We start from the raw sequence: 112,300 nt of genomic DNA on the forward strand, positions 1-112,300 counted from the left end.
ACTGAGTGCCATTATGAACAATGCTGCACATCCTCTCTCTGACACACTAACACTGATGACTTTCACCAATGAATTATTAGAAGTGTGTCAAGAAACGTTACTGGGGCTCCTTTATACCAACAGCAATGTCTGCATAATGCCTCGCTGTGACTGTGACAGTCAGATCAGAACTTTTCTTTCTTTTTTCATTTTCTTCCTTTTTAGTAATTCTGGTGTGTGTTCAGACCGTGTGTTTGGGTTGTATGTGTGTGTGGGGTGTACATCTATCTATCTATCTATCTATCTATCTATCTATCTATCTATCTATCTATCTATCTATCTATCTATCTATCTATCATCATAATTACCAAAAAAGATACAACTTGAACCTAGTCTAAAATGCAGTAGTAAGAATTTTAACTAAAATGAGAAAATCTGAGCATATCTCACCAATCTTAGCATCATTACATTGGCTACCTGTGTCCTTTAGGATTAATTTTAAAATACTTTTAATTGTGTATACGGCAATAAACAGTCTAACATCTTCTTATATTTTTGATTACTTGTCCCAATCATAATCCTATATCCTGTAACACTAGTTTGCTCAGTATTATGTGTATGAAGCATAAAAGAACTGGTGAGGTGGTTTGCTGCTTCTATGCACCAAAATCTGGAATATTTTATCATTAGTGATCTACCAGGCCAGTGCTTTTAAACACTTCAAAAAACTACAACCTCTTTAATCTGGCTTTCTTGATCACTAAAGAAATTATTAGCATCACTAGCATTACTTCATAATGAGGGAAGCTGTAAATTAATTATTTTCATAAAATTCAAGTCTGATTACTGTTTTACAGGCTGGTCACTATCATTACTTTTGTGTGTTTTCTTTTTTTCCGGTACTCTGTGGTGGTGCTGTGTTCCACTGCTCTCTGGCCTAAGTATCGCCACCAGTGATGCTGCAAAGACAAAGACACAAGAATATCCAGTTTATAGTGACACATTTATGGACTGTAAAATACGTTGAGTGGTACTTTTGCTTTGGAACCTCACAGGTTTATTTTCCCCAACATGCCACCAAATGGAGTTTTTATTTTCGGGTCTTTCCTGACCATCCATCCATCCATTATCCAACCGGCTATATCCCAACTATAGGGTCACGGGGGTCTGCTGGGACCAATCCCAGCCAACACAAGGCGCAAGGCAGGAAACAAACCCCGGGGAGGGTGCCAGCCCACCGCTGTTCCTGACCAATATAATCTATAATTAAGCTGGACTGTATAATTCTTTACAGTTACAAATGACTGTTCTTTATTTTTTACTTTCTTTTGTAAATCTGTTTAACCATTATTATTGTATGCACTTTGAAGTTATTGAAGTTATACAGATTAAGCATTTTTCTGTGTTTGACACAGTCTCTTTATGTAGATTAACATAGTATTACACGTCTTCTTTCTGTACACTGCTCATTTGTCCACCAAGAGTCCTAAATTCTTTATCATGGACTTTCTTCTCTAGATCCAGAGGTGATTATGGGATTGGTATACAAATAAAAGTTTTATTCACAAATTGATCAAAGTACTCCATTTTCATCCAGCAATTACAAAATGCTGGTAGAATGGGTCGTTGTTGGCAGTGAAAAGTGTGGCTATATACCAGGAGCGTTGCTACCTTCATCAAATGGAAAACCAAGGGGTAGATCCTCCATGGTGTTTTGTTGACAGTTGACAAGTGGGGCTCCCCGTTTTTGTGCAAATATCCATACAAGTCAGAATGCAGAACAGGAGAAAGAAGGGCTGAGCTCTTAAATATCAGGGATTGGAAGCCTATGCACTTTGGATGGGTTGAGAAGATCTCTCAAAGATCAGGGGCAGGTCCTAGAACCTGCCCTCCAATGAAGCCACCACCATATACAGTAGCAGCTGTTCTTCAGTCACTATATTTCTTACCAGCTAAGATTAAGATATGGAATAATCTGACAGCTATACGTTTCGACAATCACTGTAAATCCAGCCTTAAGATGCATTATTTTGTTATATTGTACCCTGACTAGAGCTGTTTATTAGAATATTCTTGATAAAGAACATGTCTGATAGCTACTATTCCCAACTGATGCCACAGCAATTGTTTTACATTCTGTAAATGGTCTGTTCAAATTCTTTTTCTCAGTATATGCTTTGTCAGTTGGTGCCATTGCTGTGTAGTTCAAGCTCCTCTCCTCTCCTCTCCTGGCCATGAAACAGCATGTCCGAGTTGTTCAAAGCTTGAAACATGATAATGACAGAAATGGCATCACACCATAACACTATACTATATTGCTGTGCTGTGTTGTTTTTTAAATGTTGTGGCTCAGTCTGCTGTAACATTTAGTTTTCTTGTTTAAAAGCACGGTGGATAGTTCAGATGTATATTTTCTCCATAGGCAGGGTTTTTGTTCTTCTCGCTCTATCTCTCTCTATGTCACCTATATATTTTTTGCATTTTGAACACTCTTTTTTTGGATCTTTGTTTTGCCTTCTAGATAACTGGATATTTGTGTTTAGTGTAATACTCATAAAACATTTAAAGCGTTTCTGTTACTTTTAATATTTAACTTTTTTTAATGATGTGCATTTTTACCCTGGGTACATCAATTTTCCTTTTACATTCCAAAAAATGTGAGTGTTAGGTTAATTCATAATTCTGATTCTTTTAAGTGTGAGCATGGATATGAGTTTGTGAATGAGCTGGCCTTGAAATGAACTGGTGTCCAATCCAGGGTTTGTTTCTATCTTGTGCCTAAGGATTCTGGCTTAGATTTCTTCCACATGACCCAGTACTGTGTAAAAGGCCAGCCCTGACACAGACAGAGGTAGGACACAAGTTCAAAGGACTTTTACTTTCTTTATTAACTCTTGTGGGAAACGTCTTCCCCGTTTCCCTCAAGCACATCAACACAGTCCCAAACACAAGCACCAAAACACAATTCTTTTTCCATTTCTTTCTCTCTCCTCCACCACTCCTCCTGGCAAGTTTTGTCTTCCTCTTCCCGACTCTGGCTATCGGAGTGGTGGCTGCTGGCTCCTTTTATAGCCCACCCAGAAGTGCTCCAGGTGTTTGATGACCCATTTCCAGCTGCACTTCCAGGTGTGGAGGAAGAACCGCCCACATGGACTCAGGAACCACTGCAGCCCCCCCTGGTGGTGTGCATGGACCCCAACAGGCTTGAGTTCCAAAATCCCATGCCCGTGACCCTGATTCAACTCAGGCGGGCTGCCATCTAGCATTCTGGGGATGGTACAGTCCTGATCAGGTTTGCTCCCCCAGTCCATAGAATGGAGAGGCACCCCAGCCGGAAAAGAACCTCATCCTGTGACAACTGAATCAAGTGAAAATGAGAATGCAGGATCTGTGCGTACCTTCTGAGACAGTCTTCACTGAAAACACTGTATGAGAATAATGTAATCGAAATTTAGGTAAATGCAGTTATAATCTCCTCCTTAAATCTTTACGTTTATTTTTAATAGATTTAATTTGCCAGAGATCTGTTGTATTTTTTTGTAAAAGCAATCAAAAAACAAAAATGTTTTTCATCATAACATATTCATTAAAATAATACTCAAGCCACAAATGTAAACTTTCAGACACTGAACTTTTGCCTAATAACATGTAATAAACATAAATAGTTGATTTGTTTTTATAGTCAAAGAGAAGGGGTTAGATTTTGTGTCCTGGTTAAATATAATAAAATATATTTCCGATATCAAGATTTGTGTCATGAGAGAGAAATACCAGAATTATGTGAAAAAGATAAACTGTTATTTTGACCAAAAAATTGTGACCAGTCACTGCATCTTGAAAGCAGTCTTACACTGCCCTCATATGGCAAGACAGAACTCACAAGTTTTTCTTTCAATTATAGCTCTGTAAAGATTGCCTTTTTATTATATATATATATATATAGTAGTTTATAGCATTTTTAAGAACTGTGCCACTGCACTGACCTTAACAAAAACTTACTGTGCAAGATTAAATCTGAGTTATGGTCCCAGTGCAAACCAGTCTGCTTGTAGTTTGTATATTCTCTATATACTTGCATGTTTGTCACCAAATAGTCTGATTGTCTTCTCTCTTCCAAATTGTCCCAATCTGAGGAAGTGTGGATGTGCATATCATTATGCTCTTTAATAGATGGTTATACTTTAGGTGAATGATTACTGTCTTGGAACCTGACACAATTGAAATAAACTCAAAAGGGTTTCCTGCCTCAAACAATGAAATTGAGTTAAGCTGCCAGTTTGCAGATTAATTACTGTAAAAGACAATAATACAGTACTACAAAAGAAATATCACTTCATGACTAGAGCCCTTTATTGGCTAATCATTCACATTCATAGTGGGGACTGTGAATTGTATTTACTGACACAGCTTTATTCCACTGTTATCCATTGAATTCTAAAGGTCTTTCAAAATAATTTCTGGCTTCTCAATGGCTTCTCTTACAAGTATCTTTTTTGTTAGGACACAGAGTTTGATACACATAGATAAATGCAGTGTGGTGAGAAGCATATTCCACTTCTTGATTGTTGAGGCAACACTGCCCAGAAGAAGAACCATGCTCTGATGAGGTTTTGTACACTTTTTCTAACTGATGGCTTTTTATCACTTTATATCAAACTTCATGTTCATTTTCATACTTTTACGTAAAATTATTAACCAGATTGAAGGTTTTACCAATAAAATGTGACATCAATGGTGAACTAATAAGTTTTCATCTTGTATTTTTTATAACAATATTATACTAGAGAGGAAAAGGAAAAGAAGTCTCTTTTTTGGAATATAGTACACCATATCCATTGTCTATTTTTTCTAAAGAAATTTAAATATGATTTTATCTTGGATTATTAATAACTAGCAAAATACCCGCGCTTCGCAGCAGAGACGTAGTGTGTTAAAGAAGCAATGAAAAAGAAAAGGAAACATTTTGAAAACAACGTAACATGATTGTCAATGTAATTGTTTTGTCACTGTTGTGAGTGATGAGTGTTGCTGTCATATATATATACACTATATATATATATATATACACACACACACACACACATATAAACATATACATATACATATACACATACATATATACACATACATCCACATATATATACATATCTACATATACACACATACATACATACACACACATACAGTATACAGTACATACATATCTACATATATACACACACATATATATATATATATATACACACACACACATATATATATATACAGTATACTAGCAAAATACCCACGCTTCGCAGCGGAGAAGTAGTGTGTTAAAGAAGCAATGAACAACAAAAGGAAACATTTTGAAAATAACGTAACATGATTGTCAATGTAATTGTTTTGTCACTGAGTGATGAGTGTTGCTGTCATATATATATATATATATATATATATATATATATATATATATCACACACATATAAACATATATATATATACATATCCATACATATATACATATATACATATACACATATATATGCACACACACATACAAACCGGATTCCAAAAAAGTTGGGACACTATACAAATCGTGAATAAAAACTGAATGCAATGATGTGGAGGTGCCAACTTCTAATATTTTATTCAGAATAGAACATAAATCACGGAACAAAAGTTTAAACTGAGAAAATGTATCATTTTAAGGGAAAAATATGTTGACTTTACAACAAATCCCAAAAAAGTTGGGACAAGGCCATTTTCACCACTGTGTGGCATCTCCCCTTCTTCTTACAACACTCAACAGACGTCTGGGGACCGAGGAGACCAGTTTCTCAAGTTTAGAAATAGGAATGCTCTCCCATTCTTGTCTAATACAGGCCTCTAACTGTTCAATCGTCTTGGGCCTTCTTTGTTGCACCTTCCTCTTTATGATGCGCCAAATATTCTCTATAGGTGAAAGATCTGGACTGCAGACTGGCCATTTCAGTACCCGGATTCTTCTCCTACGCAGCCATGATGTTGTGATTGATGCAGAATGTGGTCTGGCATTATCTTGTTGAAAAATGCAGGGTCTTCCCTGAAAGAGATGACGTCTGGATGGGAGCATATGTTGTTCTAGAACCTGAATATATTTTTCTGCATTGATGGTGCCTTTCCAGACATGCAAGCTGCCCATGCCACACGCACTCATGCAACCCCATACCATCAGAGATGCAGGCTTCTGAACTGAGCGTTGATAACAACTTGGGAGGTCCTTGTCCTCTTTGGTCCGGATGACATGGCGTCCCAGATTTCCAAAAAGAACTTCCAATCGTGACTCATCTGACCACAGAACAGTCTTCCATTTTGCCACACTCCAATGATCCCTGGCCCAGTGAAAACGCCTGAGCTTGTGGATCTTGCTTTAGAAATGGCTTCTTCTTTCCACTGTAGAGTTTCAGCTGGCAACGGCGGATGGCACGGTGGATTGTGTTCACTGACAATGGTTTCTGGAAGTATTCCTGAGCCCATTCTGTGATTTCCTTTACAGTAGCATTCCTGTTTGTGGTGCAGTGTCGTTTAAGGGCCCGGAGATCACGGGCATCCAGTATGGTTTTACGGCCTTGACCCTTACGCACAGAGATTGTTCCAGATTCTCTGAATCTTCGGATGATGTTATGCACAGTTGATGATGATAGATGCAAAGTCTTTGCAATTTTTCGCTGGGTAACACCTTTCTGATATTGCTCCACTATCTTTCTGCGCAACATTGTGGGAATTGGTGATCCTCTACCCATCTTGGCTTCTGAGAGAAACTGCCACTCTGAGAAGCTATTTTTATAAGCCAATCATGTTGCCAATTCACCTAATTGGTGTTAATTGGTCTTCCAGCTCTTCGTTATGCTCAAATTTACTTTTTCCAGCCTCTTATTGCTACTTGTCCCAACTTTTTTGGGATTTGTTGACACCATGAAATTTTGAATCAACATATTTTTCCTTTAAAATGATACATTTACTCGGAATAAACATTTGATCTGTCATCTACGTTCTATTACAAATAAAATATTGACATTTGCCATCTCCACATCATTGCATTCAGTATTTATTCACAATTTGTTTAGTGTCCCAACTTTTTTGGAATCTGGTTTGTATATACATATATATATATATATACATACATATATACACATTCATCCCCATATATATACATATCTATACTAATAAAAGGCAAAGCCCTCACTCACTCACTCACTCACTCACTGACTCATCACTAATTCTCCAACTTCCCGTGTGGGTGGAAGGCTGAAATTTGGCAGGTTCATTCCTTACAGCTTCCTTACAAAAGTTGGGCAGGTTTTATATCGAAATTCTACGCGTAATGGTCATAACTGGAAGCTGTTTTTCTCCATTTACTGTAATGGAGATGAGCTTGAACGCCGTGGGGGCGGAGTTTCGTGACATCATCACGCCTTCACGTAATCACGCAGTACATAGAAAACCAGGAAGACCTCCAAAAGCGCTGAAGAAAACATGCATTATATAATTTAGAAGGCAGCGAAACAATAAGAAGCGAGCGAGTGACATATACAACCATATTTATGAGTTCTGCTACTTCGGAAACAAAGCACGATGTAAACCTACACTTTAAATTAAGTTCATAGACAGGCTGCGCTGGCGTTTGTAATTTAGTGCCTGCCCATATAAGGCCGTCCGTCAGCGGCAATCCAATAGCAAACTCCCACTAAATATTCACGGGTTAAGGACTGTGCTTATGCAGAGGAAGATGAGATGGTCAGGGTGGTGTTTGGTACAAACTCAGCGAAACTGCGAGAGAAAGTTTTAAGTGCCAGGACTAAGGTAACATTAAATACAGCCATGGACATAGCACGAGATGGCACCAGCACAGCTGGGAAACTTCGATGCATGTACACCGAGCGGCTCACGTGAACTGGCGCAGTGCACAGATAAAAGCAACAGTTCCAAAGAGCTGAACAAAACCGAATTACACAATTGAAAAGGCAGCAAAAATATGAAGCGTCTGATACATACAAGCATATTCATAAATCCAGCTACTGCGGAAACAAAGCACACGGTGGAAAAAGTCAATGTCCCGCTAAAGGAAGACAGTGTAAAAAACCGTGCATGCAGTGTGTCAGGTCTCAGATAAAGAAGAAGACGAGCTGTTTATTGATGCAGTAAGAAACGAATCGATGAATGAAACCTGTCATCTTTACAACGATTGACAAACACGGAATGTAACTTGAACACAACACATCCTACAAATACGAACCTGATTGAAAGAAATAATGATAATCAAATCCTTGATGACAGCAACACTCAGTAACACTCACAAAACAAATACTGTATATTGACAGTCATGTTACGTTATTTTAAAATGTTCCCTTTTCTTTTCTAGCTTTTAACACACTACTTCTCGCTGCGATACGGGTATATATATATGTATATATATATATCCCGATCTACATACTCGAATAATGGATACTTTATTCGCCATCAATGATTGTTTTGGTAAAGCCATACTCAGTGTATTCATTAGATGAACGGTAAAAAGTAAGAGCGAGGGAGGATGACTTATTGAGGCATGCAGGCTGTAGTGCGTCAACTCTATCTGAATTGCGATCACATTTAAAAAATATATATTTTCAAGTTCTATTTAGTCCATATGTGTCAAACTCAAGGGCGGGCCACATCCGCCTGGCGTGTAATTATATCCGCCCGTGAGATCATTTTATATACTGTATTATTGTTATTAATGGCCCGGGTATATGAAGCGCTGGTAACACAATAAACTACAGATCCCATAATGCAGCGCTTCAGCTGCCTTGCCGAACACTTACCGCGTTAATCAAGTCTAGCTTATGATGCTGCAAGTTATTGCAAAGCTAGCTCACACGATGCTGAAGAGAAAAGTTGATTCTGAAAATAGAGCCTTTAAAAACCGATGGGAGGCTGAGTATATGTTTACTGAACCAGTGTGTCTCATTTGTGGAGCTAATGTGGCTGTAATTACAGAATTTAATCTAAGACGGCACTATGAGACAAAACATCAGGGTAACCTGAATGCAATGCAGAAGATACAGAAAGCAGAAGAATTAAATAAGAATCTGACACTTCAGCGGATGTTTTTACCCGTGCACAATCACAAAGTGATTTCAAGTGAAGCTGCTTTTATGGGAGACACAAATGCACCAGTGCAACTTGCCCCACTTTCCCTGTTGCCAAGTAATGTTGAACCAAGTCGTCACTACGGTGTTCCCAAATACGCACTTTGCTGATAAACTGAATTCCAGAATAAATCAACTCAAACCTTAAATAACTTATAATATTTTGCTCTCCATAAAAATATATCCTGTCTAAATTATACAAGTTAGAAATAAAGTAAACGTTAAAAGAACAAGCATTCAAATTTCTTTTCTCTTATGTAATTTTATATAAAAAATAAACTTAAATTTTAAATATCCCAAAAGATTTTGCTCTCCATAAAAATATATCCTGTCAAAATTATACAAATTCAAATATGAACATGCTGCATAACAAAACCTGGAAATATAAATAAAATATGTTCCTTTCAGCAATAACAAATCAAATCATTCAGTTGTCTTTGCTCATATGTCATTTTAGAGCTGGACGCCTGGCATCTTTTTTTGGCCACAAGTTCGTTTCTGTTTGCTGTGAGGTTCTGTGTTGTGGAGATTCTCAGGATGGATTGCAGGTGCTCATCAGTGAGGCGACTCCTGTGTGCTGTTTTGTTAGTCTTCATCACTGAGAAGAGCTTCTCACACAGATATGTGATACCAAACATGCACAAGGTTCGAGCCGCATGTAGACAGAGCTGGAAAATTTCTGCGGGAATGGAATGAATAAACTGTGCGAGCCGTGCAGTATCGTACTTTGCCTTCAGTGTGCCATTACACTGTAGCTCAATCACCTCCATCTGAATCTGCACAGGTGCAGTTTCCACATCGACAGCAAATGGGTTGCGAAACAACTCAAAATTCTTTTTTTGTTCTTCAAAGTCACCAAAGCGCCATGCGAACTCAGTGCACTCAGTTTATCAGCAAAGTGCATATTTGGGAACACCTTTGTGCCGACTTGGTTCCACATTACTTGGCAACAGGGAAAGTGGGGCAAGTTGCACTGGTGCATTTGTGTCTCCCATAAAAGTAGCTTCACTTGAAATCACTTTGTGATTTTGCACGGGTAAAAACGTCTGCTGAAGTGTCAGATTCTTCTTTAACTCTTCTGCTTTCTGTATCTTGTGCATTGCATTCTGGTCTTTCAGGTTATCTTGATGTTTTGTCTCATAGTGCCGTCTTAGATTAAATTCTGTAATTACAGCCACATTAGCTCCACAAATGAGACACACGGGTTTACCGGCAATGTCAGTGAACATATACTCAGCCTCCCATCGGTTTTTAAAGGCTCTATTTTCAGAATCAACTTTTCTCTTTGGCATCGTGTGGGCTAGCTTCGCAATAACTTGCAGCATCATAAGCTAGACTTGATTAACGCGGTAAGTGTTCGGCAAGGCAGCTGAAGCGCTGCATTATGGGATCTGTAGTTTATTGTGTTACCAGCGCTTCATATCCCCTGGCCATTAATAACAATAATATATAAAATGATCTCGCAGGCCGGATACCATTACACGCCGGGCCAGATGTGGCCCGAGGGCCTTGAGTATCCCGCATTACCCATGGGCATGAGAAACGCCAGCGGCATCCTGTCTATGAACTTAATTTAAACTTTAGGTTTACACTGTGCTTTGTTTCCGAAGTAGCAGCACTCATGAATATGGTTGTATATGTCACTCGCTCGCTTTTTATTGTTTCGCTGTCTTCTCAATTATATAATGCATGTTTTCTTCAGCGCTTTTTGGAGCTCTTCCTGGTTTTCTATGCACTGCGTTGACAGTCAGTTCACGTGATTACGTGGGAGGCGTGATGATGTCACACGAAACTTCGCCCCCACGGCTTTCGAGCTCAACTTCATTACAATAAATGGAGAAAAATAGCTGCCAGTTATGACCATTAGGCGTAGAGTTTCGAAATGAAACCTGCCCAACTTTTGTAAGTAAGCTGTAAGGAATGAGCCTGCCAAATTTCAGCCTTCTACCTACACGGGAAGTTGGAGAATTAGTGAGTGAGTTAGTGAGTGAGTGAGTGAGTGAGTGTCAGTCAGTCAGTCAGTGAGGGCTTTGCCTTTTATTAGTATAGATTGATTAAATACAATACAATTGTCAGCAAACAGGATAAAGTTATGCATTTTCGTCCCTAAGCTAGTTATCCCGTTACTGAAAAGCAGGGAACTGGAACCTACTGTATTAGCATTAAGCTCAACGGTTCACCATTATGCAACACATCTACTCACATAAACACCTACTCACTCCTGATGAGACAATTTCAGTCACAAATTGACCTAACATTAATTGAATTGTGATGTTGGTGGAAAACAGAGTACATTTAGGAAACAAACAAATACAGAAGTAGCCTCCACATAAATTTTGATGAGGTTTGGGATTAAAATCTTGAATATTTTAAGTAAGCAACGCTAAGTCAACACGACATTGCCATCCTACCAAAAAAACAAAGATCATTATTTTTAAGTTACAAATTAGAGAGAAAAAGAGGACAAAAAATGCAAATCAGAGAGAATAAGAGAGCAAAAATGTATTCTGATGAAAAAATATATTTTCATCAAATAATTTTTATGCTATGTATTGAACTACTTAGCAGGACTCCTGACTGTGTGGAGCCCACATGTTCTTCATGTGTCTTAGTGTTTTTTCTGTCCTCGAATTTTGGTTTTCCTTATACATCTCAAAGAAATGTAAGTTTTAGTAATTGGAGACTCTAAATTAAAACTGAATATAAGTACATGTGGATGTGTGTAAGAGCATGTCTTGCAGTGGTGTAGCCCTGTGTCTAAAGCTGGATCTTGTCTCAGAAGTGTCTTCCTGTGATACTGAAATGGGAAAAAAGAGCAACACACAATTTTTGATTAGCACCTTCATTTAACTGAAAAAAAAACCCTAGAAAAAATCTAGCAGGCAAATCCTGCTGCCAAACAGATTTCCCTCTTGACTTTAACTGAAATATTTGTGCCACACCATTCCTTTCATATCCAACTTTTCCTGTTTTCTAACTGTGCCAACATCTGGAAGTTCAAGATAATGCTAAAAGAAAAAAAGATAAACAAAAACAACATATAACAGTTCTGTTTAACAGTAAGAGCAGTCAACAGCCTCCTAGTCACCATAATCTACACAGATCTTAATGATACATGTATTCATATTACAAAATATACTGCATATTCTACTTAAGCCCCATGCTGATATTAAATCACTTGTGAGAAGAATGTGAAAAATAATTTGCATGAAACTCATTTGGGAACAGCTACAGTCAATACAGCCTTTGTTCATTTTCTTAAGGTGGTTAATAGCAAACCAAAAGCAGGATTCCATCATAAAAACTGGAAAATACAGTATGTTACTACCTTCCATTCAACCAAAGCTGTTTTTGCTGTCTAGGCTGTAGATTGTGCAGACTGGTCGTGTTAAATGCTGACAAGACAAAGGTATTGAGATGTAATAGATCTTAAGTAGCTTATCAGCTTTGGTCTTCTAGGTCAGAAGGGATTTAGAAACTCTTAAGTGCCCTTTTCAGACCAAAGTACGCATCTCTTAATTGAAGGACATGATTCCAAGCTGCAATGCAATCTAATCTTTAATTACACCTGCAATACATCAAACATTTTTTCTGTAATTTTCACCTTTGCAGCTAAAGGATAAACTCTAAAAGCAAGCATTTTTATAAAATAACTTTCTTGTATGAATTGTGACTCTAAATATACAACCATACACACAATATTTCCATCAGCTTTTCCTTAGTTCACTCATTCATTCATATATTTCATAACTTCTTTGTCCAAAGCAGGGTCCAAGAAGCCAAATATCTCCCCAGAAGCTTCTGGCACAAGACATCAACCAGCCCTGGGCCTGAATAAGACACTATTTCCTATGTGTATCATTTTGCACTTTTCTATATTAAACTACATTCTCCAAGTGTTCTCCAAGTTCTGAAGCTTGTCCAAGTCTTATTGAATTGTTTCTTCTGTCTCCTCGGTGTCTGCCATTTGTCCAATTTAAGTTTCATCTGTGAATTTTACAATTTTACAAGCTATGTCATTAAAATAAATCAGATAAAGTATTGGTCCAAGGACAGACCCCTGAGGGTCTCCACTGATGACCCATTTCCACATAGAGCATTCTCCTCTTATCTGTACTCTCTGTCTCCTGTTGGACAACCAATCTGAGATCCAATTTTGTAGACTAATTCCAATGCCTACAGCTTCTAGTTTCAGATGTAACTTTTGTTGTGTGACTATATCAAAGGATTTTTAAAAGTCTACGTAATTCATGTGATTTGTTTTGCTTTTGTCAGCTATTGAAGTTGCTTATTATAAATTCATGCTGGCTGTTATTTAGTATAAATTCATATAAGTGTAGGTACTTTTCTAATGTATTTCTTATTAGGGTTTCATAATGTTGTATGGTACAGAAGTAAGACTGATTGATCTGTAGTTACCAGGATCCATTTTATCTCCTTTCTTGAAGACTGGAGTAACATTTTCAAATTTCCAGTTATTAGGTACTCATCCTTTTTCAAGTGACTGCTCAGATATGCCAAATAAGGGGTCATAAATGACATCTTTCATTTCTTTGAAAACAACTGGTAAAATCCCATCAGATCTTGGGGTTTTATTACCTTTCAACATGTGGTCCTGAAGCACATCTGAGTCTACTATTTTAAAATCTATAAACCTGGAGCTTGTTTTTGCTTTTTTCATGGGGCCTTTACAAAACCATGAGTGAATTATTTGTTTAGCTCATTTGCCAATTCCTTCTCATTTTCAACAATTTCTCCTTTTGTGTAATTGTGGTTTCTTAAATGTAGATTTCTAACGTAGCATTATTTGGTCAGTTGGAAAGAAAGCTCATGAAGTTTTTAGCATTATTTTTCCCTTTAGCATTTTGCAATGGACCAATGTCATAGTAATGTGTGACTCACCCAGGCTATAGCCCTTTTGGGAATTATCACAACAGTGTCATGGAACATTCTACTCTTTATTCAGCAGGACACTTGGGATCTCCATAATAAACGACATTGCAGAACAACAACCATGCTGACACTGTACCCTATTAAAGAATACTTAATAAATTATTTTTTTTTTTTCTAACTCTGCATGTGGCTCAGGAAGACACAAATATAGAGAAATTAGAGTATTTACTGTATTTCATGCAGCGCTCCTCTGTTATAAGTCCTGAAATTACTGTTTTCCAGTTTGTCTGCTTCATATATCTCCTATTCATATAATAATAAAACAAAAAATGTCAACAAAATATTAAAGCACTTCAAACTTGTACTATAATACATTTATTTGTATAATTTCAATGCATCAATTATTAATCAGAGTACCACAGTGGTACAGTGAATAATGCTGAGACCTTGCAGCACAGAGTTTGGGATTTAGATCTTGGTCTTGGTACTGTCTATATATAGTTTGCACAATCTGTCCAAGTCCAAATGGCTTTTTCTCTAGTTACTCTAACTTTCCTCAATCATTGAAAAAATGTGAAGCTTAGGTTGGTCGATAACTGTAAATTGTTCTTTTGTGATTCTGTTGCTGCTGATAGGGGATGCATGATATGAGTAAGGCCAGGAGGTCAAATTTCTTGACACTGTTTACTCTGCCAATATCTATTAAAACTTCTGGGAGGAAAGAAATAAATGTTGAATTGGAACATAAGAGCTCTAGATGCCTTACACTTTTCTCTCCCCACAGAAAGAAGCCAAAAGCAATAAAATCTAGAACATTCTTAAAAAGGACCACCAAAAGTCTCAAGCTCAAATCCACCAAAGAGGTAAGCAACACCCCTTTGAGCACAACGCCAAATAACAGCGTTAAAGGCAACCATGGGTGAAGAAGGTGAGGTTGTTATTGAATTTCCACAAAGAAAGAACCCTGAGTAAGAGAGAGTTCAGGAAGGCAGCAATACCTCCATCCATTTGAGAAAGCTGGATGGACCCAGGATTATATCTGCAAAACGTATTACTATAGTACATCGTACCATCAGTCATATGTTCTCAAATTATCTTGACCCAATCCAGGGTCATGGAGAACTGGAGACTATTGTTGCAGCACAAAGTACAAGGCAGGGAAATACTCTAGACAATGAACCAGTCCAATGCAGGGGACATTTACACACATACATCCACACTCATATGTATAGTGTGGGCCTATTAACTTAAACAGAACATATTCGAGGATGCAAGAAAAAAAAACAAAAAAACAGAACACCAGGATCAAACTCAGATTCTACATCTGTGATGCAATAGTGATAATACAACACGTCAAGTTATTTAAGTTCAAATATCTTGCGACAGACATAGCAATGGTAAAGAACATGGCTGCAGCCATGCAGAGAACATGGCAACACATGGCAGTGTTGCTACAATAATGCCAATGTGAATAAGGAAATAAACACATATTCCAATTCCAATAATTCACATAATCCAAAAATGACACAAATCAAAGTAGGAAAGCCCAAAGTGTGGGTTAATAACAATTATCAGGCACCACAATACATACTGTATAGTACAGTTCCATGGAAAAGCTTGGATACTCCTGGCTAAATGTTTTGTTCACATTTGAAGCAATAAATACTAAATACAACTTTGACAACAAACAAACGTAATCAATTTTAATGAAAATATTAATGTACACTTACAATTTATAGAATTAACTGAAAAAATAAAAAATAAAAGAGCAAATGTGGCATTTGCAAACATTTGGGCAACCTTTCAGATGAACTCATTAGGTTGCTATTAGTGTTAGTCTGGTCAAGAAATGTCATTAGGAATTGTCTGCTGATGACAGTTCCAGAGATTCAAAAAATCTTTGATTCTTCAAACATTGTGCAACGCTCAGCCATTATGGGCTCTTATAAACAACTGACTAGTGATCTGAAAAAGAAACTAATTGATGACAAAAAAATCGGGGAGGTATAATACAGGAAATCAAATCTCTTCCAACTAACAATTTCCATATTCCAGAATGTCATTAAGAAATGGCAGTTAAGGGGAACCATGGAGATCAAGACAACATCTTGAAGACAAAGAAAACTGACAGATAGAGCAGTTTGTATTCTGTACAGGATAACAAAAACCCCTATATGACTGCAAGGGACCTGCACGTCGATTTAGCTGTGAAAAGAGTGCTAGTGCACAGTTCTACCGTGCAGATTTTACATTTTGAAACCAAGAGGAAAGACTAAGTTAGAATCAAATTGTCAGGCCAAAACCATACAAGCTTGTTTTGAAACAAAAGGAGCAGCATTTGAAGAAAAGAACATCTTGCCAAATATTAGCTATTAACTACTGGTGGAGCTATAGAGCTTTAAGGTTGTGTGTGTTTGTACAGGTAAGGATGGATTCCAGTAAATTCAGGCATTCAGGAAACTGAAGGTAAAAGAAGGATCTTCTACAATAAAACAAACCTTCAAAACAAAGTTTGAAGATTACTAGATAGATAGATAGATAGATAGATAGATAGATAGATAGATAGATAGATAGATAGATAGATAGATAGATAGATAGATAGATACTTTATTAATCCCAAGGGGAAATTCACATAATCCAGCAGCAGTATACTGATACAAAGAAACAATATTAAATTAAATAGTAATAAAAATGAAAAAATGAAAAAAATAAAAATAAAATTAATGTTAGCATTTACTCCCCCGGGTGGAATTGAAGAGTCGCATAGTGTGGGGGAGGAACGATCTCCTCAGTCTGTCAGTGGAGCAAGACAGTGACAAAAGTCTGTCACTGAAGCTACTCCTCTGCCTGGAGATGACATTGTTAAGTGGATGCAGTGGATTCTTCCTGATTGACAGGAGTTTGCTTAGTGCCCGTCGCTCTGCCACAGATGTTAAATTGTCCAACTTTACTCCTACAATACAGCCTGCCTTCTTAATAAGTTTGTCCAGGCGTGAGGCGTCTTTCAACTTTATGCTGCCACCCCAGCACACCACTGCGGAGAAGAGGGCACTCGCCACAACCGTCTGGTAGAACATCTGCAGCATCTTACTGCAGATGTTGAAGGATGCCAACCTTCTAAGGAAGTATAGTCTGCTCTGGCCTTTCTTACATAGAGCATCAGTATTGGCAGTCCAGTCCAATTTGTCATCCAGCTGCACTCCCAGATATTTAAAGGTCTGCACCCTCTGCACACAGTCACCTCTGATGATCACAGGGTCCATGAGGGGCCTGGGCCTCCTAAAATCCACCACCAGCTCCTTGGTCTTGCTGGTGTTAAGGTGTAAGTGGTTTGAGTCAACTATGAAGTACCTGAAGAAATACAAGCTGTAGCTTTTGGAACGGATCTCCCAGTCTCCAGAGCTGAACACCATGACAAATCTGTACATACCTGTAGATCTTAAAGGTGCTGTCCATGCAAGACAATCCAAGACCATTGTCCATGTCCTACAGCTGTAAGTGATCTGCAAGGAAGAATGTAGTAAAAAATGTATAAAACATAATTTCAACGACTCAGATACAAAAACATTTACAAGCTGTAATTTTGTTAAAGGGGATTCCCAAACATTTGCAAATGTTACATTTACTTTTGTTTTTTTAAATTTCTTCAGCAAATAAATTGCAATTGTACATTAACATTTTCATAAGAATACAATTGCTTTAGTTTATTTGCTAATGAAGTTTTATTTACTATTTTTTACCAGGAGTGTCCAAATTTCTGCCTGAAACTATAAATTGTATTCCCTTTACATTTCCTAATTTCCTAATTCATTCTTATCTATTTGTTTTTTAAATTATTTTAGTTATATACATTTTCTGACATTTTCATTAGGTATATGACTGTAGAAGCACAATCTACTGTAAGGGATCAAGAGATGTTTAGGAGAAACATGGGATTTAAAACCAACCTCAGGTGAAAACGTGTGACAAACAAAATAATAAGCTTAGAAGTGTCTGTGAACATTTGGGAGATGATATAAGTGTGGTCTTTGTTTACTTTAATTATACCCTCCAGGTCTAAGTGTTAATTTAATTAAACAGCAGCTCCTTTTATTTGAACAGGCGAGAGTCCAATTACACTGCTCATGTCCTTTGTGCATTGTGGAGCTCAACTTTTTCCCCATGGATAGCTTCAAGTCCCACTGATTCTGAATGTGTAGATTTCTAACTGCTCTGCCAGCAGCTCTATGAAGCTATACAGAAAAGAAGAGCTAACTTACGTGAAATCTGGAGCACTACCAGTAAAAGAACATAATGCAGTGCGATGAACTGTTCTAACAGAGCTTACTCTGAATTAGAAACCCAACTTTAGGTCACTCTGTCATTCTTAAACTTTCTTATTCCAATTCAGAATCACAGGATACCACAGCCTATACCAGCAGCATTGGGCTGAAGACAAGAATCTTCAGGGTGCTAATCCATCATGGGTTCCCAAATATAGGGGTTATGGTCTTTTGACTGTGCATACATATGTAGGGCTAAACGAATACTGATACACAAAGTTCCCAAAATAAGAATTTCCTATTATATCTGAATACAAACTATAACCATATGAAATTCTAAAGAGGAGATCTGTTTCATCCATCCACTAAACTTGCAAATTCATTATGTCCATTACTGAGTTTTGAAGAGCCAAAGGCTATGTCAATAGCATCAGATATAATGCCGAAACAAATTATGGAGGGTAAACTACTCCTTTGAAGAGCAACTGGAGATGACCCTGAGTAAATTGCATTGCAAAATGACACATAATATTGGAGACCCTATGATGGTTTCACAAACAAGGTAATTTAGTAAGAGAACAATAATCAGTTTCATAGTTAGCAGTTGTGGTTTGTGGTCAGCCATCTATCCATTTTAATATAAGTTGTGCTATAATGAGTTTCATTTCACATACTTTTTAATGAAACTGATTCTAAAGTTAGTTTTGCATGTGAAATGTGATGCTTACTAAAAACAGGTATTTTGGTATTTTTAAAGTTTTTTAGGGTAATATTATCCCTTAAGGTCTCAATAGCTGCATAATGGAGGTAATCAGCAGCTCACCAGCAAAATGAATAATAGTACTTGGCTTTCTTTCTTAAGAGAACTTACTTAAGAGAAGCACAGTTCATTCTTTAAGAACGTGAAAGGCTGCTTATTTTCCACACGAATACCAACCAAAAGGCACTACTGTGCAAGGTACTGGATTTTCTTTTGCAAGGAAATGCATTACTCCAGAATACCCATAAACTATGGCAAGCCGAATTAACATTTAGAGATATCTCAAAATGGATTTTAAGATATCTGGAAATGCATTTTAGATATCTCAAATTGACTTACAGATATCTAAAAATGCATCTATTTTAAGATATCTAAAAAGCATTTTATGATATCTCAAATAGATTTCAAGATATCTTGAAATGATATGCTGTAGATTTTGAAATATCTGAAATGCATTTTAAGATATCTTTAATGCAATTCGAGATATCTTGAAATACGTTCCTGTGCATTTTGAGATATCGCAAATACATTTCGAGATATCTTAAAATAACTTCCTGTGCATTTCAAGATATCTCAAATACATTTTGAGATATCTCAAAATCACTTCCTGTAACATTTCCTATTCTTTCAATGGGACTTCCTGTCTATTTCGAGATATCTCAAAATGAATTTGGGATATCTTAAAATGAGAAGGAAGTTATTTTGAGATATCTCGAAATATAATTTAGATATCTTAAAAGCATTCAAGATATCTTGAAATTCATTTTTTCAGATATCTGAAATACATTTTTAGATATCTAAAATTAATTTCATGATATCTTAAAATGGATCTCTGCTCCATTTCAGATATCTAACAATGTATTTCAAGATATCTCAAATTGTATTTCAAGATATCTAAAATGCATTTTAAGATATCTTTAAAAGGACACTCAATTATTTCAAGATATCTCAATAGCATTTTCAGATATCTACAATACAATTTAAGATATCTCAAATACATTTCCAGATATCTTAAAACAGCTTCCAGTCCATTTTCAGATATCTCAAATACATTTCAAGATATCTTAAAATGACTTCCTGCACATTTCAAGATATCTCAAATACATTTTAAGATATCTTATAATAAACAAGTAGTCCCATTGAAATAATAGGCAATTTTACAGGAAATGATTTTGAGATATCTTGAAATGCATTTAAGATATCTTAAAATGCATGAAAGGTCAATTTAAGATATCTGAAAATTCATTTGAGATATCTTGAAATGCAGACACAATTATTTTGAGATATCTGAAACTGTATTTGAGATATCTTGAAATACATTTGAGATATCTCAAAATGTATTGCAGATATCTTAAAATGTAAAGGAAATTGTTTTAAGATATCTCAAAGCGAGTTTCAGATATCTTAAAAAGTAAATTACATTTTAAGATATCCAAAATTCATTTTGAGATATCTCTAAATGTTAATTTGGCTTGCCATAATAAACTGCCATTTCCTTTTTCTTTATTCCTGCAGATAAGGCTGAGAATATGCACACTCTAAATGCCAAAGAAGAATGTACCAAGTATCATTTCTGGCTTTGTAGCATGTTTATGAATGCAACGGCAAACTCATGGACTAAAAAACGTCTCCTGGTTCAACAAAATGTCTACATATGACAGGGAATAACTAGTGATTTTTTTTAACCAAACAATTGTATTTGAACATTAAATGACAAGAAGACACATGCAGAATTAGTAAGTGAAAATACATCCAGAGAGGAATGCATTAATGGCATTGACTTCTTGCAACATTAAACACTAGGTTTCACTTTGGATATAATTGACCACAGATTGCTCATATAAAGCTATAAAATTATAAACAAAAAGAGGAATGAAGCATCATTTTAAGTCTACATACAAGATTCCATGTAATACATTCTTGTAAATTGAGTGGTCGTTTGCCATAGTAGTCAACACTGCTGCTTCACAGCACAGAATTGTTGTCTTGAATAGCCTGTATGAAGTTTAAAATATCTATGTGGTGTTTCCTTTGGTTAATTTAGTTTGAATACCACATCACAGAGGTTTATAACTAACTTTAAACTGGCCCAGTACGAGCAGACATGTGCATGTGCACATAGGTATACCCTGTAATTCACTCTTGTGCCATACAGGACTGGTTTCTAACCTGCACCCAGCATTACCATGATGTGCACCAGCTACTGACAGCTCTGAAGTAAGTAAACATATCGCTAACTTTTTGAACATTTTATACAGCTTTTTAAAGAATTTTCCTATACAGCTGTTTTGTTTGTCTATGATGGTGAGTCATTCAGTGAGGCTAGAGTCTACATATAGGAGATTAAACTGATGAACTAAACAAGCCTGTATTTCAGGCTAGTAAGAAAACACAGGAGCTGGTAGCATGCAACTTTGCAACTATAGGCAGTGGATCAGAAAGGAATTGTCCAAAGGTCATAGCAAACTGAAACAAAGTCAATGCTATTTGGCCAGTGTGTTAGATGGTAACAGGAAATTGTAATAGGCTAGGTTAGGCTGCAGTCAGTATTAACATCTACTTTTCTCTGTTGTCTTTCCTGGTTCTTCTGTGGTGGCACTTTCCACCACCACCTGATCAAATGACGATGCAGTCATCTGTGATGTATACCCCAACTTCCCACAAGACTCACTCAGTCAAATCCTCTAAGATGAAGCCTACAAAGAAAACAGTAAGGAACTACGTAAGAACATTTATGTTAGGTTGAATGGCACCCCCGGGGAGGGGTTGGGGGTTTGGCAGTCTCTTGACCTTGGAACCCCTGCGGATTTTATTTATTTTTTTGTCATTTTCTTTTTGTCTTCATAGCCATCTGACCTTATCACTGGACTCTACTTCTTTACTATCTATCTATCTATCTATCTATCTATCTATCTATCTATCTATCTATCTATCTATCTATTAATTATATATCTATATTATGTACGTGTGTATTATTTTCTTGCATGTTATTTATTCATTATTATTCTTATCTAATTTTAAATTTGCTTTACTCTGTTTGTAGCTGTTGGTTTGATCTTGAAAAGCACTTTGAGCTACTGTACTGTGTATGAAAAATGTGGTATACAAAATAAATGTTGCTGTTCTTGTTATTGTAGTTGTTTTGTACATGGCCACTACAGGCAACACAAATGCATCGGCTCAGGCATCTTAACAGGTCCATGATCTGTGGTACAGCCCTTAACTTTCTCTGAGATTTAATCAGCAGTTCTCTACAACAGGGAAATGAACTTGAAGTGGGAGATTAACTTTACCTACTCAATTGTAGGAAGGTAGAAAGAGAGGGAGAGAGAGAGGGAGAAAGACTGAGACAGAGACAGAGAGAAAATGCATAGAGGGAGGAAATTAGAAAACTGAAAAAGCAAGCTCTCCAGTAGGTATGGACCAAAACTGCCAGCTATTGGCCAGAAGGTTTCATTTCTTTATTTCTCTGCTCATTTGGCTCCTAGAAATGTCACTTTCTTAACATCTCTCTTCTTACTTTTGATTTGATAGAAAACAAATAGATAATTTATGCTATTTTAAAGTTTTTATTACTGGCAAAAGCAAGTCCTTCTGTTAACACCAGAAAGAGAAAGTAAAGTTCTCTATAAATCAATCATATGATGTTTATAATTCAAACTTAAATGAAAACAAATGAGTAACATACCAGGAATCTACCTCAACTAGAGGTATACATTTTGAGGAAAATATCACCAAATCTTTAGGCACTCAACCACATAATTAATCTTTAACTATCACACATAACTAAAAAAAGAAGAATTCAGTGAAAAATGAAAAAGAAAGTTTGCAACTTTTCATCAATAACAAAAATATCCAAACATCCATCCATTATCAAACCCACTTAATCCAGTTTAGGCTCAAACTCAGGAGCAGTGAAAACAGTAACTGTATGCCACCAGAAATAATAGGTCAACTGGAACAGATGACATACAACTAAAAAAAACAAATACATTGTGTGGTGAAATTTGTTCTTCACATAAACTTCCAAAAAAAGTTTAAAAAAAATAGAAAATTGAAAACACTAAAATTAACACAATATGCTGTCTAGCAGTTAGGAGACCCGGGCTCGCTTTCCGGGTCCTCCCTGCATGGAGTTTGCATGTTCTCCCCGTGTCTGCGTGGGTTTCCTCCGAGTGCTCCGGTTTCCTCCCACAGTCCAAAGACATGCAGGTTAGGTGCATTGATGGTCCTAAATGGTCCCTAGTGTGTGCTTGGTGTGTGTGTGTGCACACCCTGTGGTGGGCTGGCACCCTGCCTGGGATTTGTTTCCTGCCTTGCACCCTGTGTTGGCTGGGATTGGCTCCAGCAGACCCCCGTGGCCCTGTAGTATAGGATATAGCGGGTTGGATAATAGATGGATGGATGCTTTAGTTTAGACAGTAACTACAGCTAAATAAAACAGCCTCCTAAAGGAAATAAGATTATGAAATTTACTTAAATGTGAAATTAAAACAATACAATTAAGTGTCTAAAAAGACAACCATTTAAGTGGTCAAAAGTAATTAAATATTAAATACGTGCAGTGTGAGTAAAACAACTGACAGTGCCTTTCGGGGTTCACACCCAGTCCATGTCTGTTTCCTGGCATGTGCCCAATGAATATATGAATAAATACTTGTAACATCAATGAAACAAGGTTGGAATGAATGAAACTATCTATCTATCTGTCTGCGTTTCGGCGGTTTGTCACTAGCTGTCGAAATTGTTATCATCTTGTCATTTACATGTGCCTACAGTCTGGCAATCCTCTTACAAGAGGTTGAAACTGGATTAGTTTTTGTAACAGTACTGTCAATCATACTAAAATCACACTAAAACGACGAAACGGCTGACTTTCTCTTTCTAAAAAAAGATATTCATTTAATAAAACTGCCGTTACTCCAAAGCCTGTTCATGAGTGGTAAAATCGCGCGAAATGAGTGTGACGGTGTCGCGTAGGTGAACTCATACCAGTAGCTCTCCAATGCGCTGAAAACGATTGGAGACGATGTCATCGGGGAAAAGGAGCTGCACATTTTAACACGAGAGGCGCACAACAGACTCCTCCTGAGCCTGAAAAATAATGAGTCCTGAGGTCACCGAAGAACACACGGGATTCGATGCTGAAAGCCGATCGAGAAAAATGTTCTACTCCACCAGAAGTTTTTGCTACTGAAAATCATTTGGAATAGAACAGCCATCCTAAAAATGAAGTTCATGTTCAAGTCAAATCTGATGCAGGAAACTATTTTAAAGAAGAGAGGCTCAATCAGCTAGTTGCCTTTCCTGATGTCTAGTTGTAACGTGACGTAGCGATAACAACAAATCTTAACATACAGTTCAGTCGAAGACAGCATATTTGGTAAGATGAAACTAAGCAGCTATTTGCTTAGCGTTTTAAGATCGAATATGTTACTTACTTAAATAATTTTTAGTTTTCTAGTTTCGCATTTACTTTTCATTCTAGTTTGATATCCTTGGAGCAGCGTTACATTCTAGCAGAGCGAGAAAAGGTTAATGAAAAATATGCAAAATTGTCATATAGGGTGAATTTGATTGCAGGCATTAATTTAAAAAAAATCTTTTAATAGGGCATCAAACCTATTTGAATTTAGCCTTCGATAATCTGGATTAGTTCAAATTGTATTTGCATATAACCAGGTATTATTACTATTATTTATGATTTTCATTTTCGTTAACACATTTTGAGGATTAAACTGAACATTCTACAAAATCAAACCTTTACAACAAAATGTGCAGTTTTCTAACAACTTAAAATATTTGATTTTCATAGGAAATTATACATTAGTGCGAGTACAAATTAAGACTTGTGATGGGTTTATATTTAAAAGGATACATATTAAACCTTGATTATTCCATTTCCTTTAAGAAAGGAGGTTTCGTTGTTTTGTGCACAACTGTTATTTATTTGCAAGATAAAAAAAGACTGAATGGATCATTTTAGGACTCACCTTTTTCTATGTATTTAATTTAGAATTGCACAACTACTGCACATTAATTATTTCGCAAAACTAAACATAGCAATGCAATTTGATTTTTATTTTATCCACAATGCGCTATAATGTTTGATTATTTAAACTAAACGTTTTATTTTCTCAGAAGCACTTTCCTACATGCTATGGTAGGCACTGGATTAAGGGTTACATTATGTTAACTTCAGTAAATTGAAAGCAAGCAAGCAAGTATACATTGAATATCCATATGCTACAGTCTGCTCTCAGGTGGTATTTCTGTACATTATATACATAAAAAGATAAATATGTTTATGCTCCTTTTTGCATAAATTGCGCAAAGTACTCATGATATTCAAATTCAAACAAAGTAATAAACTATCAGGTTGACAAAAAGATGTCAGTTTATTATTTCTACATTTGTGCAAAAGAAATTTTAATCATTAGGGATGACAGTTAAAATACACAGTATTCATACAAAAAAAAAAACATGCCTTGTTATTTTCTTTTGTCAGGATTATAGAGAGTAGAATTTCAATATTAGACTCTGGACATTCAGAAGACAATGTGTAAAATTCTGCTCTACCTTAATGGCTTATTTTTGAAATCATCTATCATTTCAAAGAGAATAAAGTTAAAATGGAAAACCAATGTAAGGAAGGTGCAAATTTTTCTCTGCATTTTGATTGGAATACTGACTTCTCCATACCACGTGGAATGCTTAAACTTCAATATTGGAGTTCTAGGACCTTGGAAATGTGACCCCCTTTACTCCAGAGTATTTCCTGAGCTGGCAGCTAAATTAGCAGTGGATCGGATAAATAATGATTTGTCTTTGGATTTAGGCAACAAGATAGATTTTGTAGTTCTCCAAGAAGATTGTGTAACTTCAAAAGCACTTAGTATGTTTTTGGGATATGAAAATATGGTATCAGCATTCCTTGGACCTTTAAATCCAGGCTATTGTGATGCTGCAACTCTTCTGAGCAAGAACTGGAACAAAGCCATTTTTTCCTGGACTTGCATCAGTAATGAACTGGACATGGTGAGGAGTTACCCAGTATTTACAAGGACATTACCTTCACCTACAAAAGTTTTGTTTAATGTCATGAAATATTTCACCTGGGCAAATATTGGTATTGTTTCATCCAATGAAGACATGTGGATTGATACAGCCAAAAGGGTGGCAGACTCTCTTAGGATCCTTGGATTGCCTGTTGGACTCGTGACATCACTGGGTGATGGCCCCACAGGTATAGAGACGAGCCTTCAAAAAATTAAGGAAGCTGGAAACCTCAAGAGTAGGTATACATCATACTAATATTTGATTAAAGTCTTCACTTTGATTTATCAAGTAATTAATTATTCAAGCAAATATGTTAACATATTGAGTGTGTTGCCAGAGATCTTTCATATTAGGTTTATCCATCCATTTAAACTTGTGCCTTCCATTACAGAATTGTGACAGCGAAACAACCACAGATGAAAAGTCATTTTATCACAGGAAACATAACATGATGACACTACGCATATTTATGGTCAGCAATCAAATTAAAAGGAACAGATTTGCAGTGTTAAAGGAAAGTCAAGTACCAGATAAGCACAACATGGTCACAAGGAAGATATGCAAACTTCATTCAGATGGTGACAGAACCAGCACCCTGAGATAATCAGTTACTGCACCCATCTGACATACAAACAGATTCACCTATATATAAATACTGAATGTTTTAAATTAAACATTCTGCTTTGCAAAAAGGTGACATTAATTCTCAAAGTCCTCTCATTCAGTAGTCTTCCATTTTTAGTTCTTTATTCTTTTCACAAGTTATTTACTTCTACACATAGCTTGACAGTTAACATTGTAATTCTTTTACCCACTTCATCCATCTAGAAGTGGCCTCATCTTTGTATATTTATCATCGCTTTCCTCTTTCCTGTTAAAAGGACGAGCAGGCAAAATGGCTGAATAGAGGATATGTGTTCTAATTTGCACTGTAACAAAGAACCACATTTTTTCATGAAATAAATAATTCACATTTTTAATGGCTACAGTGATTTGGATTATAAGATTTGCATTAAAACCCAAAGTTCCTAATAGATTCAATTCTGTTTTTGGGTCTATAGGGTGAAACAAAAGTATACCACAAGTGGAGTATATATAGCGGAACTTACTTAGATGAACTAAGACATACTGGAACAACTAAAAATAAATACTAGGGAGGAGGAGCTGTTTCAGAAATGCTGATCATTTCAAAATAAACCAAATAATGTAATCTAATTATAATTATTAATCATTATTAACTTGAACTAATCATACATGTCTAGCTAAAATAGCAGCCCAATTAAAATCAGGCATTGTTTAAAAATACAATTTTTAGTCACAGTAGTTCTCCAGGATCAAGACTGAGCACACTTGGCTTAGACACAAGGAGTGCATAAAAATACTCATATAAAAGCTTTATTTTTTTGTTTTCTGACTTAATTTTTTTTAATATCATTATGTAAGTCTATACTACTCAGCCACAAAGTCCCTAATTCAAAAAGCCTATGTATGTTCCATCCTGGTGAAAGCCAAAATAAGTTAACCCTTGTCTAACAGTAATACTTTGTGGAGAAGTTACTAGAAATGCACTAAATGAACAGCATGGTGACACAATGATTAGCACTGCTGCCTTGCATCTCCAACCTCCATCCTCAAGCACTCCTTGTGCAGTTTGCATATTCATAATTGTGCATTTCACTCACATCCAGAAGAAAAGGAGATTAGGTTATGCTAAACTGGCCCTTTATGTGTGTTTGTGTGTGATGTGGCCTCAGATGGACTGTCACTCATGTTGGTACAGGGACAGTTCCTAGCACCCAAAAATTAAAAACTAGGTTGGTAGTTTAGAAACTCAATAAACAGTTTAAATAATAAAAAACTGGGCATGTATTTATTTAATCTACACATATAATACATCAGAAAATTAATTGCAGCAATAAATTAAAGAAGCAAGAATAAAGATGTCTGTGGACTCACAGGCTTTATACACTTTTGTATAAACTATGTACTCAAATTAATATTGCATTTAACACCATTCAGAAAAGTTATTTCTCACTAGGCATATTTTATTTAAAAGCATTTCCTTTTAACAGAAAAAACACACCCTGAAAAAATATTTTGATTGCTTAATCTATAATATATTTCATTTTTCAATCAAAAACACATTCAAGCCTTTATTATAAGAACGTGTCTTTATTACTGAAAATTACTTCATAAAACCTCCTTTTATCTCTATTTTCTTTTTTTTTTCTTCTCTCTTTGACCCTCATAAACCTGTAAACAACTGGAAATCTTCTGGTCTTCACCATGTAACACAATGCAAATCATATCTGTTCATCTTTGCATCCATATTCTGATTTTAAAACAAAAATTCTAAATGCTAATCCAGCTCTTTAAATACTGATATTGCTTCATGTTTTTTTTTTTTATCTTGTTTTTTTATGTGCCAAACTGTCCTGCCTATTTAACAAAATTGAAAAAACTAACCGTTATTGTTAATTGCTATGTAAATCACTTTATAAACATGAAAGGTGTGATATAATGTTTGATTGTTTGACTGAGTTACCAGCAGAATAAGTATATTAAATATTGTTCCATTTTTACTTATGCCACAGTGATCATCATGTGCATGCACTCTGTACTGCTTGGAGGTGAACAACAAGCTGCATTTTTGGAGAAAGCTAATGAAATGGGACTGACTGGCGGGAGATATGTCTTTGTACCTTATGATACGTTGCTCTACAGTCTCCCATACAAAAACACTTCTTTTTTTATATTGGGAAACAACAGCAAAGTCAGAGAAGCCTATGATTCAGTATTGACAATAACTGTTGAATCTGAGGAAAATTCATTTATTGAAGCATTCAATGAGGCAAAAAAACTTGGTGAAATAACTACAGACCTGCTGCCTGAACAGGTATGACTTATCCATGTTTAAAATCGTCTCTTTATTATTAGAACTAGCTGGGTTATTTCGCTTCACCTGGGAAATTTCCTGAGACAATGGACCTTAATTATTGTGCCAAGGGTTAACTAGATGTTTCAAAGGTATTATGTAAGTATACAGTTTACTCTTCAACATACCATACCATTTTCTAAGACCACTTAATCCTAAGCAGGGCCGTGGGGGAGCAGGAGCCTAATACAGCTAGCATAGGGCGAAAGGCAGGAACAGTTTCTAGACAGGCATTAGCCCATTGCTGGGAGAAATAAAACACATGTACATCACATCCAATTTAGCATCAATAGTTCCATCTTTGGACTGTGGGAGGAAAATGGTGGTTACCCATTCAGACACAGGGAAAGCATGCAAATTCAAAACCGGGAGGTTCCAAAAGGTGATCGCTGGTCTTCTTGCTGTGAGGCAGCAACACTATCAGTGTGCCATGAGCATGCTACATATAATTGCATATGAGTAATACTTTCCTGTTATAGATCAATTCTTGCTTTTCTTAGTGAAAATGTATTGTTTTGAATTCAAACAGGTAATTGATAGGAATAGTGGTAGTTTTCGGTATAGAGATAATTTTACCCCAATGCAGATCCTGTGAAAGAGATAGCTTCAGTCACATTTGAAATCAATGCTTTGATTCATAATCTTTACAACCATTACAAAGTTTTAGAGATTTAGATGAAAAGCAATATGCAATGACTTGTGATCTCCTTTAACTTATTACGTACTGCATTGACATTTGCAGACTGCACACTTAAATGTTCCATTGAACTCAATGTTTTAATCATTGTGCTTTAGGAACAAATGAAAAGAATAATACCATGCACTATGTACAATGTGCACCTCCTCTGTGTTCTGTCCAAGAGGGATGCCTTTAATGAGCTGTGCAAGCATTGAATGCTGACAATAGCATGCTTTCGCTACTGGCTTGTGTTAAACATAGGGTTTGAAGTGGACTAGCAGTTCTCTGTTTGTGCTTTCTAAACCAGAGCTTAACAGCATATATTGTATGACCTTGAAGGGGACACCCCAATTTTCCATAATATTGCCCATATTCTACCACGAAGCCTTTCCCTAACCACCTATCCCCATGCCTCCAACAATACCTCTTGCAGTTCTTTGAAGTTTGTGTGTAAAAGAATTTATGTGTATAAAAGATTGAATTTTAATATGTTCTACACTGCACAGTGAGTAGTAAGATGAAGCCAAGAGAGTAATAAGGACTGCGTGTATCCAAGGAGGCAACTTGCTTAACACATCTTCTTTGAGGTTTGCAATCCATCATGTCTTTTTTTCCTTTGTGGGGCAGCTACTCTTTTTCACTCATCAGCAGCCCCATTTCTCTGAGTGATTATAGCATCAGGTTGTGCAGTGGGGATGTTCTGCTTGTGGTGTTCAATTGCATGATCAGCATACCCCATTTTTTACAATTTCATAGGCAAAAAAGGATGTTCTACCTAATACTCCACTCATTACAGCTTTATTATCGATAAATACAGAGAAATAAAAAACAGGTGTCGCCTAATTTTCTTTTTTCTATAACATCACCAACTTTAAAATCAGTCAAAGCATTTTTGAGATTTTGGGGTATTTAGTTTTTTTTAATTTTTAAGGGGAAATGGGTTTACCCCTAAATATTGATATTAAAATTTCCTTTCTTAGCAGATACTTATTGATTTAGATGCAACATCCTGTCAAATTTCAGCTTTTTAACTAAACAGGAAATAGTGTTTTTGTCGATGAGTGACTCCAACAACTTTGCATATATACTGTATATAGTTAAAGAGGAGACACAACAAAGTTAAAGAGTTTGAGCACCACCTTGGTGACTCAATATGATTAAAAAAGTAGACAATAATAAAGCACACACCATGTTGTGGAATTCAGAATTGAACAAGAGCAGGAAGGCTGGTTCTGGGATTATATGGTGACTCAACAGGAAAGAATGGGTTCAGGAGTTTGAAAAATGGAAGTGATATCAGTGGCAGAGTAGCTGTCAGTCTTCCATTTTGCAGAGGGTGGAAGAGAGAAGGCATTAGTCCACAGCGCCAACCCATGGTTCAGCTGGTAATTACCAACACCTGAGCCCTTAAGCTGCCTCTCATTTGCACGTGGATGACACAACCCCTCCTTCAGCCCAAACCCAGACTCTGAGAGTCAAAGACTCATCTCATCCCACCAATAGCCTGTTTCATCTGTTAAAATCAGGCAAAAGGTTTTGTGGCATCCTGGCCAGGACAGAGAGATTCAGAAGAAGTTTCTATCCTCAAGCCATAAGACTGTTAAATCAGAACATGCCATCTCATCCATGACCCTCCACATACTTAGACTGGACTGTAATTGTACCATGCCGTCTACCCTTACCTTGTTTAGTAAATTGGTCTGTCCTTTAACACTATGCACCTGTCTAACATTGGTTTTGCACAATAATCACTATTCCACTTTAACACTGAATTTTACTTTATTTCACTTAATTTTACTTTATTTATCCTATGTCCTATTACTGTATATTGTCATCTTTCAATGTAGAACTTTTTTTAATCTGATATTCTTCTAACTTTGCACAGTTTTGATAAGCAGATCAGGATGCATTTCACTGCGTGTTGTTCTGTATAACTATGCATGTAACAAATAAAGAATCTTGAATCTTGAATCTGAGAGAGAGAGAGAGAGAGAGAGAGAGAGAAATCTTTATTTTATTCACTTGGCATATACTGTACTGTTCTGATAGTTAAACTAATGGAGTAAAAAAAACTCCAATTTCTGAACTGTTAGAATTGCTTAAATTATGTGATATGAAGGTTGAACCAGATATACAATAAATATCTCGGAGTAAGCATAGGGTTGGTAGGTTTAAATTATATCTTCATTGTTTTATTCTGTGGGTATACAGTTTATGTCATTCTTTAAGTCTATTAATTTGGAAGAGAACATTGGCAGATTCAGAATATGGTGTAAAAGTACATTGTGTATTTAAAAAGGATTAGGTGAAAACATCTTACTAGAAACAAAAATATATAAATATACTCTTAAAAATGTATCTTGATAGTTCAGGAAGAAAATAGTTGAGGAATATTTCTTTCTTGGTAGATGAAAGGATGTCATTGATTTTAAAGAAGATTTCTTGGTTGAATCAGCAGGTAGGCGATATGGTATCACATCGCACTCTACTTTAAACCGCAAGGTGGTAGCCTAAACAAGTCACTTTACAGGCCTGTGTTTCAGCTATCAAAAATAACAATAAATACATATAATGCATTACAATCTTGTAAGTTACCTTGGATAAAGGTGACATCTGTCTATATAATAAATGAGGATGAAATGTCTCATTTTATCAACTGTGGAATTTCATACTATAAATATACAGTATATACTGTACATATGCTAAAATATTAGACATTTTTAATGATAAATATCTGTTTGTCACAGTAACTCTCTGTTTAGCACTGCTGTCTTAGAGCTGCAGAGTCCTGGTTTCAACTCTTGAGCTGATTCACTAGAATTTATACATTCTGCCCATGTTTTTGTGTCTTTTGTCCCTGTACTCTGGTTTTCCCCTAAAACATGCATGTTTGGTTGATTTGCCAATTCTGAATTAGACATGTAAATAAGTGTGCCTTGCAATGAATTGATCTTCTGTTCAATCCTGAATCCTTCTTTGTGCAACATGCTCCCAGGGTTGTTTCTGACCCCTTTGGTCGTAGAACAAGCAGGTCAAGTGAAAGATGGATGTATCTCTGATTGAAGCATTTTGCATAAATAGCAGACTTTTGCTTGTGAGCAAGATGCCATAATATCATTCTCTACAGTTTCAATAGTGGCAGGAATGTCCATGTTAAAATAAGATTTAAATGTGGATATTGTATAATATATGAATCTAGGGCTAGATCTTGCCTTAAGTCTGGTCCTACAGAGTTAAGCATGTCATCTGTGCAAACTTTATATTTGACTAAATTGATTTAGTTTATCTGCAGTGGGCTGGTGCCCTGCCCAGGGTTTGTTTCCTGCCTTGCGCCCTATGTTGGCTGGGAATGGCTTCAGCAGACACCCATGACCCTGTAATTAGGATATTTACGGGTTGGATAATGGATGGATGGATGGATATAGTTTATGTTTTGATGAAACCCATAAATCAGAGGAATATTTAAACCAGTTATGAATACAGTAGATGCAGTGTCACAGATTTACATTTTATATTTATAGATACAGTGTCTGCATATTTTGCTCATGTTGTCCTACATACCAAAGAGGTCTATGAAAAAATGACTAGTTAATGTGTTTTTTTCAGCATCATTGACTGTGGGTTTGTGGTCAATTTTACCCTGAAATAAACTGGCATCCCATTTAGTATGTCAGTTTATTTTTCATAGCTGCCATGCTGCTATGATATGTTCCCAATCCTTGTGACAATATAATGGGAAAAGGAAGGTCATGAAATAGTCCATCTAATATTTAAAGTCATTGGGAGTTCCCAATTTCAGTCATTTAATTGCAGTATATTTAAATACTGGAAAAAATTAAAATTCAGTTTTACTAAAATAAAACTTTACTAAAATTACTGTGTGTATATATATATATATATATACAGAACAGGCCAAAAGTTTGGACACACCTCCTCATTCAATGTGTTTTCTTTATTTTCATGACCATTTACATTGGTAGATTCTCACTGAAGGCATCAAAACTATGAATGAACACATGTGGAGTTATGTACTTAACAAAAAAAGGTGAAATAACTGAAAACACGTTTTATATTCTAGTTTCTTCAAAATAGCCACCCTTTGCTCTGATTACTGCTTTGCACACTCTTGGCATTCTCTCGATGAGCTTCAACAGGTAGTCACCTGAAATGGTTTTCACTTCACAGGTGTGCCTTATCAGGGTTATTTAGTGGAATTTCTTGCTTTTTCAATGGGGTTGGGACCAGCAGTTGTGTTGTGCAGAAGTCAGGTTAGTTGGACGATCATTTATTTTTCAACAGGACAATAACCCCAAACACACCTCCAGGCTGTGTTAGGGCTATTTGACCAAGAAGAAGAGTGATGGAGTGCTGTAAATGGTCATGAAAATAAAGAAACACATTGAATGAGGAGGTGTGTCCAAACTTTTGGCCTGTACTGTATATATATATATATATATATATATATATATATATAGTGCATCCGGAAAGTATTCACAGCGCATCACTTTTTCCACATTTTGTTATGTTACAGCCTTATTCCAAAATTGATTATATTCATTTTTTTCCTCAGAATTCTACACACAACACCCCATAATGACAACGTGAAAAAAGTTTGAGGTTTTTGCAAATTTATTAAAAATAAAAAAACTGAGAAATCACATGTACATAAGTATTCACAGCCTTTGCTCAATACTTTGTTGATGCACCTTTGGTAGAAATTACAGCCTCAAGTCTTTTTGAATATGATGTCATAAGCTTGGCACACCTATCCATGGCCAGTTTCGCCCATTCCTCTTTGCAGCACCTCTCAAGCTCCATCAGGTTGAATGGGAAGCGTCGGTGCACAGCCATTATAAGATGTCTCCAAAGACGTTCAATCGGATTCAGGTCTGGGCTCTGGCTGGGCCACTCAAGGACAGCCACAGAGTTGTCCTGAAGCCACTGCTTTGATATCTTGGCTGTGTGCTTAGGATCGTTGTCCTGCTGAAAGATGAACCGTCGCCCCAGTCTGAGGTCAAGAGCGCTCTGTAGCAAGTTTTCATCCAGGATGTCTCTGTACATTGCTTCAGTCATCTTTCCCTTTATCCTGACTATTCTCCCAGTTCCTGCCGCTGAAAAACATCCCCACAGCATGATGCTGCCTCCACCATGCTTCACTGTAAGGATGGTATTGGCCTGGTGATGAGCGGTGCCTGGTTTCCTCCAAACATGACGCCAAAGAGTTCAATCTTTGTCTCATCAGGCCAGAGAATTTTGTTTCTCATGGTCTGAGAGTCCTTCAGGTGCCTTTAGGCAAACTCCAGGCGGGCTTCCATGTGCCTTTTACTAAGGAGTGGCTTCCGTCCGGCCATTCAACCATACAGGCCTGATTGGTGGATTGCTGCAGAGATGGTTGTCCTTCTGGAAGTTTCTCTTCTCTCCACAGAGGACCTCTGGAGCTCTGACAGAGTGACCATCGGGTTCTTGGTCACCTCCCTGACTAAGGCCCTTCCCCCCCGATCACTCAGCTCTAGGAAGAGTCCTGTGGTTTCGAACTTCTTCCACTTACGGATGATGGAGGCCACTGTGCTCATTGGGACCTTCAAAGCAGCAGAAATTTTTATGTAACCTTCCCCAGATTTGTACCTTGAGACAATCCTGTCTCAGAGGTCTACACACATTTCCTTTGACTTCATGCTTGGTTTGTGCTCTGACATGAACTGTCAACTGTGGGACCTTATATAGACAGGTGTGTGCCTTTCCAAATCATGTCCAATCAACTGAATTTACCACAGGTGGACTCCAATTAAGCTGCAGAAACATCTCAAGGATGATCAGGGGAAACAGGATACACCTGAGCTCAATTTTGAGCTTCATGGCAAAAGCTGTGAATACTTATGTACATGTGCTTTCTCAATTTTTTTTATTTTTAATAAATTTGCAGAAACCTCAGGTAAACTTTTTTCACGTTGTCATTATGGGGTGTTGTGTGTAGAATTCTGAGGAAAAAATGAATTTAATCCATTTTGGAATAAGGCTGTAACATAACAAAATGTGGAAAAAGCGATGTGCTGGGAATACTTTCCGGATGCACTGTATGTAAAATACAAACAAAGAACAAATTAAATTTTAAAAACTAACCACCAGAATCAATAAGCAATGGCACACAGTACAAGCAATTATAAAATATTTAGAACCAAAAAAAATTGTGGTATGAATGTCAGCTCCAAAATACAGTAGATAAAATGTGAGCCATAGCCCAGTGCTTCCCAAACTCGGTCCTTAGGCCCCACTGTGGCTGCAGGTTTTTGTTCCAAGCTCCTTCTGTTTTTAACTGGACTGCTGGGCTAATTGAGTGAACTGTCATTTTCCCAGGTTCTGTGTTTTTAGGAACAATATAGAAATGAGAAAACTAAGGTTGGTAAAATATATATATATATATATATATATATATATATATATATATATATATATATATATATATATTATATTTAAATGTACCAAGCAGTGATTTTCATATTACTTTTCCAGGTGTTCCAATTGTTTAATTGATCCATTATTAACTAATTAGTGGGTCTGACGCTAAAGCAGTTGCAGTCTTTGATGATTCAGTGTTGTTTCCTGGGTGTCTGCTCTGTTTGTTTTTAATTGTCATTAATAAGATACAATGAAGGGGGAAAACTGCACAGAGAAAGGGCAAAATATAACAAAATCAACAAAGGAGAGTTAAGCATTTAAATCTATAGCAAAAATAGAAATATTTCTAAATGTCTTATAAATGTAAAAATCTTGCTGCTGTGTTTTTCTGAATGTAGAATAAAAGAAAACAAATACCAGCTAATTAAATGAGATCAGTGTTATTAGGTGTTGTCACTGATTATGAATCTGGCTAGAATGAAAACCTACGGCTACAGTGGGTCCCCAGGACCGAGTTTGGGAAGCACTGCCTCAGCCTATATCTAAATGATGAACCTGAACAGGTTATGGTTATTTTTGGTAGAGCTTTATATACAGTATGTGAACTAGACCTTTGGGGATTTCAGTGTTGTATTTCAAGAGAACTAAAATTCAGGTCTTTTCACATAATTTGTTAATTGAGAGTAGCAAAGGTCAAGTGAGTATTTTATTAAATACTTAGTGGAAGAAAAGTCAAAGTCATTTGCAAAGGTCAGTACACTAAACATTACGTTGCTCACTAAAGTACACTTAGAGTTAACTAAGTAGTAGAGTTAACTGTTTAACACACCTGGTGCCCAACAACTGAAACCAAACTTTATTTTTGTATTGAATGCTTTACAATACAAATTTGGCCATCATGTTTCTTACATGTTTGCAATTTATGAATTATGCTGCTTGTCTGAATAGGAAATGCATGTACAGTGAATTAAATTATTAGGAGAAAAGCTAAAAATTGAAACAAACAGGAATTATGATTTATGGGATTTAACTACTGCATTCGCACTTCACTCTTCTTGTCTTTGGTGTATGAACCAGAAACTAAACAGCAGCCAAATACTGCTTCACAAAAGATTTATAGAATCTGGAGATAGCGCCTTTCTCCAATTTTATTTTGATTTTATGAAATTAGAGTGAAACTGAAAAGAAACAAATTACAAATAATTACTGATGTAATAAACAACATAAATGTGCTAAATATTTATCCAATTAATTTACAATAATTCTTACAGGCTTTGGTTCCATGGGACTAACAAACACAGACTATTCACAAAGCATGTTGTCTAACCACTGACTTCCTGTAATTCTACTTCTGCTTCCTTACAACTATTTACATGAATATTCATAAGTGTGAATAAGTGTTAACAAACAGATGTTCTGCGAGGCAGAACACATATACTGCATTTGCATTTATTTCCTCAGCAGACACTTTTACCCACAGCAGTTTATAAAAGATTGCTGCATATTTTAAAAATAAAGAAACTGAAAGGCACCATTGAGCACATTGTTGTGTTTTCTTTAATACAATATACATATAACAGTATGCTCAAAACTCTGTGGTGGACTGCCCTCACCAGTTTGATGAAGAAACTGTGTCAAATATATAATGCATCATAAGGGGAATCAAGAAGTAGACTAAAAAAGTTTGGATATGCATTTAACCTAAGAACATTGTACTGCTCTACACACTTGTGCTTAGTGAAGACTGCTATACAAAAATAAACTGAATTGAAGTGAACTCTACACTTATTTGAGCTTTAGTCTTGAGAGAGGTTTAACCCCCATCTCAATGTAATTTCCAGCCTGGCCATAGAATTAGTTCCTGGGTTGGAACTAGCCTGCCATTCTTTCCAAAGACACCAGACTAGAACTCCCACTAGCAGGTCCTGGTATTCCTCTACCCCTGAAAATTCAGCTGTCCTTAATTGGATGGGCTTCCAATTGTGCTCCTTAGCTGAGAGGGGTCTAGCAGTAGACCTCTAGAGGTTTATCATTCAGGAGCACTACAGAACAACCAATAGGATTGCAAGCTTTTGTAATATGATTTTTTCAGCAAAAACTCCTAGATAGGCCTGGCTGTGGCCTACAGTACTACACAACACTTTTACTAGATAACACACCTAACTGCAAGACATGACTACTTAATAGTCATCATTGATTCTGAGTAAGATACCCCTACCATAACTCTAACCTTAAACATAGTGTAAGGATGTTTTATGAAAATGACACCAGAGGTATGTCTTGAAATGGACATGTTGAGAAAGATACAAATGCCTGAGGATGTCAATTAACATGACTGATGTGTAATATGAAGGCAGCTGGAAAATTCTTGGATGTGTGCAGTTTGACTGGCTTGTCAATGGAGTAAAGCTGTGGAGGCCTGCAGCTCAACTGTATTGCATCAGCTGCCTACTCTGACAGAGGAAGGGACAAGTCAGCCCCATGGATTGCCTTCTGGATCTATGTGCCCTCTAGTGAGCAAGAGATCCTGTAATCTCCAGTGTGTCTCCTATAGCCTTTTACTCTTTTTAAGGAGAGGTCAAAAGCAACTGGAATGTCCCCTATTTTGTGCCAGCTGAGCAATCCCACAATTGTTTAACTGACTATATCAAATCAAGCTTAGACATTACATCTCTAGGTTACTAACACCTTTGAAAAACAATTTCAATTTCATTTATAAATAATAAAATAATATAATTATTTCACTTGCCAAACCCTGGGCGGGCACCATGTGCTAGCCAGTTCACAGCTCTGCCGTTCGCGTATGGGGAAGTGGATGTACAATTTAGACAGATTGTTATTTTCATGGGAATTGTTACATATGCACAATAGAACTAACTATTTTACATTACAGTAAGCAATTAACCATAGTAAAAAATAGTAAAGCATAACAAATTGAAAGAAAATTACGTTTCATGTTGCGTTAGAGGTATTCGTTGCATTATATGTTTTCATTCTGTTTGGCTTTGAAATTAACATGCAAATACTTAAAAAACTTACACTTTTATGGTTTGTCTCTGTGATTTGTTAATTGTCATAGCAAAAGCTATTCCAACGGGAAACTGTAAACGTTTTAATACGAATGGCATATCAAGATCTTCATTGGTGTCTAATGTTATCTGCGGAATATGTACTGCATTAGCTTTCTTGTCACCTGTTAAAATTTAACATGTTAGAATTATTCAACTAATTTTCAATACAACTAATCTTGTCCAACTGCACAGCCCATCATTCATACATATATTATTTAATAACATTACAATAGATCCTTTCAACAGTAATTCGGTCGGTGGAAGACTGGTCAGTGTTAACAAGATATTGTAAGTTGATGTTTTCATCTTCCGCACCATCACCACCAACTTTTTGTGCAGTCTATTGATACGCATTTAACCAATTTGCCCTGTAACCGATGGACAATTTTCACGTTAATTCGTTTGACTTCTTAATTTCTCAGTGCTAGGTTTGCTCGTATACTCATTTCTTCTGTTGATAACCCTTCAGGATAAAATTCTTCAACAAGATTTGGACATAATAAGTCTTCTTTTATGAGAACTTAAAGTGAGGAAAACGTAAAATTTATAGGAACTGAGAGAGCAAGAACTGTGTCTGATAAAAGCATTCACAAGAATGAAATGTGAGAGGACCGTGGCCATGGGCCATTAACCAGAAATGGTTAAGGGGAGGGTGGGACCCCCCCTCTACCAACTTGAGACCCCCTCTACCAACTTGAAACAATCTCTTGGCAATAGTCTTGTCTTGTCCCAAGATTTCTTTTATAAAATATAATATAATATAATCTATACTAATAAAAGGCAAAGCCCTCACTCACTCACTCACTCATCACTAATTCTTCAACTTCCCGTGTAGGTAGAAGGCTGAAATTTGGCAGGCTTATTCCTTACAGTTTACTTACAAAAGTTAAGCAGGTTTCATTTTGAAATTCTACACGTAATAGTCATAACGGTCGATAACGGTCGACAACATTTACCATGTTGAACTTTCTTATTTATGGCTTCCCTGCGCTAACCAAAACCGATGTACGTACTTATTTCGATGGTATGACGCCACTGTCGGCTGCCATATTGAACTTTCCAATGTCACTAATTCTCCAACTTCCCGTGTAGGTAGAAGGCTGACCCCATCTTCACGAACATTGGTAGGTGGCCTCCCTGCGCAAACCAAAACCGATGTACGTACTTATTTCGGTGGTATGACACCACTGTCGGCCGCCATATTGAACTTTCCAACGTCACTAATTTTCCAACTTCCCGTGTAGGTAAAAGGCTAAAATTTGGCAGGCTCATTCCTTACAACTTACTTACAAAAGTTAAGCAGGTTTCATTTCGAAATTCTATGCGTAACGGTCATAACGGTTGACAACATTTGCCATGTTGAACTTTCTTATTTATGGCCCTATCTTCATGAAATTTGGTAGGTGGCTTCCCTGCACTAACCAAAACCGATGTACGTACTTATTTCAGTGGTATGATGCCAATGATGTCGGCCGCCATATTGAACTTTTCAGCGGTCTTTGTTACATACGGGCCGATCTTCAGGAAATTTGGTACACGGGTTCCCAACGCTAACTGAATCCTACTTACATACATATATGTCCATAGCCTGCAGCTCGGTCACCATGTGAGGCGGTGTTGGGTCCCCCATCCCAACGCCTCCCACGTTGTTGGCTTCCTACCTATATAAGGCCGTCCGTCGCTCCAGTCTCTACATTCCCTTCCTTGCTACGCCACGGGATTCACGTCTCCCTGCTGATAACTACAGCCTTTTAATTTAATCCATGGCTTCTCCTCTGTTTTATTGTTCATTTATTACGATTATAGTTATTGTGTAGGTATTTTAGACTTACTTCACATTGTTCAGGTACCCATTTCCTTTATCATTCCAACCGTACCCCCATTACTATGTCTTTTGAGGTGATCACCATCGATTAAAGAACTGTCACTTACCGAGTTGTTTCCATGCCCAGAGATGGCACCTACCTTTTCCATTCTCTTTGTTGCATATTGCACAGCCATATCAGGCTCACTCTTGATATCCGGAGGAACATTGTGTCTTATGTATTGAATGACTGGGACAGGTTCAAGGTGTGGACTGATGACGGTACAGGAGATAATTATACTACACAGGAGCACTATAAGAGTGAAATGCTTAAGCCCTACACATATGGATCTGCATGTTAGTTGATGGCTGCAGATGAATTGTTCGGTTATCGCTTTCAAGTGTACTGAAATGGCCAAATATTTTACACCTTTTGACAACCGCCAATGCCTCTTAAACATCTTAGATTGACAGGTGACGATTTCAGTAGTGGACACTTTGATGTTTATGAATGTTTAAACTCTCAAAAGCTGGATGTAAAGTTATCAATGAAATCGGTTGTATACTTACAACACTTGACAGATGCCGAATGTCTCTTCAACACAAGTCCTACAAATACTGTCGTAATTGAAACAAACCATGAAACTCAAACCGATTATGACAGCAGCAATCCAAGCTGTGAGATTTGAAACCAGTTTACTGTTCACATGGCCAACTGTACGTTGCCTGCTCAAGAGTAAGCTCAGCGCACAGCTTGGTCATATTACAACCGGAGGGCCGAACTCACAATGTGGTATACAAAGAGATCCTTAACAAATAATTATTGGTATATTTTCCCTCTGTTTAAAAAGGTTTCATTTTCTTCTTAATTAAAATTTTAAAGCAGTACTTCGCCACTGCCTGACTGACTCACTCACTCACTCACTCACTCACTCATCACTAATTTTCCAACTTCCCGTGTAGGGAGAAGGCTGAAATTTGGCAGGCTCATTCCTTACAGCTTACTTACAAAAGTTAAGCTGGTTTCATTTCGAAATTCTACGCGTAACAGTCAAACTGAATCCTACTTACGTACATATATACGGTCATAGCCTGCAGCTCGGTCACCGTGTGAAGCGGAGTTGCGTCCCCCATCACCACACCTCCCATGTAGTTGGCTGCCTGCCTATATTGCAACCCCCATACCCACGGCTCCCACGTAATTGAGTGCCTGCGTATATAAGGCCAACTCCTGTGGACTGGGGAAAAAGGAATAGACATTTTTAGCACATGGACTCTCACCCAGGACGAAGCCAAGGTACTGAAAACTTACTATGACCGTTTTGAGGCATTTGTTATGCCTAAGACGAATATGATATTTGCAACATACAAGTTTAATGAGAAGATGCAGGGTATAAACGAGACTTTTGATCACTTTGTAACGGAGTTAAAATTGCTGGTGAAGGACTGTGCTTATGCAAACGAAGATGAGATGGTCAGGGATAGAATAGTGTTTGGCAAGTGCCGGGTCTGAGCTAACATTAAATAAAGCCGTGGACATCGTAAGATCGCACAAGATAGCACAAGCACAGCTGAGAACCTTCGATGCATGTACTGCAAGTGGCTCACGTGAACTGACTGTGAACGCAGTACGCAGACAACAAGCAAGAGCTCCAAAGAGCTGAACAAAAATGCATTACACAATTGAGAAGGCAGCAAAAGAATGTGAAGCGAGTGACGCATACAAGCATATTCATAAGTGCAGCTACTGCGGAAACAAAGCACACGGTAGAAAAAGTCAATGTCCAGCTAAAGGGAGACAGTGTAAAAAATGTGGTCAATTCAACCACTTCACTAAAGTTTGCAGGACTGGGAAAGGTAAACCCGTGCATGCAGTGTGTGATGTCTCAGATAAACAGGAAGACAAGCTGTTTATTGATGCAGTAAGAGAGGAACAACCCTCTGAATCTGAACAAGCCTTTGTAGACATATCAATAGGAAAGCAAAGTGTAAAGCTTAAGTTTAAATTAAGTTCGTGCAGGTACTGCGGGAACAAAGCACATGGTGGAAAAAGTCAATGTCCAGCTAAAGACAGTGTAAAAAATGTGGTAAATTGAACCACTTTGCTAAACTTTGCAGGACTGGGAAAGGTAAACCTGTGCATGCAGTGTGTGATTTCTCAGATAAAGAGGAAGACAAGCTGTTTATTGATGCAGTAAGAATGGAAAAACCCTCTGAAGCTGAACAAGCCTTTGAGGTCATATCAATAGGAAAGCAAGGTGTAAAGCTTAAGTTTAAATTAAGTTCATAGACACGCTGCTGCTAAATATTCGCAGGCAAATCCACAACTTAATACCGGCAATGCCTGTTAAACATCTTAGATTCACGAGTACCGATTTGGGTAGTGAACACTTCGATAAATGAAACCTGTTCTCTTTACAACGATTGACAAACATGGAATGTAACTTGAACACAACACATCTTCCAAATACGAACCTGATTCAAAGAAATAATGATAATCAAATCCTTGATGACAGCAACACTCATAACAGTCACAAAACAATTACATTGACAATCATGTTATGTTATGTTTAAAATGTTTCCTTTTTTTTTTATAACTTCTTTAACACACTACTTCTCCGCTGCGAAGCGTGGGTATTTTGCTAATGTATAATATAATATAATATAATATAATATAATATAATATAATATAATATAATATAATATAATATAATATAATAAAATATAATATAACATATTTTTCTCCAGCCTAGTTACTGCTTAATCAAATTCACTTTTTTGTGATAAAGCAAAATGCAAGTGAATGGGTAAAAATGCATTCTATAGCTGTATTATCGAATGGTAAAACAGCATCTTGAAAGATATAAAATTCGTTTAACTTTAATTATTGTTGATCAGCAAAATTTGCCAAAGGATTTTTTAGCAATGAAGTTTGCCAGTGACCTTGTTCGATGAATTTTTCCCTAACAATTTGCTGTGTGGAAGGCTTAGGTGAACTCTTTTTCCCAGGGCCCCATGAAGTTTTGTGAGGCCACAGTGACATTACAGAGCTGTAGCAGCCAATGCTGGACTCGACAGCCCCCTGAGCATATAATGCTGATTCCTTGCATTTCACACTCATAGTCTGCCAGGAGAAGCCAGTGTTCAGCTGCAGAAGCAGAGAGCAGAGGCTCACACCTAGAGGCATTCTGGTGTGCATCTCTTCCTCTTCTATATCCTCCACCACCCGCTCTGTTATTTTACAGGAGTGATTCTCAAACTATTTCTTTCACAGTGCCGTTACTAGTAAGGAACCCCCTAGATTTTTGTTGAATATGGGTTTCCTAGATTCTAGAAGAAGCTCAACCTATTATTTTATGGAACATTACATAGTTTCAGAGCCTAAAGAAGAAAAAAAGGTCTCATTTTGTTTACAGTTTGATACAGAACTACGTGTTTTTGAGCAATTAGTGATGTGAAAATATTGCCAGCATTGACTTTTCTCAAAGTCCCTGTAAAACTCTAATGGGTCTCATCATTAGTGTCATTGTCTTTCCCTGGGAATCGAGTGTGATCTTTCTCCAATGAAATCATATCTAGTATATATATATATATATATATATAGTATATATATATATATATATATATATATATATATATATATATATATATATATACAGTGGTGTGAAGAACTATTTGCCCCTTCCTGATTTCTTATTCTTTTGCATGTTTGTCACACAAAATGTTTCTGATCATCAAACACATTTAACCATTAGTCAAATATAACACAAGTAAACACAAAATGCAGTTTTAAATGATGGTTTTTATTATTTAGGGAGAAAAAAAATCCAAACCTACATGGCCCTGTGTGAAAAAGTAATTGCCCCCTTGTTAAAAAATAACCTAACTGTGGTGTATCACACCTGAGTTCAATTTCCGTAGCCACCCCAGGCCTGATTACTGCCACACCTGTTTCAATCAAGAAATCACTTAAATAGGAGCTGCCTGACACAGAGAAGTAGACCAAAAGCACCTCAAAAGCTAGACATCATGCCAAGATCCAAAGAAATTCAGGAACAAATGAGAACAGAAATAATTGAGATCTATCAGTCTGGTAAAGGTTATAAAGCCATTTCTAAAGCTTTGGGACTCCAGCGAACCACAGTGAGAGCCATTATCCACAAATGGCAAAAACATGGAACAGTGGTGAACCTCCCCAGGAGTGGCCGGCCGACCAAAATTACCCCAAGAGCGCAGAGACGACTCATCCGAGAGGTCACAAAAGACCCCAGGACAACGTCTAAAGAACTGCAGGCCTCACTTGCCTCAATTAAGGTCAGTGTTCACGACTCCACCATAAGAAAGAGACTGGGCAAAACGGCCTGCATGGCAGATTTCCAAGACGCAAACCACTGTTAAGCAAAAGAACATTAGGGCTCGTCTCAATTTTGCTAAGAAACATCTCAATGATTGCCAAGACTTTTGGGAAAATACCTTGTGGACTGATGAGACAAAAGTTGAACTTTTTGGAAGGCAAATGTCCCGTTACATCTGGCGTAAAAGGAACACAGCATTTCAGAAAAGAACATCATACCAACAGTAAAATATGGTGGTGGTAGTGTGATGGTCTGGGGTTGTTTTGCTGCTTCAGGACCTGGAAGGCTTGCTGTGATAAATGGAACCATGAATTCTACTGTCTACCAAAAATCCTGAAGGAGAATGTCCGCCATCTGTTTGTCAACTCAAGCTGAAGCGATCTTGGGTGCTGCAACAGGACAATGACCCAAAACACACCAGCAAATCCACCTCTGAATGGCTGAAGAAAAACAAAATGAAGACTTTGGAGTGGCCTAGTCAAAGTCCTGACCTGAATCCAATTGAGATGCTATGGCATGACCTTAAAAAGGCGGTTCATGCTAGAAAACCCTCAGATAAACCTGAATTACAACAATTCTGCAAAGATGAGTGGGCCAAAATTCCTCCAGAGCGCTGTAAAAGACTCATTGCAAGTTATTGCAAACGCTTGATTGCAGTTATTGCTGCTAAGGGTGGCCCAACCAGTTATTAGGTTCAGGGGGCAATTACTTTTTCACACAGGGCCATGTAGGTTTGGATTTTTTTTTCTCCCTAAATAATAAAAACCATGATTTAAAAACTGCGTTTTGTGTTTACTTGTGTTATATTTGACTAATGGTTAAATGTGTTTGATGATCAGAAACATTTTGTGTGACAAACATGCAAAAGAATAAGAAATCTGGAAGGGGGCAAATAGTTTTTCACACCACTGTATATATATATATATATATATATATATATATATATATATATATATATATATATATATATATATATATATATATTTGTTATTAACATCAGCAGCTGTCCAAAATTTGGTTTCAGACTTGTTGAATTCGTTTGACATTCCCTGCATTGAAAGGGTATCAATATTCCATGAGGAACAACTGTTCATTAATGGATATACTGCATCTGTCCTTACTTATAATGTATGATGTAGGACCGCAGTGTGGTAAGTGTCTGATATGCCAGCAAGCCATCAGTATGCTGTGGCAAAGCATATTTTGGGGTTTCTGGCATAATGCATGTTGCTATTAAAAGCAGTATGCTCAGGCTGGAGGATGGTGTAGGTGTGCATGGTAGTATGGTTGGGTGGCCCTGGGTTGTTGATGGGGAAACTGGCTGATTGCGCATTCATTTGCAGAGTGGGGGTTAGGGGGTTCATTATTAAAGGAGCCTTAGTAGGAAGATTAAGAAATAAAGATCAAACAGGAAGAAAAGAGAGATAAAGAGCCTGGACAATAAAGAGAAAGAAGAGTACAGACAGGATCAATGAAGAGCTGCAGAATGGAGGTAAGTGGTCAGGAATAATGCCCTGGATAGAACACTCACAGGGCAGGGTAACTCTTGCTGAGCGCACAAAGGCAGGAGTGATCAACCACTCCAAGCAACTTCTGCTGCAGCAGGAGAAAGGAGCAGGGAGCAGGGCTCATGGTGTTCCCCACAGAGTGCTGTGGAATTGTGATAATAATTCAGATAGAAGGATGACAGCACTTGCTAGTGGACATCTTAGAGTGAGTAGAGGAGCCTTTGTTTTTGACAGATGAACTGAGTCTCATATTGTGCTTTACAGAGAGTTCCTGACCTTTGTTTTGCTCTTAGCTTTTAATCAATTTATGGGAATTTTAACCTTTATTAAGAACATAGTTTTTATTGGAATATTTATTTGGATTATTTATTGGGTGGACTACACCACAATTTCTTTATGGATAAACACTTTGTAAAGTAAAAATAACTGAGCACTTTTTGCATCATCCTGTGCTGTGTCTGTCCTCATTGCCCATTACATTTCTATTAATGTCCCAGTTTCAAGAGGACATCACAAAGATAAAGCGCGCTGCCAACATCAGTTTTATATGAGGGAAGGATAACATACAAGATGGCACATTATGGATGGAGCAATCTGCAAGAAAATGCACCTCACTTGCAATATTTTCACAGGCAATACAGACATAATAACCTATGAAAATACAAAAATAAACAGTTTTCTTTTTGTGTACTGTAAAAGAATTCACTCGACACACTTAAAAAGGTTTGGGGCAGCCACCCGTATATTATTCCTGACTGCAAAAGAATCTTTGTAAAATACAGAGATGTTCTCTATATCGAGTCCAAAACAGAACTGAAGAAGGGTTGACAAGATGGCGGCTTTAAAGGATAGGACAGGAAGCGACGTAAGGGGACTGGACGTGATGTTTCTTCATTAGTCAGCTGTAACTGGAAGTGATATTCTTCTTGGCGCCAGAACCAGAAGTGACGTCATCTGTTTTAAATCAGACAGGTTTTCCCGCGGCTGGTCTGTAGAGATAACAAGAAAAGGTTTAGTGCACTCCGCCACCCCCTGACCTGGCGTGGAATTACCTTTGCTTGGTCTATACAACATCTTCCTAGTCACACGTGTGTGACAGTATGTACATCTGCCATTAAATCATATTTGTGATTCAATATGTGCGATTATGTGTATATGCATTTTTGTACTTACGCCAGCATTTCAATACAGTTACTATATATAGCACAATAGTATAGTACTATATACAGTATAGTACTCAAATAAAATTTTTCTTATTTAAAAGTCTCTCATTTATAGTACATTCAAATAACACTTTGTATCGATCCTTAAAGTTTCATAAAGATGGCTGAACATTTATTCTCGCATTTGCACACATTCCCAGATCTGCTGTGTCTATGAAATCTTTGTGAGAAAACATCCAACCAATGCTGTGCTCTTCACTCACAACTCAATCTCTCCATCCACTATGTGCTTTGTGCAGTGCCATTTCAAGTGAGATTATACTCATTAGTCACTAAAATAACTGGAGCAATGACAGTTTTCAGATATGTTTTTTCTTTATCATGTGTAGTGAAACAAAGTGAGTGATAATAAGTGTGAAACTTTTCATTGATTATTTCATTGTTGTCTGCTGAAGACAGAGAATAATTTACATCTGGGAAACAATGTTCAATAAAAGGCCCTGAAGCAATCTTAGCTTTTAAAAAATCTGAATTAGAGTGTGCAGCCCTAACTCAGGGTGTTTATAAAAAATGTGATGATTTACTTAATGAGGTAGAGATACATTATAAACAAGAATAGCTGCATCAAATATTTTGAAATATGTACATATATGCTTCAATTTAAACGTTTAAAGGAATATGTCACCCAAACATATTTGTAGTATCTGCTGAGAAAAAATGTTAAAGTCATGTTTTCATGCAAAATGGAGAGAAAGAAGGATACAACATTTTGCATGAAAACATAACATTAAATTTTCTTCTGGGCTGCCACTACAAAGTATATGGTGTAAGTAACATATAAAGAAATTTTGGGGTAGAGTATTCCTTGAAAGTCTAAATATTCTTAACATAATAGAAATTTGTCATTTGTCCCCCTCTGATAGAGGTCCATAGACAGCTAGGTCCCTAGTAAAAGATAAAAATAAAAAATAAAATAATATTCATAAACACTGACCTTGAAATAGTTTAAAACAATTCCCCACATGCTTATGGATGAAATTTGTCATTTTTAACCTTCTGGAAGAGGCTCGTAGAGGGCTAGGACCAGCCATAAAAGAATCCAATGTCAAACACACGATCATATTGGTGATCAGCAACCTCAAAAAGGCATAAAACAATACTTTACATGCATGTATTACAGATTCCTAGTTTTGTGAAAAGTGGTAATTTTTTTCTGTCACATCCCATTATCAGGTAAACCCCACAGTTTCAATGGCAGCTTCAAATCTTTGTGATATTTTTTTTCTAAAGACACCTGTTGGTTTACTCTTTATCATAAGGGTGTAATTTCTTGAACAAAATATGATCCAAAAATACCCTAAAAATGAGGTTTATTCAGGTCAAGAGGGCCAAAAATAGTGTGGAACCCTAAAAGGTTTGATGTCTTGCAAAACTGGAATGCTCTGCCATACCTTAGCAATCAATATACAGAATTATGCACATTATTATAAGCATAAAACTATTTGCAACACATACTCATGATGACTTGATTCCTCTTTCTGAGACTATATATCAATTTTAATTGCAACTAACTTTAAAAGTACAGACAACACTTTAATTTGTGTAACTTAAGAAAAGCATCAGTATAGTGAATTCCTGCTTCAAAATGAGCTGTTCACAAGAAAATGGGGATATGCATGGAGACTTGTTAAGTTTAGATTAGATTAACTTTATTTGCAGAAAGGATAGACAATTTTTCTTCACACAAAGAACTACAGACACATGGAATAAAAGTGACCAAGTAGTGTTGTGGACAGTAGGATTTTGGGAACCTTTAAAACTCAACTTGACATTATTTTGAAAAAAAATAGGTGAATAGGATTGGCAAGTTTTTCAGGCTGAATGGCTTATTCTTGACAAAAAATGTTCTAATGTAAAGGAAAAAAAAGTACTGTAAGGTATGTGTATAATAAACTGTACTAAAACTGTAGGATAACGTTTCTTGCCTCTCATCCATATTCAAGTAATATTCTAACTCTGAATTTGCACAGTGATTGGCATGACTGTGTGAATGGTGTGTATTCTGATGGGAAGGCGAGTGATCTGAGATTGGTTCCTGCCTTTCTCCTATCAGAGAAGACTGCTGTTACTTGAAAATGAACAGGGAGTGAATTTTTTTTTAAAGAGTGTACTGTTTGTATTTTGATTAAAAATACTTAGACTGTAAACATTACATTATTCAAAGCTATATAGATTTTAATAGTTTTTTTTTTAACATGGTTGTTTGTTTACTTTTTGTTCTAGGTCTCTCCACTCTTTGCTAACATTTACAATGGAATTTATCTATTGGCAAAAGCTATGAACAATGCCAGAACAAATGGCTTCTCAGTGACAGAAACTAATTTAGTTAAATATACCAGGAATATAACATTTAATGGCTTTAATCAGAGAATTCAAACTGACAGCAGGGGAGATGGTCTTACTAATTATGTCATCTTAGATTCAAATGGACTACACAGCCAGCTGTACAGCACACATTATATAGATATGTCATCAGACATGGTGAGATTTCTGGGAAGAGTTATTCACTTTCCTGGGGGATCACCTCCTGCCCCTGACTCCAGATGCTGGTTTGATGAAAATAAAATTTGCACAGGAGGTAAAGTACTGTTAATTCATTTCCTCTATTCTTGCAGCATAGTTTATTTTAGTATTGTATCTATACCAAAGGAAGAAAATGCTTAAGGTTGGTAGCAAAGAAGCAAGTTATATATGTTTTGGTATTTAAAATATGCATTTCATATGTTTTTGGACATCTTGTGCTGCTGATTTAATTACATTAAACAAAGGTGGGTGAACATTAAAGAGTTTCACTGTCATTTCTATGTATTGAGTGACATTATCCACAATTAAATACATCCTCATTTAATTGTCATTTATATATATTGAACAATTGTATCCACAATGAAAAATTTCCTGGGGTCTGGGCATGACGCTGTTGATTTTAGTATTTATGACATTATGGACTTGGGTTTAAATTTTGGCTGAGTTACAGTCCTAGCGTCAACATGAAATATCTCAGTGTATCTGAGATTTTACCCACATCTCAAGGACATTTAAACTATTACATATACTATTCTTTAATGTATGTTTTATTGAGTTTAAAGATCACATTACAATAAGTAGTCCCCATATCAATGAAAAATACAAAGAGTAGAGGTTTCACAAAATTAAGATGACTTAAAACATAATCAACACTTAAATCCAACCCCTAACAAGTTAGGAGAGCTATTTTAACAAAAATATTATGTATTCTTGGGTGTATTAAAAAAATACAAAAAAAAAACAGAACAGTGACGGGAATTTTCATACGAACATTAATGTTGCTCTTACTTTGAGTTATAGTGGATGGTTAGGACTCTTCTGCATAAGGCAATATGCAAACAATGTAAAGTAAGAGATTGCAACAGGTTTATCACTGCATGCATAATCTTATCACACCTGGTGTTACTTCAAATAATGCCATGAAAGGATTAGGAAAACATTGGACCCAATTCTATTCGCTAAGCACTATTTTAATCTATTTGTTCCCCTAAATGTTCTTCATATAGATCAATCCCAAAACGTATGACCTAGCAAGATCGGTGCTTAATCAAATCATTCAGAGTTAGTTACTTAACACTAACATACACCAATCAGCCACAAAATTAAAATCAGACCAGACCACCGTCTTCCATTGCTCCATGGTCAGCTCTTGACATTTACATGCTCATTGGAGGTGCTTTCACCGTGGACAGGGGTAGGCATGAACACTCCAACCAGACTACAACTACACAGTCCAAAGTGCAAGATATGATGCACTGTGCATTCTGACACCTTTCTCTCATAACCAGCGTTAGGGTTTTCAGCAATTTGTGCTACAGTAGCCGTTCTGTGGGATCAGACCAGACGGACTTCCCATGTGCATCAATGAGCCTTGAGCGGCCAGGATCCAGTCATTGGTTCACCGGTTGTCCTTCCTTGGACCACTTTTGTTAGGTAATAACCACTGCACAACAGGAAAACCTCACAAGACCTGCTGTTTTGGAGAGGCTCTGAGCCAATCATCTAGCCATCATAATTTTGCTCTGTCAAAGTCCTTCAGATCCTTACGCTTGCACATTTTTCCTGCATACAAAATACATCACTTTCAAGACATGACTGTTCCTTGCTGCTTAATATATCCTACCCCTTAAAAAGTGCAGCTATCACTAGGTAATCAATTTTATTCACTTCACCTTTCAGTGATTTTAATGTTATGGCTGATAAGTGTATTTTAGATACTTTTATTCATGGAAGAAGAAGTTTGTGATACCTTCATACTTGAAAGCTGTAGTACAGAAACAATTGTCTAACTTGCAACTAAAAGAGATTAAATTTCATATTTTGTTTTAATGGAATACTCCATGCCAAAATGATAATATTTTTATATCTTACTTACCCCATGTACTTTGAATCTTATCGTTTTCGTGCAGAACACATAAAAAAGTTTATGATATAATACAAGCCAATAGTGACTTATAAAGCACAATTTCAAATGAAAAGTCCATGGAAAACATAAAAAACTCCCAAAAGTCCATGGATAAAAGAAATACAAAATATCATGATACTTGTGTCACATAATCCACATTTCATTTACCTAAGTCATACGCTCAAAACGTGCTTAACACATGCCATCCATCTATCCAACCATCCATTTTCTGCTACTTATCTGGGTCCGGCTTGTGGGGTCAGAAGTCTAAGTAAAGACACCCAGATGTCTGTTTTGTCCACCATCTCTTCCAACTCCTCCAGGGGATACCAAGGTCTTCCCAGGCCAGCCAAAAGATATAAATCTCTCCAGCATGTCCTTGGTGTATTCCGAGGTCTCCTCCCAGTTGGACATGCCTGAAACATCACCCAAAGTAGGTGTCTAGGAGGCATACCAATCAGATGTCTAAACTGCCTCAATTGGCTACTTTGTTGGAGGAGCAGCAGATCTACTTTGGGCTCCTCCCGAATGTCTATGTTCCTCTTACTATGTGCTAAGCAGAGACAACATGTGAGGTAAACTAATTTATGTAATTTGTACCATAAACACAGGTTGTGACGATAGGTGAGGTTGGAAGCATTAATTGACTTTTAAATTAGTAGTTTTGCTTTGCAGCTCAGCTCTCTCTTCATCATGACTGGCTGATACAACTTCCACTCGACTGTCCATCACCCATTCCCTTATTTCCTTACTCATGAACAAAATCCTGTGATCCCAATATACTTAATCTCCTTCTTCTAAGGCAAACTGCTCCTCATCCCCAATCTGGAAAGGGCTCTCCACCCTTTTCTACCCAAGAACCATAACCTCAAACGTAGAGAGCTGCTAATCCTCATCCTGGCCACTTCACACTCAACTAAAGACTTCCCCAGTGCAAGTCTAAGATTACTAACTGATGATGCCAGCAGGACTATCCTCAAAAAGCAGAGATGCGATCCTGAGGTCACTGAACTGGAAAATCACCACTTATTGACTTTGTCTAGAAATTCTGTCCATAAAAATTATGAACAGAATCAGAGACAAACAGCAGCCCTAGCAGAGTCCCACATTCAACAGGAATGGGCATAGGCATAGGCCTTTCCAGGGAGATTAAGAAGTGTTATCACTCCCTAAAATTGGAACATACTCTTCGGTCCCTTTTCTTAAAGATGGGGAACATCCCCATAGTTAACCAATCTGACTTCCACGCAATGTTGGAGAGGAGTGTCAGATAAAAAAGTCTAACAACATCGAGAGCCTTTAAGAATTGAGGATGAAAGTCAACCCCACACCAGGCCCTTGCAGTCATGGAGGTTTTAACCACCTCAGCAACCTTAGCTACAAAGAAGGCTGAGTCCTCCTCTGGAGTCCCCTGACTCTGCTTCCTTAAAGGAAGGCTTGTCAGTGGGATTTAGGAGGTCCTCAAAGTGCTCCTTTCACCACCCAACTATACATCCCTAGGTGAGATCAGCAGCAATCCATCCCTGGTATAAAACACATTGGAAAAGCACTGCTTCTCCCTCCTGAGTTGCTTGACAGTTTATCAGAATCACTTTGAGGCCAACCAAAGGTCATTTTACGTTATTGCTTCCGCAACTCCAATTGCTACACTCTATTTGGATTGTAGGTACCTGGCAACTGCCCCTGGAGTTCCACACACTAACCAAGCTCAAATGGCCTCCTTCTTCAATCTGGCAGGTTTTTTTACTGCTGGTTTAAATCTCTGGGTTCAGGGATTACTGCCACAGCACTCACCAATGACCTTAACATCCACAGCTCTGCATAGCAACCTCAGCAATGCAGTGTCAAAACATGGCCCATTTGGTTCAGTGTCTCCAGTCTTCCTTGAAATTAAAGAGAAATTTGCATTTCAAAATCGAAGATTCCCAGAATGGGGACATCTCCCTAGCACACTCTCACTCATGTTTGGTTCTGCCTGGTCTGCCTTGCATGTTTTCCCACTTTCTGATCCAACTCACAACCAGGTAGTGATCTTAACATAAGACTCTTGACCAATGAGGTGGACAGGCTAATCTTCATTTCAAAAAGGCAATCCCAAGTGACTTGAACTTCATGTTTATGATGTACTCTGATTTTATTGCATGTATCTGTTTAACAATATTTTAGTAAAAAATAAAAGCGTTTTACACCTTTTGAGTATACAACTGGATAGCTGACATGTAGATTACATGAAACAAGTAACGTGAGATCTTTTATTTTTTCCATTGTTCAAAATTGGTCACGACTGGACTGTATATATAATAAACTTTGTAATCTCAGTTCTGCATGAAAACATGAGATTCAGCAATTTTCTCAGCCATCACTACAAGTTACAGAGGGTATCTGTTTAGAGTATTATTTTTCACGGAACTCCAACACTAGTTGACTGAAAGTGAAAAATAATTACGGAGGAAATAGCTTTAATATAGCTATAGGTCAACATGTGGAACAAAAGTAAGTACCCTATTGTTAATGTATCTGTTTTCCTGGATTGGGTATTTTTAACTCAGAAATTATAATGTTAATGCAAAAAAAATATATATCACTTTATCTCACTCTCTAAACCCATGCAAACATGTAACATTTGGAAAATAAAAGGATGACAACCATATATCCCATCTGTATTTTAATAAAACCGAAAACCGAGCACATGAATTCATCAGTTAAACAAGTAAACTGCATGACATACATTAATACTATGCCATTTCAAATATATAAATAAACCTACTTTATATATATTAACTACTTGATCAGTTGCAAACATGGAGTTAGTAAATGATAAAATTATTGCTAGTGCAGCGGGCCAGCAGAAAAAGAGCACTTGTTGATCATTTGTGGACAATTATCTGATGTTTTTACTGTGTAAAACAATCAACACAGCCATGCAACACAGTCTCTTCCACCTCTGTGCTGTTTGCAGTAGCTAAAAGGAACATGGTAATTTAAAAGAAAGTATTTACATTTTACAATTAGCTCTCTTATATTTATTAATAATTAAGGTAAAGATTTGGTTACCTTACTTGTGCACAGATTTTTGTATTTTCATGGGAACATTAAAGTAATTTGAAAAAAAATCAAAATACATATCAGAATAATGCATTACATTTAACAATGCATAACGGTTACAGTAATTTTTTTTTGATTGGTATCAAAGACTTTTTCTCTGTAAATCTAATCTCATAAATCAACAGGCTGTACGTCTGAAGTAACAAAAATTTTAAAAGCAAAACACATCTTTAATCAGCCAGCATTGTAAAATTCAGGGCATTGTATGAAATTCATAGCATATTATGAGAGAAGGAATGTCTGCACTTCAAGACATTAACTTTTACATATTTGCTTTAAAAATTGTGTAATGAAAGTAATAAAATTCTAGTTAAATCAGTAACTGTTATGTGATTGCAAGAATTTATAACTGTAACACATTTTTCTATTTTGTTACAGGGAAATGTAATTAGATTACAGTAAATGTCACTTAGTACCATGCTGCCCCCCAACATTACTTGATATATCTAGTGCATTAATAGTGGATTGGTCTTCCATTTGTTCTCACAATAGTGTGAAATTATCAGGGCATAATCTCAACTAGGAATAGTAAGTGTGGCACAGGCTTGCTAGAACATATTTGTTGCAGATTGCCTTGTGATTTACCTATACCCTTAATAGCTCATTCCATCTTTACCCATAGATGGATTACCACATCTGGTGATTGGAGTGCCTTCTAAAATAAGATGAAACCACTGCTATGCTCCGGATAATATTCTGAGCTTTCAAAAGCTTTTGGAATGGAGCATTATTTGGCTAGATGGGCATACTGCTGCTATAAAGAGATGCACCTTATTGACAATGATAATTAGATATCCCAAGACATTCTAGCACTCATCTGCTTGGATGAAAGGACTCACCATGTAATATGACAGACACATACTATTCCACTGCCACCAAGAGCATACACTGATGATACCTGGGAGTTTTAATACATAGACTTATGGTATTATATAACATTTCTATTACTGTAAATCAGCAGGAAGAGTACCAGTTATTCAGTCTTGTAGTGTGTATGTTCTTTAGCCCAATGCAACTTCATTTAATTGTTTTTCACTAAGAGACTTGGAATTAATTGGGATAACCTGCAGACATAATCTATGAGGTCCAAGGTATGACATGTGTTATCTTAATTGCTTCTTTTTGCAACACTGTTGCACTCAACTGTAGGCTGACTGAAATTAATTAGCTTCTATCTTCCCCATATATCAGTTGTCCGAGCCTCACCAGAGAACCTCTGTTGACTGGATGTTTTTAGGGTAACCGTTTAATCTCCATACTCCTGTGAGATCATCTTGTATGAAAACCATAGGAAGTGTAATGTTCCTCATATATTAATGCCAACATATCAAGTACCCCCTATCATGCTTTGTGAAAAATTATTTAAATATTTATTTTGTTCTTTTTTCCTCCACTATCTGATATTAACATATAAGATTGTGTCAATGATTAACCAATCAATTAAAAAAGAAGATATTTCTACTATACTGTCCACTCAGTGCAGTGTCAATCCTAGGTGACAAATGTTTACCTTCCTTTATATTCTGTAATCAAAAATGTTCTAAGCAGATTAAACATTTGGATATTAAAATTGTGTGTTATTTAGCATTTAATTGTTAGAAAATATCTGTAATATGAAGGTAACGATATTGGAAAATACTAGTTTTACTAAATAATAAATAACTTGCTTATTTTGTGTACTTTTGACCAGTAGGTGTGGAGCTCACCTTTGTGATTCTTATATTTGCTCTCATATTATCTCTTGGCCTTTTTGGAGTGGGATTAGCTCTTATGATCAGGTAAAAATATACTTTATATGAATATGCAGTTATCTATATGTGTGCATTTGTTATACCATAGTTGTAGTCTAAAGTCAAAACTGACCTGCACATAGTTGTTTACCACATAAACTCTAATGCATAGTGAGACGCAGAATCTTCATAATTAATGCTAATGTGTTTGTATGCAGTATGTTAAATGCAAACTTTAACAACATATTTCTCAGAGCTTCATACTCATGATTGATTTTTAACTTAATAACACACATTCAGTTGAAACATGGAAGAAAAAAGAGACTTAGCCTACTGAAAAAATAATATTGTGTGATGAAAGTAACATTTTTTTTTATTTATTTTTGAGACAGGGACCATGAACATGTGTATCTGACACGAACATTAACTGTAAAGCTCTTAATCTGAAATAAGACATTAAATGAATGAATAATTAAGCTAAAATAAATGTGTTTTTATTAAATGCTTTAGTAAAATGAGTAAATATTTTATGTATTATACATTTTTAATGTTCCGTTGTGTAAGATGGCATATAGTTAACAAATTCTACCAAAGCACTTGCTTTAAAACAAGTTCAACAATATGAGAATTTGAGGATCTCAGATTTAACCACTAGGGGGAAAATTCAGGTCTTCTTTAGAAACGTACTTAGCACATACACTGTAGGTTCAATGTGCAGTCAGCATTAAACATAACTAACTGTCTTTAGCAGTTCTGAGCCTTGGTTTTGCAAAAGTGAATAAATCATTCAACTCACTTCAAATAAACTATGAAAAAAGGCATGTACTGTACGATGGTAAGTTGTATAATGCATCAGAAAGAGCAAGATACTAGAGACAGAAAACTCAAAATGAGTATTGAAATATTTATTAATGTGTCAGGAAAATGTACAGGTGGTGAATCATTTTAGACTGGTTTCATGTATTATTAAGAAAACGTAAATGATGGCTCTTATTGCTTTGTCAAGCAATACTTAAAAGAAAATACAGAAGAATATAATCAGAAGTCTGATTTAATCTGATAGCAAAAGCATTGTTTTATAAACAACTGAATCAGGTAGCAAAAACATTGTCTTATGAAGAGCTGCAAATACTGTATATCAAACACAATTCCTCAATTGCAACAAAAATCAGCAGCAGTGTTTTATTTCTAAGCACTTAGTCTATCTATAGCACAACCGGTTCAACCTTCGCTGCTATTTAAACAGTATTTTTTTGCAGACGTCGCATTCAACAGATCCAGCTTGTTAAAGGTCCGAATAAAATCCTTCTCAGTTTAGAAGATTTGACTTTTATAAACCCACAATTGAGCAAAAGGGTAAGTATTACAATTAATAAAAAATAGTTTTTCTTAAGTCCATACAGACCAAGGAAAACTGATTTGTAAACATCATATATATGTAAACTAATATTATACAAGATGTGAATATTGTAATAGTATTCTGAAATCTCTCTTTTCTTATTTCCTGTTCTAGAAGTTGACTCTAGAAGACATCTGTGACACCAAAAGCATCATTGAAGGACGGAGTGTAAAATCATTAGCACACTCCCATTCAGCAAAAAGTATAACATTTGCAACCTATGAGACATCTAATGTAGCTGTATATGAGGTACAGACATCATTTATGTCAAGTGTGATGTTTATGATCAACATAAACAGCCCTATTTTAAAAGGAATACTTTTAACAACCTTCATAAAGCTCTAGTTTAGGATTCAATGACATCTATACTATTACTATAAATGACATCTATAAACTACTATAATGACAGCATTATATAACAAATGAGACTTTGTTTAAAGGATAAAAAACATTAAGCAGTCGGCAGCAAATTGATTTTAGGGAATAAAATAAATAAAATATAAAGTCTTTTGCTCAAATGTAGTATAGTTATGTTTTATTCAATAAAATAATTTGTTTGACAGTTCTATAATTTATGAGTGTAGCTCTTTATATATTATGATGCCCTGCATAAAGAAATGCTGCAATTTTAACAACAAGACCAAACCCAATTTTAAACCGGGTTAACTTTAACCACTTTTGAAAAAGCGGCACATTAAAAAAAAGTTTGTTGGAGTAGACAAAAACGTGGAATTTATTTTTGCTATAATTAATAAATGTTTATATATTTATCATAATTAACAGATCTTCAGGATTGTTGCTGATTGCATAGGCCTTACAGTGATCTTTTCAAAAGCACCTGACTGAATGCTTTTTTTTTATCCTTCAGTTATAGTCTTACTCTGTGTAATATTAGCATATGTTACAATCAGTGTCATAGCTATAATCTGATAAGCCACAGGGCAATAAAAACAAATTAGCCCCCTCATATGAAACTAAATTAAATCCATTTAAAAATAACCACCGTTAGTGAGATACATCAAGCATATAAAGGTTAATAGTTATACTTTCACTTTATGGACTTGTCAAAATAAAAATACCATTAACTTTTTTGTCTGACGTTAAGTAGACACACATATTAAAAGCAACAACCATGCAGTCCTCATTGGCTCGGGTGCAACTGCTCTGCTCACTGGTTCACATATAGCTTGAAATTACTCATTTCCAAAACCACCAATTACAATAGGAAGGCCAGGTGGATAGACCACAGTGATTTTATTTCATCCTTAATTTTTCAGGTCACTTATCCATTCATCCATTCACCCATTATCCAACCCGTTACATCCTAACTACAGGGTCACGGGGGTCTGCTGGAGCCAATCCAGCCAACAGCAGCGCTACCCACTGTGCCACCCTCAAGTCACTTAATCATTTCAAATTATTTTTTAATATTGATAGATGAGGGCAGCACACTGACGCAGTGGTAGCGCTGCCGCCTTGCAGTAAGGAAACCCGGGTTTGCTTTTTGCATGTTCTCCCTGTGTCTGCATGGGTTTCCTCTGGGTGCTCTGGTTTCCTCCCACAGTCCAAAGACATGCAAGTTAGGTGTATTGGTGATCCTAAAGTGTCCCTAGTGTGTGCTTGGTGGATGTTCCCTGCGGTGGGCTGGCGTCCTGCCTGGGTTTGTTTCCTGCCTTGTGCCCTGTGTTGGCTGAGATTGGCATGACCCTGTAGTTAGGATATGGTGGGTTGGATAATGGATGGATGATAGATGAATTAAAAAACATCTGATTCATAGTTTCCTGTCAGTAATGTGCTGTATTGTGAGACAATTATACCAGAACAAAATACAAAACTGCTATTACCCTCCAATTCACTTGCTCAACTTATAAATTTTACTTGTAAGACAACCTAAGCAGACCTGATTCATCCTGTCAGTTATATTATGGAGCTACAGTTAACCCTGACAATTATTCTTCCATCTATTACTACACAAATTTTTACTGGTCATGGACCTGGGGTGGTAGAAATATCAAACATATTCATCCAACTACCCATTTCCTGAACCAGCTTAATCTACTACAGAGTTGCTACAGTTTTTGCCAATCCTAGCACATTATTGGGTGGCAGGCAAATGCTATTCCTAGATGGAATGCTAGTCCATCACAGAGTACACTCATACAACATGCCCAGACCTTGCCAATTTTGGCTCTGTATGCTGTTGGACTGTAGGAGGAAATTGGGTTTCAAACACAGCTTTCTGAATTGCCATAATTAGAATTCAAAATCATATATACTATTATTAAATGGATTTTGTAGTAACTACACTCAAAGACCAAAAATCATAAACATTTGATTATATAAATAACAACAAAACTTTCCATAGCAATATACTCAAATACTGAAAAGGCTTTTGTGTATTTAACAAATGTTTGTTAAAAATATATAATGTTCCTTGTGAATGCAACAGTCACTTTGTGGTGATTATATAGAAGAATTGTCATTTTATATATTACGGAACAAGTAAGAATAAGTACAAATTTTGCAGTACGGCATCAAAATCAAGATATTTGCAATCAGTGTTTAAGTTGTCATATGGTGACTGTACAAGTCACATATAGCCACTATTAAGAAGATAATGCCAAAGCAGAAACAAAAAGTTTCTTTCAACATTCTTACAATAGGTGTAATTAGATCTATTACATAGACTGTTGTGAAAAATGCATGGTAAAACTCTGCGAGTAATATCCAAATGACTACATGCAAATATTGTTGAAAATATTTTTATTGCATTTAAAATGGTAAAATGGCATTCCCATATTTTCGAATGTGTCTGTCTAATAATGAGATAAATCTTTGATGACTTTCTAAAACACAAACAAGTAGCCTAAAATTCATAATTTAATACAGTGGTTTCCACTCTTCGGCTTCTTGAACGTGAGTCTGAATTGCAGCCTTGTCATTTACAGTATGTCTAGATTATGTGTTCTGCTGGGTTCCACAAGTTTTCTTTGGGTGCTCATGTTTCATCCCAAAAAAATGTGTGTGTTCAATTAAAGAGAATCTAACAGTTATGTGAATAAATATGAGTGGTAACAGACTGGTATCCCATCTGTCCTGCCAGAATAGTCTCTAGCCACCCACAGTCCTTCATTGAAAAAGGTGTTTTAGGAACTAAATGGGCAGATAATTTGAAATGGCATACACCTTGAGCTGCTTGGTTTGTGTTCAATAATTTGTATTTATATATGATGTTCTTGAAATTTTTAAGATTAAAAATATGCAGTTTCTTAAAAAATACAAAAAGCATTTCTGTAATGCAGTTCTTTTGATAGGGAGACTGGGTTTGGCTGAAGAAGTTTGAAAATGGATCTTTCAGAGATGTCAGGCCAAGCTCTACCAGTATTTTAAGAAAGGTAAATATGCAGATAAAATCATTTATACCTGGAGTCACTTAAGAAATTTGTAATTCAGTTCTCCTTTAATCTGCTATATATTGCATATTATGTTAGCATACATTTCATAGTTTGAGTAGGTTCTTTGGGATGGTACTTTTGTAATTTAAAAGATTATATATCATTAAATATGAAAATAAATATGGAGAAAGTAGTACAACTGAATAAAAAGTATACACATTATTTGAGCATAATTAATAGAAAGGGGTATACATTTAAGCTGATTGTACTATTTTGGTCAGTTATCAGTATAGCAGTAGATCATTCAAACAGATTTTAAATGAGGTCTAGGTCTTTTCTGATTGCCAATAATTATTTACTTTGTTTTTATTTTCTTAATTACAACTTTCTTAACTTAGAATTAAATGTGATTTATTATTTATCTGTTAGAATTCTGCTTGTTGTAAATTCAAATAGGGTCTTTGCTCTGGTTTTCTGTTTTTAAAATTAAAGTAGTTTGTTTCCTCAGTCTTTCGTCACAGAAGAGCATGTCTTTTCTGTAATTATATGTAATATTTATGGTAATATGTTATAGGAATATACTGTAGTTCCCCTTGGTGTGAATAAATAAGTCTTTTTGATACAAATGTATGTTTTATTACAATGACATCATTGTCTGGGTAACTGTTGTAAAGGACCGAGAGAGACAGTAGCAAGGGTTGGGGTTTTCCGGCCCCGTATATTGTACAGATAAACAAAAAACAGGTCAAAATCATAAACTAAACAGTTCATAATGCGCGACGCCGACTCCTGGCGTCGCGGCCATTTTATTGGGGAGGAGCCGGAAGTGGAGGAATGTCGGGAAGGACCGCAAGGGAGGATGGGAAGGATGACGTCAGGGCAAGATGGCGGAGGAAGGGCGGAAGTATCGCACTGCGGTCATCCATGCCTATGGTGCAGGACGGTCTTTTTTCCTATGAGGAAGCAGAGGGAGAAAGTTAATACCCCACCATTCCCTGGCGGCGAGTGGTTTCAGGTGCTTAGTCAATCCGCGGCCTCCTACTCGCGCGTGCGTGACACTGTGTATTACTTCATTACCCTTTTTGTGAATGTATTATGTAATTAATGGCACATTGTGCAGTTTAGTGAAACTACAAGCTTCTAAAATGCTTCTCTGTTGGTAGTATTGGCATAAAGGGAAGCATGCTGTCTGAAGAGTTAACGAAAAGGGAATGTACCCAACAGGGCAGATAATGGAGGGCAAACATCCTTCTACAAGGTCTCTGTAGTCATTTGTATACACATTGTATATCTGCAGTCATTTGTAAACACTTTTGTGTTCAACCTTTTCCAGCATACAATGTGTTATTGATCCATTTTCTTTGCATTGTTGTGACTGGGATTCTGTTATGTGTCACCATATGTTTAGTTACACTTCTTATCAGCATTATTAAATACAAGACTTTAGTCTCATCTAAAATATTCTGCTTTGTGAGTGTGATCTCTGCTACATGGAAATGTTAATCTGCTACAATATTAATGTATTCACTTACTTAGTACTTTAGAGCTGAAATGAGAGTTTTCAAATTAGATTATTGTATTAATGGCATGTAAGAATTTCAAAGTACACTGTACCATAAACATGCCAATAAACATTAACAAGAATCAGAACTATTAATAATTCACCTTTATTTTAATTTTTGTATTTGTATTCCAAAATCTACACTCTTTTTTCTCTTTTTAACATTTTTCTGTCACTTTAGTTTATTTTTCTAAAAATCTGGCTTAATAAACATATCATCAGAATCTGTATATTCAAACAACAGAATCTATTTTCTTGAATATCTCTCAATTAACAATTAATTTTTAATTATACCTTATTGTTATTTTATTGAAGTCCCTGCAGGTCCCACTGGTAGTTGTTTTTACTTGCAAGCACCTCTAATTTTCTGCTTGTTTTCATGAAGGTGGATATAATGCTGCTATCAAAACATGTTGTCAGTCATATGACTTATCAGCATTGAAATTATGTAAGATGATGGTACACATTACTCAGCATACAGTACAGGCTTTTAGACTCTTTAAAAAATGGCTAGCATTGGAGAATAAATATGTTATTTTCAAGACTTCTGTCTTGCATTTTTAATGCTGATACTTAGCATCTATCTTGAATTTGGATCCTTAAATGATTACTTCAATTTTTAAATTTTACATTTTTTCTTGTTTACAAATTTCACTTCTGGTTTTCCTTAAAAATAAAATTTTGCCTTCCTAGTAATTTCTAGTTAATCTTTAAAATTTCCCTGCTTTTGACAATTTCCACTTTGGCTACAATAACAAGCATGGAGTCTTGGTTAATTCATACTGCTATACATTTTTTAATGAGTTTAATGACCAGCAGGTTAGGTGTCTGCCTTATCTCATTAAAAAGCCATTAGTTGCACAATACATTCTGTATCCATTAGATCATAGGCAAAAGGTGCTCTTGAAACAATAAAAGCAATCAGATCTTCTTCTTCTACTTCTGGCTGCTCCCGTTAGGGGTCGCCACAGCGGATCATCTTCTTCCATATCTTTCTGTCCTATGCATCTTGCTCTGTTACACCCATCACCTGCATATCCTCTCTCACCACATCCATAAACCTTTGCTTAAGCCTTCCTCTTTTCCTCTTCCCTGGCAGCTCTATCCTTAGCATCCTTCTCCCAATATACCCAGCATCTCTCCTCTGCACATGTCCAAACCAATGCAATCTTTCCTATCTGACTTTGTCTCCTAACCGTCCAACTTGAGCTGACCCTCTAATTAACTCATTTCTAATCCTATCCATCCTCGTCACAGCCATTACATATCTTAGCATCTTTAACTCTGCTACTTCCTGCTCTGTCTCCTGCTTTCTGGTCAGTGCCACCGTCTCCAACCCATATAACACAGCTGGTCTCACTACCGTCCTGTAGACCTTCCCTTTCACTCTTGCTGATACTCGTCTGTCACAAATTACTCCACACACTCTTCTCCACCCATTCCACCCTGCCTGCACTCTCTTTTTCACCTCTCTTTCACAATCCCCATTACTCTGTACTGTTGATCCAAGTATTAAAACTCATCCTCCTTCGCTAACTCTACTCCCTGCATCCTCACCATTCCAGTACCCTCCCATTTACACACATGTATTCTCTTCTCCTCTTTAGAGCATATCTCCACCTCTCCAGGGTCTCCTCAACCTGCTCCCTACTATCACTACAGACCACAATGTCATCAGTGAACATCATAGTCCATGGGGACTCCTGTCTAATCTCATCTGTCAACCTGTCCATCACCATTGCAAATAAGAAAGGGCTCAGAGCCGATCCCGGATGTAATCCCACCTCCACTTTGAATGCATCCGTCACTCCTACCGCAGACCTCACCACTGTCACACTTCCCTCATACATATCCTGTACAATTGTTACGTACTTCTCTGCCGCTCCCGACTTCCTCATACAATACCACAGCTCCTCTTGAGGCACCCTGTCATATGCTTTCTTCACGTCCACAAAGACGCAACTCCTTCTGGCTTTCTCTAAACTTCTCCATCAACACCCTCAAGGCAAACATTGTACTGTATCTGTGGTGCTCTTTCTTGACATGAAACTATACTGCTGCTCACTAATCATCACCTCACTTTTTAACCTAGCTTCCACTACTCTTTCCCATAACTTCATGCTGTGGTTCATCAATTTTATTCCCCTGTAGTTACTGCAGTCCTGTACATCCCCCTTATTCTTAAATATCGGCACCAGTACACTTCTTCTCCACTCCTCAGGCGTCCTCTCACTTTCCAAGATTCCATTAAATAATCTGGTTAAAAACGCCACTGGCATCTCTCCTAAACAACTCCATGCTTCCATAGGTGTGTCATCTGGACCAACGTCCTTTACATTTTTCATCGTCTTCATAGCTGTCCTTACTTCTTCCTTGCTAATCCGTTGCACTTCGTGAATCACTATCTCCACATCATCCAACCTCTTCTCTCTCTCGTTCTCTTCATTCATCAGCCTCGAAAAGTACTCTTTCCATCTGCTCAACACACTCTCCTCGCTTATGAGTATGCTTCCATCTTTATCCTTTATCACCCTAACGTGCTGCACATCTTTCCCAGCTCGGTCCCTCTGTCTAGCCAATCGGTACAGGTACTCCCTCCTTAGTGTCCAACCTGTCATTCAACTCATCATACGCCTTTTCTTTAGCCTTCGCCACATCTCTCTTCACCTTGCACCTTATCTCCTTGTACTTTTGTCTACTTTCTGCATCTCTCTGACTATCCCACTTCTTCTTTGCCATCCTCTTCCTCTGTATACTCTCCTGTATTTCCTCATTCCACCACCAGGTTTCCTTTTCCTCCTTCCTCTTTCCAGATGTCACGCCAAGCACACTTCTTGCTGTCACCCTTACTACATCTACTGTAGTTTCCCAGCTGTCTGGTAACTCTTCACTGCCACCCAGTTCCTGTCTCACCTTCCCCCTGAGCTCAACCTTGCAGTCTTCCTTTTTCAACTTCCACCATTTGATCCTTGGCTCTGCCCTCACTCTCTTCCTCTTCTTGATCTCTAACATCATCCTGCAGACCACCATCCTATGCTGCTCAACTACACTTTACCCTGCCACTACTTTGCAGTCTTCAATCTCCTTCAGATCAACTCTTCTGCACAGGATGTAATCTATCTGTGTGCATCTTCCTCCACTCTTGTACATAACCCTATGTTCCTCCCTCTTCTTAAAATACATATTCACCACAGCCATGTCCATCCTTTTCGCAAAATCCACTATCCTCTGACCTTCTTCATTCCTCTCCTTGACACCATACCTACCCATTACCTCCTCGTCTCCACTGTTCCCGTCATCAACATGCCCATTGAAATCCGCCCCAATCAACACTGTCTGTACCTTGGGTACACTGTTCATCCCTTCATCCAACTCACTCCAAAAAGTCTTCTCATTATCATTTGACCATAATTATTTTACTAAGGACCACCCACAGAGAAGTGCAAAAACCTTAAAACCCATCTCAAGTCCAACAAAAATTTTAATCCCATAATGTAATACAACCTGAAATGACTAATTATTTAATAATTTATCAATGCAAAATTTAAAAGAAGACAAATAAATATTCATAAATATAGCTAATAGAAGAAGAAACTCAAATAAAGGAAAGGAAGGGAAGGACAGTACATTCTAATAATAAAATAAACGTCCAAGGATACTTAGAAAAATAGACATAGAATCTGAAAACCAAAAGTCAAAAACAGAAAAAATATAGAACATACCAGAAGGAAAAGACCAAAATTCCAAATCTGAACTGTAAACTTACTGACCAAGAACAAAATCCAGAATCCAAAACTGTGAAACTAAATAACAAAGTCACAAGCCTAGGCCAGAAAAAACAGAAAGCAAAACCTGATATACCCAGTGAATAAGACTCTTGAAAGGGACAGAATTAAATCTAAATCCCACTTATTTGCCCTAATGCAACTGTGCTATAATTAGCAGCATCACCTGAAAAATCAGTCAAAGTTGTGCTATTCAACTTCTTGTTCAAGCTCTTGTTCTGCTTAATGGATTTTTGGAACATCCTGCGGGCGGGTAAAATTTTGCTGCCTGTCCAACTAATTTCAGAATGCTGCCTCACATGGACTGTTCTCAGTCTCTTGTTTTATTTATACTGCCCTTCTTCTACTTCTTATTGTGACCTTTATGGTTCTCTATAAAGCCTCCATTCTACTTCACTTTGTTAACCTACTAGTCCATCTTCCTTCAAATGCTCTTAAAAGCATTGCTCATCTTCACTTGCAGCTCCCAAGTATTGAAATAAGCATCCAGTACAAAACATCTCAAGAACATTTTACTCATTCGCTGTCCCTTGGAGTTCTTATGGCATTTATCCAACCTTCACTGCTCCTTTGTTACTGTATATAGTCTTTATGGTTAATGTACTACAGCACCTCCTTTTACAGGAACAAATACTGAAAATTGCACAATTATCAGCAACTTTTTTCTTTTTTTGAGACTGCTATTAACAATATAGGCTATTATTTTAAGAAAACACTTTTTCCCTATGCCATTTGTGCTACATTTGATATTGTATTATACATAACCATTGGTTTTCCATTCTATAGATGTGTTGTTATGTTCCTCTGTGTCTTCTTTATGTCAATTTTCTCCTGAATATGATCAGATGAAGGACTTACGAAATGAAAACATAAACCCTTTCCTAGGGTTTTTCTCAGAGTGTGGTATTTTTGCTATTGTGACGGAGCATTGTTCTAGGGGAAGTCTGCAGGATCTGCTTAGAAATGATGATGTGAAGTTGGACTGGATGTTCAAGTCATCACTTTTACTAGACTTGATTAAGGTAAGTCACCAATCTAGGTTTAATTTTCAAAGTATTGTTTCCACATGCATTTTGATGAATAAATTAAAGTTAACTTTCATGTTGTAATAAAAATATGATACAAGAAAATAATCCACCAAATTCCAAAATACAATTTTTACTTTCGTTTTTTTTATTATATCTGCTGGAGTCTATAATAAATAGCATACCCTAAACCTACTATTATATACTTCATTATTTCATATCCAGAGACTTGTTTGGTGGTTCCTTCTATTAACAAACAAATTTACAGAAATGTTAATGTACTTAAATGTGTGTTTTAGTTTTTTATATATATATATATATAAATATACAGTATATTGCAGGTATGTAAAAATTATCATAACTACAGTACAGAGTCTTAGCAATGATTGTTATTTTATTTATTGTTTCACTCAGGGCATGAAATACCTTCATCACAAAGACTTTCCTCATGGACGCTTGAAATCACGCAATTGTGTGGTAGATGGACGGTTTGTGTTAAAAATCACAGACTATGGCTACAATGAGTTGTTAGAGACTCAGAAAGTTCCTCGTATTAAGCCACAAGCAGAAGGTAAAGGTTCATTTTTATTATTCAGTATTCTTGTCAATATATGAAACTAGAAGGATATTATGAACTCTACAGCTATAGCTGGAGTGACACACATAGAGTGATTACATGAAGATACTGTAATCTAGAAAATACAAATTCTTACTTGCACTTTTCCACAAGTACATCAAAGATGTTTAGAAAAAATTCTTCCTCTGTAGTGTGTGAGCCTCAAGTTAAAATAAAGCCTGGAATGTTCAAGGGTTTTTTATATTTCCATATGCGCCTTCTGTGGACTCCAGTTTTTTTCTGCATTTGACAGAAATACGGTTAACTCAATATGCAGTTTCATATTCCTGTCAAATTTGTCAATGATTGTGATTACAATTGCCCTATGACAAACTCTCAAGCCGCGTATGATCTTCTGAAATTACGTATATGAAGCCAGGTTAACTTCACCTTCACCAAATCCAAAAGGGCAACACACACCAACAGAGGTAACAACATGCAACTTCTACTGTGAAGACAGAAAATGATTCTGAAATCCTATTGTGAGACATCAATGCTTCCATATGCAATATCCTTAAAAAAATTAAATATCAATGAATATTTTTTTCAGTAAATTTTGATTTTGTAAGTAAGTAATACATGGATTAAAAATTTCTAAACTCACCTACATTAATATTAAAGAATTCAGTTATATATTATTTCTTGCTTCAGAGCTTTTTTGGACAGCGCCTGAATTCCTTAGAGATCCAGATATGTCCAGGAAAGGAACCTGCAAAGGAGATGTTTACAGTTTTGCAATTATATTACAAGAAGTGGTTGTCCGTGGCTCACCTTACTGTATGTTGGGACTGTCCCCTGAAGGTAAATCTTCACAGAAGTAAAAAGAGCAGTAATATTTAGTTGTTTTTTTTCTTTTGATTAAGTAATATTGTATATAACAGCAGAGCAGAAGGTAAACAGAATAATTTCTTCCCCCCACTCCACTGTTTATTCTGTAATTGATTGGTTATTTTACTTGTTATATGAACCAGTAATGGACCATAGATGTGAAATTTGTAATAAAGCTAAAATATAAGAGTTTATGTTCTTCATTCAAAATCTGAAAATGTTTCCTAGAAAGCAGAAACAGAAATTCTTGTCAATTAATAATCTTTGTAAGCTGGAATGTTAAAGGCCTCAATCATAACATTAAGAAGAAAGTACTCTCGCATCTCACATCTTTAAAGGCCAAGATAGTACTTTAACAGGAGAAAAACATAATAAGTAAGGGTCAGTTTTTTCAGCTAAAAGAAGACTGGTTTCATCTAATTTGTAACTCTCACAAGAAACCAGAGATGTGGAAAATTCAATTCACAAAATATGTCTATTTGTAGCTACTGATGTTGAAGGGTAATATATTATGGCAGAACATTAGGCAGGCAGTATGGTGTAGTGGTTAAGGTGTTAGATTGCAAACCCTGAGGTTGTGGATTCAAATCCCACTAGTGACACTGTGTGACCCTGAGCAAGCCAGTTGATCTGCTTGTGCTCCAAAAGAAATGTAACCAATTGTATCATAAATGTTAGGAGTCACCTTGGATAAAGGCATCAGCCAAATAAGTAAATGTAAATTATGGTTGAGGGGAATCTACATCAATTTGAATTATTTCACCAAATATTGCGTACCAAATATGAATGACAGAGTATTAATACTTAAAGTGTACTTGGATTAGTTTCCAGTATGAGCACTCAAAATCTCACAATAGCTGGAAGACTTTAACTGCATATTAAATCCAAACTTGGATTGATCATAAGCAAATGCAGGTATAACATCTAAAGCTGTGGCAATAACTACACAGTTTATTAAGGAACACAATCACTCTGACCCCTGATTTCTGTTTCCAAATTAGATAAAAAAAATTTTTGTTTTCATTCCAGTCATTCACAAACTGTTTTTATTATTATTATTACACGATTTTATTCAGCTTGGCCTCTCTGTTTGTCTGGGTCAAGTTTTGCAATACATTTTTAGCCACTTTTACTGAACCAATTTCCTTCAAACTTTGCATGCACTGCAATATTTCATCAGTTTTAACCCAGGATCTGTGCATTAATTACATCAAAATTTTAATTTCTCATTTCCTTATATGATACTTTTAGTGATTACACATATATATAGTTCTTTTAGCTAAGAGACAAATATATGAAAAACTAGCGGTGTTGGCCAAGTGGTTAGTGAGTTGGACTTTCGATCAAACGGTGAAAGGTTCAAGACCAATGTAGACAAATTAATTTAAAAAAAATCATTTTGATTAATTCATATTGAGGTTTTATCAAATTACTTCAACATGACAGTTAAGCAACATTGGTCATGTGGTTAGCGTTTTGGACGTTCAATCAAATGGCCAAAGGTTTAAGACCAATGTCACACAAACTATTTTTTTTTAACTTTAACAATTTTTCATCATTTATATAAAAAATTGCCAAAATACTCTTTTAATTGATTTGGTGATATTGGCTCATTGGATACAGTTTTGGGTTTCTCTTAGAAAGATTGAAGGTTTGATTCTCCAATAGACAAACACATATTTCCGGTACTTCACACATGCAAGGTTTCACCGTGGTTAGGATTTTCTGGAATGAGAAATGAACATAAATTAATGTTGCATTTCAATTTAAGATCATAGGTTCGATTCTACTCTGTCGTTAATGTCATTTCTGTCAAATTACCAATTCAAGGTTTTTTAGTGTGCTGAGGACTGTGTGGCATTGGGATGGCTAAAATATATAAAAAAAGATTTTTAAGAGGCACAATTTTATCAAAAATACACTAAAAAGTAATTTTTTTTCTTGTACTAAGATTTTGTTGGTCATATGTGACAAAAAAAATTGTTGGGCACCATTATTAATTAATTTAATTTAAGAAATTTTTGCATTTTAATTGAAGTGAACATTCTAACCAGCTTAACTATGGAAAGAGAATGACACATCATATAAAACTTGAGTAAAGTACTGTCAATGTATATATTTATTTTTATCCTCTAATAAATCTTCAAAGCTGTATTTGACCATGCTTTTCTTATTTTGGAGCTCATATCATTATGCCATATAAATCCAACTTACGTCTGGTGACTTAACCCATTAATGCTAGCTGACGAGGCCTACATAAAATGAATTTCCTCACAAACTTACTTTTTAGCTTCCAAGATTTCTGCTGAAACACTGTTGGAAATATGTATGGCAGTTTTAAGAGGAAACAAATCTCATGCATATTTTACATAATAATAAATTGTAGACTAGAAAAGAATCAGGGCTGATTCCTGAGATTTTTAAAATTGTTTGTTCTGCCAATACAAAGCAAGATAAAGAAACTATATTTGGATGGATCTAGAGATAGAAGAGACAAAAATCAAGGATGGAATTAAAGTGCTGAGGTCAAGAAGTCAAGGGATCAAACAGAAACTGAAACTACCAAGCTTAATTTATAAACCAAAGACATATTCAAAATAACATGAGAATCTGTTACCACCATTCAATCTTAGCACTGATAAAGAATGATTTATAATAAGGAATGCAGAATCTTGAAAACCAGGAGGAACATGTAACTTCAATACCTGCCAGGTGATGTGGTCATAATGCACAACTTCATACAGTTATACAATCACAAAAAAAAAAAGAAAGAAAATAAAGGCACTAAATATTATGCAAGTGCAATACAAGGAAAAATGCTCAAAACACAATAATGACACTAAAAAGTAATAAGCTGTCATAACAGAAGCACACAGGACTAGTGCACCAGCAAAACAGCACAGTCAGAAATGCGCACAACTAAAATCAAAAGTGGGTTAGTTTTATTTACTTAACAGATTTTTTTTATTTAAATTTATATAAATGAAGTGTATATGTAGCATAACAAAACATTTAATGCAAGATAAACACTATACACATGACACAAATTAAGAGGAACCATGAAAACATGTAAATATTAGGATAGGGTAGTGTAGGATAATTGTACTGGGAAATTCCTCTCCAAAAAAGTCTAAAATTGCCACCCTTATGTTAGTATTAAGTTAGTATTAACTGTTAATTTGGACATAGGAGTATGGCCAAAAACCCATATGAGGTTATAATTAAAAATTCAGGTGGTTTCACTAGATACCAAAGTTATGTTTTGGTATATACTTTTCAGAATGAAAAAACATTTTTTTAACAAATAACACATGTACTAATGATTGATTACGTACATAGGTGTATTTCTTAATCTGTCAAAATGGTTGTTAATACTCTGATTCGTAAACTGATATGACAGCAGGAATATTCCCTGATCATTTTTCCTTCAAAACATACATACACTGAAATGCACTTAATCAAAAAACAGAGTGGGCCCAGCACAGCATCAAATTGCCAAACAGGTTGTACTCCATGCAGTATCATTAAAGGGGCAGGCTCGCTTACTTTACACATTTCACAAAGGTATTACTTTTAAGGCTTTAAAATACCAACATAAAATAACATTTCTTTTTTCACAAGCTTTTCAAAAGCAGTGGGAATGGCATGATAAGCCACAAAACGTGAAGCTAATAACATTTTAACAAGCAAAAAAATTGTCATTTTAGTGACCACTAAATAAATGTATGCACTTTTCCCCACAGCAGCTACTCATTAGCTGCAAGCATTTAGCTTTTCAAATATCTTTTGTTGGCTCTCAGTTGTCTGTTCACTTTTGTCCTGCTCATGTTTGCTGGTACACCAAATAAGCTAGATCATCAAATAAGGCACACAAGAGGGAAGGATAGATTCTGTGATTGGAATTAAATCTTTTCACTACAAAAGAAACAACTTATCTTTAAGTCACGTCATCATTATTATGAACATGGAGAAAGAGCCAGTAAGATATTAGCACAAATACAGAAGTTCGTAACACAAAAATAAAGATTAACAATTTAACAGAAAATAAAATTAGGGATCACAAGGAAATAAATAATAAATTTAAGGAATGCTGTAAATTATTTTATTCCTCACAGTGTGAAGAAGGTCAGGCTCTAATCTGAAATTGAAAAAAAATCTAATTCTCACTGATCAGGATCTGTACAAAACGTTTTCAAAACCTGGCAGGATAATCAATAGCATTTTAGAATGGAATCAGATTCTCTCCCCTCTTTTTATTCTATTTATTTTTATTCATTTATTAATTTATCTATTTACTTATTTTACTAGTTTAAAGTTTTACTCTGTTGTTCTAGCTCTCTTTCTCATGGATGGGGGTAGATTTGTTTCAAACTTACTTTTATTAAACTTGACTAGCTTGTATGGAATGTTATTTGATTTTAATAAAATCAATAAAATGTTAAAGAAGAAAAAAAGGTCAGGCTCAAATTAATGACTTCTTACAAATGCTGCAGCTCAATACTCTCTGTATTGAAGAGCATTGAAGAAGAGCTTGACAAACGTCTAAACCTCCCTGAAATTTTTTAAAATCCAGATGGCCATCAAGACGACTTTTTGAAATATTTGAAACTCAATGCCATTATTGTTAGCAATGTTTATTGGAGATAGATAGAATACAATTCGACCAAAAATGTTATTTCAAACATCAATTACTGTCTTTACAAAGTAAAATAAAGACTTATTACAATGTGCATTATAAAGACCAATTCTGCTCCTGGATAATGATGCTAGAAGCTCTTGAATTGTTTTGCTAGAAGAATAAAAAGTGCTTACCACTGCAATATTATCAGATCAAACTAAATTTACAAAAGACAGAAAATTATTATAAAGCTTTCATTGCTTTTTTTAATCTAATTATTCACCTAAGAAATATGAATCTCCTGAGGTCTTACTATGCTTGGATACAGAAAATGACTTTGATAGAGTGGGATGGGGATACCTTTTATCCTATTGCATAAATTTGGGCTTGGTTCTGATATATCTGCATCGATTATATTTCTTTATACTAGTCCAGAACTCTTGCACTGTATTAATAACATAAACTTGGATTATTACAAATTAGGAAAGTGTACTTTTTCACCAATGCTTTTTATGGTTTCTATTAAACCACTAGTTGTCTCTAAAAGCAGATATAGAGATACAACAAATCATAAAGGCTTGGACAGAAGATATCTTCTTAAGCTGAGGAAATGGGGCTTTATATCTCAGACTACATCCATTTATGCTATTAGTATTCAGCTTGCTAGGACAATTTCATAAGACCAAATAAGTTTGAATAAAAGTGTGCTTTTTCCAATGAATTCTCATACATGTCAGACTAAGCTATATATGTCTTCACTGATTGTGTCAGAACAGTCTAAATACCTAATAATAAATATTACAAGGAAATATAAAGATCTCTTTAAACACAATTTTGTTACTATGATGGACAGCATCAAACCAGACATACTTTAGCCAAGAGAATCGATATTGTCAAAATTAATATCTGCAAAAAGCTCCCATATCTCTTTCAAAGCATATTTCTATACAGTATCAGTAAATCCTTCTTTGAAATGTTAGACTCAATTATAACTTTTTATCTGGAAATTAAAACAGCCAAATTGGTGACTATACAGAGATCTTAAGCTTAAAGAGTCATGCTACTACCTAACTTTCAGCTCTATTACTGGGTTGAAAATATTTGCAATAAAATATTGGAAATGAGCAGACATCCTTGAAATCTGAAATACCTCCTTAGAAATGGAAAAGAGAATCTTGTTCTAAAGCTTTCTGAATGTTTTGCCCCCTGCTCTGGCCAACACTAATTATCACCAATTTACCAGCAATCCAGTTTAGTAAAGACATGAAACCACTAGAGTACACATTTTAAGGTAGATAATCTTTTCTATATTGGTCCTACATGATAATCACATATTTCAGCCTTGTTTAACTTATGGAGTATTCAGTTTAGTGACAATACTAGGGATTCTGACATTTAGAGATCTCTGTGTTAATACTATATTAGCATTTTCTGAACATTTATGTCCCAAATGTAATCTTCCAGCAACACACTTTTTCTTCCACAAAACATAAAAATTTGAAATTTCATCAAAAGCAGCCCACCCAGCTTCACTCATATTTCACCATTCATAGCTCAATCTAGTTTATATCCACCAAGCGTGACATCATTAAAAAAAATATTATGAAGATATATACTGTACCTCATATGTATATGTGTATGTCTTCTGAAAATATTGTATTAACTGTCAAAAAACACCCCATACTAGTTCTGAATCATCTTACAGCTCCATTATTTTTTTGTCACGACAAAGGCTATAAATCTCTGGTTTAACTTAATTTTTAGGACATGCTAAGCATCTTTATTAAGTAGCCCTGTATAACTATAATACTTTATTGCAAGGATTATTACAATATATCATCACTATATTTTAGTGAACCCATTCATAATGACTCATAAAAAATATGTGCAAGGATTATCTCTTTGTGTGGAGCTTGGTTACCTCTCATTATCAAGAGGCAACATATTATAGCTTACCCTTATGCTTGCTGTCACAATAAAACTCTTAATAATTTTACATATGGCTACAAAAATTTCCTTTTCATATGTTTTTGATATCTGTATTAAACAAGCAGTTCTTAGAGAATTTTATTTTCTTCAGAGATTATAAGAAAAGTGAAGAAACCTCCACCTATGTGCCGTCCAACAGTGGCTCCAGACCAAGCTCCACTAGAATGCATTCAGCTAATGAAACAATGTTGGAGTGAACTACCAGAAAGAAGGCCCGACTTTGATAGCATATTTGATCAAGTGAGTTTTTTTTTTAATAAAAAAGAATAAAAAGCAAAACACTATATAAACCAAGAATGCTCTGTCCACTTGTTATAGCTTTTCAGTTTGTTATGTGCAATATATACATTTGTATCTTTCTCTTTCTGTTGCCTTTGTTCTTATCTCCTTACTGGAAAATGACTACTCACATGTGAGACTTTATGTTACATTATATTATGCTGCATTCTGGCATTACAAGACTTCATTTCAAACCTAATCATTAAGTCCAATCATTCAAGGAACCTCTTCTGCTGCTTAATGTATTTTATGGACAAAAAAATTCCAGTTCATCCCTCTCATTGACCCATTTGTGGCAAAGATGAAAAAGACAATAAGACTGACACCCATGAAAAGTCCCAGCCCTATTCCTCTATTCTATAATCCCCACTGAGCCAGCCTTAGACTGTAAATTATATATAGATTAGAGGTAGTTCTTTAATTGACTGTTTTAACTTCTGAAGGAGATTTCCTCTTGTTTATGTGGTGCCTACAATTATATGGCTGCATCAGTCTGATCCTAGCACTTCAGTGATTGCTTTGTATTTGGCAACCTATCATACAATCCAAAATAACAATATTGAAAAAAGAGAAATACAAGGTTCTTTAGAGATACAACTGTTTAAATGTAATTTTAAAAGTATTGCAATCAACTTTTAGTTCCTCTTTTAAGTCAAAGAATGGGACCTTTTTCAATTGTGAATAAAAAAGTTAGAAAAGACGCATGTATAACTTACCATTACTTGAGATTATAGCAATATTTATTTGGAACAAAATAGTTCAGCATGTACATATGAAAATTAATGTAAGATAATATGTTTAGAAATTATCTCACTCATATATTAATATATTAAGGTATATATAAGATATATATAAGAAAATATAATTATATACTGTATATATACTGTAGATCAACATTTGTTAATGGACTGTGTGAGAAAAAGTCAAAATTCATTAAAACAATTTCATAATCCTAAAGCCAACTTTGTCAATAATTGCCATTATGATATACAGATATCTAATTTTTTCCTGTTCTCTTGTTTTGGCTATTTTGTTGTCAGTTTAAAACTATAAACAAGGGTAAAAAGACCAACATTATAGATTCAATGCTGAGGATGCTTGAACAGTACTCTAGTAATCTGGAAGATTTGATCAGAGAAAGAACAGAGGAGCTGGAAGTAGAAAAACAAAGGACAGAAAAACTTCTATCTGAGATGCTTCCACCGTAAGTTGTAATATGTGATAACTGCCTATATCACTAATAATAATATTTTGAAAGACACTTTCCCCTCTAATGCAATTTACTAATTTTAATAATTATACTGTATTACAGCATGGGTAACAACAAATGCTCAGAATTGAATGCTGCTGTCTCACAGGCTCAAAGTGCTGGGTTCAAATTGAGGCCCATCACTAGTTGTATATCCTCTTTTTCTCTACATGGATTTTCCTCTGGGTATTCCAGTTTTCCTCACAGATCCCAAAGATATTCTTGTAACTTTAAATAAGCCAAGTATAAATCAGTGTGGCTATGCATGTGAGTGTGCTTTGTGATGGACTGGTGCTAAGTCCAGGGTTGTCTAGTGCAGGCAAGACTGGCCTTGGTTCCCTGCATGTCTTGGATACATGTGTTAGAAAAAAAGAATGGATGGATATTAAAATACTTAACAATAATATATTTTTAAATAGTTAAAATTAAATTAAACCTTAATTTATTTTTACATTAAAACAAAACTTTATTAGTAAGCACATTTGAAATAGGAACATTTAGTTTGTCTAATTATGTAAGAAGTCATTATTATGCATTTTTATATTTATATACTTTTTTAATTATTAGAAGTGAATTCTTTTTTTTATTTTATTGATTTTATTGTAATAATTCCATACAAATAGATCAATTTTTACAAAAAAAAAAAAAACAAATGAAAACAAATCAACCCCCACCCCTGAGAAAGAGAGCATGGCCAACGGACTAAAACTTAAAAATAGTAAAAATGAATACATTGCTGATTTTATTAGGCGGATACAGATACATGGAGAAGAAAAAGAAATGGGGAGAGAATCTACTTTCTCAGTGCTTTAAGAGCTAATTCCAAAATATTATTGACTAGCAGAATACCCGTGCTTCGCAGCGGAGAAGTAGTGTGTTAAAGAAGTTATGAAGAAGAAAAGGAAAAATTTTAAAAATAACGTAACATGATTGTTGATGTAATTGGTTTGTCATTGATATGAGTGTTGTTCTCATATCTATATATATATATATATATCTATATCTATATATCTATATCTATATATATATATATATATATATATATATATATATATATGCTGTATATACCAAAATACCCGCGCTTGGCAGCGGAGAAGTAAAAAGAAAAGGAAACATTTTAATAATAACGTAACATGATTGACAATGTAATTGTTTTGTACATACATGTGTACATATATACACACACACATGTACTATGGGGTGCCAAACAGGCAAATACATTGATTTTATGAATATATAAAGTCGGCGTCAGAATATATAAAGTCAAAACTTGAATATATAAAGTCACTGTCGGAATATATAAAGTCAAAACTTGAATATATAAAGTGAGCGCCGGTGTATATATATAGTCAAACTTGTTTCTGAATATATAAAGTCAAAAGTTGAATATATAAAGTCATCGCTGGAATATATAAAGTCTGCGTCGGAATTTATAAAGTCATTCCTTATTATATAAAGTCAACATCGGAGTATATAAACCCACTCCTGAATATATAAAGTGAAAGTCAAAATCTATTGATTGAAACAACTCTCAACTGAACTAAGTTAACAAAAACGTATTCAGAAAAATGAATTAAAAAAACACTGTTTGGTTAATGTTTTGAAAATGATGCATGTGCCCTGCCCAGGATTGGTTCCTGCCTTGCGCCCAGTGTTGGCTGGGATTGGCTCCAGCAGATACCTGTGACCCTGTGGTCGGATTCAACGGGTTGGGAAATGGATGGATATTCCAGCGCTGACTTTGTATATTCCGACGCTGACTTTATATATTCAGAAATATTCCAACGCTGTCTTTATATACTCAGGTTTTGACTTTATATATTTGGGAATGACTTTATATATTCAAGTTTTGAGTTTATATATTCCAGCGCTGAATTTGTATAATCAAGTTTTGACTTTATATATTCGGAAATGACTTTATATATAAAAGTTTTGACTTTATATAGTTAAATTTAGTCATCATTGCATAACTTTTTCTTTATTTAAAGACTAAATTCAACTTCCATTCCTAACAAAGATATTTCTGGCGACTAAATAGAACCTACTTATATCCAAATTCGAGCTATTCAGCTGTCGCCTGCCTGCCTGAATAAGTCACCCTCGCTTCGCTCTTACTTTTTTACCGTTCATTTACTCATGGCTAGTGGCGGAAAAATTATAAAATGGAAGGAGGATTACACTGAGTATGGCTTTACCAAAACAATTATTGATGGCGATTCGATTATTCAATTGGTGATCTGTTTTTCTGTGTTAACCTCATATTTTTTCATACTTCTTCTCAAACTAAGGTGGTGCAAGGGTAAAATGAATCGGGAAGCGCTGATCAATGTACTCGGTGTACCAGGAAATCATGCATTGACAGAAGTTCCTCTTTGTTTGTAATGCAAAGTGTGATTAAATGCGTGATTTTGTAACGCGTTATGGAGCACATGCATCGAAGCTTCTCAGCTGTGATTGTGCTAAGAAAAGGAAACATTTTAAAAATAACACGATTGTCAATGTAACCTTTTGTAAGTAGTGCCTGGAGGATTCAGTGTGGAGAAACTGTAGAGACAGCGTGTGTATTAACTTGTGGATTTTTCTGTGAGTATTTGGTGGCAGCGTCAAACTCGCTTCAGATACACTGCGTTAGCTGCGGAGCTCAGCTCAGAGCGAAATGAGGTGAATGGGAGGGAGATGATGACGTGACTCCCCCACCTGCCTTATCTGTCAATCCCCCACAAACACAGTCTCTCGGAATTTGCATAAGCACAGCCCCTCACCTACAATTTTAACTTAGTTACAAAGTGATCAAAACTCGTTTATATCCTGCGTCCTCTCATTAAACTTGTATCCCGCATTACCCGTGGGCATGACAAACGCCAGCGGCAGCCTGTCAATGAACTTAATTTAAAGTTTAGGTTTACACCGTGCTTTGTTTCCGAAGTAGCAGCACTCATGAATATGGTTGTATATGTCACTCGCTCGCTTCTTATTGTTTCGCTGCCTTCTCAATTATATAATGCATGTTTTCTTCAGCGCTTTTTGGAGCTCTTCCTGGTTTTATATGTACTGCGTTAACAGTCAGTTCACGTGATTACGTGGGAGGCGTGATGATGTCACATGAAACTCCGCCCCCAACGGCTTCGAGCTCAACTCCATTACAGTAAATGGAGAAAAATAGCTTCCGGTTATGACCATTACGCGTAGAATTTCGAAATGAAACCTGCCCAACTTTTGTAAGGAAGCTGTAAGGAATGAGCCTGCCAAATTTCAGCCTTCTACCTACACGGAAAGTTGGAGAATTAGTGATGAGTCAGTCAGTGAGTGAGTGAGTGAGTCAGTCAGTGAGGGCTTTGCCTTTAATTAGTATAGATAAGATCCTGCCAGGTTTTGAAAAAGTTCTGCATAGATCCTCTAAGTGAGAATTTGATTTTTTCCAATTTCAAATAATATAAAACATCAGTTACCCACTGACTTAAAAGAAGAGAGTTATGATTCTTCCAGTTTAGCAAAATAAGTCTACATGCCAATAGTGTAGTGAAGGCAATCACAGTTTGTTTGTCCTTCCCCACTTTAAGCCCATCTGGAAGAACACCAAACACAGCTGTTAGTGGATTAGGAGGGATTGTGACACCAAGGCTGTCTGAAAGGCACTTAAAAATTTTTGTCCAGTGCTAATTTGGTGCAGGCCCAAAACATGTGACCTAGTGAGGCTGGAGCTTGATTGAAGCATTCACAGGTAGGATCTTGCCCAGGAAACATTTTGGATAATTTTAAGCGAGACAGATGTGCTCAATATATAATTTTGAGTTGAATAATTGTATGCTTTGCGCATATGGAGCGTGAATGAATTCTCTGTATTGCTACCTTCCAATCCTTTTCTGATATGTTGAGTGAGAGATCCTTTTCCCATTGTCCTCTTGGATCTTTGAAAGGGAGGGACTGTAAAATATTTTTATATATTGCAGAAATACTGTTGGAGTTCTCGAGACTGAACAATATTTTTTCCAGCACAGATGAAGGTGGGAGATGGGGAAAATATGGCAGGTTCTGTTTGACAAAGTTTCTGATTTGAAGATAGTGAAAGAAATGTGTCGCCTGAAAATTAAATTTGGAATGTAATTGTTCATAGGATGCAAAGGTGTTGTCTATATAAAGATCTCTAAGCAATTTAATCCCAAGCAATTTAATCATAGAAGTTTTCCAGATATTAAAAACTGTATATGTTTACGAGGGTTGAAAAAGGTGGATCTCATGCATAGATGCCACAGATAAAAGATTCTCCATCTTAAAATGCTTTCTACATTGATTCCATATTCTGAGTGAGTGTAGCATAAATGAAATGGGTTATTAGTATATTGGCGATAACTTGGGGCACAAAGCAGGGAATATAGAGAAGTACTGCAGGATTTTATTTCTATTGCGGACCAGGCCTGTGTATGTTCTTCTATTTGTGTCCAGGTTTTTATAGCTTGTATGTTTGCTGCCCAGTAATAAAACTGAAAGTTAGGTAGAGCCATGCCACCTTCTGTCTTAGGTCTTTGCAGAGTCACTCTTTGGATACGTGGATGTGGAACGAGCCCCGGACACAGACAGACAGACAACGCTTTGTCACCCAGCACACAAATTTTATTTACAATATTTACAAGTTAAGTCCGTGCACAACCCAGTGCCTCCAGCACCAATCCCCCAAAATCCAGGCCTCTCTCTCTCCAGTGCCTGCCTTCTTCGGGCCGCCTCCACTCTTCTCCAGCAAGACTTCATCCACTCCTCGCCGGACTCCAGTCATCGAATGAAGGGAGGCGGCCCCTTTTATACAAGCCCGGATGGACTCCAGCTGCTCCCCAACACTCCTCCGCTGACACTCCCTGGTGTGGCGGAAGTGCTGAGGTCCAGGGCTCTTCAGGAACTGGGGTGCCCCCTGGCGGTGACCACGGGCCCCTACAGGGTTGTGTGCAACCAGGGCGGTCGCCCCCTCGTGGTCTCGGTCCTCCTGGGCGTCCCGGCTGGGTACCTCCCCCAGCCGTCTGCCACAATGTTTTAGGTTCAAAATAAATGAGGTTATGGTTGAATCTAATTGCTTAAAGAATGATTTATTGATGTATATTGGAATGTTTTGAAAAAAAGAAGCTTAGGAAGGATATTTATCTAAACAATGTTAATTCTTCCAGCTAGAATGAGATGGAGAGTGGACCATCTATGCAAGCCTTGCTTAATTTTTTTTCATACAGATGGCGAAATTTTGTTGATAAAGAGCTTTATGTTTACTTGTGATATTTACCCCTAGGTATTTAAACTGATCTGTGATAATTAAAGGGAAGGTGTCCAATCTAATATTGTATGCTTGAGAATTCACTGGAAAGAGCACATTTTTATTCAAATGAATTCTGAGGCCTGAGATCTTTTGAAATTATGTAAGTGCTGTTAAGACTGCAGGCACAGTATTTTGTGGGTCTGATATATACAAAACCATACCATCTGCATATAGAGAAATTTTCTGTTCCAGTCCTTCTCTGATAATCCCCTTTATCTGATAAGCATTTCGACAGTGAACTGCCAGTGGTTCAATGGCGATTGCAAATAACAGTGGTGACAAGGGGCATCCTTGTCTGGTACCATGTTCTTGTTTAAAGTAGTCCAAGCAAATATTGTTAATACAAACTGACGCTTCTGGATTGGTATACAGTAGTTTGATCCATGCACAAATATTCAGCCAAACATAAATTCCATTCAATCATATCAAATGCTTTTTCTGCATCCAACAATAATAATAACTCTGGGGTGTTTGACTTTGCAGGTGAATATATTACATTAAACAGGCGTCGGAGATTGGAAGCTAAGTGTCTGCCTTTAATAAATCCAGTTTGATCTTGTGATATTACCGAAGGCAGCACTTTCTCTATCCTTCTAGCTAGGACGTTGGAGAGTATCTTAACATCATTATTCAGACGTGAAATTGGCCTGTATGATGCACATTGTAATAAGTCCTTGTTTTGTTTAGTAAAGACGGTGATTAATGCTTGGCGAAGAGTTTGAGGTAGAATTTGATTGTCTCTAGCTTCTGTAAATGTTGCTAATAAGACGGGAGCTAGCTGAGTGGAGAATGTCTTATAAATTTCGACAGGGTAGCCATCATGACCTGCTGCTTTCCCACTCTGAAGTGACTTTATAGCATCTAGTAATTCTGATAGCACCAGAGATTTTTCTGAATCTTCTGCAATAAAATAATCAATTTGTGGTATCTGTAATGTATACAGAAATGCATTAGATTGTGTTTTGTCTTCTTTAAACTCAGTAGAATATAAGGATTTATAGTAGTCTCTAAATGTGTTCATTATATTTTATGGTCAATGATTTTATCTCCAATCGTGTTGGTGATTGCTGGGATTGTATTGCGAACTTCTTGCTTGTTGATTTGTTGAGCTAAGAGCTTATTAGCTTTCTCTCCGTGTTCATAGTAATTATGTCTTGATTTAAAAATGAGTTGTTCAGTTTCTTTGGTTGTTACGAGGTTGAGCTATGAATACAGAGCCTATCTTTTACTATGAAGAGCTTCACTTGGACACCTGGCATGTTCTTGATCTATTCTAGTAATTTCACTGGTTAGCTCTGATACCTTTTTGGTTTCTAATGTATTTCTCTGGGAAAGATATGAAATAATCTGTCCTCTTATTCCTGCAGAGACCTCTGAGGATGTATTTGTCTCTAGGAAAAAACAGATTTGTTTTGATATAAATTCTGTACAGTTCTCATCTGCTAATAGAAGTGGGTTAAGACGCCATCTGCGAGATGAGTATGTGGGGCATATCAGCTCCAAGATCAGAGGGGCATGGTCAGAAATAATAATAGCATCGTACTTGCAAGATTTAATCGCAGGCAAGAAATTATTATCTATAAAGAAATAATCAATTCTTGAGTAACAATGATGCACTGGTAAGTAGAAGGAATATGTTCTTGAGTTTGGGTTTAGAAACCTCCAGGGGTCTGATAAGTTGTGGTCAGTTAAAAACTGTGTAATTGTCTTTGCAGTGTCAGATGTCATCCCCCCTGTGACAGAGTCTAAATCTAAGAGTGGATTTAAAACACGATTAAAGTCCCCAGCCATTATAATTTTATGAGTGTTCACATTGAGAATAGATGCAAATACATTTTGCATGAATTCCCTATCATTGACATTGGGTGCATAAACATTTATCAAAATCACTTTACAGTTAAATAAGTTGCTCGTGACAATCACATATCTCCCTTCAGGATCAGATACTACATCCATCCATCCATTATCCAACCCGCTATATCATAACTACCGGGTCACGGGGTTCTGCTGGAACCAATCCCAACCAACACAGGGCGCAAGGCAGGAAACAAACAGGCAGGGCACACACACACACCAAGCACACACTAGGGACAATTTAGGATTGCCAATGCACCTAACCTGCATGTCTTTGGACTGTGGGAGGAAACCGGAGAACCTAGAGGAAACCCACACAGACACGGGGAAAACATGCAGACTCCATGCAGGAAGGACCTGGGAAGCAAACCCGGGTGTCCTAACTGAGAGGCAGCAGCGCTACCCACTGCACCATTGTGTCACCCCAGATACTACATCTGATGCTACAAATGAGACTGTTCTATGTATAAGAATTCCCACACTTCTAGTTTTCTTTGTAAAGCTAGAATGGAACATTTGGCCAGTCCAGTCTTTTTGCAGCCGGAACTGATCTTTGCTTAATAAGTGAGTCTACTGTAAAAATACTGTTTTAGCGTTTAGACCTGTTAGGTGAGAGAATGCTTTCTTTCTCTTTAATTTGTGATTCAGGCCTTTAACATTCCAGCTCACAAAGTTAACTGTCCCATCATGGAGACATTGATTCTGAATTTTTTATGTCATTTTGTAGTCTTAACTGGAAGTGAGACAGATTTAACATTAATTTCCAATTTTCCCATGAGTTATTGCCATGCAGCCTATTGTTACATTGGAAGTTATAATTATAAGAATAAAAAGGATAGATTAGATATAGCTTGCTCTCTTTCTCTCAGACACACACTCCTACCATTTTGCCTCCCCACGTGAGGCTGGACCCGAGTTCGCAAAGTCCCAGTCCTTTGACATACCTAGAGACAGAGCACGTCCAAAACAAAACAAGCCCCCCAGCAGCGGCATTTGAGGATTAAAAAGTACAGATTTGTATTGCAGATAAAATCTAAATACTATAAGCATAAAATATAATCATCAACAGGCTATAAGCATAAAATATAATCATCAACAGTCTTGATATATTACGACAGTAAACCCAGGGAATGGTGTTAAAAAGTGGCCCTGAATAAGCATAGTAAACCCTAATGCAATAATAACAATAACAATAAACCAAGGGTTTGATATTAAACAGTCTCCTTTAAAATAGTTTAAGACCAAAATAATAAAAAAGAACTACTTTAAATTCTTCCACACATACGCATGTAATTATAGTTCAAACATAAACAAAATGTGTCAGAGAAGAAAAAAGGTTGTTTAATTATGGTACCCGTATCATTGCAAGCAGATCAGACAGCTGGTAACATCTTTTTGCCATACCATAACAGGATGCAACTCACTTTCGTATTTCAAAAAAGCGTCGGGATCAGCTTTCTTAACTCCTTTTTTGCTTCCTCCTTGGAGGAGAAGATGTGATATTTGTCTTGAATATCCACTTTCAGTTTGGCAGGATACAAGAGGCTGTATCTGATATCGGCTTTCCATAACCGCTGTTTAATGTTGTAAAAAGCTACACGCTTAGCAGCTGTTGAGGGTGAGAAATCAGGGAAAATATGAATGTAGTTATTTTCAAATATAATCTCTTGTTTGTGTCTGAGAAGTGCCATTACATTAATCTTAAATTGCAATCTCTTGAAGCAGACAATTAAAGACCAAGGTTTAGAGCAGCATTTCCCAAATTCGGTCCTGGTGGACCCCTGTGGCTGCAGGTTTTTGTTCCAACCAGATTCCTAATCAGTGACAACACCTGATAGCACTGATCTAATTTAATTAGCTGTTATTTTTTTTCTTTTATTTGACACTCAGAAAAGCTTAGCAGCATGATTTTTACATTTATAAGATATTTAGAATTATTTCTGCTTTTGCTATAATGCTTAACTCTCTTTTGTTGATTTCATTATACTTTGCTCTTTCTCTGTGCAGTTTTTCCTCCTTCGTTGTGTCGTATTAATGACAATTTAAAACGAGCAGATCAGACACCCAAGCAAACAACACTGAATATTCAAAGGCTGCAACTAATTTAGAGTCAGACCCACTAATTAGTAAAAATTGGATTAATTAAACAATTAGAAGACCTAGAAAAGTAGAATGAAAATCAAGATGAAAATACTGTTAAAAAGAAAAAATACATTATTCCTATATAACTGCTTGGTACATTTTAATATATTTTTTTTTTAGCAAACTTAGTTTTCTAATTTCTATATTGTTCCCTAAACACAGAACTTGGGAAATATCAGTTCATTTACTTAGCCCAGGAGTCCAATTAAAAACAGAATCTGGTTGGAACAAAAACCTGCGGCCACAGGGGTCACCAGGACCGAGTTTGGGAAACACTGGTTTAGAGGTATTTGATCCACGTATGTGATAAGCTGCCACTATCTCAGTATCTGATTTAAAGTCCTCTCCAATTATTTTTGAGAATAGTTCAGCTATGAATTTCACTTGGTTTGGACTTTCACGGTTCTCAGGTAGACCTTCGATTCTAATATTATTCCTTCTGCATCCATCTTCCAGAGCTGCAAGTCTGTTTCCGAGTTTTTTGCATTCAGAATTCGCAGCTGTACCTTATCCATCAGCGTTAGATGCCATTGTTCCACTTTTTCAATTCAAGCCGTGAATGTCTGCTTAATGTCTTCCAGCTGATCGGCAAGTTCTCTCAGTTTAGACGCATTTTCCTGAATGTGTTCCTTGATTTTTCTCAACATATCTTTAAAGACTGCATCAAAACGATTATATATACATTTTTCCAAGTCTTTATATTCCTGCCGCATCTCTTGCAGCTTCTCGTTTGTCTTCTCGATTGTCTTGAGCAAGCCATTTATTTCTTTCCTCAAATTTTTCTGAATGTCTTTCTTGAGCTCACTTATGGCCATGGCCGCGGCCAATGTTGCGATCATTTCCTTCAGTTCGGAGAAATCATTTTGGCTTTCATGCTTCGCGGGTGAAGTGGCAACCCCAGTTACAGCCAATGCTTCCAGCTCACGAGGAGTGGATGAAAACATAGACTGCAAGGCCATTTCTAGTTTCAAATGATCTTCTGGAATCAGCGAGCTATCGTGACCTGCATCGCTTGCACCTCGCTTCCATTTTCTCTCTTGACTGGAGATGTTGCAGTGGAGCAGGGTCCTGGGATGTCTGTGCTTTCGCCTGCCAGTTCCAGGTCAGTCTCTGAAAGGCCGCACTTTGCACTTGCACTTGGGCCTGAGGTCTGTCTAGACTTGGGTGTAGTTTTAGGTTTCTTTTCTGATTCTTTCTGACCCCCTTTCTTGTTACTCATGTTTATATACTGTAGTAGAAACTCCCTAGGTTAGGTGAATACAGGATATCTCGGGATAATAAGAAATAAGAGAAAAAATAAAGCCGCTGCAACGGAGCTCTGCTTTAGACATCCATCACCCGTAACAAAAACAACAACATTTATTTATATAGTACATTTTCATACAAATAATGTAGCTCAAAGTGCTTTACATGATGAAGAAAAAAGAAATAAAAGACAAAGTAAGAATTAGAATAAGGCAACACTAATTAACATAGAATAAGAGTAAGGTCCGATGGCCAGGGAGGACAGAAAAAAAAAAACTCCAGATGGCTGGAGAAAAAAAATAAAATCTGCAGGGTTCCAGGCCACAAGACCACCCAGTCCCCTCTGGGCATTCTACCTAACATAAATGAAAAAGTCCTCTTTGTATTTAGGGTTCTCTTGGAAGGACTTGATGATGATGGTCATGTAGACTTCTGGCTTTTAATCCATCAATGTAGGAACATCACAGTACTTTGATTAGGTGGTGATGGGGCAGATCACCACCACAGAAAACCAGGAAAAGAAACAGAAGAGAGAGTAGGGGTTAGTATGGATTTTAGAGCCACCATGAATAGTTATTATAATGAATTGAATATACAGAGTATCAGGATTAAATTAAGGTGAAGTTATGAGAAAGCCATGTTAAAGTAATGTGTTTTCAGCAGTGTTTTAAAGTGCTCCACTGTATTAGCCTGGCAAATTCCTATTGGCAGGCTATTCCAGATTTTAGGTGCATAACAGCAGAAGGCCGCCTCACCACTTCTTTTAAGTTTTGCTCTTGGAATTCTAAGGAGACACTCATTTGAGGATGTAAGGTTTGGATTTGGAATATAAGGTGTCAGACATTCCGATATATAAGATGGAGCGAGATTATTTAAGGCTTTATAAACCATAAGCAGTATTTTAAAGTCAATTCTGAATGACACAGGTAACCAGTGTAGTGACATCAAAACTGGAGAAATGTGCTCGGATTTTCTTTTCCTAGTTAGGATTCTAGCAGCTGCATTCTGCACTAGTTGCAAACAATTTATGTCTTTTTTGGGTAGTCCTGAGAGGAGTGCGTTACAGTAATCTAGTCGACTGAAAACAAAAGCGTGAACTAATTTCTCAGCATCTTTCAATGATATAAGAGGTCTAACTTTTGCTATGTTTCTTAAGTGAAAAATGCTGTCCTAGTGGTCTGATTAATATGCGATTTAAAATTCAGGTTACAGTCAACAGCTACCCCTCCGTCTTGACTTTTAATCCTAATGCATCAAGTTTATTTCTAATAACCTCATTGTATCCATTATTGCCAATCACTAAAATTTCAGTTTTCTCTTTATTTAGCTTGAGAAAATTACTATTCATCCATTCAGAAACACAAGTAAGACATTGTGTTAGTGAATCAAAGTGTGGGTCATCAGGTGCTATTGATAAGTACAGCTGTGTGTCATCAGCATAGCTGTGGTAGCTCACGTTGTGCCTGAGATAATCTGACCTAACGGAAGCATGTAGATTGAGAAGAGCAGCAGACCCAGGATAGAGCCTTGTGGAACACCATATGGATATCATGTGTCTTTGAGTTGTAATTACCACAACTAACAAAGAATTTTCTACCTGCCAGGTAGGATTCAAACCAATTTAAGACACTGCCAGAGAGGCCCACCCATTGACTAAGGCGATTTCTAAGAATATTGTGATCAATGGTGTCAAATGCAGCACTCAGATCTAAGAGGATGAGAACAGATAAATGGCCTCTGTCTGCATTTACCCAAGTCATTTACTACTTTAACAAGTGCAGTTTCTGTGCTGTGATTTGTTCTAAAACCTGACTGAAATTTATCAAGAATAGCATGTTTATTGAGGTGGTCATTTAACTGCATAATGACTGCCTTCTCTAGAATTTTACTTAAGAAAGGCAGGTTAGAGATGGGTCTAAAATTTTCAAAAGCAGAGGGGTCAAGATTATTTTTCTTGAGTAGGGGTTTAACTACAGCAGTCTTAAGACAGTCTGGGAAGACCCCCGTATCTAATGACGAGTTTACTATGTCAAGAATATTATCAATTAGCACGCCTGATACTTCTTTGAAAAACCTTGTTGGTATTGGGTCAAGGACGCAGGTGGAGGGTTTCAGTTGAGAAATATTTTATGTAAATCAGGTAAATCTATCCTGGTGAAAGAATTTAATTTGTTTATAATGGAGTACTGGGGCTTAGGAGGATCCTAGTGTTGGGGAGATATACTATATTATTTCTAATATCATTAATTTTTTGATTGAAAAATACAGCAATACCCTCACAGGTTTCACTGGAAGTATTTTGGAGGCATTCCTTTGTGTTACCTGGGTTTAGCAGACGATCAATCATAGAGAATAAGACTCTGGGATTACTAGCATTGTTATTTATAATCTTAGAGAAATAGCAGCCTCTCAAGACGGACTGTGTTATTGTATTCTGATATTTTAACCTTCAATATATCATATTGGATACTTAGTTTAGTTTTCCTCCATTTACCCTCAGCTCTCCGGCATGTTCTCTTTAAATCAGACACTCTTTGGGTCTTCCATGGTATAACAATGCTAGAAGATTTTTAACTGTCTTTTCAGGTGCAACTATGTCAACAGCAGCTCTTACTTTAGTATTAAATTTTCCACCTTACTATTTACATTATCCTCGCTATTATAGTTGGCACTATAAACGGACTGATTGCTTAGAATGTTTGTAAGTTTTAAAGCTGCTGATGAATCAAAGAAGGTTTTTTAACAATATGCTTCTCATGAATGTTTTCTGTCATTATTTCTATATTAAATAGTAAAAGAAAATGGTGTGATAGACCAATATCAATGACCTGCTTTACATCGACTTTTAGTCCTTTGGTAATTACTAAGTGTAATGTATGACCTGCTTTATGTGTGGGCTGCTGTCTCAAATCAAAAGAGTCCAGGAGGTTCATGAATTCTTTTACTTTTTGGTCACACTGATTATTGATATAAAAGTTAAAGTCACCGACTATTAAGAGTGTGTCATAGTTCGTAATTAAAATTGACATTAAGTCTGAGAATTCCTCAAAGAAAGATGCGTTAAATTTAGGAGGTCTATACATAGATAATACTACAAAATGAGAATCTCCGTGAATAATAATGGCGACATACTCAAAGGACTTGAATTTACCAAAACTGATATCTTTACACTTTAACCGGCACGAGTAAATGTTTGCCAAGCCGCTGCCTTTCTTTCCTTGGCAATCCACATGAGTAAAACTGTAATTCAGAGGCACAGATTCAATTAAAACAGCCACGCCATCTGAGCTCAGTCATGTTCCACTTAGTGCAATAAAATCAATTTTTCTATCACTAATAAGATCGTTGATAAAAAACGTCTTGTTAGTTAATGCTCTAACATTTAATAGTGCCATATTTAATGTTTTGAAGGAGCAGAGCTGAATTCTATGTGCATTATTGGTGTTTAGAACCGAAACTAATTTTTGTTTATTTTTGTTAGCACCGCTTATTTAATCTGCAATCTGTTTTTATAGTTTTAATACGTTGTTCATTTAAAGTAGTAATTGTAATTAAATTATTAGTGTTTATGCCATACTGCCTAGATTTTTTTAATGCATTAAGATTGGTTATTAGAGTATTAATGTTGTGCACTTTTACGGAAGACTTTGTTAAGCAATTATCATGTCCTACCAAAACATTAGCATTACGGAAGGGGTTTAGAGTAGAAATAGACAGTCAAGAGAGACAAATTACCTTAGCGATGTTTTCAGGGAGGACCCGGATGCCGAATCTATTCAGATGCAGGCCTTCCCGCATCAAGAAACGTGGCCTTTCCCAGAAGAGGTCCCAGTGGTCGATGAACCCGATGTCTTGATTCTCGCAGAAGCCTTTCAGCCAGTTGTTTAATCCCAGCAGACGACTGTAGTATTCGTTTGATTGTCTAACGAGAGGTAGTGGACCCGAGATGAAGATCCTTGCCGACGGGGTCCTCTTCTTCGTGTCTTTAATTAGTGCTGCGAAGTCAGCCTTGAGAATTTCCGACTGTCGGTGCCTCACGTCATTTACACCGGTGTGTAATATAATGGATCCTACTACCCTGTTCTTGTGCTTCTCGTATACTGTCGGTGCACGTCTCATCACATCTCGGACACGAGCACCGGGAAAACAAGAAACAAAAGATTTCCAATTAGGGCATGTAATATTGAGATTTCTTACAATCGAATCACCCATTACGATTACATTACCCGGGGTTGAAGGCAAACTGGGGATGCGGAGAGGGTCAAACCGGTTCTGGGTCGAGATGCTCGCCTGTGCCGAAGGAGGTGTTCTAGCCTTGAACCCCCGCCTGCGTTGCTGAAACTCACATAGGTCTTCATCGGTGGCATTGTCTCTCCAACGAGGCACGGGGGTGAAGCTTACTTGTCCTTGGAGGTGAGTGGCACAACTTGGAGCTGATGTTACTGAAACCCAGCGTGTAATGTCGATTTCAGATGGTGAGGATGGTGTTTCCAGCAGCTGAGCCTTCAAATTCCTAAGGTACCTTCTTCTGGACAGGAGTTTCTGGATCTGTTTGTCGAGAGCCAGGAGTTCTTCTACAATGACGGCAACGCAATTCATCTCACTGTCGGCCATTTTCTGCTACTGCTTCCGCTTCCTCTTCGTGCCCTAGGAAAGAATGAGAGAGATTGGTTACAAAAAACAAGACGGACAAGACCAGCATCTCTGATTCAGTTCTGATTGAGACTAAAATATATATCACATGATCTGCAATTTTAAAACTAGTATTTTCAATAATTTATTGTAGTGAACTATTTTTCTGTGAACACACTCATTACCCTAACACTTCTTTTATTGGTTTGAATCATTTTAAATTGCAAAAATACACAACTAATTTCTCAAAAGAAGCCAGCGTAGGTCAACTCACAGATCTGTATTGGACAGTAAACCCTGTATGACTAAGCAACCAATTTAATTTACATTTTAATTGGTTTCTCTTATTTGATCCAGTATAAATGAGTGTGGGTGGTGCAACTATCCTGCGTCAGTTTCTGTGTTTTACCCAAGACCCCAAGTGGGCTTAGTAACTGGATAAAGGAATTCACTAAAGGAATAAATTGTTAATAGAAGGTTGCTTCCAGTGAACTATCTATATAACCAATTAGCATGTAGTGTTAGATATGCTTGTAAAAAAATGGAGGAAGTAATATGTATATGTTAATTTTAAACGATACAATTCTATCATTTTACAGTTCTGTTGCTGAAGCTCTTAAGACTGGAGGTACTGTGGAACCAGAATACTTTGACCAAGTCACAATCTATTTCAGTGATATTGTTGGATTCACAACTATTTCAGCTCTTAGTGAACCTATAGAAGTTGTTGATCTCTTAAATGATCTTTATACATTGTTTGATGCTGTTTTATGCAACCATGATGTATATAAGGTAAGTCATATTCAACAAATCAAATAATCCCTGTTGTAAACTTATTATTTTTACAATGCAGACATTTTTAATAGAGTGTACAGTTACAAAGTACTTTCTCTTTCCTTTCTGATTTTCTGTGATTTTGCAAAATTGTTTTAGTAAAATAAGTCAAATCATTTTGGGGAATGTTATATATAAAGAATTAATAACATATAAACTTAAAAATGGTCACTTCTTCCATTTGTTAGATGTATAAGGTAATCCAATCACCAAGCTTAAAAAATGATTGGCTCAGTGAACCTAATTAAACTGATAATAAAGTGCAGTTTAAATTCATATGTCATTCTACAAGCATATATTCCATCAATTATAATTGTGAATTGTGTAGTATTGAATTAAAAAAAAAACTTCCTTTATTGTTATAGGTGGAAACAATAGGAGATGCATATATGGTGGCTTCAGGGCTTCCAAAAAGAAATGGAAACAAACATGCAGCAGAAATTGCAAACATGTCTTTAGATATTCTCAGTTCAGTTGGAACTTTCAAAATGCGACACATGCCTGAAGTACCTGTACGGATACGAATAGGTTTGCATTCAGGTATGGAAACCTCAGCATTGCACAATATTTATTGGTTAAACATATGCCAGATAAATTTAAGGAATTCCCTAAAAACTCAGATTTCTAATGTACAAATGTCAAAACATAAGCTGTGCCAAAAGAGGTTTCATATACTGTACATTTGCACATTTGTATGATCTCGTGTGGATTGCTTTCAAAGTACTTTTCTCCAACCCATTTAACCCTCTTTAAGTAGGCCAGAGTCTATCATGGCAACATCAGGAGAAATGCAGGATGCCGGTTCATTGCAGAACCTGCAAACAAACACACAAACACACACACACACACACACATGCATGTACTGTAGTTCATATGCTAGTAGCGTGAATGAGATATTACCATAGTCAAACTACTGAACAATCTGGTAGTGATTTTTTAAGAATAAGCATGGTGTAAGAACAGGTTGCACTACTACAATACCATGCATACTAGTCCCAGGTTATTTTGGCTGAAGTGTTAATGGGTTTATGTACATCCTTTGAAATTCTGATGTCCCATCCAATTTTGTCTTGTATAGACATTTAGGGTACAGGGTTTCTGTTTTTGCATTTAGGTAAGTTGATATTGCATACTGAAGACAAGAACCCAGCTGGGAAAGGTATTCAAAAGACAGGACAAAAGATGGGTCATAAAATTTCCTCACTAAATTCAGCTGGCAGTGGCAACCTATATGCTCATGCAAATGGAACTGTGCAGTCATTAAACCCCACAAAAATAACAAGACTGACAGTGGAGGGCAGTACCTATAGGGACAACACCTGACCGAAGATAAAGCTACTCTGTCCCCCTGCCACAATCTATACTGACCATACTTATGTGATACTTACTGATACTATGTGAGGTAGAGCTCAGCACTGCCAGTGAAAGATTTACAAAATTTTATGTTGGGTAACAAAAGACTGTCAGAGAGTTTTGGCAGGGTGGCACACACATGCTGAGGATTGGTTAGGGGTAACAAAGAATGTTTCTGGCTGTCTATGTGTATGAAATAAACAGAAAAATAAAATATTACTCTATTAGCCTATATAAAAAAATCCTGGGACGAGACAAAGCTTTTTTCTAAGAGTTTTTTTCCAGTCCTGCGAGACGATACTTTGGCCATGAGATTTGTTCAAGTCACACCCTCCTCTCAACTATATTCAACCACACACACGGTACTGTTATCAACAGAAAAAATGAGTACAGGGGCAATCCTAGCACCGAGGAATGATGAAGTCAAACAAATTAACGCCAAAAATGCTAATCGGTTGCACTGCAAATTGGTTAAATGTGTATCAATAGACTATGCTGAAACAGTTGGTGGTGATCATGCGGAAGATGAAAACATCAATTTACAATATTCTGAAGAATTTCTACAATCATTAACACTGTCCGGTCTTCCACCACATGAATTATTGTAGAAAGAAGGATGTATCCAAGAAAGCTAATGTAGTACATCTTCTGTGGATAACATTAGACAACAAAAGAGATCTTGATATGCCATTTGTATTAAAACATTAACAGTTTCCCGTTAGAATAGCTTTTGCAAAGACAATTAACAAATCTCAGAACCAAACATTTGAAAAAGTTGTTTCATTTAAAAGAGAGAAAGAAATGAAATTTAATCACAGGCAGTTATACGTTGCATTGTCACGATGAAAGTCCAAACACAGAATCAAAATTCAATGCGATATTGAAAAAATAGTTTTTCTGAAGTTTTACAGTAAAAGTGTAAATTTAAAAAGTATTTGTGTGTTAATTTCAAAGCCAAACAGAATGAAATTGTATTATCCATCCATCCATCCTCCGCTTATCCAAGATCGGGTCGTGGGGGCAGCAACTTGAGCAGAGCCCAGATTTCCCTCTCCCTGGCAACTTCTACTAGCTCTTCCAGTGGAATTTCAAGGTGTTCCCAGGCCAGAGGACAGACATAGTCCCTCCAGCGTGTCCTGGGTCTTTCCCGGGACCTACTCCCAGTTAGACGTGCCCGGAACACCTCACCAGGGATGTTTCCGGGAAGCTTCCTAATCAGATGCCTAGCAACCTCATCTGACTCCTCCCTCTGGCTGTACTCTGAGCTCCTCCCGGATGACCAGGTTTCTCACCCTTTCTTTAAGGGAAAGCCCAGACAGCCTGCGGAGGAAACTCATTCACGATCTTGTTCTTTCGGTCACTACCCACAGCTCATGATCATAGGTGAGTGTAGGAACATAGAGTGACCGGTAAATTGAGAGCTTTGCCTTCAATTCAGCTCCTTTTTCACCACGACAGACCAATGCAGAGCCCGCATTACTGTGGACACCGCACCGATCCACCTGTCAATCTACTGCTCCATTCTTCCCTCATTCGTGAACAAGACCCCAAGATACTTGAACTCCTCCACTTGGGGCAGGATCTTGCTCCCAACCTGAGAGGGCACTCCAGCCTTTTCCGGCTGAGGACCATGGTCTCGGATTTGGAAGTGCTGGTTCCCATCCCAGCCGCTTCACGCTTGGCTGCAAACCGATCCAGAGAGAGCTGAAGATCACGGCCTTATGAAGCAAACAAGAAAACTTCATCTGCAAAAAGCAGTGACCTTATCCCGAGTCCACCAAATCAGACCTGCTCAACGCCCTGGCTGAACCTAGACATTCTGTCCATAAAAGTTACAAACAGAATCGGTGACAAAGGGCAGCCCTGGCGGAGTCCAACTCTCACTGGAAAGAGGTTCGACTTACTGCCAGCAATGCGGACCAAGCTCTGATAATGGTTCTACAGTGACCAAACAGTCCTTACCAGGGGGTCTGATACCCCATACTCTCGGAGCACCCCCTACAGGATTCCCCGAGGGACAGGGTCAAATGCCTTTTCCAAGTCCACAAAACACATGTAGAGTGCTTGGGCAAACTCCCATGCACCCTCCAGGAGTCTACCAAGGGTGTAGAGCTGGTCCACTGTTCCGCGACCAGGACAAAAACCACACTGTTCCTCCTGAATTCAAGGTTTGACTATCTGATGGACCCTCCTCTCCAAGACCCGCAAATAGACTTTTCCAGGGAGGCTGAGGAGCGTGATTTCTCTGTAGTTGGAACACACCCTCCGGTCCCCTTTCTTAAAGAGGGGGACCACCAGCCTGGTGTGCCAATCCAGAGGCACTGTCCCCGATGTCCATGCAATGTTGCAGAGGCGTGTCAACCAAGACAGTCCTACGACATCCAGAGCCTTGAGGAGCCTTGAGAAACTCATCCACCCCCGGGGCCCTGCCACCAAGGAGTTTTTTAATTACCTCAGTGACCTCAGTCCCAGAGATGGGAGGGCCCACCTCTGAGTTCCCAGGCTCTGTTTCCTCATTAGAAGGCATGTTATTTGGATTGAGGAGGTCTTCGAAGTACTCCCCCAACCAACCCACAACGTCCCGAGTCGAGGTCAGCAGCGCAATCATCCCCACCGTACACAATGTGACACTGCACTGCTTTCCCCTCCTGAGACACCAGATGGTAGACCAGAATCTCCTCAAAGCCATCCGGAAGTCGTTCCCCATGGCCTCCCCAAACTCCTCCCACTCCCGAGTTTTTGCCTCAGCAACCACTGAAGCCACATTCCGCTTGGCCTGCCGGTACCTATTAGCTGCCTCTGGAGTTCCACAGGACAAAAGGGTCCTGTAGGACTCCTTCTTCAGCTTGACGCCATCCCTCACGACCGGTGTCCATCAGCGGGTTCTGGGATTGCCGCCACGACAGGCACCAACCACCTTATGACCACAGCTCCGGTCAGCCACCTCAACAATAGAGGCATGGAACATGGCCCATTCAAACTCAATGTCCCCCACCTCCCTCGGGACGTGGTCAAAGTTCTGCCAGAGGTGAAAGTTGAAACTACTTCTGACAGGCGACTCTGCCAGATGTTCCCAGCAGACCCTCACAATATATTTGAGCCTTCCAGGCCTGACCGGCATCTTCCCCCACCATCAAAGCCAACTCGCCACCAGGTGGTGATCAGTTGACAAGACATGTGGCAGCAAGTTCGACGACACGACCACAAAATCGATCATCGAACTGAGGCCTATGGTGTCCTGGTGCCAAGTGCACATATGGACACCCCTATGCTTGAACATGGTGTTTGTTATGGACAAGTCCAATAACAAAACACCGCTCGGGTTCAGATGGGGAGAGGGGGGGCATTCCTCCTGATCACGAACTTCCAGGTCTCACTGTCATTGCCCACATGAGCATTGAAGTCTCCCAGCAGAACGAGGGAGTCTCCAGAAGGCGTGCCCTCTAGCACCCCCCTCTTACTTTAATGCAGTAAGCTTAGACAGCCCCTTCTAAATACTGATAAATTTCTTAAGAACCAATAAGCAAACATATGCTATGCTGTACTGATTTAATTAAAAGATCAACACTGTCAAATCACCTCTTATTCTGAGCTTTAATAATCATGTTGACTTTTTTTTAACTTTGTTATTAGCAGGAATATTTGAAATTACAGAATGCATACATTTTACAGGGAAAAGTGCAAACTGGTCAGTATTTTATAACACAGATCTAAGTACACTAAGAAGTAACTAGTCAGCTCTATGGATTTATCAATCTGGAACCTGTCTTTTGAAAGGAAAGTAGCCATATTTTTTAAATGACTTTTAAAGATAGTTTTACCTGCTACAGGTAGGCCCACAGTATTATTATTTTTTATGTGTAAAAGAAGAATTTCTATAATAAAAGAAGATGGTAACGTGTAATAGAACATACTTGATAAATTCCATTTGTTAAACTTTCCACGTGTACCAGTGGATATGCATACAGTGTTCAGATATCTGAGTGACTTTTTTTTTTCAAAATTCAGTTTACAAACACACTCAGCTTCACTACACCTTCTCCTTCCCACATATTGTATATCATTTGTACACATGAATGAATGCAGCAAATTAGAAAGGGAGAACAACATCTAATTATTTATGTCAATCAGCCAAAGTGTGTGACAAAACTGAATTAGAATAAAACTCTTGTATCACAGCCTTAAACGGACATTTCCCTACAAAACTGTGAAAAAAAGAAAACAAAAGTTAACGTGGGCCCAGTTAACCATATGGGTTGACACCCATGTAGTTATATCAAACATGTTGTCTGAGTGATGAATGCATTAGCTGAATGATGCTCATATTTTTGTCAAAGTGGTTTTGAATTGGAGTCAGTCAGTCATTGTCGAACCTGCTATATTCTATTAATATATGTATTAATGGCATTAGCAATTCTATTAAAAGCAAATCCAACCTAGCAAATATTTATTACTGACTTTCAGATTAAACTTGCACTTTGGCAAGCCCCATGGACATGGTAGCAATAGATCTGCCCCTGAGAGGGACACCTAGGACCAGTAGTGGCATTTCTAGTGCAAGACTGCAGAAGTGATAATATAAGCTACCCAGGGAGGAGTTAAAAGGAGGAAATTTAAAAGGAGGAAATCTGAAATTAAACAACCTTGTGTTAAATAAGACCCAGAATGGCTATATGCATAGGCGGTTTTAGACAGGGGCCAACTGGGGCCAGTGCCCCTATAGAATTGGCCCTGGCCCATGCTATGGCCCCTGTGCTGAAGAGATAAAATTTTAATTAATTACTTATGGTGATGTTCTGTGCCCCCATGAAAAAAACACTGGCCCCGCCTTGGCCCCCCTGGTAAATTTGGTCTGGAACCACCACTGGCTATATGGTTTTATAATTATTAATTTATAAATGAATGTATTTATTAAATGTATTTGTATGTTTAGTTCTCTAATATACTGCACTCTTCAATTATAGTAATTTTTGTAAATAAACATTTCTTTATTTCTTATATTTAGACATTTTGGCTTCCATGTCATTTGTATATAGGTCAAAAATAACCTCCAGATTTTACAAAATACATTGATAATTATTTATTTTGCATTGTTATACCACAAAATAATTCCTTATTTGTTCTGTATCCTGTTAATAAAATGCAGTAAGTACTACATATTTACATTCAATAAAGGATTTGATCATATTAATCATAATATTATTATAAACCGAATTCCAAAAAAGTTGGGACACTATACAAATCGTGAATAAAAAATGAATGCAATGATGTGGAGGTGCCAACTTCTAATATTTTATTCAGAATAGAACATAAATCACGGAACAAAAGTTTAAACTGAGAAAATGTATCATTTTAAGGGAAAAATATGTTGATTCAGAATTTCATGGTGACAATCAATCTCAAAAAAGTTGGGACAAGGCCATTTTCACCACTGTGTGGCATCTCCCCTTCTTCTTACAACACTCAACAGACGTCTGGGGACCGAGGAGACCAGTTTCTCAAGTTTAGAAATAGGAATGCTCTCCCATTCTTGTCTAATACAGGCCTCTAACTGTTCAATCGTCTTGGGCCTTCTTTGTCGCACCTTCATCTTTATGATGCGCCAAATGTTCTCTATAGGTGAAAGATCTGGACTGCAGACTGGCCATTTCAGTACCCGGATCCTTCTCCTACGCAGCCATGATGTTGTGATTGATGCAGAATGTGGTCTGACATTATCTTGTTGAAAAATGCAGGGTCTACCCTGAAAGAGATGACGTCTGGATGGGAGCATATGTTGTTCTAGAACCTGAATATATTTTTCTGCATTGATGGTGCCTTTCCAGACATGCAAGCTGCCCATGCCACACACACTCATGCAACCCCATACTATCAGAGATGCAGGCTTCTGAACTGAGCGTTGATAACAACTTGGGTTGTCCTTGTCCTCTTTGGTCCGGATGACATGGCGTCCCAGATTTCCAAAAAGAACTTCGAATCGTGACTCGTCTGACCACAGAACAGTCTTCCATTTTGCCACACTCCATTTTAAATGATCCCTGGCCTAGTGAAAACGCCTGAGCTTGTGAATCTTGCTTAGAAATGGCTTCTTCTTTGCACTGTAGAGTTTCAGCTGGCAATGGCGGATGGCACGGTGGATTGTGTTCACTGACAATGGTTTCTGGAAGTATTCCTGAGCCCATTCTGTGATTTCCTTTACAGTAGCATTCCTGTTTGTGGTGCAGTGTCGTTTAAGGGCCCGGAGATCACGGGCATCCAGTATGGTTTTACGGCCTTGACCCTACGCGACAGAGATTGTTCCAGATTCTCTGAATCTTCGGATGATGTTATGCACAGTTGATGATGATAGATGCAAAGTCTTTGCAATTTTTCACTGGGTAACCTTTCTGATATTGCTCTACTATCTTTCTGCGCAACATTGTGGGAGTTGGTGATCCTCTACCCATCTTGGCTTCTGAGAGACACAGCCACTCTGAGAAGCTGTTTTTATACCCAATCATGTTGCCAATTGACTTAATTAGTGTTTATTGGTCTTCCAGCTCTTTGTTATGCTCAAATTTACTTTTTCCAGCCTCTTATTGCTACTTGTCCCAACTTTTTTGGGATTTGTTGACACCGTGAAATTTTGAATCAACATATTTTTCCTTTAAAATGATACATTTACTCGGATTAAACATTTGATCTGTCATCTACGTTCTATTACAAATAAAATATTGACATTTGCCATCTCCACATCATTGCATTCAGTTTTTATTCACAATTTGTTTAGTGTCCCAACTTTTTTGGAATCCGGTTTGTATTACAAATCGCATTTGTTTCAGTAGTTCTTGCTAATAATGAACATAATGTTCAATAAATTAGAGTTTTGTTTAGTTGTTTAAAATTAAGATAGAAAAGTTTTTTTTAAATCTGTATTTATTGGTCATGAAAATAATATGTATCCTATGCACATTTCCATTAACTTTTTTGCATTTTCATTGAATTTTTTAACAGGATCTTGTGTAGCTGGAGTAGTAGGTCTCACAATGCCAAGGTATTGTCTTTTTGGAGACACAGTAAACACTGCATCACGTATGGAATCCACTGGGTTGCGTAAGTGCTCATACTCAAAATCAATAACCTCTTTTAGCCACAGATGTGAAAGGCTTAAAGCAATAAGAAAGATAGTAAATTACTATTATTGTACATGTGATATGTTCTCATCTATTAATTTTTATTCTATACAAATAGTTTATATGTAGTTACTATAAAAAGGTACTTTTGCTGGTGACAACAGAGGTTGGTGGTTTAAGCAACTTTAAAAATGGTACAGTTACAGCCAGATGGGCTGGTCTGTGTGTTTCAGAAACTGCTCATCTAATGGGATTTTCACACACAACCATCTCTAGGGTTTACAGAGAATGGTCCAAAAAATGGAAAATATCCAGTAAGCAGTAGTTTTCTGAGCGAAAATGCCTTTTTGATGCCAGTGGTCAGGGAAGAGTGAGCAGAATGGTTTGAGCTAATAAAAAGACAACAGTAATTCAAATAATCTCTTGTTACAACCAAGTTATGCAGAAGAGGATCTCTGAATGCACAATATGTGGAACTTTGAAGGAGATGGGCAACAGTAGCAGGAGACCACACTGGGTGCCACTCCTGTCAGCTAAGAATAGGCAACTGAGGCTAAAGTTTGTACGGGCACACCAAAATTGGAAAACAGAAGATTGGAAAAATGTTGCCTGGCCTGATGAGTCTTGATCTCTGCTGCAATATTCGGATGCTACAGGTGCCGGTCATAAAATTAGAATATCATGACAAAATTGATTTATTTCAGTAATTCCATTCAAAAAGTGAAACTTGTATATTAGATTCATTCATTACACACAGACTGATGTATTTCAAATGTTTATTTCTTTTTAATTTTGATGATTATAACTGACAACTAATGAAAGTCCCAAATTCAGTATCTCGGAAAATTAGAATATCAATTAAGACCAATGCAAAAAAAGGATTTTTAGAAATGTTGGCCAACTGAAAGGTATGAACATGAAAAGTATGAGCATGTACAGCACTTAATATTTAGTTGGGGCCTGGATTACTGCAGCAATGCAGTGTGGCATGGAGTCGATCAGTCTGTGGCACTGCTCAGGTGTTATGAGAGCCCATATTGCTGTGATAGTGGCCTTCAGCTCTTCTGAATTGTTGGGTCTGGCGTATTGCATCTTCTTCTTCACAATACCCCATAGATTTTCTATGGGGTTAAGGTCAGGAGAGTTTGCTGGCCAATCAAGAACAGGGATACCATGGTCCTTAAACCAGGTACTGGTAGTTTTGGCACTGTGTGCAGGTGCCAGGTCCTGTTGGAAAATGAAATCTGCATCTCCATAAAGTTTCTCAGCAGCAGGAAGCATGAAGTGCTCTAAAACTTCTTGGTAGACGGCTGCGTTGACTTTGGACCTCAGAAAACACAATGGACCAACACCAGCAGATGACATGGCACCCCAAACCATCACTGATTGTGGAATCTTTACACTGGACCTCAAGCAATGTGGATTCTGTGCCTCTCCTCTCTTCCTCCAGACTCTGGGACCTTGATTTCCAAAGGAAACACAAAATTTACTTTCATCAGAGAGCATAACTTTGGACCACTCAGCAGCAGTTCAGTCGAGACGCTTCTGACGCTGTCTCTTGTTCAACAGTGGCTTGACACAAGGAATGCGACAGCTGAAACCCATGTCTTGCATGCGTCTGTGCGTGGTGGTTCTTGAAGCACTGACTCCAGCGGCAGTCCACTCTTTGTGAATCTCCCCCACAGTTTTGAATGGGTTTTGTTTCACAATCCTCTCCAGGGTGCAGTTATCCCTATTGCTTGTACAATTTTTTCTACCACATCTTGTCCTTCCCTTTGCCTCTCTATTAATGTGCTTGGAAACAGAGCTCTGTGAACAGCCAGCCTCTTTAGCAATGACCTTTTGTGTCTTGCCCTCCTTGTACAAGGTGTCAATGGTCATCTTTTGGACAACTGTCAAGTCAGCAGTCTTCCCCATGATTGTGTAGCCTACAGAACTAGACTGAGAGACCATTTAAAGGCTTTTGCAGGTGTTTTGAGTTAACTAGCTGATTAGATTGTGGCACCAGGTGTCTTCAATATTGAACCTTTTCACAATATTCTAATTTTCTGAGATACTGAATTTGGGACTTTCATTAGTTGTCAGTTATAATCATCAAAATTAAAGAAATAAACATTTGAAATACATCAGTCTGTGTGTAATGAATGAATCTAATATACAAGTTTTACTTTTTGAATGGAATTACTGAAACAAATCAACTTTGTCATGATATTCTAATTTTATGACCGGCACCTGTATAGTCAAAATTTGGCAGCAACAAACATGAAAGCATGGATCCATCCTGCCTTGTATCAACAGTTCAGGATGGTTGTGGTGTAATGGTGTGGATCTTTTCTTGTCACACTTTAGGCCCATTAGTACCAAATCAGCATCATTTAAATGCCACAGCCTACTTGACTATTGTTGCTGACCATATACATCCCATTATGACTGCCATGTACTCATCCTCTGATGGCTACTTCCAGAAGGATAACATGCCATGTTACAAAGCTCATCTCAAGCTGTTCTCATGAACATGTTAATGAGATTACTGTACTCAAGTGGCCTCTACAGTCCCCAGATCTCATTCCAACAGTGCACCTTCGGGATGTGGTGGAACGGGAAATTTCCATTCTGGATATGCAGCTGACAAATCTGCAGCAACTGCTTGATGTTAACATGTCAATATTGACCAAAATCCCTAGGGAATGTTTCCAGCACCTTGCAGAATCTATACCATAAGGAATTACAGCGGCTCTGAAAGCAAAGTGTGTCCAAACCGATCCTAACAATGTGTAACTAATAAAGTGGCCGGTGAGTGTATATATAACCACTTTATTGATGATTTGTGTTAGTAAGATTAAAATAAGAATGTTGTTAATGTGTTGTTACAAAGTGCAACAGTATGTCACTAATAGATTAATAACTCAAAGCTGAAGTGTTATCTAACTGTTTTATTCTCAAGGAGTAAGCTAGAATATTTTACATCAATTGAAAGGCTTAGTATAAGTGCATTTGTAGAGTTTTTCACCTCATTTGTAGCTGAAGGTGAAGTATATTTACCAGGTGCATTAGATACTCCAGGTTCAGATACTATTCATACACATTCTCTGGAATAAGATCTCCTTATTATATGACCAATGTAATTATAGCAAATAATATTTTGAAATGTTCTGTGAATGCAGCTATTTGACATTCTGTCTATGCAATACAATTTGTTCTGATAGGCTGCTGAATAAAGATATGTACTGTATGTGCTGATTAACTTGGTATTGTGTACTGTCAGGTACTGTAATAAAGATGTAGGACCTTTATTGCATCCCTGTTGTTGGTTGCATTATTTAACATGAACTGTCCTATGGACCATTTTTATGTGTGTGAACTTTGGACATTTGCTACCTTTCTTGCTTTTTTGTCAATGTTTATCATTATTTACATAAATAATCTAATCACAGCATACTGTATTGAACATTTCAAATACATTTTACAGTCTTCAAACTGAAGTCATAGTATATAGTTTGTGAAAAACTGGAAAATAGTTAAAAGAAATTAATTAAGTTATAAACTAAGATTTTTTAAGTTATCTTTGTTTTCAAGAGGTATTTCTCTTGCTGTACTAAATTGTTTGTTTTTTAATTTATACAGCTTATCGAATTCACGTAAACCAAAGTACTGTAAATATTCTACTTTCATTGAATGAAGGCTACAAGATTGAGACCAGAGGAAAAACAGAATTGAAGGTCATTATTTCTTCTTTCTATTTTATTCAAAACTAGGGGGCTTTGGTCCCTGCTTGCTTCGCTTGCCAACCCCCCTGCCTGCGCTACACACCAGCAACTTTGTGTCTCTGTATGTGGATTTCACTTTCACCAAACAACAAAACTTTTAATTCTCACGGATAGGCCTCTTCATTGGGAAGAATCACTACTTTTCCCTGATGGCAACACGAATTAGATAATCTACAATTCTCCAACTTAAAGTTTAAAGCCAAACAATATCTATATACTTATGTCATATCACCTATGTCCATAAATTCAATCTCTTTTTGCTTTTACCATTTCGTCAATATTGCATTGAATTTTAATTCTGTTTTTGGAATTACATTGTGACAACACAACATATAACTGCCCGTGAGTGAATATCATTTGTTTTTCTCTACACGAACTATGTCTGACAATAGCATTCATACAATTGAGAAATGATTGAACTGTGTGCGTGGCTGTAAATGTTTTACATCTGGGCAAGACTTTTCCAAATCTCTTTGCATAAAGTCTTGTCTTGCGGGGCTTGAAATTTTCTCTCGCGGGATTTCACTTTCACCAAACAACAAATCTTCGCAGATACGCCTCTTTATTGGGAAGAAACACTACTTTTCTCTGATGGCAACACAAATTAGACAATTTACAAGTCTCCAACTTAAAGTTTAAATCAGAACAATATTTCCATTTGTTTGTGCTAATGTGATCTTTAATATAATTTTTTTGAGAATTTCAAAGCTTTGTACTTCCATTATCTCTAATTTGCTCTGCATGTGTACTGCACCAACGTTTTTGAATTCTTTACAACGTTCTACTTTGTCATCTACTCTTTGTCTTTTATTTCTGGCCCAGGGCGTGGTTAAATCTCTTGGCACAAAGTCTCATCTCGCGAGACGTGAAAATGTCTCTCTGAGAAAGTCACGTCTTGTCTCTCTTCCCAAGATGTTTTTATTATAATAGAGAGATAATGATGTGCAATATTAATATATGTATAAATAAATTAGGTGTTTGTTCTGACTTTTGTTTTATAAAAGATTAATACATTCTCCTCTGTGTGAAGATGCTCAGAAATAATTAAATGAAATATATATATTTATTATATATATTATAGGGAAAAGGAATTGAAGAAACGTACTGGCTTGTTGGGAAGGAAAACTTTTTAAAACCTTTACCTGTACCCCCAGAAATTAAAGAAGGGTAAGTATAACTAGAAAAAGACAAAGTGCATTGTTTGATAGAAATGTGTAAATATATACTATGTAAAGTAAAGACCAATGCATATATTTGTGCATATGCTCCGTAATTAACTGATTTTACTTTCTAGGAAATTACTGTATATTGCACGGGGCCTGTCTTTATTAATCAAGTGGAAAAATTAACATATTAAAATGTTAACTATTCAGTAAGCAATCATTTCTTCTTTTCCAGGATATCTTTTAAAACTATAATACTAACTGCTGTTGACAATAATTTAGGAAAAAAGACTGCTTTACTTACATAAACACATACCTGTAAATATACCTTAAGTGTGGGTGACCCTTTCTTTTCACTTCATCAGTCTGAGCCAGCTTCTATAGAACAGAAAAACAGGATTTATACTTAGAGATCCCCTCAGCATAGAATGCCTTGTATTCCATTTTAATAGATTGTCCAGCAACATCATACTAGTGCAGTGACATTTCAAGCAGATTACTCTAAAATTTAAAAAAAAACACTCACTTACACATCATTCATGAGTAATTACAGTATTATATATTTTCCGTTCAAAACCAAATATGTTAACTTCACTATCATTTGTTGCCATATTCTGTTCTACAGTTTTAGCTCATTTTTCTGTCTGGTGGGGTGAAGGTGTAATTTTCAGACTCTCCCTTATTGGGATGCGAGCCCCATTGCATGGCATATACAAACAGAATGACACATAAAGACAAACTGGTTAATTCTCTGTTCTCAACAAGCCTGAAATGTGTTTGATTAAAGATAAAACTGACTCAAACATTTTTATCCCAGCAAGGAATTATACAAGCACTAAAGCGCGTATTGTAGCACCATAACATCCATATATACAGTGTAATATCTTAAAGTTGATTTTTTGACAGTTTCTGTAGCTGAGGATCAGACCGCCAAGGTCCCCGCCTTCGGCCAACACCCAACTCACACTACACCCAACCTCCTTGGCCCGTCCCATAGGTGGTGAGCCCATGGAAAGGAGGACCCACGTTACCTCTTCTATCATTTATTATTATCTATTATTATTATTATTAATTATAAATAATAATAATTATTATTTATTATTATTTATCAGATGCTTGGGCATCTGATCAGGATGCCTCCCTGGTGAGATGTTCCAGGCACGTCTACGGAAGAGAATGGATGGATGGATTTTTTGACAAATCAACAAATGGTCCATTTGCAAACTGTACACAGTACATATTTCCAGATTTCTGAAATTGCATGAAACCCCAAGGTGTCTTATGCACATTGCATTTTGTGTCCACTACAGGGTTAGTAATCATGGGCTGCAACTTGAAGAAGTAGGAGAATTCAGAAGAAAAATAAATGAAATGAGTCATTAATTATTGTGAGTCTCTGAGGTAGCTGCTTGTTGGTCGTAGAGTGTTTTTGTGATGTGTCGTATATATTTTGTTTGCCTTGGGGTGTTTTTAGTGGCATATAAAAGAGCATGTTATTATATTATTATTTAATAAATGATTACCCAAGCTACTTGGCTACTATCTGACTTTGATCTAATTCCTTCAGCTTTCATTACCTGCAAAATCTCACTCCCTATGGTCAATGGTTAAACTAACATATAAAAGTATAATCTTTTATAATGAAATATACTTTGAAAACATAAGCAATATTATACTGGGTGTCATCTTTCACTTTCTTTACATATTGCTACCTATTTAATAAAATTTTATAGTAAATGCAATATTTTATGTAGACAATATTTCCCTCAATTATGTTCAATATAGAAAACACACCATGTAGAAGAGCGTATATAAAGATGTTATTGAGAATGTATCACTGAAAATGAAGAATACGTAAAAATTGGGCAAAGAAAGCAAAATTTAACTATAAAATACTGGCTGTTGAATAAAGTAGTAAGTATTTGAGAGTAATATATCAAGAAAGTACAATTAAGTTTTTCATCTATTTTCTTTATATAAAATCTAGTGAAACTGTGTCTGATCCTATTACTGTAGCAAGAGGTACAATGTGGAAATCAACCCAGTCTGGTTTTATAATATGGCAAAACTCAAAAACACATGTCATCACCAGGCTTATAATCGTCATTGTGTGTTTTGATTGTGGTAGGAAACTTATGTCCTTCAGAAAAGATAACATGCAAGTTTCACACAAAAACATCAGTTGAGAATCTTAAATCCAAGTTCTGTGACATAGCAATGTAAAATGAAAACTGAATTACTTAAATTAAGATTGGGTTACACTTTATCCAATAATACATACTCATTGCTAACCAATTTTTTAAAATTTTATGACACAGAGAAATTTTGTAATTCTTTCCAGCTTCCTTTATAATCCTGTATGATATTTGCAGACATAGCCTTTGATTTTTTCTAATAACAGATTCTTGTTCAAATATTTAATTATTCTGAAGAAAATCCATGTTTAGAATATCACATTAAGGAATGCTAGAAAATATCCTATGGAGATTATTGGCAAACACAATGATATACTATCCACACAGTGAATTCCTACCTAAAATTATAGGTCTGAAAAGCACCCTTAAAAGCACATTAATAAAATGATGGGTTTTTTTTGAGCAAATGATAGTAATCAAATTTCAAAGTACAACCTACCAATGCTTAAATTCTTATAATCAAGTAGATAAATCTACCTATATATAGGGTGGTCCAGATCTAATTATGCAATTTTCATTACGCTGTAACTTAAGCTTATTACATAGAGAATTCACAAAAAAATCTTTTTGTTGCCGATAGATGGCAGCACCTGCCCTGCATTCAAAAAGGTTGTCAGTCGAACAGCGGACGCGATGTGTTCGCCTTTTTATAATTGCATAATTAGATCCGGACCACCCTGTATAAAAGAAAAGGTCTGAATGTCTGTCTGTCTTTATGTTCCCTATGCAATTCTTCACCCTTTGACCAATCTGGAACGAATTTTGCATAAACCCCCATGCCATTTTTGTTTTCTTATTATCTTAAAACAAAAATGTTATGTTTGCTTAATTGAACAAAAGATGAGAAATTATGCTTCTATTCCTTTAATTTTTACCAAAATAAAAACCTGCCATCTTATTCATGCATTATTTATCTGCGGAGATTCTAAACCTTGTAGCTTTTAAGGTGCAGCTCATGGTTATCTAATATTACCACTACAAAGGTCTTTAAGAGTTAAAAACAAAATGGCTTAGTGAATTAAATTACTAATAATAAATATTCAGAGTATACGTTTTTGCTTTACAAATGACTAATTAGAATGTGGGCAAAGACTGTAAACGTTTTTAACCTTACCTTTAGTAATTTAATAAATAAACAGCATTTTAAATAAAAACATTAAAATAATAAAATGTTGTATGAAATGTACTAAATAAAGACATTTGAGATAAATGTGCAGGAAATAAAACATTATTGTTGATATAAAATTTAAAACCTCATGCTTCAGTCCTCTTCTGCATCCAAAATAATTTTTTGCAGCATAGATATAACTTGAAGATGAATTTATAAGACTGCATGGCAATGTAAATGCTGGGAAATTAATAAGGTAGATGTTACACAAAAATGCAGTTCACCGTTTTGCGACCATGTATTTATTGCAATTTTATTTCTTTTCCAGGGATAACTGGCAAGATATGATGACTCGAGAAATTAAACAAATTTTCAAAAAAGCCAACAGGAATGTGGATAAAATTTAAGGAAAATTTCTGAATCCAAAGGTGAAATCATAAAACTCACTCCACGACGTTTTTCCACATTATTTTTCTTCCTCTTCTTCTTCTTCTTCTTTTTTTTTTTTTTGTTCATTTACTTTTTTAAAAAAAGAAAGTTACATATGAAAAATCAAAACTTTGAAACACTACAATATTCTTTTGATCATAATTATAAATAATATTTATATTAGAGACATTTTCACATTTTTAAATTTTTAAAATTTAAAATGTTAATGATGCCTGGTATGCATAAGCAAGAAACATATTGATTTCTTCTATTACTCTCCTTAATTAGAATTCTTGAATGATTATTTTTTATCCCAATATTTATCAATTATGTATTTATATATTTCATTAACAGACTATAGCAAATAAGCAATGCTATTCTATTCAACTTAATAATACCTTTTAGTGTAATCAGTAAACAAAGCTACAAAATATGCTTATTTTCTTCCAATTCGTATTGTCAATTTGGGACAGAAACTATAAAAGTCATATTTAGCTCATTATTACAATTAAAACACTATATTTTTTATTCTACAGAAAAAGTACTTAAAATCACAATGGTATACAGTTCAGTTGTTGAGTTATTGTTAAATTTAAATAAACATGTTATATTTATTTCATGTTTTCTTTTGCCAAAATATACAAATATAGTTTTTTTATAATATGCAATTATTTATGCTATGAAAACATACTGATAACACATATACAGTAAGCATATACTTAAAGTGGCACCTACTTATAAAATGTAATGTAAAATATTTTGCTTATTAACCATAAAACAAAACTTAAAGGCTATTTAATAAATTAGATTGAACTAGAAGGTCATATGACATATACATAGATGTACTGTATTTTAAAATGTTGTGTGATTTTCCTAAATTATATTTTTTAACAAATGTGTTTAAAAAGCACAAACTTTTTCTGGATGATCTTGGCCACAGTGTACTGGGTTTTAAGTTCAATTTGTTAATAAAGAAAATTCTAGTTTAAAAAAACATATTGTAGTTTAAACATTTCAAAATAACCAGTTTCATTGTTTCAAACTTTAGATTTTTTTTAATGCAAACAATCTGAATTACACAGGAAATTA

At 36.5% G+C, this 112,300-nt stretch overlaps 1 protein-coding gene across 1 annotated transcript; it reads left to right on the top strand.

The window, feature by feature from the left end:
• The first annotated feature begins 25,601 nt into the window (after window positions 1-25,601).
• Window positions 25,602-111,229, top strand: gucy2f (guanylate cyclase 2F, retinal). Its single transcript, XM_039746260.1, has 18 exons — window positions 25,602-26,337; window positions 28,697-28,998; window positions 50,297-50,651; window positions 57,301-57,385; window positions 58,597-58,693; window positions 58,851-58,985; window positions 62,051-62,131; window positions 68,323-68,499; window positions 68,917-69,073; window positions 69,770-69,919; window positions 76,645-76,793; window positions 77,873-78,036; window positions 93,850-94,042; window positions 94,450-94,624; window positions 102,431-102,529; window positions 106,174-106,268; window positions 107,398-107,483; window positions 111,111-111,229. Exons 1-18 carry the CDS (start codon window positions 25,602-25,604, stop codon window positions 111,187-111,189), a joined length of 3,315 nt encoding a protein of 1,104 aa, XP_039602194.1. The 3' UTR covers window positions 111,190-111,229.
• Window positions 111,230-112,300: the final 1,071 nt, after the last annotated feature.

The sequence above is a fragment of the Polypterus senegalus genome, chromosome 2 (assembly GCF_016835505.1).
Source record: "Polypterus senegalus isolate Bchr_013 chromosome 2, ASM1683550v1, whole genome shotgun sequence".
NCBI lineage: Eukaryota > Metazoa > Chordata > Cladistia > Polypteriformes > Polypteridae > Polypterus > Polypterus senegalus.

Coding starts and splice junctions, on each gene's coding strand:
- gucy2f (XM_039746260.1), top strand. CDS start 25,602: ATGTGTAAAATTCTGCTCTACCTTAATGGCTTATTTTTGAAATCATCT. Junction 69,074..69,769: donor TATTAAGCCACAAGCAGAAG/GTAAAGGTTCAT, acceptor TTCTTGCTTCAG/AGCTTTTTTGGACAGCGCCT. Junction 76,794..77,872: donor TTGATAGCATATTTGATCAA/GTGAGTTTTTTT, acceptor TTTTGTTGTCAG/TTTAAAACTATAAACAAGGG.